The 121871-nt window shown below is 44.5% G+C and overlaps 9 protein-coding genes and 2 long non-coding RNA genes across 43 annotated transcripts; 5 read left to right on the top strand and 6 right to left on the bottom strand.

Moving 5' to 3' along the window:
• Positions 11696 to 13433, bottom strand: LOC8074443. Its single transcript, XM_002461159.2, has 4 exons — positions 13203 to 13433; positions 12489 to 12635; positions 12213 to 12395; positions 11696 to 12062 (listed from the first exon to the last, which is right to left on the bottom strand). Exons 1-4 carry the CDS (start codon positions 13287 to 13289, stop codon positions 11964 to 11966), a joined length of 516 nt encoding a protein of 171 aa, XP_002461204.2. The 5' UTR covers positions 13290 to 13433; the 3' UTR covers positions 11696 to 11963.
• On the top strand, positions 22206 to 22895 carry LOC8074442 (probable E3 ubiquitin-protein ligase ATL45). Its single transcript, XM_002463339.2, has one exon. The coding sequence runs from the start codon at positions 22206 to 22208 to the stop codon at positions 22893 to 22895; it is 690 nt and encodes a 229-aa protein (XP_002463384.2).
• On the bottom strand, positions 27539 to 37614 carry LOC110432569. 30 transcript variants are annotated; one of them, XR_002450014.1, is made up of 11 exons: positions 37097 to 37613; positions 36805 to 36994; positions 34520 to 36538; positions 31971 to 33965; positions 31411 to 31489; positions 31032 to 31105; positions 30173 to 30236; positions 29335 to 29618; positions 28406 to 28486; positions 28223 to 28300; positions 27539 to 27843 (listed from the first exon to the last, which is right to left on the bottom strand). It is a non-coding gene; the product is annotated as an uncharacterized LOC110432569 (long non-coding RNA). The 30 variants fall into 30 exon arrangements; XR_002450008.1 differs by lacking the exons at positions 29335 to 29618; positions 30173 to 30236 and having other exon boundaries at positions 34520 to 35341; positions 35656 to 35758; positions 35886 to 36538; positions 37097 to 37612; XR_002450004.1 differs by lacking the exons at positions 29335 to 29618; positions 30173 to 30236 and having other exon boundaries at positions 34520 to 35758; positions 35886 to 35956; positions 36080 to 36538; positions 37097 to 37612.
• LOC8074441 lies at positions 38510 to 39858 on the bottom strand. Its single transcript, XM_002461158.2, has one exon. It carries the CDS (start codon positions 39484 to 39486, stop codon positions 38704 to 38706), a length of 783 nt encoding a protein of 260 aa, XP_002461203.1. The 5' UTR covers positions 39487 to 39858; the 3' UTR covers positions 38510 to 38703.
• Positions 46243 to 53067, top strand: LOC8078547 (pectinesterase). Its single transcript, XM_002463337.2, has 2 exons — positions 46243 to 47753; positions 52265 to 53067. The coding sequence occupies exons 1-2, from the start codon at positions 46649 to 46651 to the stop codon at positions 52957 to 52959; spliced, it is 1800 nt and encodes a 599-aa protein (XP_002463382.1). The 5' UTR covers positions 46243 to 46648; the 3' UTR covers positions 52960 to 53067.
• Positions 53273 to 59477, bottom strand: LOC8074440 (probable acyl-CoA dehydrogenase IBR3). Its single transcript, XM_002461157.2, has 16 exons — positions 59031 to 59477; positions 58367 to 58507; positions 58030 to 58161; positions 57514 to 57702; positions 57339 to 57416; positions 56687 to 56806; positions 56497 to 56595; positions 56304 to 56421; positions 55922 to 56190; positions 55591 to 55785; positions 55092 to 55234; positions 54680 to 54764; positions 54384 to 54593; positions 54153 to 54305; positions 53911 to 54015; positions 53273 to 53830 (listed from the first exon to the last, which is right to left on the bottom strand). The coding sequence occupies exons 1-16, from the start codon at positions 59310 to 59312 to the stop codon at positions 53639 to 53641; spliced, it is 2511 nt and encodes an 836-aa protein (XP_002461202.1). The 5' UTR covers positions 59313 to 59477; the 3' UTR covers positions 53273 to 53638.
• Positions 67256 to 82125, top strand: LOC110433024. The gene is made up of 2 exons (XR_002450391.1): positions 67256 to 67346; positions 82016 to 82125. It is a non-coding gene; the product is annotated as an uncharacterized LOC110433024 (long non-coding RNA).
• On the top strand, positions 82232 to 98159 carry LOC8074439. The gene is made up of 5 exons (XM_021454585.1): positions 82232 to 82272; positions 82377 to 82985; positions 97310 to 97326; positions 97515 to 97709; positions 97807 to 98159. The coding sequence occupies exons 2-5, from the start codon at positions 82943 to 82945 to the stop codon at positions 97948 to 97950; spliced, it is 399 nt and encodes a 132-aa protein (XP_021310260.1). The 5' UTR covers positions 82232 to 82272; positions 82377 to 82942; the 3' UTR covers positions 97951 to 98159.
• On the top strand, positions 102847 to 104129 carry LOC8078546 (ethylene-responsive transcription factor RAP2-3). Of its 2 annotated transcripts, none has more exons than XM_021454307.1 (2): positions 102847 to 103159; positions 103270 to 104129. In XM_021454307.1, exons 1-2 carry the CDS (start codon positions 102988 to 102990, stop codon positions 103803 to 103805), a joined length of 708 nt encoding a protein of 235 aa, XP_021309982.1. In that variant the 5' UTR covers positions 102847 to 102987; the 3' UTR covers positions 103806 to 104129. The 2 variants fall into 2 exon arrangements, with proteins under 2 accessions (XP_021309982.1, XP_002463380.1); XM_002463335.2 differs by having other exon boundaries at positions 102857 to 103159; positions 103273 to 104129.
• On the bottom strand, positions 104488 to 108051 carry LOC8078545 (60S ribosomal protein L18-3). The gene is made up of 5 exons (XM_002461156.2): positions 107938 to 108051; positions 107771 to 107860; positions 107547 to 107675; positions 107256 to 107438; positions 104488 to 104898 (listed from the first exon to the last, which is right to left on the bottom strand). The coding sequence occupies exons 1-5, from the start codon at positions 107938 to 107940 to the stop codon at positions 104740 to 104742; spliced, it is 564 nt and encodes a 187-aa protein (XP_002461201.1). The 5' UTR covers positions 107941 to 108051; the 3' UTR covers positions 104488 to 104739.
• Positions 110278 to 115181, bottom strand: LOC110432438. 3 transcript variants are annotated; one of them, XM_021452856.1, is made up of 2 exons: positions 114975 to 115174; positions 110278 to 110961 (listed from the first exon to the last, which is right to left on the bottom strand). In XM_021452856.1, exons 1-2 carry the CDS (start codon positions 115126 to 115128, stop codon positions 110573 to 110575), a joined length of 543 nt encoding a protein of 180 aa, XP_021308531.1. In that variant the 5' UTR covers positions 115129 to 115174; the 3' UTR covers positions 110278 to 110572. The 3 variants fall into 3 exon arrangements, with proteins under 3 accessions (XP_021308531.1, XP_021308530.1, XP_021308532.1); XM_021452855.1 differs by lacking the exon at positions 114975 to 115174 and adding an exon at positions 111109 to 111315; XM_021452857.1 differs by lacking the exon at positions 110278 to 110961 and adding an exon at positions 114227 to 114808 and having other exon boundaries at positions 114975 to 115181.

Genomic DNA, 121871 nt, shown 5'->3' with positions numbered 1-121871 from the left:
TCCCTGGTGTGGTAGTGGCAGGTTACTATCTGTCAGTTACGTACGGACAGTCAAGACTGGTTGATACGGCGACGCGACATGCTGAATTTTGACAGAACCATCACTGCTAGCTAACTTAGGCCTTGTTTAGTTTCTTGCCGAAATTTTTTGGAACACTGTAGCACTTTTGTTTGTTTGTGGTAATTATTGTCTAATCATGGATTAACTAGGCTCAAAAGATTCGTCTCGTAAATTTCGACCAAACTGTGTAATTAGTTTTAAATTTTGTTTATAATTAATACTCCATGCATGTGTCTAAAGATTCGATGTGATGGGAAATCTTGAAAAGTTTTTGGATTTTGGGTGGAAGTAAACAAGGCCTTAGCACCAACCACCAATGCAAGTACTGTACTATACGTTCCAGAAAAATCAATATGTATATATATGTTATTCTCATGGAGACATTCCGAAAAAGATCACGTCGCTTTTATTTCTAGAAGTCTGAAATGCATGGCGACAAAGATGAAAACTTGCGGCTGTACTGGTTTTTTGTTACCACGCAGGAAATAGCGCAACATTCCGGCACAAAAACGACTGTAGAGTTGCAGCTGCGGCACGCAGCGCGCGCGTTTCGCTGTCACTTGTCAACGGGAGTCAGAAACAGTACAAGCATCTCAAGAAAAGTTGCACAAGATGCCAGATTGCCACATTATTATTCCTCTAATCGTGCATGCATGTCAGAGTGTAGCCTGACTATAATTTCGACAGGAATTCGATAGAGATGCCCTTTTTATTCCCATCAGAACAGCTGGCAGGCTGACATTTTCAATCGGGCCGTTTGCTGCAGTGCAAAGTGCAGACCGATGAATCCTTTCGAAACTTCAAAGGTGATGATGTCTATTTGGCACCAAACATGCAATGTCTACTAGCACGGCACACGTCGTTTTTGGTCCCCTTTTGCAGCAGGGGTGCAAGAACTTCTACGCGAGGAGACAACAAAGGCAAGACGTGTGTGACGCACAAGGTCAAAAACTGTCAAGGAAACGACGATCCCAATATACTCTGGATCGGCTTTGCAGCTGACTAAGTGCGCCGGCCGGTGACGACGTTGCGCGTAGGTACAAAAGAGTTCGGTCGTATGCTTGGCACAACCAGTGGATGCTGGCGTGCAACTTGCATTGATCGATTAGAGAGAGAGAAATAATTCAAGTCGGAATCTCCAGCATTGTTGATCCGGACAAACTGTCGATAATGAGGCATTAGCCGTGTTTTGTAAAATATATCCTTTCAAATCTACAACAAATTATTAAATTAAAGTAAGATATTCTTTCAAATCCACATCTAAATAACAAGCATGTGCTAATATGGAAAACGTTGACAAACATAACCATAAATTACTTCTACATATGTTTCCAAGTAATAATTACCCACCTCTAATACTATAGAAATATATTTTAAAAAATCCAACTTAAAATAGACACATATGCTACACGTGCGTGGCATTCCAACTGAAATAATATGAACTATCTAGATTGGCAGCATGATGTTAAGCACTACTACTACACTATACATATAATATTTTGGTAAGAAAATTCAAACTATTGAGCATTGGAAGACGTTTGTGTAGACAAGAGGTGACTATGACGTATTCCTCGTCTTTGAGATTTCTTTGGAGTAACAATTATTATTGAGTTAAATGCACCAGCAATCTTCAAAAAAGTGTGTTACTTAGGTTCACGAAGTTTAAAAAAATATTTCTAGATCACTAAGCCATATGTCCATTGTCAACCAGTCTTGCTGATGTGGCATATTAGCATGGCATATTTTTCTAATCCCTCTTCTCCTCTTCTCTCATAGCAATTACAGCCCATGGACAGCCATAGCATTAGACGGGCTGGGACCAACATGAGAGAAGAGGGGAAACAAGGAACCATTCGTGTGAGAAGAGGGAAGAGAAGGGTTAAATGAAAAAAGTATGTCATGTTGGCATTGCCACACCAACAAGAAATGTCCATATGGCTGGTATGCACTTGGGTCCTATTAATATATTTTTAAAGTTCATGGACCTAAGTGACACACCGCCCTTATAAATTTAAGGGCCGCTGATGCATTTAACCATTAATATTAGCCTCAAATATTAATATTATCTTGAGGTTAGCACCGTTGGGCCTCTCCTCCATCTTACTTCAAGTTTTGTTGTTAAACTTAAGCACCATGGTGCATGTTCAACAGATCATTTGTGTCATTGTAGTAAATAAGAATGCAGCGAAGAGTAAAAAAACATTTTCTTTTTAGTATAGAATATAAAATGCAAGTTCTAATTAAATAAATGGTGCAATAAGTATAAGAGTTCAACGTAATTTAAGGATAAGTAATATAAGCTAAAAAGTGAGATGAGTGCAAGTGCAAGTTCTATCTAGATTAATGTTATCAAAGGAAATAAGTGAGATACAATACAATATGAGCAACCATAAGTTAAGTTGAGGTTTCAACTAACTACATATTGAAGACACATAGAGATGACTTGTAGAGGGAGAGAAGTTATGGTTATGGATGAAAAAAAATGCGTATAGAGTACTTAAGTTTAGGAAGAAGTTCAAATTACTCCCTCCCCAAGTTTGGGCAATGTCTAGATAACCCCATAAACTAACATTTGGTTTGATTTACTTGCCTCAACTATTTCTCCATGTACAAGTTCAGTTTTGATAAAAAATCATGTGAATTTTCATCATTATGTTTTGTACATTTTTGTATTTATAGTGTTTATTTTTAACGTCAAAACATGTCAAAGCAATGAAAAATTTAAAATGTATTTTTCAATATAATGATGTCTACTATCACAAATCACTTGACAAGCTATGAAACTAAAACTTGACTTGTACGTGGAGAAAAAAAGGCAAATCTTGTTAAGGGGTAAACTAGACCAACTAAGATGGAGTAAAACGAACCAAAAACATTGGGTTTCGCAAATCTTATTTGGACATTTTCTAAATTGAAGAGTAATTTAAAATTTTTTTTCTTTTGTTTATCACCGTCAGATAGAGAATACATAGTATCTATGTGCTTATTCTGTTAGATAACAATTACATACGCTGCTTAATTTGCGGTCCCCATATGAGGTGTGCACACACGTGCACTTGGAATAATAGTAGTACTCTCTCCGTTTCCACGTAGGCGCTTTGACTTTTTAAAATATATTACTTTTACATATCCATATACTAGTGTGTATTTATTAGAAAAAATATATAATATTTTAAATTTGGAGCGAGTGGAAAAAATATCTAGATACTTTGTAGTTGATAACTTTTTAATTTAAATTTATTTAGAGTTTTAAACAATCAATTTAAACTCGGTTGAGGATAACTTGAGGTAAACCAAAACTGCAGGGACGAAGTCCCTCCTGTTTCTCTAAAAAAAAAAAAAGTGAGTGTGAGGTATAATGGTAGAGGAGGATGTTGCAACGTGTAAAGGTGGATGGCTGACCTATATGAGCCTCCAATGGATTAAAAAATTCCTCATTTTTATTTCTGCGAATTCCCATCCTTACATCGGATATTTGTAGCAATGATTTGGTAAGCCAAATCGTCCCTAGAAATGGTCGACCACTGCATAGCACTGGAATCCACATGTACAGTCCCCGTGCGTCCATATCGCGCGCGAGAGCTACAGCAACAGCCGCTCAGTTGGCGGTTTCAACGAAGCCCGGAAGGCGAACGGCCGGCGTCTCGTGATTTTTGTTTCACCTGGCCGCCGGCCGTCGCGGCGCTATATAGTACGGGTTGGGCACACGTCGGTTTCCTTCAGTTTCACCACTATAGTGACAGTGAGACGATCGGTCGGTTGGGTTGCTGCGCTCGCTCGCTAGCATGTCGGCGACCGGCGACACTTCTTTTCGGCCGGCGCACAGCTTTGTTTGAAGTTTCTGTGGAATATAGGGGTGTTTGGGACTGCTCTGCTCTACGTTTTTCAGCTTCGCTTCACGTTTTAGCTCTACGTACTCAGTTCGAGGAAAAAGGGTGGAGTTGTGAGAGCACCTAAAGAGGTACTCCACAAACTTCAGTTTTTTTGTGAAACTGCTCTATGGTGGAGTTTGTGACGCAGAGTTTGTGGAGCAGTCCCAAACACCCCATAATCGCTGCCAGACTTGCGGCTGTACGGCGAATGGCGCCAAATAAAAATACACTGTATATAATCACATCAGTTAGTTGCGCACACGTCAGTTTCCATCAGTTTGTCGTCTCTTTTTTTCCTACCTCCCATGATCTCTTTGTTAAGGAAACTTCTCATCCACACACAAAGTGTTATCTATACCCTAGATGTAGAGTACTATTATACACCAAACTATTATACTGAACATAATTCAGTATCTTTCAATATTCGCGTTTCAATATTGTTCAGTATTTCATGATCATGGGTATAGTATTGAATGATATTGAACGTTGTCCAGTACTACTTAGTATTTTTTCTACTCAGTTTTGACTTGTGCCCCTATACGCACTACGCTATTAGATTCGCATTGAGCTATGTTGTGTGGTTGAGTTAGTGAAGAAGCTATATGCTAGACAAGAGATCCTAGGTTTGAATCCCATGCACCACAAGAGAGTCCTAAGGTTCGTTTTAGTCCCAAGTTGCTTGATCCGAGGCTTAAGCCAGTTTCTCTGGTAGCGTAGGACCGCCCCTAAATTTTATACGAGGCAGCGGTAATATATCTATAACTCTTATAATCTTAAACCCCACTAAATATTTGTCTAAGCATGCAAGCTATCCACCTAAGCAATACAGTACCATATTCAATTAATATCCACTAAGTAAAACCTCAATAACTATTTATCACAATATGTAATAATGCACTACCACATATACAATTAAAATCAAATAGCACACATAGCAACTGTGATTGTCCACGTCAGCGAGACAAATAAGTATAGCTCATATTATCATACTACACAATCCACTAATTCACAATTCTCGCAGCAACGCGTGAGATATGCTCCTAGTTATCGCACATGTCTATAACGAGCTGGTGGCCCTCCAAAAATGTTTCTTTGGTATAGTGGTGGCCGAAGTCGAGCGCGTCGGCGTGGCTTTGCAGGCGGCCCATTGTTCTGGGCTTTTATTTTAGGTCCAATTCGAATTCCAATACATAAATGAAAGGAAAGCGACTCTGGTTTAAAAGCAGCCCATCTAGAAGAGCCTATAACACGTACAGTAGGAAACAAAAGCCTCTCCGAAAGAAGGCCCTCAAGTATGGCCCAGCGCGCGTTGTCCGCTGCCTCCTTCTCCCTGAACACGTACAATACCGGGGCGACATGCCATGCTAGTCCTCTTCGCACCTCATACGTCGTCGTCGACCGTCCGATCCAATGGCTGTCAGTGTCATATATAGTCTCATGCATGCACCTAGGACCGAGTAGGGGGAGTGCCGACCGGAGGGAGGAGTAGGCAAGGCAAGAGCACATGCACATGGCAGCGCATCGAGGATGGAATTGCTGTCTGCAGGCCAGGGCTTGTTCGTTCGTCGACTAGGATCTCATCTCCCTATATATCCGGCCATTAGAGCCGCATGCAAATGCAATGGAATGGAATCCAGCAGTACGTAGTGGCTGCTGCTAGCGCATGCATGCAGAGCAGAACTCCGTGGATGGACCAGCACCACGTACTACTGCTTGCTTGCTTCATGCATGCATACATGGGCAGCACGTACTATCAGGCTATATAGCTTACAACCAAAACCTGGACCTACTCGTCGATCTCAACTCGGCCAGATCGATCGATGGATCGCTTGTCCTTTCCTCTGTCTGATCGATGCATGCCGCTGCGGCGATCATCAGTACCTCTGCAGTCTGCACCGTACCAACAAGAGATCGTACTGCTACTGCTACGTACGACCTCTCCGTCCGTCCTCTCGTGATCTCAAGGATCGCGTGCATACATATACACACATGTCTATACATGCATGGCGCTAGGCTATAGGCTAGCTAGCTAGCTACATACAGAGCAGTGATGAGTGACCACTAGCAGATGAGCAGATGCAGCCAATACGTACAATATGGCAAGCAAAGGGATATGCATGATATAGCTCTATTAGCTGGCCCGTCCGCGCGCCATCCACATGGACATATTCCCTGCGGTCGGCCGGCCGCCGGCGTCCCTCTCCGGCAGGCTCTCGATCGGCTCCATCGATCCCTCGGGATACATACACCGCAGCTAGCGTTGTTTCATCTGCTGCACGATCCCCGCCAGCATGCCCTGCCCAGCTGCCTGTCTCATTCGCATCGCGCAGGCAGCAGGATCTGGCTGGCTGTGGCCTGGTCACGAGCGCATAGTAGCTAGCTAGCTAGCAGCGTCATGCCGTGCCGTGCCGTGCATGCATACCCGTCGTCGCCCCCTACTACTCTGCTCCCTGAAGAAACTACGCATGCGCGCGCGGCATACATACAGCAGCACAGTAGTGCGTGTGGCTCCATCGACGTCGACGTCGAGAGCAGTGCAGCAAGCAGGCTGGCATGGCATGGCATGGCATGGCATGGCATGGCATGGCAGAGGGGGGTGGCTTCGTTCTCGATCATCGTTGGCTCGATCGTTCCGTGCCAATAGATCCATATGCATGGCGCCAGAGGAACGTGAGTGAGCAGTTGTCCCGCCTTTTGGATCGCTTCCCTGTCATCTCATTGGCCGCATTCCCCGGATGTTGGAGCTATCCATCCTCCCAGGCCTTTCCAACTCCCAGCTCGCTAGCTTGTTGCCAACCAACTCTGATCGATCTCAGGCCGCCCGGCGTATTCCTCGCATTGGATTCCTGCCGACGACGTCTCGTCTCGTCCAGGGCTCCTGGCTCTGGCTCTCATCACAAGCGCGCGTACTGATACCTAGCTAAAGCGGCACCAGCAGGTTACTTACTTATCTGATGCACATACAGTATCGCGGTTACGACTTATATTACTGCCACTACAAGGAAAGCCGAGCTTTGCCGAGTGTTAAATGCTTTGCCGAGAGCCAAAAGTCGGACACTCGGCAAAGAGCTTCTTTGCCGAGTGCCGCACTCGGCAAAGAGCTTCTTTGCCGAGTGCCGCACTCGGCAAAGCACGGCTCTCGGCAAAGAGCTCGCTCTTTGCCGAGTGCCAAACACTCGGCACAGCACGGCACTCGGCACAGATGGTCTTTGCCGAGTGTCGGACTCTCGGCAAAGCATGACACTCGGTAAAGGCTGACGGTCGTGCACACCGTTAGCCTTTGCCGAGCGCCAGAAGTGGGACACTCGGCACAGATGGTCTTTGCCGAGTGCCAGGATTTTGGCACTCGGCAAAGATTTTTTTTTTTGGTTTTTTGTCTCCAAATTTTTTCTACTAACTTTACACTTTATTTTGAAGCCTAAGTTAAAATTTGGCACAATTCTCGATATATTTCATATATATATTTAATTTATTTCGCTTAAACGTATTTCTTCCGAAAATACAATATTGAACTACAGGTGCATCCAATCATAGAATTAGTTGGTTAGAAAAATGATATTCACAATACTTACTATAGTTTGAGACCATTTCCAAGAGCACACCCGGAATTTCGAACGTCTTATACACGAAATATGGCGACAAAGTTGCGGGAGAAATGCATTTTAATTTTGTAAATTGCAAATGAAGTCCAAAAATCTTAAAACTTGACGATATGTCTTTACATCACATGTAGATGCTATGATAAAAATTAGGGAACGTTTCACAAAAGTTATCACGTACGTTAGTTATAAACCCACACCTCTCACATGTGATCACATGTGAAATGAGATGAGAGACGTTGGTTTATAACTGTCGTACATGACAACTTCCGCGAAATGTTCTCAAATTTTTATCATAATGTCCTCATGTGATGTTAAGACGTGTCGCCAGGTTTTAAGATTTTCGGAGGTTATTTGTAATTTATATAATTAAAATCATTTCTCTCGCAACTTTATCGTCATATTTTATGTATAAGACGTTTGAAATTTTGGACGTGCTTTAAGAAATAGTCTCAAACTATAATAAGTATTGTGAATATCATTTTTACAATCATCGTATTCTATGATTGGATGCACCTGTAGTTTAATATTATATTTTTAGAAGAAATACATTTAATCGAGATAAATTAAATATATATATGAAATATATCGAGAATTGTGTCAAATTTTAACTTAGGCTTCAAAATATAGTGCAAAGTAAGTATAAAAAGTTTTAAGACAAAAAACAAAAAAAAACTCTTTGCCGAGTGCCAGAAGTTTGGCACTCGGCACAGATTAACTTTGTCAAGTGCTGTAGTTTCTGACGCTCGGCAAAGGATATTTTTTTTAAAAAAAAACAGAAAATACGAATTTTCCAAAAAAAAACAGAAAATAATTTTTTTTAAAACCTCTGCCGAGAGCCAGATCTGGCGGCCCTCGGCAAAGGGACAGTCAAATACGCCACTCAACAGCAAAAGGACGCAAATACATCCAACCCAGCCCCAACGCACCCGACGCCAGCCCCAAATGCGAGGAGGGATTTGAGGTTCGGGCGGAGGCAGTGCTTACCAAAGCATGCAAGAAGCTTGTTGTGGACATTCATTATGAGGCACGCGTCCAGGCCATCGTCACTTATCACAGGTCGAAACTTGGTGAGGATGTGAAGAAGCCACAAGCAAGAAGCATGACGTTGACCCGAGAGCAGTACATAGAGGTACATAAAGAACTTTTCAATTTGTTAGTATTAATTTGTTTCTCTCATATGTCAAATACTTGATGATCTGCAGATGTGTCCCTGGTGGTGCGCCGCATATCCCGAGTGTTGGGAGATGATGGTGGACAGGTGGTGCGGCCCTGAGTGGGCTGAAGCGCACAACGCTGCTCGGGAGCGGCGATTGCTTATGCCAGGAGTAACACACCATCAAGGCAGCCGCAGCCTCGCCGCATACGGACAAGCATGGGTACGCAAAATCATTTCTCTATTTTAACGCTCAATTTTTCTTGAATTCTACTAATTTGTTGATCCTTGCAGTCAGCGGCACATGCGGGCCAGGAGTGCACTACGTTCATGGCATATGCTATGGCTCACAAGGGCAAGGCGACGTCCGATGTCTCCTACAACCCGGACGACCCACCTGAGGCGTATACAAACCCGACCGCCTACGACCGCATCAGTGAGTACACATCAGCAGCAAGGTCTATCCATGGAAATGACTACAACCCGAGCTCCCAGGACTTAGATGCAGAGGTTGTCATGAGGATTGGAGGAGGAAAGAAGCATGGGCGGTACTATCTTGGCGATGGCGTCATCGATGCGACCTCTACTCCCTCTCTCTCCCAGCTCCGAGCACGGAGCACGGATACAAGCATTCCCATACGCCCACGGCCAGAGACTCCACAGCAGCGGATTCTTTCACTCCAGGTGATTTCTATTTTATTAGTTGTTTCTTGATATTTACATATCTTCGCTTCTCATTATTCAAATATTATGGTAATGTTGTAGGCCCAGGTCCAGGCTTTAGAGGCCCAGCGGGAGGCCGATCGACAGAGGATAGAGGCTATGGAGGTCCAGCGTGTGGAGGAGCAGCATCGACAACATCAGCAGATGGCGGAGATTCTACAGTACATGCAATCTCTTGGGCAACATACGGGTTTAGCTGCGCCACCTTCGCTATTCGCTGTTCCTCCACCTCCACCTCCACCTTCCGCACGCTGTACTCCTGTAAGTATGAGTATGAGTGTCTAAGTTTGTTGCTAATTGCTTAGGATTAAACCATAATATTATAGGTAGCCAAATGGATTTAGGATCGAACCATAATACTATATCTCTTTTGTGCAGCCTCCATCCGCCGGTTCGAATGTTCCAGGTCATGGTACACCACAGTCGCAGTGGGGACCTTGGGGAGCCGGGTAGTTCTCTTTGCATGTGTTTGTTCGGTTGGTACACCACAGTCGCAGTGTCATGGTACAACACAGTTGCAGTTCTCTTACGATGCACTTGTGTTACTTATTTGGACTTGTGATGGACTTATGGATTTATTTAGATGGACTTGTAATGAACTTGTGGATTTGTACTTATGGATTTGTTTAAATGTGACATTTATGTGATGTGCATGATATTTATGTGATGGATGTGAGATTTATGTGACAAATATGAGATATCTTTGAAGAATGTGAAATATATGTGATATATTTTGTTTATCACGATTAAATGTGAAAATTAAATAAATAGGTCGGTTCTGGTCACTTTGCCGAGTGCCGGGAAAATTACACTCGGCAAAGTGACCATTTGACCAAGTAGGATTCCCAGCTTTGCCGAGTGTCCCCCAGCAGAACACTCGGCAAAGAATTTTTTAAAAAAATCCCGAATTTCTTTGCCGAGTGCCTCCTGTCTGGGCACTCGGCAAAGAATTTTTAAAATAAAAAAAATAATTTCTTTGCCGAGTGTCCTGCCTGGAGACACTCGGCAAAGAATTTTTTAAAAAAATCCCGAATTTCTTTGCCGAGTGCCTCCTGTCTGGGCACTTGGCAAAGAATTTTTAAAATAAAAAAAATAATTTCTTTGCCGAGTGTCCTCCTGTCTGGGCACTCGGCAAAGATTTTTTTTAAATAAAAAAATTAATTTCTTTGCCGAGTGTCTCCTGTCTGGGCACTCGGCAAAGAAATCCGGGATTTTTTTAAAAAAATTCTTTGCCGAGTGCCTTCTTGGAGACACTCGGCAAAGCTACCGTTAGTTTATAACCCATCGTAACGGTAACTTTTCTTTGCCGAGTGCCTCCTGGAAGACACTCGGCAAAGCCTTTCCCGAGTGCCCGATAAAAGACACTCGGCAAAGAAACCTTTGCCGACCCAAAATTTGCCGAGGGGCTTTTGCCGAATGCGGCACTCGGCAAAGCCTTTGCCGAGAGCAATAGTGCCTTTGCCGAGTGCCGCAGGCACTCGGCAAAGCAGCTGTCTCCTGTAGTGTGCGTGCTGGGTTCTGGGATAAGCTACTGCTAGTACCAGATCTTGCATGGTCCTCAAACAATCAGGGAACACTACTCAATCATGCATGCACATCTCGATCATCAGGAGTTTGCCGTTAGCTTATTATTACCAGTCTGTTGGCAGGGATCTATCAGGGAACAGTACTACTAATAGCGTGTGTCTGCTTGTTGTGTGTGTGTGTCTATATATATAGAGAGAGAGAGAGAGACACTCGGCTTGGTAAGTTTACAGTACAGTGGTGTATATATAGAAAAGCAAGAGAATGTACATACGGATGCGCTCCCATGATTGCATGCACAGTGTTCTTTTCTATCTACACCTGTCACAATCGTCGTGTGAGTAGTTTAGTACTCTCCCATTTTAAATTGCAAGACATTTTAACTTTTCTAAATTGTTTTTATGGGAAACTATTTCCTCTCCTAGCGAGTTGTTACTTCCATGTGTATATCTCTATATTTAGAGTGTATAAGGCCCAACGAAGTGTATTTAGTCAGAGTATATGATTATACGAGACCATCTAGTGTAGTATGTATGTTAAATATGCAAGTATATATAGAGAGTATATGATTATACTTATTTTATATAATATTGTAATAGTACTATAATAATATATTAAAACATTAGGTTCATAGAAAAGTTTCATGTAGTAAGTTAGGATATTGTAAGATAAGTACATAAACATACCCAAATTGATAAATGTGTATGCACACATATGTATGATATGTGGTTTATTAAAGATGAGAGTAGCGGCTCCGGGAGTAGGAAAAAAATGCACCCTTGTTTTCATTATAAACATAGCATATAATCTAAGTGCATATCAAAAAGTTACGTATCTAGAAAACATCATACATCATGGCATGTTACCCTACACGGTACATGCAGTAGTGCATATAGTGCCAATTAATTAATAGTACATGGGAGATTAATTATACGCTACAGATTCTCTGAAGATTTGTTTCTTCAGATCATCATGGACAGAAGGTAACAGAACACCAAGAGAGATGTTGGCACACGCTAGCTAGTAGCGCTACTCTTGTTGTTGGCGACAGCCTTGTGATGAGCAGGTCCTCATGGCCTGGAGCACGGCTTGCTTCACGACATGCTCATCCACATTATCCACCTGGTTCTGCATAAGATCACATTATTACATATAGTTCAGTCGTATCAGTGGGTATATATACGCATCATCAAACTGAACATGCATGATGATCGTCGGAGCACCGGCAGGCATGCATGCATGATTGTGAGCCGTGGTGTGCTATTATTAATTAGTTACCTCTCCCCCAACAGCCTCGAGGCGGAATGTATCCGCACAAGACGCCGTGGCTTGGAGTACGCTGAGGCCCAGCTCATCAAACGCCTCCAGGATAGAAACAAGCAGCCCGGGGCAGCTCTTGTCAGACAACACGTTGATGAGGAACCCGTGCTTCCCTGCCCCTGCTAGGGTTTCCACAGTGACCTGATCGATGTACATACACTTGTGTTAGATTGGATCCATCGATAATTCGATATGATGCATCATCATCTGTCAAGTGTGTTATTATGACTATACCACCGGGGAGGGGGAGGAGCTGTGCTTGAGCAGAGCGCCTGCTGCTTCTGCTTCTTCGCACGCCATCTCCTGCTTGAGCCTGACGACCTTCTGCTTCAGCTCCTTGATGTACTCCGACGCGTCCATGATTATGGAGGCGTCGCTCAGCTGTGCAGCACACAGTGTGTGACCAGCAAAAACAATTTAATCCCAGGTTGTTTGCTGGTGCATGCAATGCAAGTGCAGGTCCACCAGTCACATCCTGCATGCCACCTGTTCAAGGGCCGGAGCTGAGCCTAAAGATTGTTTACTGCTTCGTTTTAGGACGACATCTAATCATGTACTTTACACCATCGTCTTACGTGTCGCCCTCTGCTTGCTCTTTCAGTTACTACAGTATGCTTGGGTACTGATCCTTGCTGTATGTACTCTATCTCTAGCAAACATTATTTGAGACCAAAGTAAGCTTCAAGCTGGCTGCTACATATATACTTCTAGCTCAAAGCCTCAAAGTCTCAAACATACTAGTACTAGTAACTAAAAGAACATATGGCCAGGGCACATGCAGCTAGATAGCTAGGAGTTTGTGTAGTACTGGACTACTACTAGCTGGTTCGATGCTCAATTGGATCGGATCGGAGCAAAATTTGCAGGAGAAACGAAGACACATGAAAAAGGGGAGCAGAATCAAACACTAGCTAGTACATGCATGGCTAGGTGTCTAGAGCTAATTACCGCGCGGGAGTGAGTGATGGAGCGCAGGATCTGCAGCTTCTCATGTAGAGCGGCCGCTGCCTTCTTGCGCTGCTCCCACGACATCATCCAATCCGGGAACCTCTCCGATCCTCTCAAGACGATCTCTCGCTCTGTCGCTTCAACACAGGGTATGTTGTATGTATCGGATCGGAGTCCAAGAGCTAGGGCTGTGTGGCCTGCGTCAAAGGAGGATATATATATAGGCTAACATGCCCTTTATAGTGGCCTGCCAAGGTTGCCACTCACGTGACCATATTGTTTTTTGTTTTTTTTTGAGGAAAATGGTATGGGAGGGCATGAGGGAGAGAGAGGGGTGTTATGAAACATGGAGCTATCACAAAACTATTATGCATATCTACACTGTTCGTATAGGTTGCAGCGCTCAGGATATTGATACCATGCTCCTATATAGGGGGCGGTGGACGAGGCGGCAATGACAATGGGATTTATTTGGGTTAGGGTTTCACATTAGGGGTAGGCTCCATGGTCAGTGTGCTTAGAAGGGAAGGGGCCCAGCCAGCGTTGGTGGCGAGATGAAGGGAGCACCACCGAGCAGGTGGTCAGGACAAGGAATCGCTAGAGATCGGTCGATTGGGATTAGGGAAGGAACGCAGGGGTGGGTGGTGAGGTCACCTTGGGCTAGCCTTGGTGGCAGGCAAGGTGCGGTGGGAGTAGGGCGGGTGAGGAGGAGATGTAGGTTTAAGATGAGCGCTCATATGCTTAATGACGCAAATAGGCTAAGAAATGATGCTCGATTGTGGGTTCAACTATGTATCCATGGGTGTGTATGCAGGTTTTCATTTGAAGCTAACAAGTAGAGGTTCATGGACCAATTCTAGGGTTTGCAAGGGATCACTACACTAGCGGCACGAAGAGGTAAAGACCAAGCTCATTGCCCCTTATATATCTACAAGGTCAAGGTCGCCGGACCTGCCTTAGGAGAGATGAAGACCAATCTCCGCTTCACGACATCGGAGTATAGAGGAGGTTGACACACCACGAGAGAGGGGCTCACAACATCAATGAACTGTTGGCCATGCTTCCCATGACACTTGAGTTGTCATGTCGCTCCCCAACACATGCATTGAGATGCCTAGACGTTGTCATCCTAATACGTGCCAAGCTGTGCATTCCTACTTTGACACCTGTGCCACCACCACACCCACACCAAGCCGCACTAGATCTACTTGCCGCAATGCCACTCTAGATCTGGTTAGTATGTTGGCATACCTAGCATAAGTGCACTATCTTTCTCATGGCGGATGATAGACTGAGTGCAAGTTTAGAATTTATCTTGCGATATAGGTTTGTATGGACTTGCTACACCTGGGTAATTTAATGTGGACATTACCATCTCCTATCCACCTACGAGTATGCCATCTCCTATTCACCTACGAGTAGGTGACTAGTGTATGACTCAAGTTTTTTTCTTTACATGAAGTGCAATTGGGTTCTTCTCCCAGATTCTCTCCATAAACTCTCAAAGGAAGGAGCGAACTAATCATAAATCACTTGTTTAGGTTCCTTGTGGTGTAATCTGTCCACCCGGATTTAAGTCCTCAACTTGGTACGAGTGCTCATTTTTTTTTCTAGATTTAGGATTTATCAGCATTGTGCTTTTAGTGGTAGACTGGTAGGTGACGTCCCCGTCGACAACGAGGCGCTAGTGGTGACTTTGTGGATCTCTAGATTTGTCGGCTTGGAGGTGTTCATAGGGGTAGGGTTTGCGTACGTATGTTCATAGGGTGAGTGCGCGTGCGTGTTGTGGGCATGTTGTACTGTGTAATTTTCAAAAAATAAAACTCTTACACTTTTATTAGCGAAGGACTGAAATCATAACTTTGGACCTACTTTTTTTCCTATTGAACATAAGACCAGCTGGTTGATACTAATTGAGAAAAAACTCAAATGGCCATTGCACTTCGCTCATGAAATTAATCGTGCCACCGTGGCAAGGGGAGAGGTGGCACAGCTGGAACGGAGGATTATTATTCATTATTTGCTAGAGGCCCCAAGAACAGCTTGGAATACATGTTGAGCTAGTAATTGTAAGCTTGCGCAGCCATTTTGCTGCAAGTGCATGCAGTGCCACAGCACACGGGTTCCTCAGCTCTTTCGTTCTCATCAAACCGGCGCACGGGCTGCATGTCTTGTTCTCACCACAAACACCTAGAGGTTTGTATGAGCCTACAACGACGTACAGCTAGCACAGAGGTAGCGAGCTTGATGAAATAGCCATAGCAGGGGCCTGGACAGGGGACCTGTACAAACATACGTACGTACAAAGATAGTGTGATGGCCCATTGTATTGTGTACCTGCGTGTATTGGAGCTACGCATGATCTTATCTTATCTTAGAGGTCCCGACGACGGACGGAGCCACCGCACGTTAATTCTCGTGAGAGGTTTTAAAAAAGTATAAATCCTATAAACTCTAACTAATAGCAGCCCTTGGAAGTTTTCTATTTTGTAAGTAATTACATACCTCTGCGATTATGAAAAATAGCATACTTCATATATATGCTAGTAAACATAATCTAATTTCTAACCTTAATTGTGCATCCAATCATGTACCTGCCGGCAACGTATCATATACAACCCAGCTTCGTGTGTAACCTATGCAACCATCAATTAAGGCCACAGGATCTAGATCTATCGTCTGAGGGTTTTTTCACTTATTAAACCCCTCCACCTATGGGTTTAAATCTAACCCGTGTGTATTCAGATGGGAGAGTTTAAGCGAAAAAAACCTCAGACGTTGGATCTAGATCATGTGGCCTTAATTGGTGGTTGCATAGGTTGCACACAAAGCTGGGTTGCACAGGATATGTTTCCGTACCTGCCATTATGATAGATAATCTATACAACCAAATCAATTTTCATCTAAAATACGAGGCATTATAATTTTTTTAAAAAAAGGTGATATCAAATCTATCTCTCTGTGTGTGTGTGTTTGTTTCTAGATTACTCATTGCTATTAATTTTGATATATTAAAAAATAAAAGTAAACATACATGTTGTGTCGTCACTTGCAAAACAAGTACACATGCATGCATGAACGGAAAGTATATATAGGTTATATTGGATAATGCAACCATCATGAAAAGAAAAATGTGCTCTTAGTGGAATATATACTAATTATACTAAAGAATTCTTGAAATTTGTATTTATATCATGACATATAATTTATACAAATTGTTACTTTAAATAAATGTATATTTTTTAATTGAAATGGTTGACATGTTTATATTGATAGTATAATTGTAAGAACACTATCTTTTAACAAATTAAAAAGCAATATTTCTACACACATAATTCTTGGATAAGTAAATCCAAGCATATTAAGAAATGCTAGATGTTATTTTTAATTGAACAATAAAAAAGCATGTAACTTAATATAAGTAAATTTTATTAGCTGTGATTGGTAAACATTATTAACATCTACTACTACTTAGAGTCAACTAGTCGGTGTGTGAGTACGGGTTGATATACTAGTTGAAGTTAATTACGAATATGTATATACGCGCAACGCGTGTGTATAGCTATATAGCGACGGGAAGAATCTCCTCGTGAAGTGGGGGGGCCGTGCTCGATCGTAGACATCGATCCAGTCTAAAGGACGGGTCTGTGCCTCTTTGGCGTATATACACACGCATATACTATACGTATATGTATAGAGGTGATCATGCATCGATCTAGCTGATCGAGGTGGTGACACCGGCGAGTTGCCATATAGCACGTCGTCCGATATGATCCGCGCATGCATATATATATATATGCATGTGGTCGCGGATTTCCATGCGTGTCTCCGGAAAGTATCGGCCGTGTATATATGAGTGATCTTGCGTGCGTCCTCTTGCTAGCTACTAGCAGTGCAAAGCTAGCTAGTTAGGGTCATTATCTGGTTATTATTACATATATATATATATATATTGTATATACACCGTACTATGTACTATGTACTATATATATCATCATGTGTCTGTATATTTCATTTGACATGAGAGGGACGTCTCGATTACTACATACGCAGCTAGGTTTTGTTAATATTCTCGACAACGAGATCGAATAATCATGCATCATGCATATGGACAGTAAATTAATAAATCCGAAGGGAACAAATTCAACAGCTAGCTACTGACGACTACGTGTATTCGCACTCACTCAACACGGCACGAATAATCCTCGTAATTTTTTTTTTTAAAAAGCACATGACACCTCCGATCATAGCCATGGACGATCGATCACGTGTCGTCCTTCGTCCTCTCACATTATTGTCACGCGACGCATGCATGCGGCCGGCGTGCGCATGCACCAGCTAGCCATACCGCGCCTGCCGCGTGGCCAAAACGCGTTCGATCGCGTCCTCCCGTGACCGCGGACGCGGAATCGCCAGCGCGCGATCGATCGAATCCATCTAGGCCTTGTTTAGAGCAACAGCTTGATTTTTTTTTTTTTTGTTGTGGTGGCTATTTTAAAATTTGTATAATAAAAGATAGACTCTAATAGATGTGTTAACTAGTTTTGTAAAATAGAAAGTTGGCTATTTCTTAATTTTCGCTGACCATATATAGCCAACTACTGACACTAAGCTATATGATTTTGTAAAATAGCAAGACTGTTGTGGATCTCTTCTTTTTTAAGAAGTTTTTCTATTTTACAAAATGGCTAAACAATAGAATTTGACTATTAATTTTAACCAGGCTCTTGGAGTTGCTCTTAGGCCTCGTTTAGTTTCCAAAAGATTTTAAGATTCTCCGTCACATCGAATCTCATAGAGCATTAAATATAGATAAAAATAAAAACTAGTTATATAGTTTTCCTGTAATTGCAAGATGAATTATTTAAGCTTAGTTAGTCCATGATTGAATAATATTTATCAAATAAAAACGAAAATGCTACAGTACCCAAGAACCTAAAATTTTGGGAACTGAACAAGGCCTTAGATCAAAAAAAATTATAAAATGGAAACTTGTAGCACTTTCGTTTGTATTTAATAAATATTATCCAATCATGATTTAAGGTTCAAAAGATCAGGCAAACTATACAATTGATTATTATTTTTATTTATATTTCATGCTCCATAGATGCGCCGTAAGATTAGATGTAACGGAAAAAAACTGTAAATTTTTTTTTTGGAAACTAAACAAGGCCTTGTTTAGATGCGAAACTTTTTTGAATTTTGCTACTGTAGCACTTTTATTTGTTTGTGTCAAATATTGTCCAATCATAGACTAATTAGGATCAAAAGATTCATCTCGCGATTTACAGACAAACTGCGTAATTAGTTTTTGTTTTCATCTATATTTAATGTTTCATGCATTTGCCGTAAGATTCGATGTGACGAGGAATTTTAAAAACTTTTTAGTTTTCAGAGTGAATTAAACAAGGCCCAAGTTCGGCAGGCAGCAACCTAGCTACAGTACAAAATACTAGCCCCTTCATTCTCCTTTCTCTCCTCCTATCGTAAAAATTGTCTCACCTATCGTAAAAAAAAATCACATACAATAGACGACATATATGTTGTTGCTGGGAGTTTCAGAAATTTTTTGAAATGATTCGCTATTTTTATATATATAGTTAAATGACTTTCTATGTGCCTATCGAAAGAAATTCTGAACATTAGTAGTAGTTAGATTAGATTTAAAGTATTTTTCCGGTTCTTCTGATGAAGCCATTATATACATGTCACAATATCTCCAACAATCGTCACCTAAAATACAAGACTTATTTGTTCTTTGGATAACGTTATAGGTAAAAGATTCTATATCTATTTTTAGTCTTCTCCAACAACAAGACTTAAAAGACAACAGTCTCTACAAATGAGTCTCGATAAGAGAGGATACTCAAATTTAGGTTATGTCTCCCCTGATATTTAAAATGGATCTTCTGTATCGATACTCTATTGGAGGCTATAGATATTGTGTTGGAGACCCATTTTGGCATTTTGGGTTTGAGTTCCCAAATGAATCTCCTATCAGAGACGGTCTCACCACGATAAATGGATATACTTATGCCTCCCGCCAAAACACAAGATCGGTTCAGCGTAAGTACATAGCGTAGAAAATCCCTAAGAAAGACCTTGTTTCAGGCCTTGTTTAGTTCCTAAAATTTTTTACATCACATTGAATCTTTAGATACATGTATGAAGTATTAAATATAGATAAAAAAAATAACTAATAATATAGTTTGGCTGTAATTTACGAGACAAATCCTTTGAGCCTAGTTGGTCTATAGTTGGATAATAATTACCAAATACAAACGAAAGCACTACACTAGCCAAAAACCAAAAAAACAATTGCGAACTAAACAAGGCCTGACCAAATTGAGTCCGCCAATTCACCAAGCCTCCCAAATTTCTCCACCACTACTTGATCACAAAGAATGTAGTCGCCATGGAATTGCCCTCGTCATTGCCAGAGTCGATGAGGATATCATGAAGCCCACTTCTCCTTTCACAATACTTGGCTTGATTAGTAGTCTTACAAAGTACAATTTAGTTAAAATACAACAAATGAAATAATACAATACCTTTTCTTGTATAGTGATTTTGCTAGATTCATTTGGAGAACTATACATGTTGGTTTTAGTTAACCTTAGACCCATATATATATATGCTTTGAGACGGACTCAATGCATGGTTTTTAAAAAAAAAAACTGTACGGGTAGGGAATGTGTGCGTGTGTTTATAGGGACGAGTGTGCGTCTGTATATATGAGTGTCTACGTATATAACTAGGTACTAATAAAAAAAAATCATCATATTCTTATTTGAGTTAGTGCAATGTGGCTAAAGGCGCACGCGAAGAGGTGTTTGATAAAGCTCAAGTTAAAACTCCCACGAAGCAGCAGGTTATTTTGAATTCTAGTCTTTGTTGCAAAAGGGTTGGGAGGTTTTTTTTTTGAAGTAAAACGGGGGGAGCTTCCCCACCATCTCAAATTAAAAGAACAAATGTTGCCCACCGGTTACCCGGCGGGGGTTACAGCATTCGAATTATACAGAGGATAATGAACGATCGCCAGCCTGCGGAAGGCGGCAATGGGTAGAGGTTTAATAATTAAAAAGATTTATGTTTGAAACTTTAGTCCTTTTTCTTATCGGTTTTAGAATACACAGATAAGCTATCACTGCGTGGTGGTGAGTGGCGTCGTCGATCAGAAACGAACTCATCATAAAACCAGTGATCAGAGGGGCCGGGGAGGAAGAAGGGGTGAGCGTACATGCATGCATGCAATGGGCCTGGAGTGACGACTAAGAATCGTACTGTGGCTACGTTCGCCTACCTGCATGGAGTTTTGTATCTCGTGACCTCGGACTGCTATAAGCTAGCATGTATGCTGGCTAGTATAATATGCGCCAACTGACAAATTAAGCAGGTGAGCAAGTGATGATCCCATTTGGCCTACATACATATATGTATAACAGACACTGTGTTTCGTCTTATTTCTTTGATATATGATTGAAACGTGTACACATATATATGTGATGACTGTGCATGTGAGATCTGATGAAGACAATAGACACATATATGCATCCGCGTCATCGCAATCGATCGCAACTAGTGTAGTCGAGTTGAGTATTGTTAGTAGTGTGGATCCATTATTAGCTCCAACTTGTGAGATATATATATAACTCTTTATGAAATTATAATCACTACGGGTGTGATCTGCGTGCATGTGAGATATACGTCCATGTCAATGCAATTAATTACCTTGATTCAAAATCAAAAAGCAATATATAAGTACGTACGTAACGCGCGCAATCTTCGCTCTCTGCAAAACCGTCATATATACACTACATATATAAGTAATTTCTGAATTAATATATGTTGTACATAATTTTGGTTGTATGTCTCATACGCAGGGTCAGGGGCCAGGGGGTCATAGGATTCTCGGTCGTCGGCCGGGAGTAGCTACGTACGCTACGGGTTGCCGGTCGATGTCACGCGATGGTAGCATGCAGCCGGTGCAGGGGGATTCAGGCTCCTTGTGTGTATATATATTCTCTGCAACGTCGTACATTCACATGCGATTGGGCGTTTGCAATACAGCAAATACGTACAACAAATATAACACGGGCCGGGGGATCGGAGCCAGCTTGCATTGCATTGGCGCGCCACACGAGGGAGGCACGGATCAGGATCATATATGTCGGACATACGTGCATGCCATGTACGTCAGTGACTGGTGTACATGTCATGTGTGGACGTGTATGTAATGTAACATAGATACCATACGTCCATACCATACATCAGTCCAGACCCTGCATGCAGGCTCTGCCGGTTTTTTTGTGTGACACAGACAGACTAAGTACGTACTGTGCTGTACATTCGAAAAGCCCAAATAGTAGAGAAGAAAAACTAGGTGGGCTTCTTTGACAGCCCAAGAAAGGTAACGCAGTCCAGATCTGGCCCAACAAAAGACAGCCAACTCATTACCCGGCGGGCGTCGTGACGGCCCATACATCTGTACCGGGTTGGGCGTCAGAGAGTGTGATGAAGCTCCACACGGGCTGATAATATTTTTCAGCTTCGCTTGTTTTTTTTTAAGCCACCCCTAGAAGAATTACAGAAATCCATGCATCCCTTTGCAGTCCTGACCACATCACACGGCTGCGGCTACGTCGTCCCGTCAAGGTCAAGCAGAGAGCAGGTGTCGCACTAACATGTTATCAATAACACATGTGTGACACCGCTGTATATATATTTTTTCCCCGGGATATATACATAAGAGGAGGTGTTTGCTGCAGCCATATATAGTTTGCTTACTACGAAAACGTTGTAGATTAAACTAATATTTAATGGCTACCAATATGAAGTACGTGTATTTAGGGAGATATATAGTAGTCAGATATATATAGATGGCTGAGATAGCCTTGTGCTTATTATACACGGACACATGGAGTCGCATTTCTGCACCGGCATCACAGTCGCAGCATCAGGCCGCATGTGTTCTCTCCAGACGTGCGAAAGCATCTCGCATGCATGTTAAAAGTCCTCTCTCTATCTGATTCTGATGATCTGTCCATCCACCGTCTCGTCTGCATGCAGGAGCAGGGACGACCTGGAGTCGTCTATATATCCATCTTCTCCCAACTCGAGCTATATGGATCGGAGGACGCACGACGGCACCGAATTGAAGAAGCTGCTGCATCCTGCTCCGGCCGCGTGAGCCCCGCCGACGACGACGTGCTGGACGCGTACACGCTCCTCAACGACATGGGCCTGCAGAGCCTCGCGGCCGCCGGACTCGTCCTGCTCCTGCTCTACCTCACCGGCCGCTTCCTCTGGCTCTACAATAAGGACGCCGCTCAGGCAGAGGCAGCAGCCGCATCAGCATCGTCCCCGTCCTCCCGGCGGCGGCGGCCGGCAACAGCGGCTGGTGCGTCGACGACGTCGCTGCCAGCAGCAGCCTCTCCTCCGCCCCGCCGCGCCATGCCGCTGTCGTCGTCGTCGTCTCTGCTCCCGGTGTTCTTCGTCCTGAACGTCGGCGTGCCCGCCGGGCCCGGCGCGGAGACTGCGGAGTGCGCGGTGTGTTTGACGGAGTTCGGGGAGCGGGAGGCCGGGCGGCTCCTGCCGGGGTGCGGCCACGCCTTCCACGAGCAGTGCATAGCGACGTGGCTCCGGGTCAGCACCACGTGTCCGCTCTGCCGCGCCCCCGTGGCTACCAAATAACCACACGCACATGCATGGCTCCGTGTTCAACCGTTTGTGTGTGTGAGTGTGACCTCTTCTGGATTTCTTACAATAAAAATTGTGTATTGTATATATATGTATATATATGCATCGGTGGTTATCTAATATTATTATATCATTGATTTGCATCTTTATTTTCCCTATAAACCAGATATTTGCATCTTTGATTTTTCTATATACCATCAACAACGGGACAAAGTATGTGGTGCATAGGTGGAAAACCAATTCAAAAAATGTATTTTGGTAGTTTAGAAAATTTTGAAATTTGGTATGTCTATAGTGCAGATAAATATGTATTCACATGCAAAAGATGAAAAACAAACTTAAACTAAAAAAGTTTATATAAAAATATTAAATTTCATATGCATGTCCATAGTACAAACAAATACAAATATGTAAGCCTGGGTATTCGGGTTACTTGATTTTTTCGGGTCGAGTAATTCGGGTAATGAAAATTGTTATCCGATATTAGTCCCGAAAAAATACTACCCGCAATTTAGGGTACCCGATAGTTCGCGTTCGGGTTCGGATATTCCCGATTTACCTAAATTTTCAAAAAACAACACACTATACAAAATTTCAATAGCAGTTTATATATAATTTCAGCAGCAATTTGCATAGAATTTCAAAAGCATTTTGTAGAAAATAATATATTACTATCACTTGTTTAAATAAAGAGAATTATGTTCTAATAAATTGATAAGTTCTAATATTTAACTAACAACACATGATAAATATAAAGATATAGACAAATATTTGGGTAATTCGGATAGTTCGGGTACCGGGGGATATTACCCGAATTACCCAACTAATTTCGAGTAATCAAAATCGCTATCCGAATTTAGGATCGGGTACCTCAGGTTCGGGTAATTCGAGTCTAGATCCAGATAATTCAGGTGCAGGTAATAGGTATCGGGTAATTTCCCCATACTTAATGTATGCACATGTGTGCAGAGACATGCCACGGCACCGGGTAAGCGCTAGCCAAAGAAGATGGTGAGTTACCTATCAAGTTCTATCCTTATGAGCATTTATAAAGGACTGTATCACCACAGATATTTCATTGTTGATGAGACATCACCTATCACTAAAAGCATAACATCGTTAAACCCAAAAATAAGATCTTGTTTAGATCCAAAAACTTTTTAGATTTTAATATTGTAGTACTTTCGTTTGTATTTAACAATTATTGTCTAACTATGAATTAACTAGGCTTAAAAGATTCGTCTCGTAAATTATAGATAAATTATGCAATTAGTTATTTACTAGCAAAAGTACCCGTGCGTTGCAACGGGTGAAAATGTATAGTGTTATCGGAAATTTTGACATCTATGTGTTGTTTTATCTTCAAAGCTATTGTTTTTATTGCACTCAATGCTATGATACAAGGTATATATAATTAATTTTGAAATCAATATAATTTCTTGTACTTAAGTAATCAATTGCATCTATGCTACTACATACCAGTGAATTTACATAGTGTATAAACACTTCATTGTGCAACTTTTTTGTTAAAGTCGAGACCAAAAGCACACAATTAATCAATGGAGAAACATAATATCCTCTTTTTTACTTTATTTTTTCTCTTCGTTCTTTTTGTCTTTGTTCTCATTCTTATCTGCTAGCTCAGATTTAGAGCCACGTGGCCTCATCCACTCGCACCCTAAGGCGAACATGGAGCCCTAACGGATTGATGGTGACAGCACCCTAGTGGCCACGGAGTCCTGGTGCGACAATGCCCTAGTACCTCCATGCGATGGCGTCCTGGTAGCCTGGTAAGTCCATGAGACGGAGCCCCGGTAGCCGCACGTGTCAACGACATCTTGGCAACCTCACTCGTGTCACTGTATCCTCTCTCCTCGATTTCACCCCACATCATCTCACATATTCTCGTCTCGGTCTCGCTCACATCGCCATCTTGTCAGGTTGCCCCTTCGTTGCCCGACCTCACCATGGTCTCGCGTGCTATGCCATCATCGTTCCGGCCACAACATCTTTTTGCTCCGCATTGCCTAAGATGATATGGTGCCGTGCTTATATAGTTTAATTGGTGTTCAAATTTAACCCAATTTGTATTCAGTTTATTTATTAAGATATAGATTAGATTAGTTGATAAAGTTTTTTTATTTTTATTTAGGAGAGAAAAAACTAAAAAAACCACGAAACCATATATAGGTATAGATAAGATTAGATAGAATGTAAATTATGTAAGATTTTACTCATCAATTACTGATATTAGATTAGAAAAGGATAAAAATTTTAAACACCCTTAGTATTCTATATGTTATTTATTATTTTATTTTAATATAAAATTAGGGAAAAAGAGAAACCAGAAAGGGGATCAGGATAATGTCTTTCACGGGAATTTAATCTCATAGACTTTTTTTTTTGCGGAAACCGTTCCCACGGAGAATTACGAACGCCAAATTATTTTTCCCGAGAGTCCATGCCAAAACCGAGCTACCCACAAAAAGGAGGAAATTTTGCTTTTGTCTGATAGAGTTTGATTTGGAGAAGTCTGATTTAAGAGAGAATTATTTTCTTTGTGTTTGTCTTGTGTCCGATCTCTTCATCCTTGTAAGTAGCTAGATCAAAAAAACTTCAGATCAAAAAAGCAGCAGAAATTTTGCCTCTTTATTATTAGGGATATAGAGGTATAGATATAGATATAGATTTAAATATAGATTCTTTCAATTTTCTATTTGTATAATTCTTTCAATTTCCTATAAAGTATTTGGTTTTTCTCTCTGCGTGGTTAAACGGATTAGTTTTGAAGAAAAAAAATCAGGTGATATTATTTTTAAAAATAATTTTAAATGAAAAAGGAATAAAAAATAAAAATAAAAAATGCCCCACAGAGCGGAGACACGCGTTGGGCGGACAAAAGCGGCGCCTTCCATATTCTTCTAGAGCCAGTGAGCCACCCAGTCCAGCGGCCAGTTCCTGCACACCGGATTGCTCCTAAGACAAGCCCAAATATGCGACCATAAGCAAACCGCACCCGAGCGGCCCGGCCCAAACCCGGATCAGACTCCAATTCCCCAATTCGATTCCAATCCCCAAACCACACCCGAACGACAACAGCGACAGCGGCCGGAGCTCGGCGGCGTCCCCGACCTCGCCGGTAGCGGGGGCGAGGGGGCGCAGTGCGCCACGCGACGGGTGGTGCAGTCCCGCTGCCACACGGAGGAAGTCGAGCTCGGCCGATTCGTCCGCAAGTGCGAGAAGACGGAGCACCTCCTTCGCGACTGCATTAACATCCAATTCGATTTCTTCCGGTCTTGCAGTCTACTGATCCACCTGATCCAATTGGCGTGGTGCAGACAGCCGGGATGGAGAAAGGAGCCTCGGAGGCGTCGCCCCTCTGCGCTCGCTGCGGCAAGCCCGCTCAACTTCAGTGTGTTTCTCTCTCCTCCTTGGAACATATCGCTCTGCCGGCGATCTGCTGTTGACTTTTTCCGGCCGCGCTTTGCTTGGCACATATCACTTCATGTCTCCACCAGTGATCTGCTGTCGAGTTTTACCCTCTGCGTTTTGCTTTGACGCCCTACACGAATTCGATTTTGGATTGGGATGGGATGGGAGAGGCGCCAGACGGAAGTTTAACCAGACGAAATTTGAGGCTGAAGGGCTGCATTTGATTTCGTGTCTGATTTGAAAGTGATTTCGTGTCTGATTTGGAAGAGGAGATTTCTTTCCGATGACTGGTGGCAGAAAAAAATCTATAGACAGACTGAAATTTTGACTCTTAGGTATAGATTTATTTATATTTAATACTCCATGCATGTGACAGAGAATCTTAAAAAGTTTTTGGATTTTGGGGTAAACTAATAAGATCTTTTTTAGAAAAATACGAGCGTCCATATCAAGTCGAGGACATAAACTCCGATACACAGGTTCCACCATATAAAAACCCAACTATTGTCTATAAACCATTTTTATTATTATATACTTTTATTCTATTTTTTATTCCTTCACACACCTTATTAGGACCCACTATTGTCCATATTTCCGTACCCAGCTTGTTGTTTGTACGAAAACTATTAGTATTTATTTGGTTGTAAGCTAATTATTGTACTTACTCTAAGGCCAGTCTTAGTGGAAAGTTTTATAATATTGTTTTCAAAATTGTGATATCATGTAAAATGCAATAAAAATTTAATAAAACATGTACTTTCAATAAAGAGTTTCATTCTATAGTTTCATAGTAAGTTAATTCTAAGACTCATAGAGAGTTTGTAATGGTGCAAAAGAATTTCATCTAGATGAAATCCATAAATATGCACTCTCAGTGGAGAGTTTAATTCTCTGGTTTCATGGTCATTTAATTCTAACTCACAGAGAGTTGGTAATGGTAATAAGAGAGTTTCATCTAGATAAAACTTATTTTTCTCTCTTTTCTTAAATATCCTGTTATGTCATCAAAAATGGTTATATAGCAATGTATTTAATGTGAATGAAACTTATATAAAACTCTTACTAAGACTGACCTCATAGTCTCGTGACAATTGTTTTTGGTACTGACAAAGTGCTTCCTGACAATTGTTTACTGATAGCAGTAGCATGTACCAAGTGCGAAAAGGGATGGCGCGCCGATTATTAACAAAGTAGATAAGTGGATAGAAGGTATTGGAAGTTGATAGATATATATAGAACAACAAAGTTTGCAACAAAGTTTTGATACACTATAAACAACGATAGGAGGTGCCACTGCATTAAGACGGGAGAGTTTAATAGGCAAAGAAAACATCGTCAAGTGTGTGATAAAGTTGTTATGCAAGTTTAGTATGAAGCGGGTTGATGGCTAATTCTATCAATTCTACTTGAGAAAATAACAGAGGCAATATTCTACAAACATTAGTTCATGAGTAGGTGCTGCTTGTCATTCTGTAAAGAAGATGACCCAAGTTTAAGATGGTGGTGCACCCTGCGATAGCAAAGAATAAAAAATTGTTCAAAGGATTTTATAACATATAAATCCACAGAAGATTTAGGAGTATTATTGACAAGACACATTTATGAGGTATTACAAAACAATATTATTAGGAGTTAAAAATATCTGAGGTTGTAAAAATAGCGTACACAAATTAGATTGAAAGTAACTACAATTACAGCTCACAAATAATATATGTATATGAAGTGGAGCACTAAAATGGTAAATTTGAGTGTTTGATATATTTCTACCCTAAAACTGCACATTTTATGTAAGTTCTGGCACATAATAATGTGTATGTATACATGTATCTTTTTGTTTATCTAGCAACGAAAAAGATTCCAGTAATATGGGTGTGAGCTATATTTTTTACCTATTTTGTTTTCTTTGTTGAAGTAGACGTCTGAGCTCTAGGTTTTGGCTGAAGACTGAATCCATGTGAGTCTTGTGCCTAGTCATTGTTTTTAATAAATCACGATAGGAGTAAGTCTATTTGGTTTTGATATGAGGGGAATTTGAAATGCAAAGTTTGGAGGAATGAAGCGACTTCGCTTACCTTTTAGCTTTCCGTTCGATAAAATAGTTGTTAAGCCAAATAATGCAAAAAATAGAAAGACGACCAGAATAAGATAGGCACCTGCTAAAAATAACACAATTCAGCAGGCTGAACACAAAGTACTCTAAAAGGAAAACATGGGGGCAATTTAGAGCTAATCAAATTATGGTAGACATGATGAGCTGCATTATGGGAAACCAGAATAAAATTTTGTAAACATTGCAACCCCTTCAAAAGGAACAATCCTCCAAATACAAACAGATGCAACTTCAGTTTCATGTATGAGAAGAGGACTCGCCAAGTAACTTAAATACAAACCGTGACGTAAATGGCACATAGTTCAAGCTTCACAAAAATACGAATAAAGCTACATGAACATGTACATGGAGCCTGTCTCTGGGTTTGCATATCAAGTCTTCTTTTGCAGAGGGAACATATAGGAAAACAAAACCTAAAAACAAACACAAAACAGGGAAACTATGGCCGGGTACGGCAACAATTTTTCCAAATACGGCAACAGTAAACTTAGGCATATTCAATTATGATATGAGGCAATCCGTATATTTTAATTGAACTACTTCTGATATGATCAGAACTGCAAAGGAAAAAACTTTTCGATGCATTCAGAAGAACTGCAGCCCCAGTCAGGTCCATGGGAGCATTTTCTTTCGAATTCTAATATGCCAGGGAATATACTGGAAAATTAATTTGATTAAGTATTGTAGGACCAAATAAATTAATCTACTCTGTCAGTAATGAAAATATTATTTTTGGTGCCAATAAGTTTTTCCTTTGGAATGTGATGCACATCTGTAGTGTGATTAAATTAGATATGTTATCCCAAGATGAATTAATGGACATACAATACAATTTCTAAAAAACGATTCACGCACCAAAAGAAGGCCGGCGAGCGTGGCCACGTCGCCTACCTTTCTCGGCCGTCGGATCGGGCTCATGAACGGGCGAGATCGTGCTCTCCTTGGTCGTTTTGCAAAAAAGCCCTCCAACTTTATACGAATCAACCCGCAGTCCACTTCCCTCTCTCATATATTTTTGCAAAAAAACCCTCCAATTCTTCAGAAATGAACCCACGGTCCAGCCGCTGCTCAGGCCACGTTATGGGCCTCTGCCCGCATCGCCGCTCGGCCTTGGGCCGAATTGGGCCCAATGGCCTTTTCCATTTTCCAGCGGATTTATTATTTATCTAAACCGGCTGAAATATTATAAAAAACATAACAAATCAAATAAAAATCAAAAAAATAGCACTACACTCTAAATACATAGTATCACATATTTTCATGGAATTTAATTTGTATAATCCGATATCCATATTACTATATCAAAATTACTTAAAAAATGCTTTTCTCTCTTAATAAAAAAAATGTAATAGTTCTCTTCCAACACTTAGGATAATATATTATATCCTCAAATTTCAAATAAAAAAAAACCAAAAAAAAATAAACGAAAAGAAAAGATAGTTAAAAATCACTGATAATAAACAAAAAGAGAAGATAATTAAAAATCACTGCATCTAAATATAGACTAGCAGGCTCACCGCGTGTTACACTAATGCTCCTCTCTCTTAGTAAAAAATATAATAGTTCTATTTGAACACCTAGGATAATATATTATATCCTTAAATTTCAAAGAAAAATAGGAAAACAAATAATAATATACAAAAAGAAAAAATAGTTAAAAATCACTACATCTAAATAGTATACAAACAAACTAAACACTACGAATAAGTAATATAGACTGGCACCTCACCACGTGTTATACTGTGGACTGAACAACTGGTTCACTCCACGAGGTCCATATAACTAATACTGCACTGTAAACACATAACATAACATGTTTTAGTGCAATTTTATTTCTATAAATGTGTATCTAGATTTCTCTAGAGTTTTATATAAATACTTAATAGTGTTACTGTCTTTATTAGAATTGTTATGAAATTTTTATGGTACCTTACCCATACCATGCATAATATAAAACGATTGAGTGATTTCACCAGCTTTATGATCCTAAAAAAATATGTATTCAACTACACATAATATTACCCCAAGTAACAATATAGTGCAAAAAAGACATAATTAATAAACGAAACCAGGTGCGCAAAGCTCAGTTTGTAAATTTAAATAATTGAACTAATACTTGCTCTGTTCAACCTTTGTTACATGCTCCTATTCAACAATAATTTGGTCATTCAGAGTTCAATACTATAAACTGTTGCATATGATATATAATTATTTGAAATCTATTGGAATGACCACTTCCCCTAACATGGGCCTCTTTGAGAAATACAGCATGCGAACCAATACTTATACCTAAATTGTATTCAAATAAATTATCAATCAATTAGTTAAACCTATTACACTAAACAGTCTCATACTGGCCTACGCGGCAACGCCGCGTCCCTTTTCTAGTGTGCACTATTCATGAACAGAACTGCAATAGGCATCCACAATTGCAAAAATGAAGTAAATAACTAATAAAGAAGATCATCTTGGTCCGTTAGCTAGCAGCGCTGAGCACAAGAATTAATTTATATTTCCAAGTCTTAGGTGGCTTAAAAAGGACACATGAATCAATATAGGAAACTAAAGCTTACCAGAGAGGGGGTTACCTGGTAGGGTAAGAAGCACTCCAATGCGGTTTAGATGGAGAAGTAATTACTTCTTTGTAAAGGGACTTAATTCACTACAGGGAAAACCGAAAACACGTGTAATAGCTCAGATGCATAAAAATCATATAAATTAGACAGAGAAGTGTTTTAGCTGCTACTCAATTTGTAGTAAGACTCATCAGATTTAGTGTTTGATTTGCACATGTATAATATGTTAAACTCAGAATTGCAAGGCAGAGCGTCGCTATGAACATCCGTTCATATGGATGTGTAGTCCATCAGGTAAGGAAACCAATGAAAAATAAAAGTCCTAATTTTGTGGGGGGCTCGAGGAGATCAAAGGCCAGAAACAAGGAAAGAAGATAACGAAAAAGCATACCACTTCGGTAGCAAGCATTGCACCAAGTTCTTCAGCCTTGTCTGCATACTCTTTCATTTTTGTGTCTGAAAATCTTAACCTACAGTAATTAACAAAGTAGTAAATGTTTAGATGGTGCCGCCATAAGTGAGGATCAAAATAACAGAAGTGAAAATCACTAATCTGGATTAACGAATCAGTATTATAATTTTTCTTAATAAAATCAAGGGCATGCTATTGCATGACATAAACCAAAAGATAGTTTTAGGGCCTGCAGAAACCTATTATGCTTGTAAAGTGTGGAAGTACATTAAGGTAAACTTAAGACACAAGGAAAGAACTATCTTATTTAGTACTTTAGCACTTTCTCTTTTATTATGACTTTTATAGACCCACGTTGTGCCTCCATTGGTCATGGTTGGCAAGCCAACTGCACGTAAGTGTTTCTGAAGACTAAATTGGGATGACAAATAATTAAGCCCACTGCATATACCATGATTAACAATGCAGGTCTATTTAGCATAGATTAATTGAGGAACAGGATTGACCAAAGAAAAAAAGAAAGGGGGGCATCACAATACATTACTGCAAGAAAACTGCTAGGCCATGCATTGTTTTGATAGATTATCCAGGCAGCTCCCTGTTGGTAGTCTTCGACAATAATGTACGAATCAGAGGTAAAATAGAGTAGACTTAAGGTATTCTGGCGGAAAAAATACAGAAACCATTAGTTAATTTCATATTAGTGACTCGTTAGTTAACCTAGATGAAAAAAAACTAAAGATAGTGAGTAAGCAAAAGCGTTCTCGCATAGCTTCAGGCCGAGCTTCTAGGTTTGCTACATGGTCAGCATGGGGGAGTTCATCATGTGTTTTTCCCTGAGCTGCTGATCCAGTTGGCCTTGCCAGCGTCGACGCCGTTGTTTGATTAGCATGAAACATTTAGAAAATAAGGCTCAAATTTATAGGGAAAAATAAACATGGCAATAATCTGTGGAGAAAAAAAGGGAATCATAATCACCAGGCAAATCTACCACAACTGCACACTTACCAGGTAACAAAGATTGTAGCCAGATCAGATTCTAATACGAATGGATTAAGCTAGGGTTTGAGTGCTGGGTGCTGCACAACAAGCAGGGAAGAGAAGGGATGTGCGTACCTGGTGGGTGCTCGCCGCCAGCGAAGGCCTGATGATGGCCGCCGCCAGAGCCAGAGGCCGAGCAGAGGCTGGCGTCACCGTTGACGAAGACGAAGAACCGGCGCCCAGCCGCCCCGAGCAGCACATACGACGAGGTCACGGGCGAGGACGTAGAGAGGCCGATACACCGGGACGCGAGTGGAGGAGAAGAACGAGGCGGCGGCCATGACTGGTGACGGCCACCGCCGAGGCCCACGTATGGCGCCGCGCCACAGCCAGGGGGTGCCGTCGCGCCCTGGCAGCGCCTCGGGCGGTGGGCCGGCGTGCTGGCCTGTCCAGCATGCTGCGATGCGAGGGGGGAGGAGGAAGAGGAGGAGGGCGGCCGCCGCCGTCGCTGTGCCCGCGTGGAGGGAGGAGGCGAGGGAGTGACGAGGAAAGAGGTAGGAGGGGAGAGGCCGGACTTTTTTTTTTAACGATGTGCTGGGTCGGGAGAAGGCGAGAAGGCTCTACACATCAGATCACTGGGAGTAAATATAGACCGTAAATACTGGATCCAAGGGTGGAAATTTTTTTTGCTATCGTGGCACGGCTGGCTGCACGCCGTCGTAAATACTGGATCCAAGGGTGGAAATTTTTTTTGCTATCGTGGCACGGCTGGCTGCACGCCGTCGTGTTCCAAATTGTATTGTGTATACTAGTGGCAAACGCGCGCCCCTGCGCGCGAGGATGTAAGTACTTGTTGAGATTCATTGAGTTAAGGTATATATATATATATATCATAGCCATAGTTATTCGCATGGGTAACATATGCTTTCATTGATATATATATTTACAATCTGGTTGAAACAGAGTCTGAGGCATACAACAGCGAATCAGCGATATTGGTGGCTTATGGTGTGCTAGAGTAGGACAATCAAAACCATTACATCATAGAACTTGGGCGCACGCACATCATGAGTAACCTTGCTAAGACACAACGTAATGGTGATTTGTTGCTGGGTGGCTAGCTGCCTCATATATGAAATTTGCTCACAATCACAGTGACTATCTCTGAACCAACAAAGCTACTTATCATTGATGGAAGTATGAAAACTGAGCTATTGTGGCATTTTAGATTTTATAATCAGGTTATGGCAATGAGGAAGGCTACTGTTGTATGAAACAAGATAATTAGTAATTGATTCAGGCTTCAAATTTATGCTACTTAGCAATAGAAATAGTTGCCAATCATGTTGGGTCACCTACACTGCTTTGTGTGTGTGTGTGTGTGTGTGTGTGTGTGTGTGTGTGTGTGTGTGTGTGGTGAAACAACATATAGAAGCTAATGCTTGTACTCACGTGGATATCCACCAAGTCTGCTTTGATGGTCTAGTTGACAAGGTCCTTATCAGTCAACAACACGACAGTTGTGCAAACCCAATTAGCGATTGACAGGAAGCCTGCAAGGAACAAAGGAACCAACCATAAGCCACTAATTGTTATACGCACATCATTCTGACCGGAAGAATTCTGCAGTGTGGAAAAGTGAGTTTGTACATGCACAAAGAATCATCATATTCAGACTTTAAATACTATAAAGCCTAGAAGAGACCCAAATTGAAGCATGTATCATCGTAGCTGGCAATGTAAGCCCCATTGCTAGTCTACTAAGTATGAAGTACTTCTTGTTGTAGACATTAATGAAAATAAACACTTCCAAAATTCATTTTGTCACTGCCTAGTTGCATGGAGGTGTGTATGTGTAGATAAGATTCATAATGCTTGTACCCAGTAATATATGAGGCTTATGTGTATAAGATGCAGTGTAACATTTACCATATGTATTTAGAAGTCCTATGTTGATTGAGCAAATAGCATTGGAGGTGAGGTCACACAATAAAGTCATGATGAATTTGGCAAAACACTAAAGTAATTGTTAATCTAGTTGAAGAGGAGAGATTGTCATCAAATAGTAGAGGAAGGTAGTGACAAAGAGGGAGGGAGGGGTTCTCACATCATCTGTTGCCTGAGAAGGACGACACTCTTGTGGCCGATGCCTCCATGAACTTCAGCAAGAGGTGTGCAACTATTTTCTTGATCTACTATGTATAGTAAATGTGACTGCCTTCTTCACCTTTTTCTTTGTTGTACATAGGAACAAAATGAGGAAATAACATCAACCAATGTAAGGTTGCATCTATGTAAACTATAGACATTCCATTTCAAAAGCAAATGAAAACTGAAATTGGAAGGGGATATAGAAGGCTTAAAAAGGTACATGACAAATGGAAGTAGAGAAACATTAAATGACCACAACCTGCAGGAGAACCTAAAAAAATCCTGACTCGAATGACCACATCATCGACAAAGAGCCAGAATTAGCACAAGCAAGCACAATTTAGTTGTTGGCGATGGGAGTTCAGGGCTGTTCGAACCGAGATGTGTATATTTTAGGGCTGAAAAATATAAGAAAATAATTGGAACATAAATTTAAAATTGAACCCATAGAAGATCAATGTTAGCTGAAATTCATGGAACGAATTGAGGAAATAACATCAACCAATGTGAAGTTGCATCTATGCAAACTATAGACATTCCATTTCAAAAGCAAATGAAAACTGAAACTGGAAGGGGATATATAAGGCTTAAAAAGGTACATGACAAATGGAAGTAGAGAGACATTAAATGACCACAACCTGCAGGAGAACCTAAAAAAAAACCCTGACTGGAATGACCACATCATCGACAAAGAGCCAGAATTAGCACAAGCAAGCACAGTTAGTTGTTGGCGATGGGAGTTCAGGGCTGTTCGAGCCAAGATGTGTATATTTTAGGGCTGAAAAATATAAGAAAATAATTGGAACACAAATTTAAAATTGAACCCATAGAAGATCAATGTTAACTGAAAATTCATAGCTTATAATAGTTGAAATCTAAACATAAGCTTTAGAAAATAAGGATAGATAGGTCAGAACCAAGATCATTGTTACACATATGATGCCTTATTGTCGAAGAACCAAGATCGTTGTTTCTAACGAAAACAGGGAGAACATGCTATGAACAGGATGCGTATAGGTTGAGTGGATTGATTTTTTTTGTGCAACAAAAAGCCTTCAAGGGATTCCATGTACATATATGATGCTTTGTCACCTCAACATATATGATGCTACTTTTTCCAAACCATTGTCAAGTGGGAGAGTAGATTCAAGATCTTGTATCCGTCTTTCTATCTGAGCTAGGCGTGGATACTCAACTGGAAAAAAATAATAACATTCTGATTAGGTTTAAGCATCATGAGGCTGAAATATCAAAAATTAGTATGTACACTTTGTGATGAAAGCAAACATTAGTACAAATAAGGCATGAAGGAAGCTGATAACCTGCAAAGTGTACATACTAATTTTTGTCCACTAACACTTTTTGGTTCCCACTATTTTCATTAGACGGCATACTGTAAAGGTCAGTGGGAGCAGTAAAAAAATAAGATTGGAAAGGGACTTCTGGAAAAGAAGGCTGGCATGTAGCAGATTGTATAGGCAGAAACAAAAAAAAAAGAAAAAGTTGAGAGCCAAACCTACAACAACCATCCCAAAATTTCATTAAACTAAACATGTGACCATTTTTGGCTGGGTGCGCAAATACAAATGAAGCCATCAATTTTTTGTGTATAAACCTGCAATCATTTTTATCTGAAAATAAACAAACACAAATTAACCCATCTAGACTTATAATACAGCAAAAGGCAGTTTATGGAGCAATGTATGACCACAAAAAATCATGTAAGCAACAACTGTGAAGCTGTTCTGGACTACATCCTACATGTCTTCCATGTCGATCGGTAAGAGAAAAGTTACATATGTTTACCTTGATCTCAGCTGGCTCAATTATGAGTATGCCATAAACATGTCATGAAAATACAACTGCAGCGCCTATATAATTCAGAGGAAATGGTGAGATAAATAACATTAATTCCCAGTGACATTTGTCTTTCCAAACCAACATGGTCTTTTAAAGGCCTGCAAAATTTCTGCTGCTGCAATAAAAAAGGCAAAAAAATTCAATGAAAACAAGATTTTTCGAGGCCTAAGAAAAAATTCAATCATCATTTAATTTGTTCGTCAACTTAGAGCTTCAAGGCATGCTGACAACTGAGTTACTCTCAGAAATTGCATAATATAAGTAACAGGTCATGCTTAGCACTTCACAAGCGAATGAATATTAGATCATATCCTTGAGTAATGGGTATGGAGTTTTTCATCACAAGCTTAAGAAGAAAAAAAGAAATGGCAGATGGCAAACCTCAGAGTAGTCTGCCTATCCAAAATGTTACTGGAGTTGAACATATGCAGAATGTTACTGGAGTTGAACATCGCTGCTCTACTGACAAGGGAAATATGTTACCACCACTTTGTGGTCAGATAAGTTGGCAAGCAGTAGTGATGGCGTGCCCTCTACTGCAAATCAATCAACATTCAAAATTGTAATGGACCTGCAGGCATTATAGGCCAAACAATAGAACACGATTCATAGAATAGTGAGAAATCATAGGGACAAAAGCAAAAGCACAAAATAAGAGAAAATACGGAATCACCTGAGGCTGCTCTATACCAAATGTGGCAGTATTGAGCCCTATGCACAACCATAGTGGGACAAAGGAAGAGGCATGAAGATGAGGACGAGCTGCTTTCCAGGCCATACTTCTGCCCTGCGCTGGCAACGGCATGGTCGAGACCCATCCGCATTGAGCCATATCGGGGGAGGAGGAGAGGGCTCGTGGCCGTGGCCACCGCCGGCTGTTGTACCACCATGTCGATAGAGCATAGGGACAGAGAGAGGGGGGGCGCCTCGCACAAAGGAGGGGATAGCTGCTGCCGCCCTGAGAGGGAGGTGCGCCTAGCACAGGGGAGGGCATAGCCGCCGCCGCCCTGGATCCGGCCATGGCCAAATTCCGGAGGCACTGGTGCGCCACCGCGTCGGAGAGCGGCCAGTGCAGGTGCCCACCTGGTGCACTGCCTCATGTGGAGAGAGAGAGAGACCGCGGCGGCGCGAGAAGGGCGGCACAAGCAGAGCCGGCGTGACTCGCGACATTTTTTTTCTTCCATGTTTTGTCTTCGGGAGAACTTAGGAAGACTCCAGAGCAAGGCTACCCAGAAGAAAACTGAGCCATCAAAACGAGATCAAACGGTGGAAATTTTTTTTGCTAACGTGGCCAGTCTGGTTGCTTAGCCCCGCGTTCCCAATTAAAGGGTTGAATATTGAATATGAATATGAATATGAATATGAATATGAATATATAGGTGAAAAATTGTATAGGTGAATTTCATTCTTCCGAGAAGTGAAAAATTTTAAGATTTAATTAAAATTATGAAAAATATATGAATATTTATGATATATAATAAGTACCATGAAGTATATTTTTATAATAAATTTATTTTTAACACAAAATATTGATACTAGTTTTAATATTTTTAGTTAAACAGAAAAAAATTGACTTGATAGGTAAAAATTAATTCCTCAAAAAATAAGGAGTCCATTCATTTGAGCTTATCTACTAAATAGCTTATCTACTAAATATGTTAGCCCTTCAGTATTAATCAAAAATAATATTTTTAATTATAGCATTTAGCGAATAGACGTATATTTATTTTGATACACGGATAGAGTGCAAAAAGAAGTTGATGGTCACCCTATACCACGTTTGTTTGCAAGATGTTCGTTAAGGCCTTGTTTCGTTTGTATATAATAAATATTATCTAATTATAGACGACTCAAAAAATTTGTCTAAACAAATTATAAATGAACTATCTATTTAATTTTTATTTTTATCTATATTTAACACTTTATGCATAGGTCTAAAGATTTAATGTAACAAAAAATTTAAAAAAATTTAGATTTTGATGAAGAACTAAATAAGGCCTAAACAAGTTATGAAGGGTAATTGACCGAACACTCATTCAAAGTTAGTTAAAGTTAAAACAAATTTATTATAATTAGAAAAGCGTTTGTAGTACTTTTAGTTGAAATGTAAACTTTTTTTTGTTATAGATGAAGGATGAAAACCCTACATATTGAGGGGGTAACTTTAGTAGTACTACTACCGGTCTACCGCTGCTCATATATATCAGAGCTCACCATCACAAACAACTGTACAAGTACAACGTGCTCGTCAAACACTGCTTCTGCGTGAGGCCTCCGCCCTCAGCTGCCCCAGCAGGGTTTGCCGCTCCCAGCAGCGTCCTTCCCAAGCTCGCGGCGCGCCAGCATGTCGGCGAGCGCGCGGGAGTGCGGCCACTCGGGGTTCCCGCGCGCCGCGGCCTCCCTGAACATGGCCTCGGCGCGCGCCAGCGAGTCGTCGACCGTGTCCTCCACCATCCTTCCCGGCACGTCCGCGTACCGGTCCGTGGCGCTGCCGTCGGTGGCGCGCGTGATGGGCTTCCTCGTGTCCGCGAACTCCACCTCCGCCAGCGGCGACGGCTTGTGCGTCCGGTAGTACTCCCTGTCCTCCTCCCTCACCTTGCGCGCCGCTGACTCGGACTCGCCGGGCGTCGCCGCCTCGCGCGGGTCCCGTTCCCGCGAGGAGGAGGACAGCCGCCGCTTCTGCGTGAACGACGCGCCTCCCGCCGGGTCCGCCAGCTCATGTTCGGACCCGGCCAGCGGCGGTTTCTTCCCCGAGGGCGCGAACGGCGGGACGCGCTGATCTGCTGCCGCCTCCGCGTGCCCCGGTGTCGCCCCCGCTTTTCCCACCGGGTGCTTGCCGCCGCGGCCCCCAGCGCCAGTGGCCTCCTCGGCGCCGGAGAACTTCGGCGGCCGGTCCATGTAATCGTCGCTCGGAGCGTCACCGGAGTGCACGGCCGTGTCGCCCGCGCCCGCGGCTTCGGTCGACACGGACAGGAGTCGGTGACGCACGTCGGCCAGGAGGCCGTCCCTGCTGGTAGCCGGCGGCCTCGTGACGACCAGGCGGAGTGCTCGTGCCGTTGCCATCGTAGTAGTATATAGTACCACTCGATGATATGATGGCGATGGATGTCTCGATCTAGTTGCTTTTGCTGTCTGCTTCTCCTTGGATGGATGAGCTCTCGGCGGCTACTGACTTATATATATGCAGTCTCATAGTCGGCGGCGAGAAGAGCGTGGAGAGATCTGCCGGCCGGAGCGGAAGAGTTGTGAACGCGTGGCGGGGTCGCGAATGAGGTGGAAGACACGAGTCTTCCGTGGAGACAGACGCGCCAGAACGTTCGAGGCGGTGGCTGGCGGCAAACAGGGCGATGTGGGCCGGCATGACTAGTAAAACTGGGCCTGTAAAGTGGTCTTGGGCATGCGTACTTAGTCTTGGGCTGGCTGTATATATCTGTACTACTATTTCGGACGGGCCTTGTTGTTGTAGGCCCTAGTTCCGAATTTTTTTTAGTTTTTAATATTATAGCATTTTTATTTTTATTTGATAATTATTGTCTAATCATAGATTAAGTTGGTTCAAAAGATTTATCTCATGATTTACAGACAATCCGTCCATATTTAATGCCCCATGCACGTGCTGCAAGATTCGATGTGAAGAAAAATCTTGAAAACTTTTTGGTTTTTGAGATGAACTAAACAAGTTCGTTTTTTCTCCCTCAACTCTAAAACCAGATAAACTATCTCCCTCAACCTTTTAAACCGTGCATTTTATCTCCCTGAAGCGATTTCAAAGGCGGTTTTGCTATAGTAAATAGTGATAGCGGTTTTGCCTTTTTCTTTTTTAATTATTTCGGTTGAATCTTTGAAAAATCATACTAAATCACAAAAAAAATCATAAAACGAAAACTTAATTTTTTCTGACTCTACACGAGCATATCTACATAGTAAATATATAATATGGTATGGTTTAGTATAATTTTTTTGTTTTATCTTTATATCTATGCTTCTCTGTAATTAATTGAAATAATTCATACTTGTAGCTTCTATAATTATTTTGTTGGACTAAAACATATATATATATATATATATTATATGTTCATTGTGTATATATACTCATGTGGAGTCTAAGAAAATTAGATTTTTCTATTTTATTATTTCTCTATGATTTACTATGATTTTTCAAAGATTTATCCAAATAAATAAATAAAAAGAAAATAACAAAACCTTTATAGCAAAAATTTTGTACTAAAGCATATCATAATATATGTTTACTATTTAGATCTACTTTTGTAGATTCTAAAAAATTAGATTTTTCATTTTATGATTTTTCTGTGATTTACTATGATTTTTCAAAGATTCATCCAAAATAATTTAAAAATAAAAAACAATACCACCATCAATTTAGTAAAAGCACTATTCACTATAGCAAAACCGCCTTTAAAACCGTTCCAGTAGGTAAAATGCACGGTTTGAAAAGTTCAGGAAAGTGGTTTGCCCGGTTTTGGAGTTAAGAGGGGAAAAGGAGACTTTCGTGAAAATTGGGGGAGGAAAAGTAGACTTTTTCTAAATGTCTATTGGACTATAGAGACTATAGCTTTGATCTAAACCTATAATAAAAACTTTGTACTATAACATACTATATTATATATTCATTGTGTAGATCTATTCTTGTAGAGTCTAGAAAAATTAGATTTTTTATGATTATTCTATGATTTATTATAATTTTTTTTAAAAAGTAAAAAAGGCAAAACCATCTTTGAAAAACCACCTATAAACGGATTAGGGAAGTAAAATAAATGGTTTTGAGGAATATGATTTTTCTGAGTTTGGAGGTTGGAGGAAAACTAGATTTTGATAATAGTTTAGAGAGATAAAATAGACCTTTTCTCTTTTGAGCTGTAATATGTATGAGTAATACAATTTTGGATTTTTCAAACGGGCCCTTGTTGTTGCAGGCTCAGAGCAAGGACGATGTCATCGAGCAACTTCAATGGTTTTGTATTTTTCGTTTGGCAAAATATAGAGTTTGCCAACTCATAATTAAAAATGGCAAAGCTAAAAAGAGTCTATCTTCAACTGTTTTCTATAACTTTTGCAAAAAATAGAATTATGGACCCATTTGTTGCCTGTGCTTTTTTCCTCGTGCGCCGCCGTTAGTTCGCGCGATTTTTATTTTCCTTTGTCAGTTCGCCTGGTCGTCAGTAATTGCATCCAGCCGGCTAGCAAGTCCTCCTAGGGAGGCACATCTAAGCTACCTAGCAGGCACAACACCGATGGACTCCATGTCGCTGGAGACTCTACCAAGCCGGCTACGTGAACTCCGATAGAAGATGGCGACACCATAGAGCAATGAAGACGGTGACACCATGGAGCAATCGTGCGGGAACTCCGACGACGGCGCACGGGAGAAGGAGTAGGCGTGCGGGAGAAGAATACGCATGTGGAAGGAGTCTCTCTGTCACGCAAAAACACTAATGCCAAGCCTCACAGACTTTGGCATATATGCACAGTTTGCTAAATTTATCAAAACCAATTGCTAAACTGTCAGAGAGTAATTTTTATTTTTTTTAAAAAATAAATTAAGAATACCAAACTCAATTGCAAAATCATTGAAGTTAGTGATGCCATGCAGGCTAAGGCCTTGTTTACTTCCCAGAAAATTTTGCAAAATTTTTCACATTCCCCGTCACATCGAATCTTTAGACGCATGCATGGAGTATTAAATATAGACGAAAATAAAAACTAATTGCACAGTTTGGTCGAAATTGACGAGACGAATCTTTTGAGTCTAGTTAGTTCATGATTGGACAATATTTGTCAAATACAAACGAAAGTGCTACAGTGTCCATTTCCCAAAATTTTTCGGAACTAAACAAGGCCTAAACGGCTGCCAAGGCCCACGGCCCACGGCAGCGTCCCGGAGACCAAGCTGCCGCCGCCGACGGCGGATGCTATGCTGCATGCCCACGTCAACACCACAAAAGCGCATGCCAGCCCCACCGCCGGCACACATGCACGCACGTTACGCATGGCCGTGTTGTCCTCTGTGCCGTTGCTGTTTCTTGTTTAGTTAGTGAAATTTTTTGATTTTAACTACTGGAGTATTTTTATTTATATTTAATAATTATTATCTAATTATAGATTAATTGAGTTTAAAAAATTTGTTTCATAAATTATAAACTAACTATGTAATTTGTTTTATTTTTATTTATATTTAATGTTTTATGTAATTCGACATGATAGATAATTTTAAAAAGTTTTTGGATTTTGGTAACGAGCTCCAGTGATGCCTCTTCCTTGAGCTTTTCTTGACTGCTGCGCCGTTGCGATTTGCGAGCTGCGCATCGACGCGATTGGCAAGGAGCTGCCTGGTAGAGGTTAACGGATCGGACGACGACAGCGCGTACAGCAGGGACTGCCCCGGCCGGTCCGATCGATGGAGCGGCTGTGCGTCGGTGCATGGGCCGCCGGTGGGCTCAGCCGCGTCGAGAAAAAGCTGCAAGTCTGTGTGGCTGGAGTGGGTCGACGGACACCTTGCAGTTGTGGTGCGAATACAGTGTGCAGCACTGTACAGTGCAATCGTGCAGAGACACCCACCCATCTGAAATTGTTCTGCATGTGAGCAGCTCGTCGCCCGTTTGCTATAAGCCAAAAAAAACAAAAAACTTTTTAAAATTCTTCGTTTCATTAAATCTCGAAGTACATGTATGGAACATTAAATATAATTAAAAACAAAAAAAAACTAATTACATAGTTTGTCTGTAATCGCGAGATGAATCTTTTTAGATAATATTTATCACAAACAAATAAAATGCTACAGTGATTAAAAACTTTTTGTTTCGGCGGCAACTGAACGAGCCGATGAGATGGGATCATGGCCTCATCATGGGAGGGCTATCCAGCCAGTCCAGGACGAAGGCCACTACTGTCCCTCGGCTGCGTCTTTGGTCTGGTCTGCATGCCATGATGTTTCAGGTTGCTGTTGTGGTGCATGCCTCTAAAAGCAACCAAAAAAAAATATGGTGTCTTTGTCCTGATGATGATATTATGGGAAGAAGAAGAAATGCAACGGTGGTTCCATGCATGAGTGATGAGTACTCACTCGATCAGCAAAGCGTACCATGTCTGCACTTACAAATACATACAGTCTGCTGGTGATCGATCGATCTTCTTACCTTTTGCTATATAAGCTCTCAACATATTTGCGCTGTTTTCAGAATTGGTTACATATCTCTACATATAATTGTAACATAATGGACTAGTACCTAATATGGTCTCGACAGGTAATTAAACATATATAAATTTGCAGCGGATTCACAATGCGGTGAATGTGACTGACACACGCACCTCCGCTCTGAACAATTATTCTGCTCCATCATCTCTCAATTACATACGACACGACATGGGACATGCCAGCCAAACAGAATTGACATTGGTGTATATACCCAACAAGTCAAAGACTCGGATACCAAAACAGAATTTTGTATATTACTATATTACTTAAATGGGTATCGCTAGCTCCACGTACGTACGCAGGCTCGTGACACACGGGTGGTCTGCCACGGCACGGCCGGGGTGTACGTGCTTGTGTTCATCCATCCGACGTCGTATAAAAGTGCGCTGTGCACGCACATGTATGTCAGTGTTCATGTCTCTATTTTATTTTAATAAAAAAGAGAGTGAAATACAGTTCGATCGACGCGTATTAGGATAATAAAATAATAATACTGAACATTGACTCTGCTCTTATCCCACGCAGACACGACCAAGAACATCCCCACAACAACATTACGCCACAGCAATAAAATACACACACTCCATGACCATGAGTCACAGGTCGGTGTAATCTTACCGAGCTCGCTAGCTACGACCGACAACATGCTAGTATGTACAGTAAGTATTACTGTAGTATCTAGCATGGCGGCCTGTAATAGAGCATGTACGATACAGATTTTTTTAAACTGTTACTGTACAGATGTTTAGTAGAGCCCTTTGGATGTTGGATTGGAACACAATAACTTTACCATCCCTATGGAAATTTTAGGCCTTGTTTAGATTGAGTTTGAAAATTTTTTGGCTGTCACATCGAATATGTCGGAAGGATGTCGGGAAAGGTTTTTAGAAAGTAATAAAAAAATAAATTACATAGCTCGTTAGGAAACTGCAAGACAAATCTATTAAGTATAATTAATTTATCATTAGCACATGTGGGTTACTGTAGCACTTAAGGCTAATCATGGAGTAACTAGGCTTAAAAAATTGTCTCGCGATTTTCAACCAAACTGTGTAATTAGTTTATTTTTTATTTATATTTAATGTTCCATGCATGTATCTAAAGATTCGATGGGATGGATGAAAAATTTTTGGGTGAGTACCTAAACAGGGCCTTACATGAATCAGCCCGACTTTTTTTAGAAAAAAAACAAGATTTTTTTAGAAAAAACCCCACAATCCAAAAAGAGTCTTTTAGAATAGATGCTTAGTGAAATATATGTTTTTGTGTCATAGTACTCCCTCTGTTCTAAAAACTTCAATTCTTAGAATCTGTGTCAGTCAATTTTTTTTAAGTTTGACCAACTTTATATAAAAGAGCATCAATATCTATGACATAAAATTAGTATTTTATAAAAATATATTCTATAATAAATCTAATAATACTAATTTGATACTATAAATCTTAGTCTTTTTTTAAAATTTGGTCAAAGTTTTAAAAGTTTGACTTAGTACATCTCTAGGAATCGAAGCTTTTGAGGATAGAGAAAGTATTAGCAACTGGTGCTTTGAAGGTAGGTAATATGTTTATGTTGGTATACTACTTAGTGTGTGTTGATAAGACAGTTGAAACATATTAAAAGGATTATAGGCGTTGCAACATTAATTTATAAAAAATATAATGCTTAAACTAAACTATCATATGGATCATTCTTTGTAACTGTTATTTTATACTATCTTTGATACTGCCAAGAGTGTAATTTAAGGTAAATTTTGATGGTACTTTATATTATATTTGATGTTACAACTTGTACATTTAGGGATTAGTTCTAATTAGTCTTTTGCAACTATTGTGTGGATGATGATCATGCATGATTAAAGGCCATCTTTTTATTGTTTATAAAAGTTTCTATACTTTTTTTTCTCATTGTGTTTCGTTAGGGTTAAAGTTGAGAGTCCCTAATATGATATGCTTTAATTTCACAGTGGTACAAAAAGTCTAACTTGATTCAAGCCAGAGATAACCAATGTATACATAGTGAAATATTAGTGTTAGATCTAATCATGGGCTATCCGACCCGCCAGTGTGTTGAGTCAGACTCAAATCATAATTTTGCAGCTATGACTCAATTCAACCCAGAAAAACCTAACCGACCTGACCTGATCCGCTAGTGTGTTGGATCAGACTCTAACAAAAAAAAAAAAATTGATGTAGGCTCGACCCAAACCTAGGTGACGGCTGACCTGACTCGACGTTTGATCGGATCTAATGCAGGTGTGGTGACAAGGGTAGGAATACCCATGATTTTGATATATAAAACCAGCAAATATATATTATGTGTTAGAAAGTATATTTGCCTTGTACTCCCTCCGTCTCAAATTATAAGTCATTTTAAGAATCTTGAAGAGTCAAAATTTTTCAAGTTTGACCAAATTTATATAGCAAAATAATAACAATTTTGGTACCAACCAAGTATCATTAGATTCTTTGTTAGTTATATTTTCATAGTGTATCTATTTTATAATATAAATATTTATATTTTTGGTCAAACTTGAAAATGTTTTGACTCTTCAAGATTCTTGGAATGACTTATAATTTGAAACGGAGGGAGTATTATAGAAGGAAGCTAGAAAGGCAAAGAAATTCCACATCCATACCAAATTCTCCTTTTTTTGCTGTGGACTTATGGTCCTTTGTATACATTATTGCATATTTGTTTTGCACAATTTTATTCATAATATCGAATACCCTGGTGCAATGTCCTGGCTCCGCCACGGCATGTATGCCAGCTGAGAGCTGACAGCTAGGGTCAATGTGTCGGAGACTACTTGCAAAAATAATCTAGATAATATAATGATTTTTCAATTAAATTCCATTTCTAATTTCTAATTAGGCGATTTTAGAGGAGGCAGCAGGCATGGATGAGCATATAAAAGCTGGGCTCCTCCAATCCGACGGTCCTCACTGTCCTTGTCACTCTCACCGGCTCACCGCACCGTGAGCCCACCACCGTCCACCGTACTGTACCACAAAATGCCGAGGCCACCCAAGCGAGCAGCGGCGGCGGCGGCCAAGCTCCCCCTCACGGCCACCTTCCTCTCCCTCTCCCTCTCCCTTCTCCTCCTGCCGCTCGGCTTCGTCGCCACCCACAGGGCATTCTCCGGTGGCGTCGCCGCCGCGTCCACGCCGACCGCGAAGCGTGTTCTTCTCGAGGACGACGGTCATGCCAATGCCGCCGCCGCCGAGCACGCGGCCGCCGTGGAGCGGCACTGCGCGGGGACGCTGCACCGCGACGTGTGCGCGTCGACGCTGTCCGCCATCCCGGACCTGGCGCAGAAGCCGGTGCGCGACGTGATCTCGGCGGTGGTGGCGCGCGCGGCGGCCGCGGTGCGCGCGTCGGCGTCCAACTGCTCGGCGTACCTCCGCCGGCCGGCGGGGGCGGGTGCGCTGCGGGTGCGCGACCGCCTGGCGCTGTCCGACTGCGTGGAGCTCCTGCAGCACACGCTGGCGCAGCTGGGCACGGCGGAGGCGGAGCTGTCGGCGGCGAACAGCAGCACCAGCACCAGCACCAGCACCGATGAGGAGTCCGTGGCCGGGGTGCAGACCGTGCTGTCGGCCGCCCTGACCAACCAGTACACCTGCCTGGACGGCTTCGCGGGGCCGTCGGCGTCGGAGGACGGCCGCGTCCGGCCCTACATCCAGGGCCGCATCTACCACGTGGCCCACCTTGTGTCCAACTCCCTCGCGATGCTGCGCCGCCTCCCGCAGCGCCGCCGGCGGCGGGGTAGAGAGGCGCTGGAGCTGGAAGGGTACGGGCGCGTGCGGCGCGGGTTCCCGTCGTGGGTGTCGGCGGCGGACCGGAGGCGGCTGCAGCAGCAGCAGGTGGTCCCGGACCTGGTGGTGGCCAAGGACGGGAGCGGCAACTTCACGACGGTAGGGGAGGCGGTGGCGGCGGCGCCCAACAACAGCGAGTCGCGGTTCGTGATCTACATCAAGGCGGGTGGGTACTTCGAGAACGTGGAGGTCGGGAGCGAGAAGACCAACCTGATGTTCGTCGGCGACGGCATGTGGAAGACGGTGATCAAGGCCAGCCGCAACGTCGTGGACAACTCCACCACATTCCGCTCCGCCACGCTAGGTCAGTAACTCCTCCTCCACCAGCCAACACAATGCAAGTACAGCATTTTACTCATCAGAATCAGATCACTTGCCGACAATGCAATGCAATGCAATGTTGGCAAGATGGCAAATAGATAGGAGTATGTATGTAGAAGATCATCCGTCTGTTGGGTTGGGTTGGGTCGGGACCGATCGCGCAATGCAGCGGTAGATGATCGTGATCCTTTTCTAGCTAGTGGACCACCGGCCCGGGCGGCGCTCGTGTCGGAGATGAAGACGAACGTAAGGTTAGAGTATAGTACTAGCTGTAAAGTGTGGAAGTGCTGCTGGTTGAGGCAGGCGACGACGACAGTTGAGGAGAGCACGAGCGAGCGAGGGAAGCGTGGCCACCGGTGAAAGAATGAAAGATCGATCCTGCAATAATTTGCCTTTGCTGGATCCTGCTTCTCCATTCCATTCCTGCAGTGGCTGGTAGCTGTTGCAAATTAAATCAGGTCAGGTTAAACACAAGCATCACAGTGCAACTTCGATGATTGCATCTCTAGTACGGTAGGAGTATTGCATGCGTAGCCGGCGCGTGGTGGTAGGTTGGTTGGCCGACAATTGCATATGCGTGCATGAGCCGGCTCGTGCCCGTACCCAAATCTACATGGATGAGTGTGTACATTTGATTCACGAGTGTCGTACATAGTAGTCGTCAAATTGGAGTAGTAAGGTGCAGAGCTTTGTTGCCTCTACTACGTACTCGCTCTGCTGCGACTGATTGGTCGGTTGCGGCTCGCCGATAAGAGCCTCTTTGGCAGGACTCTCGCTTCTTCTATCGTCCACTTTAGCATCACTGTTTGCCACTATAGTAAGGAGCCGTTTTGCTTTTTAAGGTGAAAAATCAACTAGAAAGAGGAGCGGGAGGAGCTACGATTTGGAGCTTCACCGGCTCCTTACTACAGTGTCACTATAGTGTTGTAAAGAGAAGGCGCCAGAGCTAGGCCTTGTTTAGATGCAAAAAAGTTTTGGGATTTTGACACTGTAGCATTTTCGTTTTTATTTGACAAACATTGTCTAGTTATGGATTAACTAGGCTTAAAAGATTCGTCTCGTGATTTACAGATAAACTGTGCAATTAGTTATTCTTTTTATCTATATTTAATACTTCATGCATGTGCCGCAAGATTCGATGTGACAGGGAATCTTGTAAAGTTTTGGATTTTTGAGTGTATCTAAACAAGGCCCTAGACAAGGAGCTGTGCCAAATAGTCCCTGTAGTAGCTTGTTAGGTTGGCGATAGCAAACTACGGCCCTGTTGGTCTGCCTCTGCGAACACAAGGTTGTTGGTCTGATGGATTTGGCTCCCATTCATTCATCCTTTTTCTAGTTGCCTTGCTCGATCCTTCAGCGTTCAAATTCAACTTTTTGGCTGGCATTTTCCTCCTTGCAGGAGCTGAGAGGAGCAATAATCATTTTTTACTAAAATATCGGAGCTCAAAAACGTGGGTTTTTCTAAAGTTCTTTCTCACAAACCTAACCATACAAAATTATTACAAAATTAGTACCAGAGCCGTATTTTGTCAAACTTTTTTTCAAAACGACTTCGGCTTTTGCCATAGAAGTTGCTCCGCGTGAAGAGTTAGTGCCGAAATCGTACAAAGGAGGACCTCCATGATATAAGCCAGCAGACACCATAAATAAACTTAATTTTTATGGTCATATTGTAACATGTCAAAACTAAAGGCCTGTTTAGATGCACCCAAAAACCAAAAATTTTATAATATTTCCCATCACATCGAATCTTGTAGCACATGCATGAAGCATTAAATATAGATAAAAAAGATAACTAATTGCACAGTTTACCTGTAAATTACGAGACGAATCTTTGAAGCCTAGTTACTCCATGATTGGACAATGTTTGTCAAATAAAAACGAAAGTGCTACAGTGTCAAAATCTAAAAAGGTTTTGTATCTAAAACAAGGCCTAAGTGTTAATTTGTGCATTTGGAGACAAATTTGACTACATACCTAGAGCCAAACTACCATGTCAGCAAATCGACGCGACGCCCATCTGATCCTAATCAACTCCCGACACCATTCCCCTTTCCACAAGCTAGAGCTAGAGACAAAAGGGGACTCATGCAGTCATGCCCATTTGGCGTGCCTTCAAACCTTGCTACAGTTCATGTAATCTATTTTGAGAGAAAAGATAAAAATAGCTTCTTGTTACAGTATACGAAGTAGTTAGAGCTAAAGCCCCTTGGAGCTCTCCACCAAGTGGGCCATGAGAGTTCTATTTGAAGCAGCATATATAGGATTTATTTGGAACTATTCTACAAGCTCCACCGTGAAGTAGCTTAAAAAAACTAAAATTTCTAGAGCATCCTCTTAGGTGTTCTCTAAACTCCAATATATTTGTTAGAGCAGAATTTTTAGAGCTATATCTGTTTAACTGAAAACACTTGGACCAAATAATTAATACTCCCTCCGTTCCAAATTATAAGTCATTCCAAGAATCTTGGAGAGTCAAAGTATTTTCAAGTTTGACCAAAAATATAAAGAGAAATATAAAGATTTATGTCATAAAATAGGTACACTATGAAAATATAACTAACAAAGAATCTAATGATACTTGGTTGGTACCAAAAATGTTATTATTTTGCTATATAAATTTGGTCAAACTTCAAAAACTTTGACTCTCCAAGATTCTTGGAATGACTTATAATTTGGGACGGAGGGAGTAGAAAGCAGTATCAACCAGGTCCACAGTCCCATACGTGTGTTTAACTGAAAAACATGGAGCGAGCGAATAATGGAACGAAGCGTGTCAACCAGGTCCATAGTCCAAGTGGGAAGAGCGCACGATGATTTATGAGGCATCACCTGATACCAAATTACCAACTCGCGAGTACGCTAGGCAGTTTAATAATGTGGCGAACGGACCGGAAGGGCTGATTGCCTGTAAAAAATATTCAGACAATGCAGCGCGGCTGCACACACACTGCACTTGAGAATTGATGAAGGAACACACTGCACTGGCGCAGGAGGGGAGGGACACGCTCTCCTTGCTTCATGGCGTTTGGAGTTATGCAGCACGGGAATGATTAGGTGAGGAGGCAAACGCCCAAATGCCCATGCATTAACGCGGCCGCGTGCGTGGGCCTGGCTCTAAGCTGCCGGCCAAAACGGAGATGGAAGCGCATGCAGTGCAAGTGATTTCCTTCTGCGATCGGGGTCTTCAAGCTCATCAACCACACCCTACAAGAGAGGAGGGCATGCATACAGGCAGCCACAACCACAAGGGTACCACACCATGGCCACCGGATCGCAGAGAGAGAGAGAGAGAGAGAGAGATGGAGACGATTTTGTGCTGCTGATATGCTGTGGTCTCCCTTCTTCTCGATCTCCCTCGTGCCTTCTCTGTGGGCCGGATTGGAGTAGGAGTACGTGGACAGGACGAGTGGTGTGTACTGGATGCCGGCCGATTGGTCGTCGTCGATCGGTCTGGTCCCTGCATGCAGCTGCATTCAGTGCCAGTGCGTGGGGTGGGGATCCATGCTAACCTCTACTCTAGTCTAGAACTGAAACACGCTTGAACAATGAACTCACAAACATGCATAGCATAGTAGTGTAGTAGGCACCGACAGTTGACAGAGTCACTCATCACTCTTGGCACTTTTTAATTGGCCGGCGAATGGAATTGCATTGATGAATCACGCTCCAAATTAAACACACAATGATCCTAAACCTGCAGCAGCTAGTTAGCGTCCAGGATCATTGCTCATTTCCTCTTGCTCATTTCTACTATGGGCGCTGCAAAGATGCCACCCGTAGCAAAAGAACAGCAGCAAGCCGACACTGCCCGCCCGCCCCATGCATGGGCCATGACCAACCGATCGACAGACCGGCCGGCCGGCCGGCGTGCCTCGTCTACCGCGCCGCGCGCCCCCGGCCGCGGCCGGTCTCCTCCTCGATCGGTCCGTGGCCTTGTCGCGGCCGCTGGACACAAGCGCCCGCTCCCTCGCTCTACTACTATAGAGCTGGTGATCGGTGTCGCCATTGCATGCCTGGCCGAGGACATCGATCCATCCATGGGTGGTGGCGACAGGGAATAGTGAAGCACCAAACGCTTGTTTTGGCCCGGCCAGCAGAGATCTCGAGGCATGAGCTAGCTAGTACCGCGGCAGACGACGATCGATATGAGAGCGAGAGGCACTACTGTCAAGCTCTGGTTGGTGGTTGGCACGCCACTTTCGCCTACTTGGTGCTGGTGCGTGTCGTGTCGGTGGAACGTAACGTACAGTACGCACGCAATGATGGTGCGCGCATCGCCAGTACTCACATGCCACTTGCATGTGGGCACTTTAATTTGCGATATAGTATATGCATGCCTACGCCCGTCGCCAGCTAGCCAGCGATACGTACGTGCTGTATGCTGTACCATACCAATACCACCGTACGTGTACAGTACGTGGTGCATGCAGGTTAAACATGCAGTCATGTCTGCTCTGACACAGATCCCCATTTGCTAATGCAAAACCGCAGCGGTGGTTGGCACGGGGTTCCTGGCGCGTGACCTGACGGTGGAGAACGCGGCGGGTCCAAGCAAGCACCAGGCCGTGGCGCTGCGCGTGAACGCCGACCTGGCCGCCTTCTACCGCTGCAGCTTCGCGGGTTACCAGGACACCCTCTACGCGCACTCCCTCCGCCAGTTCTACCGCGACTGCGACGTCTACGGCACCGTCGACTTCGTCTTCGGCGACGCCGCCGCCGTGCTGCAGGGCTGCAGCCTCTACGCGCGCCGCCCGGGCCCCGGGCAGAAGAACGTCGTCACGGCGCAGGGCCGGGAGGACCCCAACCAGAACACGGGCATCGTCGTGCAGGGCGGCAAGGTCGCCGCCGCCGCCGACCTCGTCCCCGTCCTCGGCAACGTCTCCTCCTACCTCGGCAGGCCGTGGAAGCTCTACTCGCGCACCGTGTTCGTGCAGACCAAGATGGAGGCGCTCGTCCACCCGCGAGGATGGCTCGAGTGGAACGGCACCTTCGCGCTCGACACGCTATACTACGCCGAGTACATGAACCGCGGGCCTGGAGCCGACACTTCCGCAAGGGTGGCGTGGTCGGGGTACCACGTGCTCACCAACGCCACCGACGCCGCCAACTTCACCGTGCTCGACTTCATCCAGGGAGACCTCTGGCTCAACTCCACATCCTTCCCCTACACATTGGGCTTCACCTAGCTATGTTTATACAGCGTAGCTAGCTAGTAGAATTTTTGGGTTCCTCTGGAATTAATACTGTAAAAACGGTTCAGCTAGCTCACTCAGGTTTGTTTTCATCAGTTCAAAGTTTATATCTATATATATATATATATATATATATATATATATATATATATATATATATATATATATCGAGCCTAGCTAGCAGTAATCCTGAAAGCTGGACCTGCAACCACTGCATGTGTTTCATCTCATGCCTACTACTGTACTACTGTATGATGATTCTTTGGTTAATAATCGACAACAGCCGAAGGCTAGTCATCTATGTATGGAAGTAAATGACATCTCACTGCTTGTTAAGCTCTGATTCTTTCTCTGATGTACAAGAAAAGCACATACATTCTTAACACTCATTACAGGTTTTACGGCCAGTTAATCACTGTACATCCATCATTCGGATCAAACATTGGAGTCTGATTTGGTTTTGTGGGCTCATAGTATCTAATGCCGGCCGTTGACATGGTTAAGTACCACAGAGAATACAAGTGTACAACATCGTACATTGATGAATATACAACGCCATTATTTACTCATTATCTATGTGCCAGCGATGTGCTCGTGCTGCCTGCCATCCCTTAACCTTGCAAACAGGTCCATGTCCATTTATTCTCCTAAACAACTGTACTTCCCCCTCAAGTTACAACCGAGCCCTCTGCAGCTCCAGCTTAGCGATTGTCCCGAGATGTACTTCGTCGGGACCGTCTGCGATCCGCAGTGTCCTAGCCGTTGCCCACAGGTGCGACAGGACCGTGTCCGATGAGACACCAGCTGCACCATGAACTTGCATCGCCATGTCAAGCACCTTCAGGGCCATATTTGGAGCTGCCACCTGCATGAAGGCAGACCCAGCTTCGTTGAATCGTTTTCCTAGAACGGTTAAAAAGAAGGTGATGACCAAGCTTGGTTTACCTTGGCCATCGCGAGGATACCACGAGCTTTCTTGTTCCCATGCCGATCGAGTTGATCGGCCGCTTCAAGAACTAAAAGCCTAGCCTGCTCCAATTCAATCCGACACTGCATTCCGCACCCATGCATGTCAGTGGAATGCAGCGAACAAAATCCCAGACAAAAAAAAACAAATGTTACAGGTTAAAACTGGAAAATTCTTGATTCATTTATCAGTTCACAACCATAGAAGCGAACCAGCATACCTTTGCAAGGTCTGATAAAAAGGAACCATGCTGTGCAATCCTCTTTCCAAATGCGGTCCTACTTAAGGCCCTCTCTACCATCAGATCCATGCCACGTTCTGCTGCCCCTACTAGCCTCATGCAATGATGTAACCTTCCAGGACCAAGTCTTCCCTGCAAAGCATCTATATATCACACACAAGGCACAAGTTACAGTAAAAGCATTGGTAATAACAGCAAGCAACTGCTTACTTGAGCAATCTCAAAACCCCGTCCTTCTCCCAGCAGGATATTTGTTACTGGAACACGCACATTTTCAAATGTAATCTCTGCGTGTCCATGAGGTGCATCATCAAAACCAAAGACTAGCAATGGTCTCTTTATCTGCACCCCAGGAGTGTTGATGTCCACTAAAATCATGGACTGTTGCTTATGCTTAGGTGCAGAAAAATCTGTCTTTCCCTGAATGAAAAAATAAATCAGCATTGGAACAGAATTAAGAAATACACCTTCGCAATATCACATAGCTAAAGATAGATGCAAGTTACCATTAATATCAGGATTTTGCACCTAGGATCCATGGCTCCACTGGTCCACCACTTCCTTCCATTTATCACATAAAAATCTCCTTGCCTGTTGAGAAGGGGGGGGGGGGGGGGGGGGGGGAATAATAAGAGCTTATAAGTACACTCGTAATGCACAAGTTCAAACAAAAAAAAAGACAATCTATCTATTTAAATTACAAGAGAACAGCATATCATGCAAATATATACTATATTTTGAGATTTCATTTCACTTTTTTCTGGATAAAAGTGGGAAAATAAAAGGTTAGTTGCAGTAGGATCAGAATGAGGCAAGCAAGAGAGAAGAGAACAGAGAAGAACCTACAGGCAATGAAATATTAACATCCAAATGGAGTACCATTGACAAGCCAGTAAAAAATTTGTCCCCTTTTATTACCTGGATATTGAGCATTCTATATTTGTCGCATCTGAAGATGCAACTTGTGGTTCTGTCATTGCAAATCCAGAACGAATTGTCCCTTCCAATAAAGGAACTAGCCATTGCTTCTGTTGCTCCTTAGTGCCATACCTCAATAGGACCTGATTGATATAAGTATTATGCATTGTCACATAACAAATTATTCATGCCGACTAGCAACTACAAAGAATTGCTGAAACTGAAAGATATGCTTCAAGATTCGTCTACTGATAAAATACTTTCTATTTGCACGGCTAGAAAACAGTGTCAGAGAGAATTGTTGCACTCTAAGATTTTCCACAATGTGACAAAAAAAGATAAAGAACTATATGCAGAGCAGAAATTAAGAAACATCTGTTTCTTCAAATATGCATCATTAATAAGGGTAGATCTAATGGCCTCCACTGTAAATTTTAAGCCAACTATAGCAACTTAAACCATTATTCTCCATAAGAGAATGAAGAGCATTTTCTCTTACCTCCATGTTACCTGTATCAGGAGCACCACAGTTAAATATTTGTGGAGCACAAACTGAACGTCCCATAATCTCACACAAATATCCATATTCAAGATTTGTAAGACCCGCGCCTAGCAAAATATCATTCGAACTCCCAAGGGAAATTTGAGAATGGTCTTCCAACAGTAGCTTTCTAGCTCTAGCTGCACTGTCTAGCTGCAGATCAACGATTTTAGTTAGCTTAGATGCAGCAACTACAAAACAGAACCCTCCATTGACAGAAGAAACATAATGTGGCGAATTTTCTGAATAATGTAAGCACGAAGGGTTTCAAAGGGCAAAAAAAACATACCGGAATAAACAAGTTCCATAGGCCCTCCTTCTTTGCCAATGCTTTAAGATTTTCTTCTTCTGGATGAATTGTCCATCTTGAGGTTGATTGTGCATGTTTGTAGAACTCACCCTCCATAGGGTATATGTGATCTTCGATAAATTTTATTAGTTTCTTTCGAAGCTGCATAACCTTTTCACTAGGAACAAATTTGCCTTGATTCTTTTCAGATGTTGAACTTTCTTCCTCTCTGTGAAATTCTTGCCACGGTGCTGGTGAGACTTGAAAACCTAATGTTGAATGAAAAGGATGGTCAAAACATAAATAGCCTACCCTGTATCCATAAACAAGACTCCGCTGCATGGCAGGCGGTTGTTGAGATGAAATTACTGAACATAATTACCCTTAGAAGGTGGTTCTTGCAGGACATTTACTCTATTTATGAAGTCCCAGGCGCAGTCAACCATAGCATTAGCAACCTTGCCAGCAAATTTAGCGCGCTCACCACCTGAAGCATTACCCTGTGTGCCAGCTCAAGTAAATGAGAATAAATAAGAAGTTTTGGCTTCCAGATTTCAGGAGATTAAGATACATACCATAGTCCATCTGTGATATACTCCTGCATAGATAGAGGCCCCACGAAACAAAGAAAAAGCAATGTAGAATTTCCAATTTGCAGCAGGCCAGGGTCTCGCCTGAGAAATATTTTAGAACAAGTCAGGGAAAATAGCTAATAGAATGTGGCTTACCCAATGCCAACCTGCAATATGTGTATTTGACACTTACAGAGAAAGAGCAGTATACGGAAAGGTACTCTTCCAGTTGAGGAATCCCATCTGGAATGCCATTATCTTGAAACCCTCCATAAGAAGTCCTTTCACTGATAGATGCATCAATAATATATGGCTGAAATGGAAAGTCATCAGAATCAACCAAAACAAGTAACCAACCATTATATTGAGACAAAAAGCAAGAAAAATACGACAAAAATGGATATCTATATATCGTTATTGGGCATGGGGTATGGTACAAATTCAGAGGCAGTGATAATAAGCCCATAAATATAAAATGAGACCAGTGAGATTAAGCAGCACAGTTTACTGCATTAGAGGGGCACTGCAATAGAAGAGAGGTCAGATCCACTCCATTTGGCCAGGCTTTAAAGGGTTACACAAAACATATTACATAACTCTTATCTCTAGCAACATTTTCTATTGACGGTCACTACTATGCAGTAAAAAGGAAAATATATCAAATATGTGTTCTTCTTTGAACGAAGTGAAAGCAAGTAAAATGTGTATTTAAATGAGTACACCAAACAGTATCACATTCAAATTTCAAAGAACAAAAAATGTCACAATATAGCAGGAAGAGATATGATGCACTAAATATAGGCAACTGATGCCTAACAATGTGAAAATAAGAAAGTACTTCATACCAAGCAGCTATAAGCAACATCACACATCTGATTTCCCAAAGTAGATAGTTCCCAGTCAATAACGCCAATTACTCGATCCTGTATACAAGCAATTATAATTGTCTTACATAACATGTAAAATTATATGCCTAACGGAGACGAATGCACAAACACTTGCAATGGCAGAAATGCAGACCTCTGTTGGATGAAAAACTAGATTATCAGGGCGGTAATCACCATGAACAAGACCTGTTCCCGATCCTGCTGAGGAATCTTCTTTTGGTACATGTTCTTTCAACCAACGAGCTAGATCAAGCATCCTCTGATAACGTGCAGGCTTCCCTTCACCAGTGGATGCAAGATATTGCCTCTCCCATCTTTGTACCTGAAACACGAAACAGGAATCGCTTCCTTAACCTGAGTGATCAAGCTACAGTTGTCAGGCAATATCCATTCATGCAGAAAAAGAATAACTGGAATAGATGCTTGTAGCGCTTATAGACTAACAAGTTAAGCACAAATAAATGATTGCCAATTAAGAGCACACAAATGAAGAGAGGGATATTTGTTTATACACTTGTTATTCAGTAAAGGTTACTAAACTGAGGGAGAGAGAAACGGAAGGAGGTATCAGAAGAGTGAATAAGTACTTTATTATAAAAAAGAAGAAGAGTGAATCAGCATGCCCGAAATACGAGTGATTAGAACCTACTTGTCTTTTGCAATAATTGTCTCTTCTCCCATACTTCTGCAATCCAATGGCATCAACATCAACTTTGTGTATAGCAGCCAAAGTTTTGGCAGTATAAAAATATATAGCTCGCCTTTTAGATGGAGTCACCCCCTGTAAAAAAGCAACAAAAATAACAAAATCAAAGTTAGCACAAATAAGCACATGATGTTTTGATAGTTTAAATTGCGTGAGATATATACTAAGCATCACCGAGGAAAAATTCTCCGAGACAGATTGAAGTTCTAGTCAGTAATTAAGTACATATAGCTAAATGTGAAAAATGAAAAGGACTAAAAATATAAAACAAACAGCATACCGGCAACGCGCTATCAGGATATATTATTCCTTCCAGATACTCCATTACATAGAAAGGAGTTCCAATTACACTTGCATCTGTGCATAGACAATAAACCTTCGGGACAGGAACATCTGTGTGATCACCCAGAGCTTTGAGAACCTGCTTCCCGATAAGAAATGAATCACTGAGTAAGCTCATATGCCTAATCAGAAGGAAGGCAAAATCTCGCTGCAGCCAGATAACTGAAAGTGATTTTCAATAAGCACAAAATAACAAACTATCTAGTATAAGCAGAAATCAAACGTTCCCAGATTAAATTTTCACCAGTCTACTTAAGTTTCCAGGGTTCGAGGGATGGCAGATGCTTCAGCAAGCCCAAAGGAGTACAATATGAAATGACGTTGCATTGTTAAACAATGAAATGCGATGGGCGGCCATGTAATATCGCTGTTAACAGAAGCTAATAGTAATATCGCTGTCTGTGAAAGGGGAACAGTAAGATTCACTGTTCCGATCCGAGCTTTCTACATCGGTGGGTGAATCGTGATCCTAACACAAGCTCGCATCCACTAGCACATCGGATTCGAGTCGTTTTTGATGCGCACGGCGTACGGAACCGAGACCAAGCCGCAGAGGAAGAGCGGAGCGGGGCGGAGGAGATGGGGATGAAACCGGAGCGGACCTGGTACTCGCGCTCGACGGCGTGCGCGGACTGGAGGATGGACCCGGGCGGCTTCTTCCTGAGCACGTAGCGCCTAGCCGGTCCCCCGCCGGGGGCGGAGGCGTAGGCGTGGATGCAGTAGGTGGGGTTGGACTGGCCGTGGCCGAACTGGGTCAGCGACAGCGCGGGCGCGGGGCCCGGGAAGCCCGGGACGTTGGCGGCCAGGTAGCGCAGCAGCGCCGCCTCGTCCAGCGCCGCCGCCGGGTCCACCGGCCGTAGCAGCTCCGATGTTAGCTTCGCCATCGCAGCAGCAGCAGCGGGTCGGTTGAGGAACCGAGGAGGAGACGGCGATACCGGGGGAGACGAGACAGCGTGGACGGATTTGGTGTTTGGGAGGGAGTCGAAAGTCGACGCGCCCACGCTTCCGGTGCCGCCGTGATGGAAATCGGATCGGGATCGGTTGCGTTGCGTCGTGTCATCTCTCTGATCCCGCTCCCGCGGAAGCCCAGTCCAGGCTCATCATCATACCGTAGTACTACGAGATTTCGCCGCTTGTTTAGGCCAAGATGCACTTAAAAAACCAAAACTTTACAAAATTCATCATCACATCGAATCTTGCGGCACATGTATGAAGTATTAAATATAGATAAAAATAAAAACTAATTACACAGTTTGTCTGTAAAGAGACGAATCTTTTAAGCCTAGTTACTCCATAATTGGATAATATTTGTCAAATAAAAACGAAAGTGCTACAGTGTTAAAATCTAAAAAGTTTTTCATCTAAACAAGCCCTTAGTTCGCAAAAATTTTCAAGATTTCTCGTCACATCGAACCTTTGGTCACATGCATGGAGCATTAAATATAGACGAAAATAAAAACTAATTACACAGTTTACCTGTAATTTATGAGATGAATCTTTTGAGCCTAGTTACTCTATAATTAGATAATATTTGTCAAATAAAAATGAAAGTGCTACAGTAGCCAAAACCCAACGTTTTTGCGAACTAAACAAGGCCTAAAAAGAAACTGTGAAAATTATGCTTAAACAAAAAAGATAAATAATATAGAAATGTAATGACATGTTTGGTTCACACCAATCGAGAGGAATCCGGAAGTAATCCGACAAGCATTTTTTAGAACTGACAAGTAATTAAAGAGGGGGTTTGGGACTGCTTCACAAACTCCACTATGGAGCAGCTCCATAAAAAACTGGAGTTTGTGGAGTATCTTTTTAGGTGCTCTCACAATTCTACCTTTTTTTCTCGAACTGAGTGCGTGGAGCTAAAACCGTTTAGCTAAAAAACGTGAAGCGAAGCTGAAAAAAGGTGAAGCAGACCAGTCCCACACACCCCTAAGATGCACTTTCTAAATACTACTGCATCATTCACATCCAGAGTCAACGGATAGGCCGGGCTTTTGGACGAGGGGTGGTGAGCCGCTGGACGAGATACGCTGGGCCGTTGGAAAAAGCCCATTCTACCTTCGTATTTCAAAACATGACATCATACACTAAACTCTAAAAATCGTTCAACTTGAGTGGTTTCAAAAACAGTTTTGGTTCTTTTTTTTAAAAAAATTGATAAATGCTGGATACATTTTTAAATAACATAAATATGTCTCTTTGATTTTAAAATTCCAAAAACAATTCTAGAGATAGATTGAGGTACAAAAAAATTCAAAGAAAATATTTAGAGCTCATGAAAATATCTTCAGAAACTCAAAAAATAGATTTAGCTCTAGGGAAAGGGAAAATATCTTGAAACATCTACAAAAATTCTAAAACATTCCAATTAGTGTATACAAATGTTTTGAAAACTTTGCACGTAAAAAATACAAGAAGCAACCATCATGAAAATAACATACATTAATGATGAATGTATTCAAGCTATGCACTTGTTCTGGTTGCATACTGTTTTTTTTGTTGTGAAAAGTTTTCAAAACACATCTACATATTATTAATTAGAATGTTTTGAGAATTTGCTAGATTTTTTTATACTTTTACATTTTTTAGAGGCCAATCATTTTATTGAAGCATCGTTTATATATACTTTCATGAGCTCTGGATGTTTTATTTGATTTTGTTACATTACAATCTATCTCTACAATTTATTTTTGGATTTTTAAAAAGCATAGAGACATTCTTTTTGCTGTTCGAAAAAACTTATCAAGTAGTATTTACTATTTTTCAAATAAAATACAAAATCGCCTCGAAAAGCACTCCAAACCACTAGCGGAGGCAAGGGGGTCACTAGCCCCCCCCCCCCACCCCTTCAATGGTTTGCTGCAAATAAAAAATACTCTTGTGCATATGGCCCAACACCCAAGCCCATATACATAGACTACAAACTAGACATAGCCGAACGGTGAAGTGTCGGTAGTCCGACCTTCCTAGGGCAAGCCACAAACACGATTCATGATCTTGTGTTCCTGCCGCCGGTGCCACCACACCTGCTCTGTCCTCCACACTTTCCATCCAGCGTCTAGGTCTAGCCTCTCCGATCGTCTGGAGGTCCTGTCTGCCAAGTGCATACTCCAGCTCGACATACTCCAGTCTTTCCTGTGTTCCTAACAATCATGTCCTCAGGGCTTCATATTAAGGTAATTCTATTTGAATTTTTTTTGTGTCCATCCGTTTAGAGCTAATGCCTAATTAGCTAATTAAACTACTGTTTTTAAAATTGAAGGATAATTCATCATCATGAAACCTAAATGGACGACAATTGACTATTTTTACAAGTGACACACTGGTTCATTCAGCTCATTGAAAATTGACGATGTGTGTACTCTAGCTTCAAAGTTCTACCCTCTAGATTTTTCAGTGCAAGAAAGAGTTATGTTAAATGAAACGTGTCGGTTCCTTTTCCCATTTAAGTATATGACTGAACTCTATATACATATATTATTGTATGTTTTTAATTTATAATAATATGTTATATATACTATATGTATTAGATTGTCCGGCCTATAAAATTCCTAGCTCCGCCACTGCTCCAAGCTATAGCAGGAGGTCATCCGAATGGTTTTAATTATTCATGGATTAAGATATCTTGTTGTATATATGCGAGAAGGAGAGTTAAACTGTAATCTCAAAAAAAAAAACTCCGGCAATAGTTTAGGGAGGTAAAATATACTTTTTCTTAATAAGTTTGGCCACACTAGCACTAGGTGAGCATGAGCAGCTTCCCCAAAGTACGTACAACCCGAGAAAGTGTTTGTTTTTTTTATTTATGAATTGTAGTAAAGACGTGAACACTCATACATGTATGCGTACGTGTACTATACTCTATGAATGTACATACATAAACTCTATTTCTATAAACACTTTTGAGTGACTAAGACCAACCTGACATATCTCAAGTTGACGAAGTAACTATAAATACCTCGTTGTCAATGGACATATTAACACGTTAAATCAAGAACTTAAAGTTTTGATAGACAATCCACAGCATATAATAAATTCAACTAGCTGAACTATGCTCACGTCACTCTAAAAGTACTTTCCTTGCATTATATGCACATTCTGAGAATTCAGACTTTGAGAGCATATATAGTCGCGCATAGGTTAGGAGTACAATTCAGTACCCCTATCTAGCTAGCTGACCTCTGAAGCGGCGAAGCGCACTAGTTGATTTTTGATTTTTTTTCTGTACGTTGATTGCGAAACGCCGTGCTAAAACTAGATCCGAGGAAATTGACCAGCCGATCGATCGATGAAGCTTTGTCATCCTTTCTTATTTGCTGCGTCGTCGTTAGTAGATAATTATAGATCAATTTACTATATATATACTACTCCTAGGAAAGACATCTCCTATAAGTTTGTGTGTGACGATGAAGTGGATATAGTCCACGTCTGACCCGCGTGCGTTTGTCACCGGTCACCGGTCACCGATCGACGCGTGCGTGGTCGTACAAGTGCCACCGTCGTAGGCTTGCAGCTGAGAAATATTATTCTTTGATTTATTATGACAGAAAAACATTGTTGATCGATTAATACAAAAGTACAACTTATAAAACAAACGAACAAGCTCGTACATACGTATAGTACTTTGAAATTAAAAGAAATCATCTCCATCAACTACCTCTATGTTCTTCACAAAATTTAACATCATGCCCTATTGCTGAACCAGTATGGCCCAGCTTAAACGTTGTTTAGTCCACGAAAAGAAAATTTTTAGGATACTATAGCACATTTGTGACTATAATAATTAGTGTCTAATCATAAACTAATTATGATTAGAAGATTCGTCGTCTCGCAAAATATATATAAACTGCATAGGCCTTGTTTAGTTCTGTTTTTTTTATTTTCGGTACTGTAGTACTTTCATTTTTATTTGATAAATATTGTCCAATCATGGACTAACTAGATTCAAAAGATTCATCTCGTAATTTACAGGTAAACTGTACAATTAGTTTTTATTTTCGTTTATATTTAGTGCTTCATGTATGTGCCACAAGATCCGATGTGACGAGAAATCTTGAAAAATTTTTAGTTTTTGGGGTTAACTAAACAAGACCTTAGTTATTTTTAATCTATATTTAATGCTCTCTATATGTGTTCGATGTGATAAAGTGAAAAGTTTTTGGACAGAACTAAACAAGGCCATATATTGCTTCAAGGGCATTAACTAGCATGTGCATATCTTACAAAATCCTTACTACTGTAGTATGTCGTCGTGTGACATCCATGATGATGATGATTGAAGTCAAAAAGACACGCGCGTCCACAAGATTACAGTTCCTCCGGACTGTGACAACCCAGAGGTAGTAACCATGCATTATTTCATTGTTCCTCACGTACCCATGCCCGATTCGCCGCATGCTGCATGCTGCACTCTAGTCAGCCTTTTCTGCCCTAGCACCGTCGCCGCCGCCGCAGCTCCCGTCGTCCACCGTCACTGGTTCCCCTCTCTTCCCCTCCGGTATCTCGCCGAAGGTTGAAAAGAGTGGGATCCATTGTTCCTAATAAATTTTTCTTTAGTAGATCGAGTCTATGGTTAGTGTCTCTCTATGCTAAATTTTTTGGTATTAGAGTTTTATCTTCTCCTTCTCGACGACGGTAAAGGAAAGAGGTGGAATCGGCTTCGGCTTCTCCATGGCGGCTTTGTTGAAGATAAAGACGACAACTTCGGTGTCAGCATCTTCATTGACATAACGACATGGAGACTTTGTTTCCGGACGGCGGCATCAAGGCGGAGATGATGTCGCCGCCATGGAATAATTTTCTCCAGTCTCTTCTCCATTTTATTGTGGTTAGATCTAGCCACAATGAAGGACTAGGGAGAATAATTTTCAGATTAGTCATCTTCACTCTTCGGTGGCAGAAAGAAGAAAAAGGACGACACCAGGAAGAAGAAGTTTCTCAATTTCGCCTACTGGAATGTTGGACGTCATTCGTTGGGTATTTGTTCTCAGGCCATTTGCCGAGTATTTGCCTATGCGGTTATCTATATACCGCAAAGCATCTAACATGTTAGATTTTTGAGTTGTGCTTTACTAACGTGTTTGATGTACTCAGCTATTATATAATATAATTCTTCTTTCGTCGCAAAAAAAACCATGCATTATTTCTAATTACTATATATTACAAAAGTGACTTATAGCGATAGTAGTACTATTAGTAGTAGCACGAATAATAATGCCGGCGTTAGCGTAATCATCATTATTTACGTACTCTTAGTACCAAATTTTTCTTTCGGCGGGCACGCATGCATGTGGACATGACGACGATGGAATTGCATGCTATTTGCTCCCACTCCAAGCAACGTCTCTCAAGCGCTAAATTGTGAAACTAGTTGCTTCAGCTATATATATCAAGTTATCAACGAGACGTACTATGTTTGTTGCAACTTGCAAGATGATCGACTTCGTTTAGTTTGTAGCCGTTCTAGTTGTACATTTGTTCTTGCATGCGACGGTTTATTTAATTTGCAGTGTGGCCCAGAGGAAAAAATAATACTAATGGAAAGTGAAACGATGGCAAATGAAAAAGGTTGCCAATTCCGACTTCCCAGCAACATCCAAATCGAAAGTATAATTCCAATTTGGAGTCCATTTTTATCAAAAAAATCAACTCAAAATAATATATACTCCAGATATTTTTTTTTTAAAAAAATGAAGGCTGTGTCAGTAGGCAGTAAACCACCTGATCAAGTGCATGCACACTCCTAGCTCCTAGCTTGTAAAGTTGCAAGTTGCATAAAACCGACGGCCAGGTGCCAAAGCAAACGAGTCAGATATATTGGCCAACAGATTGACGGCCGCAGCATCCGGTGGGCAAATCTCATGCATGAAGCATCATCCTTCGTTCATCGCTTTGTTTACTTCCACCCTAAAACCCAGAATTTTTTAAGATTCCATATAACATCGAATCTTTAGATGTATGCATGAAGTATTAAATTAGACGAAAATAAAAAATAATTGTACAGTTTGATCAAAATGTACGAGAAGAATCTTTTGAGCCTAGTTAATCTATAGTTGGACAATAATTATCACAAACAAACGAAAGTGTTACAGTGTCGCGAAATTTTTCTCTTCACCAACTAAACCGGACTAATCTTTTTCTTCCGTGAGCTGACCAGTTTGGTTAGGCGGCGGATTCCTTTTGATTCCTTTTTCCAATTTTATATAAAGTACCACAAGTACCTTCCATAGCTTTTACGGAGTATTGTTCGCAAAAAAAAAAAGCTTTTGCGGACTATTTCCTAGGATTATCACATTAATTTAAAACCTATAATTTTCTAGACATTGGATTGAAATACAATAGTCTAGAACTTCTTTTCGAAAGGGGTCTAGATTCATTTAATTTTCTATGGTAGAAGATGTGTATAAATATGCATAATCTCAGAACATTTTATTTTATATGGTCCATTCTTTTCTTAGGACGGAGCACTGTAAAAATTACAAAAACCACCTGACCCCGATTTTCTACAACATTTTATTTTTGCTAACTTTAGGAAGTAACTATTTGGATTAATTCTTTCCGGTCAAGATAAACCGATGAAACAAAGGGACCATAGTTCTAGGGACCTGGCGGCTCAGCCACAACACTGCTAGAGTTGTGGATCCAAAGCCGCACGGCGCCCCTCCAAATAGCCCCTTTTCTCCGTCTTTAGAAACATTTTTTTTCTTGCAGTAGAAACATTGCAAAGTTAAGCGGTGTTCATTTATTTGTGTATCTTTTTTCACTAGGTAATCTATTAGTCTTAGTATAATAAACTAAACTGCATTGGTAGCGGCCGCTATAGCAATGATAACCGGATAGACTGTTTTTTTTTTTGAAAAAAAAATCTTTATTTAGCTAGGACGAGGATTACGGTCATGCTTCAAGAGGTCAACGACGCACGCAGGCACTTGCCTCAACCATATCGCACTATGAATACTTCGTCTAGCTAAATGAGTAAGTCATGGGCAACACCACTACAATCCCTTTTGATCTTTTTAATCTTCCACTCGGCCGAGCAGCAGTTGCAGATATTCTTTGGCCTTAAAGATGGTCCGCTGGAGTTCCGGCAGACAACAGACTGTTAGCAATATTTATTCATATACGTCCTAAAATTTTTACTAATAACACCGTCGGAATATAACACCTACTTTCTAGAGTACAAACAAAGTTTAAATTTTTAATACCTTTATATCATTTGCTACATATTATTCTTGCATCCCATCGTTAAAATTGAATGCCGATATATATATGGGCCAACAGATTGAAGGCCTCAGCTTCGTGTGGGCAATGCATGCATATACTCAATTTATTTTAAATTATAAGACGTTTGACTTTTTTAATACTAAATTTGATCACTTATCTTATTTAAAAATTTATACAAAATAATATTAATTTTATCATAGCTTGGTTTATTAATAAAAATTCTCTAAAAATGACTTAAATTTAACTATATCTGTATAAACTTTTTAAATGAGATAAGTGATCAAACTTAGACTTAAAAAAAATATCAAATGTCTTATAATTTGGAATGGAGAAAGTATCAAACATCATCCTTTAATCTTTCCTTTCATGAGCTGAGCAGAGTTTATTAGGTAGCGGACTCCTTTCCCGATTCATGTTCCATTGTATACATAAAGTACCACAAGTACCTTTCCATAACTTCTACCTAGCTATTTCCCTCAGAAAAATAACTTCTACTTATTACTAGGACTATCACGTTATCCTTCAGATAAAACCTGTCATTTTCTAACCATTGGGCTGAAATCCCCAGCGACACCGCAGGCAGGCACGCGTGCGAGCGGCTCCAACTCCACACAATTTGGATGTCGAGCTCGATGGATCTTGTTACCCCTCCTCCTCCTCCTCCTCCCGAGGGACGTCGGCCGTCGGCATTGGTAAGCCAAATCACCCGCCTCTACTATCTCAATCTCACGACTCTCACCCATGCCGCTGGAGCACGTAGCTAGTCAGAAACGCCCTAGTCAGAAACTCGCCGATGATTCCCCATCGAGCATAGGGCCGGCCGGCCACCGGCCGCCGCACCGCAAGCCGCCGCGCGGAGCCACTCGTCACACGAGTCAGCAACCCTCGCCCGCCCGCCGAACATAGGCCTGAACTCCTCTAATCCTCAATCCCATATAGGCCTGAAAATCCTCACCCACATCCGCGAGTTAGGGTTAGGGTTCGGGATCAGTCTATGCTTAGAATTAAGCGAAGGCAAGTTTCGTTGAAGGCAGGACTGGCATATGAATGGCTGACACTGATATCTGAATAAGCTAGGGAGATTTTGTTGCAGTACATGTTGTGGCAGAACCTCCTAAGTGTTTGGGCCCACCGACACCTGCCATTGTCCTAAGGACCTCTGACGGAGATGCCGGGAGTCCTCCCACTTTAGAAGTCCGATGAGCATTGCTGGGCGCTCATTCCACTGCTACCTGTGGCGTACCAAGCTGGCTCGTCCTGACCACTGGTAATGGTCAAACAACGAGAACTGTTTCTTCTCGCCCTTACAGGATAGCAAGTGGCCACCTTAACACCAGGATCATTCGTTGCGAAGATAAAGCAGTAACTCAACAACACAGACCAAAATAATATTTCAGAGTGAAACAGCGGAAGTATTACATAACTTAATTTACAAAAGGAGTTCTTCCAAATAGTAGAGTGTTATTACAAGCCTGGTCCAGCGGAGCAACTGAAACTTTAATATAGACAGAATAAATTTACAGACCCTGCCCATGGGTCACGCTCACTCTTCTTCGTCGTCAACCTCGACGACGGTCACACAACAGGGTCCGAAACAAGTCGGCTCCTGTGCTTCACCTGCAACAGGGGTATTGAAACCCTGAGTACGGGAGTACTCAACAAGACTTATCCGCCGGGGAAAAGAGGAGAATTTGGGGATGCAGGCTTAGGGTAGACAAGGAGTGGCTGAGCAAGGAGCCAAAGTGTTTTGCGTAAAAGCTTACTAGTAGTGCATCCTTATTTTCAAGTTTTACCCTGAACTCCTCCCTCGCAGAGGCAGAGGAATTCGAGGATAGTCTAACTGGTTGTATCCCACAGACGAATCCGTGAGTTCCTAGTCCTATCATTAAGTATTATTTATTGATGGCCATAGCTTCATGTCGCTATGAGTCCGGGAATTGGGATCCGAACCTCATGAGACATTTTCCCCTTTCTCATTATATCACTTAGTTGCATATTTAGCTACGATGAGGGTCGAAGGAATTGAGTCTCCCAATCGGGGAGCAACGACGATTCGAATCGCTTAGCAATCCAGCTGGAGTTCCTAACCACCCGACATATGTAGAACTAAATCTTGCATATGTCAACCCAAATCAAGCTCTCCCCAAATCTGACCAGGTTCGCGGCACCCGAGAGCACAGTACTCCACCATCCTACAGCCGATCTAGATGTTTTCCGGTCATCTCAGATCCGTAAGGTGGGTACACACTACTCTCGCCATCTTTCCACTCCCAGTGCGCGAGTAGCTGTTCGCGTCGAGGGATCACAAGACTGGGCTTACCGTAGGTAAGTGGCTAGTACTATAAATTCTCAACCCAGCAGGCCATCAACGGAACGGTCCTTAATCAACACAGTCGGAGACACTACTTTAAGACTCCATTCTTAGAGCAAGTCCACCGACCGGTCTCAAATTGAAACATCATTGATCATAAGTGTATCCCACAACAACCCTTCAAACTTTCTTGTTTGAAAACCTGTCTAGTAGCAGGGCTAAGCATCGCTACGCAGTTTTAAAATAAAACAGGTGTCAAGGACAGGATAACAGATATCAAGGTAGTAAATGCAGCAAGTAGGTTAACCCAATTCTCAACTACCTAATGCAGCATTTTCAATTCATAAGTGATAAAAGATTTAAAACATCCAAGGAGGGTTAATGCATCCGGGGCTTGCCTTGGTTGCAGGGCAGAGAGGGACCCTCGGAGACTTCCCAAGTCTCGGATCCGACTTCCTCGAACGGAGCACCGACCTCGAGGTTCGGTTCAACGGGCGCTCCTTCGGTCACGGACGCTATACGCAAGATGATGAATGCTTATGATATGCGTATGGCAATTATGCAAGATGGACCGAATTAAGTACAATTTGTCCTCCCAATGCAGTGCAGAACAATTAATAAATAAAATTGTTTAATAACTTAATATTTTTACCCAAGAGGTTGCATCTGTAAACTAAGACTTTACTTAATTCATAATTATCTTAAATTAAGTAATTATTAAACCTATTTACCTTAATTAATTCTTAATTAATTACTAATGACAGCAATTAAGCATTAAGGCTAAACAATAATTAACTGCCAGAGGTCATTAGGGTTAATGACTTCAGGTCATCACACAATCCTAAAATCACTCAACCCTAATCATGAGAACTTGATTAATTATTGTTTAATGGTTTTGGAATTATTATTTAAGTATTAAATAAGGGTTTATTAGTATTCTAATCTAACAATACCCAAATGCCACCAAATTTTGTGTGGAGCCAGGGAATAATATTTAGAGGCTCCCCACAATTTTTGGTGATTTTTGGACATACAAATAAATTATTAAAATTCATACAAGTTTTATTTGCTAATTAAAAGGGCTAATTTTTGTATCCTTGCAAACTATTAGAAATCAGAACCTAGTATTTTTCTTGGATCCTACATATTTTAAAGAGTTTATACAAAAATTTTCATCATTTTTGGATTAATACAAAATTTATAACATAAATTCAAACATCAAGCAATTTTAATCAAAAAGGAAAAAGAAAAGAAAAAAAACACAGCGCAGCGGGCTGCCTGGAAACTGGGCCGCAGGCCGGCCCACACGCGCACGGCCCGCACCCGCGCTGTGCGCGTTCGCGCCCTCGCCTCCCCTCAGGACGTCGCTGACAGCGGGCCCTCGCTGTCAGCTCCGTCTTCCACCTCCGGCCGGCCGAATCAATGGCGCGGCCGAGCCATCCGTGCCTCCTCTGCTTCCCGTGACCTGCTGGTCGCGTTCTTCATTCCTAGGCGCACCTCTGGATACCCTTCTCACCCCCTTTCTTCTCCCCTAACCCCCGCGACCACGGACACGGCGGACGGCCGCCTCGGTCGGGCAAACACCGGCCACTACACTTGAGTAGAGCGCGAAGAGAGTAGCGCAAAAGCGGCAGAGGCTCACCACGACTTCAACCGAGCAACAAACAGCCGCGGAGAGGCTTTGAGCGATGCTGGCCACGGTGGGATGCTTGCGGCGGCGCTTTGGCCGGAGTTGGAGAAGAGCGGCTCGGGAAAGGGCTCTGGTGGGTTAGCGCTTGCGCTTGGGGGCGCAACCGGTGGCGGAGCTCAAGGCGGAGTCGCTGGGGTGCTCAAATCGCGTGGAAAGGCAACGAGGAGGACGAATTTTGGCGGCGGATGGTGGTGGTCGGCGGTGAGGTTCAAAGGAGGAAAAAGAAGCACTCCGGCCGTCCGAGGCTTTATCCAAGCGGCGGAACAGGGGATGTGGATGAGGCCGTCCGCGCGAAGCACAGCAGCAAGCAGCTGCGTGGCCAGCTGCGTGGCGTCGCGCGCGGAGGCGGCGCCTGCCCGCCCTGCAACCGGGGTGGACGAGCTCGTGATCCCCTGGATCACTGTAGCTCTCCCTTATCTCCTCTCTTTTGTCCCCTTGCGAAAATCAGTCAAAATTTGAACTAAAGTCCAAATTCCACCAAAACAAAAATTGTGCCAAATTTTATAAGCTACAAAACCTATTTAAGAGTCCAGAACTGATTTTGAGTGTAACAGGGTGAATTTGGCCAAACAGTTTGAAAATCAAACTCAAATCAAAGAAATTCCAAATTTTTGAATTGGGGCAAAACAGAATTTCCAAAATTACTTTTGATTTTGTATAACAACTTGAAAAACTCCCAACATGAAAGTTGCTCAACTTTTTGTGCTCTACAACTTTCATGTTGACCACTTTTCAAAATTCCAAATGGATTTTGAATTGGGGTTTTAAGTTGGAAAAGGGGACACTTTCTGGAAATCTGTATTTTCAAAATTACTTTAAATTTTGTATTGAAACTTCAAAAACTCAAAACACCAAAGTCGTACATCTTGCCAAGAGCTACAACTTTGCTTTTGAACTCAACCTCAAATTTTGCTTAGTTTTTAAATTATACAAAAAGGGGCAAATCTAGGATCCAGAAATCAGGGTTTTTTTTTCCCCCCTTTAGCCTATCGGAAAACTTCCACCCTAGGGTTTTAGCAACCACACAAGCAAAAGCACACTCTACTTCCCTAAGCTCAAGCAATCAAAGGAAACTTATTTTAAGTTGATGCATACTAATGTGCTTTAACAATTATGCTTTACAATGCTTATGATGACATGATCCGTTTTTAGTAACCGTAACATCAGGGATGTTACAGCCCTTCCCCCTTAAAGAAATCTCGTCCCCGAGATTTAAAACCTTAGGATAAGTAATGGAAAAGGAAATTTGTCAAAACTCTTTCATCTTCAACCTTTCCATAAGGCAAGGAGTTGGGGAAAATACTTCATTATATGCATATATGTACATTCAGTACATGGCTTTGGCGACTCTGTTTCTTTACTAGAGTACATCCTCTGGTTATCATATATTGTTCTGAAGAGAAGCATAGAATTCAGGAAAATTCTCTAGCAAGTAATCTTCAGATTCCCAGGTGGCTTCTTCTTCAGAGTGCTGGCTCCATTGTACTTTATACCATTTAGTGGTCGTCCTTCGAGTAACTCTAGCTTTTTGATCCAGTACTCGGATAGGATATTCCGAATAAGTTAGATCTGGTTCAAGCTTTACATCTTCAATATCTTGAACTCGATCTGGTACCCGAAGACACTTTTTCAGTTGAGACACATGGAACACATTATGTACCCCGGATAATCGTTCGGGCAGTTTAAGGCGGTAAGCGACTTGCCCACATCGGTCAATAATTGGAAATGGACCAATGTAACGAGGCGCTAACTTGCCTTTAACACCAAAACGACTTACTCCTTTCATTGGGGATACTTTCAAATACACATGATCACCTTTGGCGAACTTTAATGGTCGACGTCTTTTATCAGCGTAACTTTTCTGTCGGGACTGAGCAACTTTCAAGTTATTTTGGATTTGTTTCACTTTGTTCTCAGTCTCTTTCACTAAATCAACTCCGAAGAACCATCTTTCTCCAGGTTCTGACCAGTGTAACGGAGTTCGACATCGGCGACCATACAGTGCCTCAAAGGGAGCCATTTTGATACTCTCTTGATAGCTATTATTGTAGGAAAATTCTGCTAGAGGCAAGCAGTCATCCCACTTATCTGGAAAATTCAGGGCACAAGATCTTAATAGATCTTCTAGGGTTTGATTTACCCTTTCAGTTTGCCCACCGGTTTGAGGGTGGTAGGCTGTGCTGTGTAAAAGCTTAGTGCCCAAGGACTCATGTAAACATTTCCAGAATTGGGAGACAAATTGTGTGCCTCTATCTGACACTATTGTCTTTGGCACTCCATGCAGACTTAGGATACGGTCGAAATAAATCTTAGCATAGGTGGAGGCAGGATATAATAGCTTTACCGGCAGAAAATGTGCTGTTTTGGTGAGACGATCTACTATGACCCAAATGGAATCAAAGCCCTTGGCCGTTTTGGGCAATCCTACTATGAAATCCATACTTATGTCATCCCATTTCCATGCGGGGATAGGCAAAGGTTGCAACTCCCCAGCGGATTTGAGATGAATGGCTTTGACCTTTCGACAGGTGTCACATTGGGCCACATAGCGAGCTATTTCTATCTTCATTTTTGTCCACCAAAACCTTTGCTTCAGGTCCTGATACATCTTATTGCTTCCCGGATGAATAGAATACCTCGTGGTATGAGCTTCATCTAGGATTTGCTGACGTAGCTCAGGTACCTTTGGAACCACTAACCGGTTCTTGAACCAGATTACTCCCGCATCATCCACCTCAAAGTCTGTGAGTGCTCTATTAGAAATTTTCTCTTTAAGATGTCTCATGCCTTTGTTTTCTTTTTGTGCCTTTATGATTTGAGCCTTGAGATTGAAATCAATCTTTAAATTGGAAAGGCTTCCTTGGGAAATCATTTCTATTCCCAAGTTCTCTAGCTCTTGGCACAAAGTTATATCCCTAGGCTTCACTGTTAAGCAATTACAGTGAGCCTTACGACTGAGGGCATCCGCTACTACATTTGCCTTGCCAGGGTGATAATGCACCTCAAGGTCATAATCTTTAATCAGTTCTAGCCACCTTCGCTGGCGCATATTAAGCTCAGCTTGAGTAAAGATATACTTCAAGCTTTTGTGATCTGTATATAGATGACATGTGTTTCCCAACAAATAATGACGCCAGATCTTCAATGCATGTACCACGGCGGCTAGTTCGAGATCATGGGTCGGGTAATTCTCTTCATGAGGTTTGAGTTGCCTGGAAGCATATGCAATTACGCGACCCTCCTGCATCAGCACACAGCCTAACCCGATTCCTGATGCGTCACAATATACATCAAAGGGTTTTTCAATATCTGGCTGGGCTAAGACAGGTGCAGTTGTCAACAACCTTTTCAGAGTCTGAAAAGCTTGCTCACATTGGGGTGACCAAACAAATTTTGTTTGACTTTTGAGCAAGGTTGTGATTGGTTTGGCGACTCTGGAAAAGTCCGGGATAAAACGACGGTAATATCCCGCCATGCCCAGAAAACTACGGACCTCATGTACCGTAGTCGGGGGTTTCCAATTCAACACATCTTCTACCTTGCCTGGGTCTACAGCGACTCCTTCCGCTGATAATACATGACCCAGGAAATGAACTTTGTCCAGCCAGAACTCACATTTGCTGAACTTGGCATATAGCTGATGCTCCCTGAGACGGGTCAGCACGATTCTCAAGTGTTCAGCATGTTCCTTCTTAGTTTTGGAGTAAATCAAGATGTCATCGATGAAGACGACCACAAATTTGTCTAGTTCTGGCATGAAAACAGAGTTCATCAGGTACATAAAATGGGCCGGTGCGTTAGTCAACCCAAAAGACATCACCAAGTATTCATACAACCCGTAACGGGTTGTGAAAGCAGTCTTGGGTACATCTTCCGGCCTAATCTTAATTTGATGGTACCCTGATCTCAAATCAATTTTTGAGAACACTTTGGCCCCAGCTAGCTGGTCAAACAATAAGTCAATGCGGGGCAATGGGTACTTGTTTTTAATCGTTACCTCATTCAGAGGACGATAGTCAACACACAGCCTTAATGTCTGATCTTTTTTCTTCACAAACAAGGCTGGGCAACCCCATGGAGAAGAACTAGGCTGAATAAAACCCTTCTGCAACAACTCTTGTAATTGGGTTTTTAATTCGGCCAGCTCTTTCGGTGCCATTCTGTAGGCCCTTCGAGATATTGGGGCCGTTCCTGGTTTCAATTCTATACTGAATTGTACATCCCGGTCCGGAGGCAGACCTGGTAAGTCTTCAGGAAATACATCCGGGAAATCTCGAACTACCGGGATATCTTTAACTTCAGACACATTAGCGGCATGAACTTGCCCAGTTATCCGTTTGGGAGTAACTAATTGGATTAGCAAATAAGAACTCTCATTGGGCAATGGGATTTTAATGGTTCGGTGCAAAGTGTCTAGCACAACCCCTCGTTGCGCCATCCAGTTCATGCCTAAAATGACATCAATTTCTTGGTCCTTAAGAACAATCATACTAGTAGGAAAATTGTGCCCACCAAATTCGATGGGTACTTGGTGAACCATTTCTTTAGACATCAGCCGTCCTCCTGGCGACTGTATATAAAAATGATCTTGTGTTTCCCCAATGGGTATGCCATGCTTTAACACAAAGGTGCGATTGATAAATGTATGGGATGCACCAGAATCAAAGAGCATTAAAGCAGGATGCTTCGCAACAGGAAACGTACCCATCATCACTGGTTCACCCTCTGGAATTGTCTCCACTTCAGTATGGAAGACTTGCCCTGTCTTCTTTACCGGTCTACCCTTTTGTATCTGTTGCCCTTTTTGAACCCCAGTTCTGAACTGACCCGGCTGGGGTTGGCCCATAGGTGGCCTTGGAAAGGTAGGGTTGGTTTGACGGGGAAAAGGGCACTCTTTAGAGAAATGCCCAGGTTTACCACAATTGAAGCAAGGGTAATTGTGGCTGGGCGGAGCAGTAGGGCGAACACCCGGGGTGTTCGGCTGGCGTGGTGCAAAAGCGAGGGCAGTAGGTCGAGAATATACCTGCTGCCCGGGTCTGTACTGTGGAGGGGAGAAAGGACCACGATAATATGACGGCGCTTGGAAACGTCCGTGGCCCTGTGGATGATAAATGATCCTCTGGCGCTTTTGACCGCGACCAGAGAAAGAAGAGGAAGCAGCCTTCTTCTTAGCTTCCTTATGTTTCCTATTCTTTTCCTCTGAGGCGATAGCAATATTTACCGCCTCATAGAAAGTAGCATTTTGGCAAGTGGTCATCATGGTCTGAAGTTTAGTATTTAGACCACGCATGAAACAGGCTTTCCTCTTTCTGTCAGTGTTCACATGATCCGTGGCATATTGAGAGAGATGATTAAACCTTGCCACGTATTCCATAACACTTTTATCGCCTTGCTGCAAGGCGAGAAACTCTTCGGCCTTCATGGCCATGAGCCCTTCGGGGATGTAGTGGGCGCGAAACGCGTCCCTAAACTCGGTCCAGGTAACTTGGTGTCCGGGAGCTTGAATAGCTAAGAAGTTCTCCCACCAGGCACCTGCAGCTCCCCGAAGTTGCTGGGCTGCAAATAAGGGTTTCTGAGTTTCTGAACACTGAATTAAACTGAACTTATGCTCCATAGTTCGGAGCCAGTCATCCGCTTCTAAAGGCTCATCGGCCTTAGTGAACACCGGGGGCCTGGTCTCGGTAAAATCCACATACCGAGCCTCTCCATCCCCGTTACGCGGTGCTCTGATGTTTGGAGCAGAGTGTGTTTGACGCTGTGCTAGCTCGCGCAGCAAGCGAGCATTGTCAGTTGTGGCACTTAGCAAGACAGCAATGGTGTCAGCCAAAGAAGGTGGAGCAGGTGGAGGGTTGGGGATATCATCCCCTCCCTGGGATGTCCCAGCTCCATCGGATCCGCGAGTACGCATCGGCATCTGTTACAAGAATCGTAGATACCTGTTATCACGTAAAATTCATAACACAGAACATATCTTACATTCTTTCATTCACTTATTAAACATTAGTTCGACACACCAAGAGTAAACAGGTTCAACTTCTCAAACCAAAAGAAAACTTATATGACAAACCCGAACCCCACTACGGCAAGCTAAGACCCCTACAACGACGTTGCCCTCGGTTTCACCGAACTAATCGGTGTGGCCAGAACTGTAGCCCGGGTCGTCATTGCCATCATCTTGATTACCCCCTGGGTTGTGGTCATCGGGGTCGGACTCCTCTTCATCACTGAGGCCTGGGTCGGGTTCTCCATCATCTGCCAACTCGCCATCTGTATCCATTTCTCCTTCGCCGGGAGGTGGGTGGAGTTGATGATACAGATCAAATGCAATATCACGATACTGCATAGCCAAGTCATTGACTGTATCCAAGTGATGTGCCAGCTCCAGTTTCTCCAGCTGGAGCTGGTCCTCTCGTTGCCACGCGACATCCCGTTGTGCGGTGACCGTGGCCGCCATCTTCACATACAAATCCTTAAGATACTTTGCCTTGCCCAACTTTGCGTTCATCCTAGTTAGCTCATGCCTATGGGTGCTCCTAGCTTCTTCCTCTCGGGCAATGGCTGCATTCCGCTCCTCCACCATCCGGGACAACATAGCTTCACAGTTTTCCGTAGCTTGTTTTTCTTTGGCCAGTTGAGCTTTAAGTTTGCCAATCTCCATAACATTGTACATTCTCTCTCTCATCACCTCAGTCAACTCGGCGGACAACCTGTCCACCTCCTGCTGAGGCGGTGAACGGCTACTACTGGCTTGATCACTGCGTGGAGCTAGCTGATGTCGGGGAACTCCTTTTGGACCGGTCCGCTTACGCGGGGTCTGCTTCTGACGAGCCATCCTGTAGAGGGTAAGTTTAGATTAGTAAGAGAAACCTTAAAGGTTAGCAAGAATAGGATTGATTCTATTCACCCAACCCGACAAGGAGGAAGGAACTTAATCAGTTAATACATCATGATGCATGCACGAACTTACGATTCCTACTAACAATTCGTAACGTTATTACTTTAAACTTTTACAACATAGGGCAATACTTTATGTTGCTCCTCCATACCACTTCAAAAATTCTAAGAAAGCCTATAGACAGGGGTAGGTTAGGACTAAGCACTTGGACTCAAAATAGGCAGGTTCATAGTATTAGTTCCAAACGAATTTTTGAAGTTTTTCAAAAGGTTCAGCAGTCATCTTAGCAACAAATGCTCTGATACCAGCTGTGGCAGAACCTCCTAAGTGTTTGGGCCCACCGACACCTGCCATTGTCCTAAGGACCTCTGACGGAGATGCCGGGAGTCCTCCCACTTTAGAAGTCCGATGAGCATTGCTGGGCGCTCATTCCACTGCTACCTGTGGCGTACCAAGCTGGCTCGTCCTGACCACTGGTAATGGTCAAACAACGAGAACTGTTTCTTCTCGCCCTTACAGGATAGCAAGTGGCCACCTTAACACCAGGATCATTCGTTGTGAAGATAAAGCAGTAACTCAACAACACAGACCAAAATAATATTTCAGAGTGAAACAGCGGAAGTATTACATAACTTAATTTACAAAAGGAGTTCTTCCAAATAGTAGAGTGTTATTACAAGCCTGGTCCAGCGGAGCAACTGAAACTTTAATATAGACAGAATAAATTTACAGACCCTGCCCATGGGTCACGCTCACTCTTCTTCGTCGTCAACCTCGACGACGGTCACACAACAGGGTCCGAAACAAGTCGGCTCCTGTGCTTCACCTGCAACAGGGGTATTGAAACCCTGAGTACGGGAGTACTCAACAAGACTTATCCGCCGGGGAAAAGAGGAGAATTTGGGGATGCAGGCTTAGGGTAGACAAGGAGTGGCTGAGCAAGGAGCCAAAGTGTTTTGCGTAAAAGCTTACTAGTAGTGCATCCTTATTTTCAAGTTTTACCCTGAACTCCTCCCTCGCAGAGGCAGAGGAATTCGAGGATAGTCTAACTGGTTGTATCCCACAGACGAATCCGTGAGTTCCTAGTCCTATCATTAAGTATTATTTATTGATGGCCATAGCTTCATGTCGCTATGAGTCCGGGAATTGGGATCCGAACCTCATGAGACATTTTCCCCTTTCTCATTATATCACTTAGTTGCATATTTAGCTACGATGAGGGTCGAAGGAATTGAGTCTCCCAATCGGGGAGCAACGACGATTCGAATCGCTTAGCAATCCAGCTGGAGTTCCTAACCACCCGACATATGTAGAACTAAATCTTGCATATGTCAACCCAAATCAAGCTCTCCCCAAATCTGACCAGGTTCGCGGCACCCGAGAGCACAGTACTCCACCATCCTACAGCCGATCTAGATGTTTTCCGGTCATCTCAGATCCGTAAGGTGGGTACACACTACTCTCGCCATCTTTCCACTCCCAGTGCGCGAGTAGCTGTTCGCGTCGAGGGATCACAAGACTGGGCTTACCGTAGGTAAGTGGCTAGTACTATAAATTCTCAACCCAGCAGGCCATCAACGGAACGGTCCTTAATCAACACAGTCGGAGACACTACTTTAAGACTCCATTCTTAGAGCAAGTCCACCGACCGGTCTCAAATTGAAACATCATTGATCATAAGTGTATCCCACAACAACCCTTCAAACTTTCTTGTTTGAAAACCTGTCTAGTAGCAGGGCTAAGCATCGCTACGCAGTTTTAAAATAAAACAGGTGTCAAGGACAGGATAACAGATATCAAGGTAGTAAATGCAGCAAGTAGGTTAACCCAATTCTCAACTACCTAATGCAGCATTTTCAATTCATAAGTGATAAAAGATTTAAAACATCCAAGGAGGGTTAATGCATCCGGGGCTTGCCTTGGTTGCAGGGCAGAGAGGGACCCTCGGAGACTTCCCAAGTCTCGGATCCGACTTCCTCGAACGGAGCACCGACCTCGAGGTTCGGTTCAACGGGCGCTCCTTCGGTCACGGACGCTATACGCAAGATGATGAATGCTTATGATATGCGTATGGCAATTATGCAAGATGGACCGAATTAAGTACAATTTGTCCTCCCAATGCAGTGCAGAACAATTAATAAATAAAATTGTTTAATAACTTAATATTTTTACCCAAGAGGTTGCATCTGTAAACTAAGACTTTACTTAATTCATAATTATCTTAAATTAAGTAATTATTAAACCTATTTACCTTAATTAATTCTTAATTAATTACTAATGACAGCAATTAAGCATTAAGGCTAAACAATAATTAACTGCCAGAGGTCATTAGGGTTAATGACTTCAGGTCATCACACAATCCTAAAATCACTCAACCCTAATCATGAGAACTTGATTAATTATTGTTTAATGGTTTTGGAATTATTATTTAAGTATTAAATAAGGGTTTATTAGTATTCTAATCTAACAATACCCAAATGCCACCAAATTTTGTGTGGAGCCAGGGAATAATATTTAGAGGCTCCCCACAATTTTTGGTGATTTTTGGACATACAAATAAATTATTAAAATTCATACAAGTTTTATTTGCTAATTAAAAGGGCTAATTTTTGTATCCTTGCAAACTATTAGAAATCAGAACCTAGTATTTTTCTTGGATCCTACATATTTTAAAGAGTTTATACAAAAATTTTCATCATTTTTGGATTAATACAAAATTTATAACATAAATTCAAACATCAAGCAATTTTAATCAAAAAGGAAAAAGAAAAGAAAAAAAACACAGCGCAGCGGGCTGCCTGGAAACTGGGCCGCAGGCCGGCCCACACGCGCGCGGCCCGCACCCGCGCTGTGCGCGTTCGCGCCCTCGCCTCCCCTCAGGACGTCGCTGACAGCGGGCCCTCGCTGTCAGCTCCGTCTTCCACCTCCGGCCGGCCGAATCAATGGCGCGGCCGAGCCATCCGTGCCTCCTCTGCTTCCCGTGACCTGCTGGTCGCGTTCTTCATTCCTAGGCGCACCTCTGGATACCCTTCTCACCCCCTTTCTTCTCCCCTAACCCCCGCGACCACGGACACGGCGGACGGCCGCCTCGGCCGGGCAAACACCGGCCACTACACTTGAGTAGAGCGCGAAGAGAGTAGCGCAAAAGCGGCAGAGGCTCACCACGACTTCAACCGAGCAACAAACAGCCGCGGAGAGGCTTTGAGCGATGCTGGCCACGGTGGGATGCTTGCGGCGGCGCTTTGGCCGGAGCTGGAGAAGAGCGGCTCGGGAAAGGGCTCTGGTGGGTTAGCGCTTGCGCTTGGGGGCGCAACCGGTGGCGGAGCTCAAGGCGGAGTCGCTGGGGTGCTCAAATCGCGTGGAAAGGCAACGAGGAGGACGAATTTTGGCGGCGGATGGTGGTGGTCGGCGGTGAGGTTCAAAGGAGGAAAAAGAAGCACTCCGGCCGTCCGAGGCTTTATCCAAGCGGCGGAACAGGGGATGTGGATGAGGCCGTCCGCGCGAAGCACAGCAGCAAGCAGCTGCGTGGCCAGCTGCGTGGCGTCGCGCGCGGAGGCGGCGCCTGCCCGCCCTGCAACCGGGGTGGACGAGCTCGTGATCCCCTGGATCACTGTAGCTCTCCCTTATCTCCTCTCTTTTGTCCCCTTGCGAAAATCAGTCAAAATTTGAACTAAAGTCCAAATTCCACCAAAACAAAAATTGTGCCAAATTTTATAAGCTACAAAACCTATTTAAGAGTCCAGAACTGATTTTGAGTGTAACAGGGTGAATTTGGCCAAACAGTTTGAAAATCAAACTCAAATCAAAGAAATTCCAAATTTTTGAATTGGGGCAAAACAGAATTTCCAAAATTACTTTTGATTTTGTATAACAACTTGAAAAACTCCCAACATGAAAGTTGCTCAACTTTTTGTGCTCTACAACTTTCATGTTGACCACTTTTCAAAATTCCAAATGGATTTTGAATTGGGGTTTTAAGTTGGAAAAGGGGACACTTTCTGGAAATCTGTATTTTCAAAATTACTTTAAATTTTGTATTGAAACTTCAAAAACTCAAAACACCAAAGTCGTACATCTTGCCAAGAGCTACAACTTTGCTTTTGAACTCAACCTCAAATTTTGCTTAGTTTTTAAATTATACAAAAAGGGGCAAATCTAGGATCCAGAAATCAGGGTTTTTTTTTTCCCCCCTTTAGCCTATCGGAAAACTTCCACCCTAGGGTTTTAGCAACCACACAAGCAAAAGCACACTCTACTTCCCTAAGCTCAAGCAATCAAAGGAAACTTATTTTAAGTTGATGCATACTAATGTGCTTTAACAATTATGCTTTACAATGCTTATGATGACATGATCCGTTTTTAGTAACCGTAACATCAGGGATGTTACACATGTTCTTTTTTTATTATTATTACTATTATTGTAATCCTGCTTGCCTGAGGTTGTTTAACTTTAATGTGTTCCTAGGTAAATGGTTGGGGTATTCCGGGGAGATCTTGGTGTTGTTTGAGACGCCCTCTGGCTTTGCAATATTCTGTTACAATGGGGCCAAACTCTTCCTCCCAAATGCCATACAGGTATTTGCTTTGAATAATTGTTCCTCTGTTGTATTAATTTCCTTGCTTGCTTGCCCTTTTTTTTGTCTCTAGCTAACTTCTTTTTGAATCTCTCCATCTCCTTTAGAAATATGGGCTGACTTTGCCAAGGATTATATAGCAAAACGCGTGAGTTTCCCCTTTCTTAATTATTTGATATATATATGACTGATTATTTCTTCTTCCCTTACACCCTTTAATATTAATATAATATATGCTCTTTTCTCTATCAGGTTGTCATGTTGAGAGAGTTTCAAACTTTTGAGGACAAGGCCAACGCCATTAAACTTGATACTGGTGTTGATGATCGGCTTGCTAGGATGATCAAGAAGTGGCTTCTTTCCTAAGCAGAAGTTAGCCGTTGGAAAGCTTGAATATAAAACATGCATTGAAGCAAGCTTGGCTACTGTAACTTCTCTTTTTGTCTGCTTATTATGCGAATAATTTTAAGCATGATATGTTATGGATTTTTCCAGAGGATTCCATGCCTTTTTAATGATGCTGTGATGGAGTTGATGTGGGGACTCAAGAATCTTGGGAACAATTTAGAGGGTGTTTGAGACTGCTCCATAAACTCTGCTCCATAAACTCTATTTTGGAGCAGCTACACAAAAAACTGGAGTCTGTGGAGTACCTCTGCTCTTACAACTCCACCATTTTTCCTCGAACTGAGTGCGTGGAGCTGAAACCGTTTGGCTAAAACACATGGAGCGGAGCTGAAAATATAGAGCAGAGCAGTCCCAAACACCCCTTACTACCCGAAGAAAAGTTGGAGCTGACTAAAGAGGACCGTCTCCCGATGAGTAAAGAAATGATAATTTTTCTTGAACGTAATGGCTTTGCTGTTTGTCGAGGGTATCGGTAAGGGGTACCCTCAGCAATACGCATTATGAGATTGCCCGTATGAAGGTCGAAACCCTTAATTCGACGCTCTAGTCTTACGTATGCGCCGCCATCGACGGTCGCAGCCTCGAAGACGGAAATAGCCTCGAGCGAATCGGTTCAGGACTCGAGCGACGACTGCCGTCGATGACGGAAGCGGGCTCGAGCGAACCAAGAGGAGTCGGGCGCGAGGACACTGTCCGCCGCCTGACGCGCGCACGCGAGCCGGAGCATTAAATGCACCTGACGCTTCCCACCTAACACACAGGCCATGGGAGGCGTGATAGGGAGCAAGCTTCTGTCCCATCGTTCTTTTTGCAGCCTTCCCGCCGAACGACCCAGGGCGTGTCAGGACGCAAGAAACAAGGATGGAACGTCTAATCGGGACCCCCTCGAGATACCCAAGGTCAGCGCTCCAGATACCAGCGTATTACACGGCGTCCGACCCTCGACCAAACAGGGCCCCTACCCAGGAACAAGTTGGGCGTCGACTAACTTCATCACAGCTACGCCGTCGGGTCTGCCACCATACCGTACAAGCGTGCGACCTCAGGACCGGCACAAGGCGGCTGGCAGGGCAGAACACAGGAGCACGCGTAATCATCACCGAGCTATCAAGATGGGACGGCTCGAGGCCATGCCGTACGGAAGCCTCGAGTAGGTCGGCGCTCCATGCGGCTATCGATCCCTACTCTCACATCTATGCATGTACCCTGTGTCTCTCCTTGGAGCTATAAAAGGAGGGACTCAGGAATAGAAGGGAGACAGATCACAACACAAGAACACACACACTCGTACGCAGTAGAGCTGCGCACTTCATACCACGCTTGTATTCGCCCCTGTACAAGCACTTAGGTGCAAGATAATACAAACTCTCTCCCCCCCCCGCTGGACGTAGGGCCTTCTCTTGCCCGAACCAGGATAAATCTCAGTGTCTTCTTGCATCACCATCCGGAAAGGGGAGCACGCATACAAATTTACTCGTTGGTGTGACCCCCCGGGGGATAAAACACCGACAGTTGGCGCGCCAGGTAGGGCTCCTGCGTGTTTTTCACCGATTTCCCACCACTTTCCGGATGGCTACTCCTGCCTCGCCGCTTCCGCGCTCCACGGTGATTTGGTTTGGGAGTCTCGAGTTCATGTCTACGGGCTCCGGCTACGACATGATCTTGCTCTCAGTCAAAGGACCAGGAGGAGTCCGCGTTACGCCAGCACGGTTGAAGGCTCCAAGACGCCCTCACCACCACGCCTCCCCGCCTAAGAAGAGGCGCGGGCAGCACCACCGCGGCCCCTCTGCTTCAGCGCGACCAACAACTCGCGTAAGGCAGGATGTGGGCCACAAGGCAGCGACACCGTGTGACCAAGCAACCAGCACGACGATTCGGCATCACGCGACGACGGGGGAAGACGCGTCTCGCGCGCCCTCCCCCACCGCAGCTAGGCAACGTCCACACGGGTTGTTCTCCCCAAGGGCGGCACTGCCGTTCGGGTTGGATAACGCCGCGGCGTCTCTCGCCAAGACGATATGCCCAAACGCTCAGACGTACGTGGAAAGACCAATGGTCATCCCACGTAGCTCTGAAGCGCGGCGGCCGACGTCTGAACTGCCAGACCTTTCCCGAGTACGAGGCCTCCGCCGTCTAGGCCCCGGACGATACTTGATCACCTCCCTCAGGCAGCGATGGCTGGAGGAAGGACGTGGGTGTTTCCACGCTGCCGAACCGAACTCCGACTCCGAGACAAACAGCTATGACCCTACGAGGGAATGCTATCACCTCGACGGGGCGGCAGAAACCACCGACGAGACACGGGATGCTGCTGTGGGCGGTCGAGCCCCCGCGGCGCAAGAAGACCCCAGGACGCCTGGGAACAACGGACGGCTCGACCCTCTTCCTCATGAAGATAGAACTGCGCAGCTCGCACAGCTGCGGGAGCTCAAGATGAAGCTCGACGAAGATCGCGAGCGCCTCGTCCTACTCGAGCAAACCCTCGAACAAGACCTGCCCTACCCGCCGGGCGGAAGTGTCCGCAGACGCGCTCGAGAGGTACATCGACAGATCGTCGGCGACACAGAGGCGGAGCAACCTGTCAGCCGTTTCCCTCGAGCAGGCCAGAATGTAGTGGCAGCAACCATGCTGCTACGTAACATGCCAGAACCATCAAATTCCCAGGCCCGACGAATTCGAGATGAAGTTCAGACATTGCTCCGGGTGGCAGCAGTTCAACAAGCCGAAAGTTCGGCATCTAGACGACGAGGAGCTGCCACAGAGAAGCGCGACGAACAGCCTCTAATCGAAGAGGAGGTGTCTGTCCAGCAACAACCTCCCCCTCGAGGTAGAAAGACCGCTCTCATCCTCCCTGCCGACAATCAACGTCGACACGACGCGCGACACGACGTCAAAGAAAATAGACGCCGCCGGCACGGGGACGCGGAAGAACGTGGTTATAGCGCGCATCGCGGTGGGAGGTACGACAGCGACGAGGACCGGGTGGTCCCCGAGCCACCGGGCCCGCGGGTGTTCAGCAGGGCGATTCGCAGCACGCCCCTGCCTAGTCCATTCCGACCCCCAACCAGCATCGCGAAGTACAATGGAGAAACCAAGCCAGAGCTATGGTTGGCCGATTTCAGGCTGGCTTGTCAGCTAGGAGGCGCTCGGGGGGATGATCGAGCCATCATCAGACAGCTACCCCTTTTCCTCTCCGACACCGCCCGTCGATGGCTCGAGGAACTCCCGGCCAATCAGATTCACAACTGGGTCGACCTGGTCAGAGTCTTCGAGGGTAATTTCAAAGGGACCTATATACGGCCAGGGAACTCGTGGGACCTCAGCAAATGCAAACAGAAGTCAGGAGAGACTCTACGGGAGTACGCTCGACGCTTCTCGAAGCAGCGCACTGAGTTGCCACACATCCCCGACCACGACGTCATCTTGGCGTTTGTCTCGGGCACCACCAGTCGAGACTTGGTGCGGGAATTAGGCCGCAATCGACCTCAGACCGTCGACGAGCTGATGGACGTAGTAGCTAACTACGCGGCAGGGGAGGAGGCAGTCGGCGCCTTCTTCAGCTCAGAAGGAAGAAAAGGCAAGCAGCCCGTCGACGAAGATGGGACTTCCAGTCGAGGCCTCAAGAAAAATAAAAGGAAGCAGAAAGTACGGCAGTTCCACCAGGGAGATTCGGGCGACGACCTCGTCGCCACGATGGATCGAAAGAAGCCGCGAGGGATTCCGGAGGGAGGCATCTTCGATAAGATGTTGGAGGAGCCGTGCCCTTACCATAAGGGAGGCGCTAACCACAAACTCAAGGACTGTCGCATGCTGAGAAAGCATTTCGACGGTCAGGGGTTCAAAAAAGATACGCGCGAGGACTCCAAGAAGGAGAAGGCTGGCGGCAAGGAGGACAACAAAGATGACGACGGCTTCCCCGCCGTCCACGACTGCTACATGATCTATGGCGGGCCTTCGACTCAGTTGACCGCGAGGCAACGCAAAAGGGAGCGTCGCGAAGTCTTTGCAGCAAGAATGGCGGTGCCCCAATATCTTAGCTGGTCGAGCACTCCCATCACCTTCGACCGAGAAGATCACCCTGACAAGGTGGTCGCCCCAGGCGTCTACCCGCTCGTCGTCGACCCCATCATCATCAACACTCGACTCTCGAAAGTGCTGATGGATGGTGGCAGCAGCCTCAACATCATCTACCTCGAGACCCTCGACCTCCTCGGCATCGACAGAGGACGCCTCCAGCCAAGCGCCGGCGGTTTCCATGGCGTCGTACCAGGGAAAAAGGCACTGCCAGTAGGTCGAATCGACCTACCGGTCTGCTTCGGCACGGCGGCCAACTTCAGGAAAGAGACCCTCACCTTTGAGGTGGTCGGGTTCCGAGGCACGTACCACGCCATCATCGGGCGCCCGGGCTACGCCAAGTTCATGGCTATACCCAACTACACATACTTGAAGCTGAAGATGCCTGGTCCCAAAGGCGTCATCACCGTCAGTTCCTCCTTCGAGCACGCGTACGAGTGCGACGTCGAGTGCGTCGAGTACGGGGAGGCGGTCGAGAGCTCCACCGAGCTCGTTGCAAAGCTCGAAGCCATGGCCGCTGAGGCTCCAGAACCTAAACTTCATGCGGGCAGCTTCGAGGCGGCGGAAGGAACTAAGAAGATCCCGCTCGACCCCAAAAACTCCGACGGCAAGGTGCTGACGATCAGCACCGACCTCGACCCCAAATAGGAAGCCGTGCTCGTCGACTTTCTCCGTGCGAATGCTGATATGTTTGCATGGAGTCCCTCGGATATGCCGGGCATACCAAGGGAAGTCGCCGAGCACTCCTTGGAGATTCGAGCCGGTTCCAAGCCAGTGAAGCAGCGGTTGCGCCGATTCGACGAGGAAAAGCGCAAGATCATTGGCGAGGAAGTCCACAAGCTTTTGACGGCCGGATTCATCAAGGAGGTTCATCATCCTGACTGGTTAGCGAACCCTGTATTAGTTAAGAAAAAGAATGGAAAAATGAGGATGTGTGTCGATTATACTAGTTTGAATAAAGCATGTCCGAAAGTTCCTTTTCCATTACCACGCATTGATCAGATTGTCGATTCTACCGCGGGATGTGAAACCCTTTCTTTCCTTGATGCTTATTCCGGTTACCATCAAATAAAAATGAAGGAGTCCGACCAGCTCGCGACCTCTTTCATCACGCCTTTTGGGATGTATTGCTACGTGACCATGCCATTCGGGCTTCGAAACGCCGGAGCCACGTATCAACGTTGCATGCTCCACGTTTTCGGCAAACACATAGGCTCAACGGTCGAGGCTTACGTCGACGACATTGTCGTCAAGTCAAAGCAGCGAGGAGACCTGATCCAGGACCTCGAGGTTGCCTTCAGCTGCTTACGCACCAGCCGGATCAAGCTTAATCCCGAGAAGTGCGTTTTCGGCGTGCCTCGAGGCATGCTCTTAGGATACATTGTTTCACAGCGCGGTATCGAGGCCAACCCCGAGAAGGTCTCGGCCATCACGAAAATGGGGCCAATCCGAGACATCAAGGGTGTCCAGAGAGTCACGGGGTGCCTGGCGGCTCTGAGCCGTTTCATCTCGAGACTAGGAGAAAAGGCATTACCATTATATCGACTCCTGAAGAAGGTCGACCGCTTTTCTTGGACCCCCGAGGCCGAAGAAGCACTCGAAAAACTGAAGAAGACGCTGACCTCGGCACCAGTCCTGGTTCCACCTCAACCTGCGGAGCCTCTACTCCTCTACGTCGCGTCGACGGCCCAGGTCGTCAGCGCGGCGGTGGTGGTCGAAAGACAAGAAGAGGGTCACGCGCTGCCGGTCCAAAGGCCAGTCTATTTCGTCAGCGAGGTGCTCTCGGAGACCAAGGCGCGTTACCCCCAAATCCAGAAGCTGATCTACGCCGTAATCCTTGCCCGCCGCAAATTACAGCATTACTTCCTTGGTCACCCTATCACGGTGGTCTCTTCTTTCCCTTTGGGCGAGATAATCCAGAGCAAGGAGGCCACGGGAAGGATAGCAAAGTGGTCGGTCGAGCTCATGAACGAGACTCTCACTTACGCGCCTCGAAAGGCCATCAAATCGCAAGCCCTGGTAGACTTCGTCGCGGAATGGACGGACTCCCAGCTTCCCCCAACTCAGGTCCAGGCGGAGCTGTGGACAATGTATTTCGACGGGTCACTCATGAAAACTGGGGCAGGGGCCGGCCTACTATTCATCTCACCCTTGGGCGTCCACATGAGGTATATAATCAGGATTCACTTCGCCGCATCTAACAATGTCGCAGAGTATGAGGCCCTCGTCAACGGTCTCAAGATCGCTATCGAGTTAGGAGTCCGACGCCTCGACGTCCGAGGCGACTCCCAACTCGTCATCGACCAGGTAATGAAAGCCTCGAGTTGCCATGACCCAAAAATGGAGGCATACTGCAAGGAGGTGCGACGACTCGAAGACAAATTCCACGGCCTCGAACTTGTCCATGTCGCTCGACGCTACAACGAGGCAGCCGATGAACTCGCCAAGATTGCGTCTACCAGAGGCACAGTGCCGCCTGATGCGTTCTCAAAGGATCTACACGAGCCATCCGTCGACCTAGGCACGGGGGCTGGCGTCGACGCCACCATCGACCAACCAACCAATGCTGTCGATGCGCTCTTGTTGGAGGAAGAGGTGATAGAAATAGAACGACGACCGGGTCGACCATTCGATTGGCGCACACCGTTCCTCGACTGCCTTATCCGCGGTGAGTTGCCAGAAGACAGGACAGAAGCTCGTCGTATCGCTCGACGGGCCAAATCATATGCGATCTACGGTGAAGACAACGAGCTATATCGACGGAGCCCGACGGGGATCTTACAGCGCTGCATCACCATAGAGGAAGGCCGAAAACTCCTCGACGACCTACACTCGGGGGCTTGTGGCCACCACGCCGCCCCGCGGACCCTTGTAGGAAACGCTTTTCGGCAAGGTTTTTACTGGCCAACGGCCGTGGCGGATGCCATCGAGCTAGTACGCTCGTGTCATGGGTGCCAATTCTACGCCAAACAGACGCACCTGCCCGCCCACGCTCTTCAGATGATCCCCATCACCTGGCCGTTTGCGGTGTGGGGACTCGATTTAGTAGGACCTTTACAAAAGGCGAAAGGAGGGTATACCCATTTGCTGGTGGCTATCGACAAGTTCTCCAAATGGATCGAGGCTCGGCCCATCACCAACATCCGCTCCGAGCAGGCCGTCCTTTTCTTCTCCGACATCATCCATCGGTTTGGGATCCCCAATGTCATCATCACCGACAACGGCACCCAGTTCACTGGCAGAAAGTTCCTGGATTTCTGCGATCAGCATCACATCCGTGTGAACTGGTCCGCAGTAGCCCACCCCCGAACTAACGGCCAGGTTGAGCGTGCCAACGGCATGATTTTGCAAGGACTCAAGCCGAGGATCTACAATCGATTGAAGAAGTTCGGCAAGAGATGGGTCGAGGAGCTTTCCTCGGTCCTATGGAGCCTAAGGACAACGCCAAGCAGGGCCACCAAATACACCCCGTTCTTCATGGTCTACGGCTCTGAGGCTATCCTCCCCACAGACCTCGAGTATGGGTCACCTCGACTCAAGGCTTACAACGAGCAATCGAACAAAGAAGCTCAAGAAAACGCGGTCGACCAACTCGAGGAGGCTCGAGACATGGCCCTCCTCAACTCTGCTAGATATCAGCAGAGACTCCGACGTTACCACGACAAGCACGTGCGCAAGAGGGACCTCAACGTAGGCGACCTTGTCTTACGACGCCGGCAAAGCAACCAAGGACGCCACAAGCTGACCCCACCTTGGGAAGGCCCGTATGTGGTGGCCGAGGTCCTTAAGCCAGGAACGTACAAACTGGCGGACGAAAAGGGGGCAGTCTTCACCAACGCATGGAACATCGAACAGCTACGTCGATTCTACCCCTAGAAGTCCTAGAATTACGATCCTACTTTTTGTACGAAGACTTTGTAAATGAACGCATGAATAAATAAAGTCTTTCCCTCGATCGGCTTCTTTCTGTACCAAAAATAGTTACGAGTGATAGTCTCGACGTCAAAAGGGGATGCCGACCATGACCCATCATAGTCCGCACCCCCTCGGGGGCTACCAGAGGGACGACCCCTCCCCAAGCGTCGAAAAAGCCAAAAAGTTTCTCTCTTTCCTACTCAGTAAACCTTGAACGATCGAGTAGTCGAGGCGCCTCGAGCCCCTCGAGGTCCGAAGGATAGCGAGCCTGAGAACACCTACGCCCCCGGGCTATGGAAACTCTACTCACTCCCTCACCCTCGAGGCGATCGAAGCTGTCTTTTATTTACGAAAAATCGAACAAGGAACACGTGTGTAGGCGCAAAAAGAAATAAAAGAACCTCGAGTGGAAAGACAAACAAACATTTAAACAACCACAAAAATACTGTATCGCTTAAAAATAGGATTAACAGAGTTTTATACAAGGGGCCCCAGGCACCCCGAGCAGGCTCGCAGGCCTCAGTCCATGGTACGATCCTCGCCACCCTCACCTCCGCCCGAGCTAGCCTCAGGAGGGAGCACCTCAGGCTCAAAGAGCTTGGCCAACCTTTCTCCAGGAGCCTCCGCGTCGTCGATCAAGGCATGGAGCCTCTCCTCGTTCTCCGCGTCGGTCTTGGAGATGTCGGTGACGAAGCCATGGGATACCACCTCCATGTCGTAGGAGAAGCCCGAGCAGACAACCGCCATCGCCCGCTTCACCCCGATGTGGAGAGCATCCCGCACCCGATCTCGCAGCGTTGCGCCTATGTAGCACAACTGGTCGATCAGGGCGTCGCCTCGAGTGTCCTCCCTCGACTCATCCATAGGCTCGACCTCCCAAGAGGCCGAGAGATCGCTTATTGCCGTCCGCACTCGACGGTTCAGAGCAACCTCAGCCTCGAGCTGAGCCTTGGCGTTGCGAGCCTCGGCTTGGGCGGCCAGGAGTTCGTCCTTGAGCCCTACAAACGCCAATACAGAGAAGGTTTAGAAAAAACTCAAGCACACCTCGAAAAGGAAATTCGACAAAGGAAACATACCTTTGATGCTCTCCTCTAGAGCCGTGTTCTCGCCAACCAATCCGGTATTGGCACGCTCGATCTCTCTGTTGGAGCGTGCCAGCTCAGTATTTGCGACGCGGAGATCTTCGATCACCCTGCCAGCCTGGGCGACGGCTCCACTCTTCTCCAGCAGTTCTCCCTTCAGACGCTCGACGTCGTCGGAGAGACTGCGGGATCGAGCTCGCTCTATCTCGAGGTCTTCGAGGGCTTTCTTCTTCGCGTCCTCGGCGGCACCTCTGGCGACCTCATTGTCCACGTACGCCACCTTCATCTTCTGGAAGGTATCGCGGAGGGAGTCCAGGTCGGTTTGGAGAAGGCCCTTTTCCTTGTCCAGATCCGCGATGACGCTCTTGTGGGACAGGACTTCCTCCCGGGCTCTGGACGCGGCCTCCTCGACTGTAAGAGTCCGCTCTCGTAGCCGCACCGCCTCCTCCTCCGCCTTCTTCGAGACCTCTCGGGCCTCGGCCAAAGCAGCCTCCCTCACTTTCTTCTCCTCCTCGAGTGCTATAAGATCTTTGTAAGCTTTAAGCAGCTTTTCCTGCGACTCGAGGAGTTGGTCCTTGAGGAGGGAAAGCTGCTCCCATCCGCCCCTCGTGGCGTGAATGAAGCTAGATTTGATGCGAGAGGTCTCTTTCATATCCTGCGAATCAGGGGTCAGGGGGATTAGAACATAGAAACCCAAAAGCACCACCAAGATTGGAGCTCGAGAAACACTTACAAAATAAGCTGGGCCAAGCCCGTTGTTGATGACGTCCGATAGGAGCCCCACCACGTGTTTCATCCAAAGGCGGAGCTCCTCGACGTGCTCCCACTTCTCGACCTCCTTCTTGTCGTCGAGGAAGATATTGGGCTCGGACGGGTCGCTGGAAGCTCGGATACGAATCCGATCGGGACACCAGTTCTCCATCTCCCGATCGGCCCGCACCTTGACGCCGCGGAGAAAGTTCTCGACGGTCTCGAGGGAACCCCCGTGGCGCAAGAACAGGTCGGCGAGGCAAGGGAACCGCCCGTCGTCATCCACCGTCTTCCATGTACCGTCCTTGCTCCCAGACGACCCGATCTCGTCCTCCTCAGAGGGAAAGCGGTCCTCCCACGCTCGACGCTCCCGGAGGAACCCTGGGGCGATCCCGTCCATGCCGTAGAGTGTCCTCTTGATCTCGGACTCGGGGTCGGTGGGGGTGCGCATCATGCAGGCGAGCGCCACCACTCCGTCCGCTCGCCCCGACTCTGCCCGGATCGCGGCAGGCGCCCCCGGGAGAAGCCACGCTGGGGTGGGAGGCCCGTACACCGGCAAGTCTCCCTCTTGATCGCCGGGCTCTTGCGACGCCTGCGGCGCCGGTCCGGCCAAAATTTGAGGCGGGGGCTCGAGTGGCTCGTTCTCTTGGCCCCCCAGCTGCTGTTGCCGCCCCAGCTGCTGCCGCTGCTCGTCCTGCTGATGCTGCAGTTGCTCCTCCGGCTGGGGTTGCTGCTGCTGCTCCTCCAGTGACGGCTGCGCCGCCTCGCGCTCCAGCGCCTCCTCCTCCACCATCTTCCGTTGCGTCTCGAGGGCTCGAAGGCCTGCGGGCCAGGGAGTCCGTCCTGCGACGTTGGGAGTCGACGCCTCTTCCTCCATGGGTCGAACGCCCCCAGACGCTTCGTTACCATCAGACGTATCGCTGATGGTGATGGGTTCCCCCTCGACCCCCAATCGAGGGGGCTCGGGGGCTCCCTCTGACGCTCGCGTCTGGGGGGTCGCATCATGAGTCGGTGGCGGCGGAGTAGGCGCGGGACGAGGCGAAGCCATCTCGACGCCAGCTGAAGGTTGGGTGCTTGACGGGCCTGCAAAACAAAGGGTAAGGGTCAGACGTTATGATAACCGACGTAATAATATCGCGACACCCAGGAATTAACTACGAACCTGGTTCCGTGGAGGCGGCACCCGTTCTGAGCCTCTTGGCCATCGATGGTTGGGCCTGCTCGAGGGTCCGTTTCAGCCTGAGAAAAAGGCAGCATGTGAGGAAAGGTGAGAGAATGAGGGGACAAAGACCACAACAACAAAAGGGCTTACCCCACGGGCAGAACGGCTCGCCTTCCGCCACCCCGACCAGCGGGCCTCGGGCCACCCCGCGTCGGGGCGCTAGGCCCCTCGAGGGCAGAAACTGGCCTAGGTACGTCGGATCCCGCTTGGCGGGCGCCGGGACTCGCGCTCCTACGGCCGGCGTCTCCTTTCTCAGAGGCCGCAGCGCGACCGCGGGTCAGCGGCCCCGACGCCTGGGACCTAGCCGGACCGCTCTCCCTGGGCGCCAGGGGAGGGCGCGGTGCGTCCTGGCCCGCCTTGAGCGCGGAAGGAGCGTCGGGCCGGGGACGACGAGACCCGCTCGGACCCTCCTCCGGCGCCTCCGTCCGGGGGGCATCGACGTCATCTCGAGGAGGGCCCTCGAGGATCCGATCGAGACGCGACGCCATCCCCTCGGAGTCGTCGCTACTCTCGTCGTCGTCATCGTCATCGTTGGGGGATTCTTCCTCAGGCTCCCCCCTCTGCCTGGATTTGGCTCGACGCACCTCTAATGCTTGGCGGTCGAGATTCTTCTTTTTCTCCCCCTTTTTTGCGGAGTCCTTGGCAGACTTCAACTTCTCGGCGGATTGGCGTCGTTTGTCGCGATCGACCTCGTCCTCCTTTACTGGAGGCCTCGAGGACCGGACATCAATCCGACCCTGCCAAAACTAAGGTAGACTTAGAAAAAAAGAGAGGGGAGAGGGGAAACCTAGAATCGAGGATGCGCGCAAGAAGAAAGCGTACCAGATCGATCGAGCCTGCGTCGGGTCGCATAGGGAAGCCGTTGACGTGCTCCGGCTTAAAATCACCGGCAATTGCGGCCCTGACTCGGGCCGCGACTTCATCGTCCGTCGGAGGCTCGCTGGACATCCGACATGCCTCGAGGTCCCGAGACGAGACGCCAGGACCCATCTCGTCCATCCTCAGCGGTCGTGACATCAGAGGGAGAACTCTCCGATGATGGACGGCCGAGAGGATGAGGGCGGCGGTCAAACCTTCCTGGCGAAGCTTCTTCAGGGCGTCGAGGAGAGGGTCGAGCCGAGGCTGATGAGCTTGGACGATGCCGTACGTCCAGTCCGCTGGGCGCTCCAAGATCAGACGGCCCGAGTAGGGAGGTAGGAGGTTGTCGTCGTTCCGCAGGTAGAACCATTGAGAGTCCCAACCGGCATGGTTGGTCGACAACCCTACCGGGATGTACTCCCGCGGCCGGTCCGTCTTCCCCGTCTTCTGCACCAGATTGAGGCAACCCGCTCGCACGGGTTTCCTCACGCCCGTGGTTCCGGTGGAGGCGTGAAACAGCTCGCCCCTGTAGAGGTGGAGCCACAGCTCCCAGTGCGGCATCATCCCTAGGAAGCCCTCACACACGGCGGCGAAGACCGCCGCCACGGTGATGGCGTTCGGGGAGAAGTGCTGCAGCTCCACCCCATAATGGAAGCAGAGGGCCCGCATGAAGCGGCTTGGAGGCGCGCCCAGACCGTGGCGGTGGAACTTGGCGAACGACACCACGTAGCCCTCGGGTGGCTGAGGCGCCCTGTGGCTCGCTGGCGGCGCGATCCACTCTGGCGACGACAGCGAGGTGCGGCGGCGCAGCAGTCCCTCCTTCTCGAGCTCTAACAGCCGGCGCTCCGTCATCGACGACGGGCGCCAGTCATCGGCGGCGACGAGTCTTACAGGCATCTTGGCTAGCGGGACGGTGGGTTCGCTACGGCTCGAGGGGGCGTGTGCGCGTGAGATGACGAGAAAGCAAAGGCAGCAAAGGAACGAGAGCGAGAAGGCGGAAGGGAGAGGAACGGCGGTGACGCGACGACATATTTATAGGCAGCTGTCCGCCAACGGACAGATCCGAGAAGTAAGGTAACTCCCCCCATAAATGCGCCGCCTGACAGCTCTCTCCCTCTCTCCTCGCAGGCCGGACTCTCCGAATTCCTCGCCGATACGGTGTCGTAACGTCATCCGCCTAAAAAGATGCGCCCAACGGGCAGAAATGCGAACCGCCACGACTGTTTCCTTCTTTCGTAAGCCAAGGGACATAACCGCAAAAGTCTCGGGAGGTCGATGGCTGGCCCGCCGAAAGGGTTCGACAGCCGATCTCGAGCGCTAGAGTCAGGGATCCCCAGCGAGCGGTCGAAGATCGAGGCCCGCCTCGAGGACTCGCTGGTGATGTTCAAGGTAGGGTCGAGACAGTCGAGAGGAATCCCCCCGAAGGGAGGCATCGAGCCGCTGGACTCTATCGAATGAGACCAGTATCCCCGACCACGTCGACCCTGCTTTATGAGGACGCCTCCGGGCTACAGCTGACCCCCTCGAAAGGGGCACAGGTTCTCACTTGGACTACCCACTAGGAACTCAATTTGGGATGGAAGACGCTCGCTCTATCGAGAGTACGTCGAAACCCCCGGGCAAAAACGAGCCAGTCAGAACCTTCCACCACTGGTGTCGAAAGCGTTTCTGCGAATTAGAAACATAACCCTCGAAGGAGTCAAAAATTCCTCCGAGGGCTCGGGGGCTACCCCGCGGGGTCGCTCGCGCGCCCCCACGAAAATTCGACCGCAAATCAAAACCTCCATTCGAGCGCTAGCGCTCAAATGGAGGCTCGGGGGCTACTGTCGAGGGTATCGGTAAGGGGTACCCTCAGCAATACGCATTATGAGATTGCCCGTATGAAGGTCGAAACCCTTAATTCGACGCTCTAGTCTTACGTATGCGCCGCCATCGACGGTCGCAGCCTCGAAGACGGAAATAGCCTCGAGCGAATCGGTTCAGGACTCGAGCGACGACTGCCGTCGATGACGGAAGCGGGCTCGAGCGAACCAAGAGGAGTCGGGCGCGAGGACACTGTCCGCCGCCTGACGCGCGCACGCGAGCCGGAGCATTAAATGCACCTGACGCTTCCCACCTAACACACAGGCCATGGGAGGCGTGATAGGGAGCAAGCTTCTGTCCCATCGTTCTTTTTGCAGCCTTCCCGCCGAACGACCCAGGGCGTGTCAGGACGCAAGAAACAAGGATGGAACGTCTAATCGGGACCCCCTCGAGATACCCAAGGTCAGCGCTCCAGATACCAGCGTATTACACGGCGTCCGACCCTCGACCAAACAGGGCCCCTACCCAGGAACAAGTTGGGCGTCGACTAACTTCATCACAGCTACGCCGTCGGGTCTGCCACCATACCGTACAAGCGTGCGACCTCAGGACCGGCACAAGGCGGCTGGCAGGGCAGAACACAGGAGCACGCGTAATCATCACCGAGCTATCAAGATGGGACGGCTCGAGGCCATGCCGTACGGAAGCCTCGAGTAGGTCGGCGCTCCATGCGGCTATCGATCCCTACTCTCACATCTATGCATGTACCCTGTGTCTCTCCTTGGAGCTATAAAAGGAGGGACTCAGGAATAGAAGGGAGACAGATCACAACACAAGAACACACACACTCGTACGCAGTAGAGCTGCGCACTTCATACCACGCTTGTATTCGCCCCTGTACAAGCACTTAGGTGCAAGATAATACAAACTCTCTCCCCCCCCGCTGGACGTAGGGCCTTCTCTTGCCCGAACCAGGATAAATCTCAGTGTCTTCTTGCATCACCATCCGGAAAGGGGAGCACGCATACAAATTTACTCGTTGGTGTGACCCCCCGGGGGATAAAACACCGACACTGTTAAACCACAAATGGTGAGCACCCACCCCCATCCTTAATTTTCAAATGCTTATCTGCTTTATTGCTCCCTCTTATACCTACTATTAGCGTTTTAATAGTATGTGCCCTTTAAGCCTTTAATACTTCTGCTTACTAAAGTTTTTAATGTAATATTTTCTTTATGTTTTTCTATTAGTGCTGAAGCAATGTTCCTGGTATGCAGGTTAATGACCGAACTATTGAGATGGCTTACGCCCTATGTGAGAATAAACATGCTAAATCCTTGCAAGATATGGAAGATATTAGTGGCGTCATGAAGAAGGTATCAGGCATTAACTTTGATGACTGGGACTCTTTAAAACGTGTGTTTGTTGTCAAGATCATAATATGTTACCCTGAAGAAACAGAAAACTCTAAGGTAAATAAAAAAATGCGCTGCAAATATGCTCTTAATAGCTAATTGCCGATATGGAAACTTTATGCAGCTAATGACCCAAAATCGGTTCTTCTTTCAGATGTTTTCAGATAATGAGCTATCAAAATTGCTGTCTATAGCGCCTAGTCTGGAGGGTAAGCTCTTTATTAAGAATACTTGCATGGAAATCTACGAAGACATTGTATTCGCTCGTGCAGTTAGGGTAAAGAGTGTTGAAGACTGAAGTCCTTGGTCAAGCAAGGAAGTACAATTCAGTAGCTAGCTGACCTGACCTCTGAAGCGGCGAAGCGCACTAGGTGATTATTTGTGTACATTGATTACGAATCTCTGTGCTAAACGAGATCCGAGGAAATTGACTAGCCGATCCATCGATGAATTGAAGCTTTGTCATCCTTTCTTATTTTGCTGCGTCGTCGTTAGGAGTACTTAGATCAATTTAATATACATATATCTATATATCAACTCCTACGAAAGTCATCTCCTATATATAAGTTTGTGTGTGACGATGAAGTGGATATAGTCCACGTCTGACCCGCGTGCGTCGGTCGATTCCGTCGTCAAATTGTGTCTCCTCGCTCGTCGCGGTCGTACAACTGCCACCGTCGTAGGCTTACAGCTAGCTGTTACTCCTCTGTCAACCAGACTTTTCTTTACACGCGTACAATCGTACATAGTACTTTGAAAAGAAATCATCTCATGAAACCTCATGCTCTGTTCTTCACAATATTAAACATCATGGATGCCCTGTTGCTGAAACAGTATGTATGCGCGTGTGCTTAGATTGCTTCAAGGGCATTGACTAGCTAGCACGTGCATCTTACAAAATCCTTATTACTGTATATCATCGTGTGAAATCGATGATGATGATTGAAGTCAAAAGACACGTCCACAGGATATATTATTACACCGTCGTTCCTCCGGACTTGACAATGCAACTAACGTAACCCATATATATATATAGTAACCATGCATTAGTAGTAGCAGGAATAATAATGGCGGCGCGCTAGCGTACCATCATTTACGTACTCTTAGTACGTACTAAACTTTTGTTTCGATCGGCGGCCGGCACGCATGTGGACATGACGGAATTGCATGACATTTGCTCCCATTAATTGAAAGCAACGTCTCTCAGCGCTAAATTCTGAAACTAGTTGCATCAGCTATATATATCAACGAGACACACGTACGTTCGTTTGCAACTTGCAAGATGATCGATTTCGTTTAGTTTGTACCCGTTCTAGTTGTACACTAATTTGTTCATGCATGCGACGATTTATTTAATTTGCAGTGTGACCCAAGAGAAAAGAAAATAATGGAAAGTGAAACGGATGGCAAATGAAAAGGGGTTGCCAATTCCGACTTCCTAGCAACATCCAAATCCAAAGTATAATTCCAATCTGGAGTCCCTTTTTTATCCCCAAAACAACATCAACTGAAAATAATATAATATACTCCAAACACTTTTTTTTTTGAAAAAAAAATTAAAGGCTGGCAGTAGCCAGTAATTAAACCACGCCTGAGCCTGACCAAGTGCACGCACACTCCTCGCTTGCAAGTTGCATAAAACCGACGGCCAGGGGCCTAAGCAAACAAGTCTGATATATATGAGATGGCCAACAGATTGAAGGCCGCGGCATCCGGTGGGCAATGCATGCATGAATGAAGCATCCCTTAACTTCGTTCATCTTATAAATCTTTTCTTCCGTGAGCTGACCATTTTGGGTTCCTTTTTCCAATTTAATAAAAGTACCACAAGTACCTTCCATACCTTTTATTTACTACTAGGACGACTATCACCTTTAAATTAAGACAAATTTTACAATGGTTAGAAAAAAATATAAACCATTCATTGAACGAGATCGGAAGGTGTAAAAATAGGAGTTACTTATATGAAAGCACTCAGAAGTACTAAATTGGCGGAGACAATACTAAAAAATAGATGGGCCTAGTACCACAATAGGTGAACTATTACTGGACTTTTTCAATATTTAATTTTTCATCTAAGGTTAAATCGATAATTTTAGTTTCTTAATTGAAGGGCAAAACTAAGATTTTCTATACCACTCGGTCTCAATCTCTAAACCCGTCGTCACTCTATCTGAACCCATACTCATTCTCCTTTCTTCTTCCCATGGCTTGGAGGCTGGAGCACCCGGACCATCGCCACCACCGCTCCGCCGGCCGCCGGTTGCACCGCCACCACGGCGCATCTGTCCCTACTCCCAACACGTACAAGCACAGAGCAGCTAGCACCGCCTCTCACCCCGTCCCTCCATCCGTAGTTGTGGGAGAGCTCGGGATCGTGGATCAACCTTGGCGGCGGCGAGACCTTGGACAGGATCGGATCTGCAGTACCTGCGGCATGGTCTGACGCCCGGTCTCACGGGTTGGGCTGATGCATGGCTGGGTGAGGAGCTGCAGGCTGCCGGCCTCGTCGGGGTCGAGCTCCGCAGCGCGGAGGTTGGTTGGTCCGTGGCGAGGACGAGGAGTGCACCACGGGCTCGCGGCCATGGAAGTGGACATCACTGCAGTGCCGAGGTTGGTCTGTGGCGAGTTTGGGGGCGGTAGCGTTCAATAGCAGAGCAGGAGACGTAAGCGCAATTACCAATATACCCTATAAATAATCATCCTCAACTAATTGGTTAGGAAATAGAAAAAATGAAAGTACCTGGAGGTACTGATAGTATTTTCCCAATCATTGTAAAAGAGCTCTTAAATGAAACCTGTCATTTCTAACCATTGGACTGAAAATCCAATAGTCCACATTTCATTTGTGTTTGTTTGTTTCCGAGGTAGGAAAAGTGAAATAAAATTGCATAGTTTTATCGATTTTTTTCTCAGGGTTGAAAGTTTTTTCATAGATGAGCGGAACATTACAAATTACAGAAATCAACCGACCCTGATTGTCTACCACATTTTCTTTTGCTATATTTTTCTCAGAGCTTTATGGGTTAATTATTTCAGTACAGCAGACATTTAATATCTCTCTCTTTAGAAACATTTTTTCGCACAGTAGAAATATTACAAAGATAAATAGTGTTCATATGTGTGTATCCTTCGTCCTTTTTATTATGTAAGATTACCGAATTTATAGCGGACTCAAGATAATAACAAGTTAAAACTTATTAGCATCCAATATATATATATATACTAATTAGCGCTATATATATATATATATATATATATATATATATATATATATATATACTAATTAGCGCTTGCTATTGCTGTTGTGACCACTACTTGCTACTCGTGTGGTTCAAGCAAAGCAACAATGGGGATGGTTCAATTGCCACAAAAACGTTGAAGATGGTGATTTGAGCAGCGATGATCAATGATGGGATGGCAAATTAAAGAGTGTTCTAGTTCATTACACACATGAGAACTTGAAGTTAATTTGCGTCCATGCGTAATCTTTATATATATTTTTTTATTTAAGATTTTTATGAATCTTATACCGTGAAGTGTAATGCATAATCTTCCATTTTTTTTTTTTGAAGTGGACTCGGTGTGGCAGTAGTATTGATATCCGCTATTCAGACAATATGCTATTCTCTATTCACTTACAAATTGACCTTATAATAACATTCTAATATCTTTATTGCATTTTATCATTTCTCTTGTGGTTTGTTATCCTTAAAAGAAAATTCTGGACCGAATTTTATAAATAAAAAAGTAAATGAAAATTGTTCTTTAAAAAAACAAAATTGTGTTTAACATGCATGAGCATGGCAACGTCAGCCACGCCTTTTTTATTTGAGTGCGCATGGACCGGAGATATGGACTAAAAAAAATTTTTCCTCTCTCTCTGCGCTCAGAACAAACCCTACAGGGCTACTACAGGACCATGGTATTTGTTTGATTCTATACATAGCTCATCAGTTGTTGAACTCAACATTAATTAGCTGACCCGACCCCGATCAGCAGCTAAGTAAGAGGAGCACTCGTTTCGTCGCTGTTTCTTTCTCTCTTTGTTTCAGATTTCAGAGGCGTCCTCGTCGTCGTCTTCCGGCGGCCGACGACCAAGCAAGTAGTAGGCTATAGACTCGACTGCTCTACTCGATATAGATATCAAAAGCAAAAAAAAAAAAAAAGGACGACTCTGACCTCATTGTTATCTCTGCTATATTAGTTTCTAGTGCACGTCATTTTCACGTGAAAAAGTAACCTAGTATCTAGCAAAAAGTAGTTTCTCGGTCACGTGACATAAGTAGTAGGTACGTACTCCGTAGCCTCTTGGTTTGTCTTAAAAAAAATCATAGTTCACTGATTTGTTGGGAGAGAAAAATACTTGTCGATTGTCTAACTAAAAATAATGTTCACTGATTTATTATGAGAGAAATATATTGTTGGCTAGTAAAAAAAAAGTACGACTTATAAGATAAACGAACAAGCTTTGTTAAATAGCTAACAGATTCGACAAATATGCTCAAGTGAATAGGCTCAAAGTTAGCACCATCATTATCTTATCTATACGAGTCTAGTAGCACGTTATGCGTGATAGCAAAGCAAATGCCGTGGCCTTAAGCACGTGCCAGCCCGACAAGGAGCGGCCGCAAAGCTTACGATCGTGGTGGCGAACGCGCCGCCTTTACAGCGACGAGACGTACTCCAGCACGTTCGATGGATCGGAAACGAAAACAGAGGCCGCCGGATCCCAAACCGTGGTCCGCACATCGTCTAGCAGCAGCAACTTCCTTTCCCTTTCTTATAAGCAAGCTGCAAGCACTAGGAGAAGTTCTGTATATACGGAGAGAGATGATAATAAAGAAACAACAATTCGACGGCCACCTTTTCCCGATCCTCAGCCGTTGAAAAAACCGCCCATGCGTGCCTTTTCTGCTACATAACACTCTGCATATACACTGTACGCACGGAAACGAAACAAAACGAAAGCGACGGCTCCGGATTTGAGACGGGAGGAATCCACGGATTCTGGTCCGTCCGAGGAGAGGATGGAAGCTGCCGTTGCCGTTGCCGTTGCCGTTGCCTTTGCCGCGTCACCGCCCCCCCATTCCACTCCACTCCACCGCGGCGCACTCGACAGCCCAACAACACCACACCACCCGACCCGCGCCCAGCCGCACCTGGTACCTCTATATAAGCACACGGCTCCGTTCCTCCCCCACATCGAATCCACATCGAATCCAATCAAGCACCTTTGCCTCCTTCCTCGACCTCGACTTGCTCCTCCTCACCACCGCACCGCAGTTTGTAGACGCAGACGCAGCAGCAGGCTACCTACGCAAATCGGAACAACATGTGTGGCGGCGCCATCATCTCCGAGTTCATCCCGCAGCGCGACAGCGCCGCTGCCCGCGCCGGCCACGGCAAGCGCGGCCTCGTCTGCGCCGACGACTTCTGGCCGCCGCACGCCGCCGACTTCGACGACTTCGCCGCCGCCGCCGCCGCCTCCTTCCATCCCGACCAAGGTACTGTAATACTCATTGTTCATTTGCACGCTTGCTACCTGCAGTGACACGGCCAGCAGGCCGGACACACGCTCCACCGCCTGAACCTGACACCCGTAGCGTGCATGGTGCAGAGCCGCCGGCCAGGAAGCGGGAGCGCAAGACCATGTACCGCGGCATCCGGCGCCGGCCCTGGGGCAAGTGGGCGGCGGAGATCCGTGACCCCGCCAAGGGCGCCCGCGTCTGGCTCGGCACCTTCGCCACCGCCGAGGCCGCCGCGCGCGCCTACGACCGCGCCGCGCGGCGCATCCGCGGGGCCAAGGCCAAGGTCAACTTCCCCAACGAGGACCCGCCGCCCGACTACGACGACGACGACCACGCCGGCGCCGCGCAGGGGATGCTCGCCATGTCCTGCGCCGGCGGCGGCGGTGGCAGGGACCACCTCGTCGACTACGACGTCGACGTCATGGGCATGGGCATGGGGACGACGTTCTTCCAGCACCACCCGCAGCCGTCGTACGTGTCCGACGCCGTCACCGTGGCGCAGCAGGAGCAGGTGCCCACGGTCGCGTACGTGCACCACCACCAGCTGCCGCCGCCGCAGGACGACGCCGCGGGGATGGACATGTGGACGTTCGACGGCATCAACACAGCCGTGCCCATGTGATGCCATGTGATAGACCACGCATCTGCTTCCTTACCGTTACTGCTAGCTTATCAACATGTTGTTGCTGCTGCTTTTCAAATATTAGTAGTAGGTTTTTATACATACACTGTTAGGAGTAATTTATCTGCCCATGTAACTAGGGGTGGAACTCTAGCATCTCACAGTTGTTCCCCTTCTTCCCCTAGCAATTCTTGTGCAAAGATGAATTCTCCAAGAATAAATTGCCGTGGACATACTTTGTACTATAAAAGTATCGCTGATTTTGTAGGCACATACAGTACTATGGTCTTGTTCAGTTGGCAATATTTTTTTTGGAATTTTGAATACTGTATCATTTTCGTTTGTATTTAGTAATTATTATCTAATCATGGACTAACTAGGCTCAAAAGGTAAACTATTTAATACTCTATGCATGTGTCGAAGATTTGATGTGACGATAAATTTTGATTTTTTTTAACTAAACAATAACTAAACAAGACCTATATGTACAAATCCTCTTTTGCAGCTACCTATGCACAAACATGTCATCACTCGGTCCTCTTGTTTTACTGGACGTGTGGTATCTGTACTGCGCAACCAGAGTCGAATATAATATCAGTATACTTCGTTTCACGGTCACGGCGGTGTCACTGTTACATTGTGAAAGCGCTGAATTTAAATGAACAAATTCTGAGAATATAGATGAGCAATGCAAAAAGGCACCTAGACTTTCTCATACTGTTGGCACCAACAACAATGATATGAGAGTATCTTCATCACGGGCTGACAAACAAAAATCTCACGGCGCAAAAAATTAAGAGCAAAATTTGATTGGTCCAATATCTGGTAATAACTTGAGATTCTGACATGTAAAACATTGCAACTCTGATACCCCAAAACAGTAATGTATAGCTGATTAGAGCAAAATGACATGGATTTGCATGGCTGCGGCTCCTTAGACCTTGAAGCCCCTGCTGTTCCTCCTACCTCTTGCCTTCTCAAACTTCCTTCCCTTTGAGCGAACGTAAGGCTTGGTGTGGCTGTGTGGCACTCCTGGTGCAGGGCCGAAGTGCTTAACAGCTTCCCTAGCGTTCTTAGGACCCCTCAGGAGAACCTAAGAAATCATAGATTATGAGGACAGTTAGATAAGACTGGACTTTTTCTAAGTAAGATAAACAATTTCAGAGGTTGAAAGATCAACCAAAGCACAAATTCATAGCTAACGATGATATAATATAGAAAGGCACAGTGGGAGTTCCAAAACTTGGAATGAAATCAAGGGACCATATCTGTCATCTCAGAGGATACAATGGATGCCAGAACAATAGAAAATTCATCTTCATCTTTAGAATCATAAAAGATGGGAAATACTAATGATCATGCCCGTCATGGAGTCATAGCATTAGCTGGCACACCATGTGTTGAACATGCATTGCGTCAGTACACGGAATACTACCATTTCAATGTGAGAACGATGATATCTATGTTCAAAGGTGAAAGAACCTCTTCTGAAAACATAATGTAGTTGGTAGCCTACACTATAGTGATATAGTCATAACAAACATGATATGTGAAATGACCCATAACAGTTCGAATAATAAATTAGTACTTCTATTTGACTGCTACGATAAATGGATAATGCACAGCCATAAGAAAACACATTTTGGCAAAACATTTGAAAACAGGGCAACCTAGGATCGCATGTCAACCTTGACATTTGCAACTTAATAAGCGTGTCATGTGAAAATTTAGAAATATCTTCAGGAAAGAGAGGAATTTTCCTGCTCAGATTCCATTAAGCTTCAAAAGTCTAATATAGTGGGCACTGGGCAGCACTTTCAAAGCAACAACGAATGAGGCAGTAATATTTGAAATAAAAACTTCCTAATCAAACAAGCATGCATGCGTTCCTATTCAACCACTGGGACAATTTCAGTAAGCAAACTAATATTGGTTGGACCATTTGACACCAGGGCAACAATGAAAATGCAATGGGCTGGTAAGCCAACCATGTAGGTCTATGCACCAGTTTTATCTCCTTGGCTTGGAAAGAAGCCCAAAGAAGAGGGTAACAGATGCAATCTCTGGTCATAACATAACTATTTCCTAACCAAATGATGACAAGAACAAAGCCTTTCGCAACTAAATCAGAGCACAGAGCCAAAACCCATTGAGCAGCTTTAGTACGATCCACCTAGAGGCAAGGTTCAGCTAGGCGCTCTCTAGGCGATGACCCCTAGCCTAGCGCCTAGGCGGGATTAATCGCGCCTAGGCGCTTCTAGGCGTTTTATATATATATATATATATATACTGATAATACATATATTACCTTCTAAAGAGAAAAAAAACAGCTGAATAGTGAGTCCAAATAGATAGAAAGGCTAGCCTAAATAGGTAAAAAGGCCCAACAGGCAAGGGCCCAGCCCATCTTCCATAGACTACAAACCCTAAACCCTATCCCCCTCACCTCACGCGCCGCACCCGCTCCCTCACGCCGCACCCGACCCCCGCGCCTCCACCTGCATCAGCCGCCGCCTCTGTGCGCCCGCCGCTAGGCGCGCTCGCCCGCCTCTGTGCGCCGGCCGCCAGACTCTCCGGCATCTCCCCCTCCTCTGTGCGCCCGCCGCCAGCCGCGCTCGCCCGCGCTGGCCGCCGTCCGCCACCAGCATGCCAGCGCACGCTCCGCCAGACGCTGCGCCACCTCCACCGGCGCCGCCACGGAGCTGCCGCCGCCTTGGGGTCCGCCTACCCCCATAGGCGAGGCGAGCACCCTCCGACTACCGCCTAGTCGCGCTGAATCGCGCCTAGGCGAGTGCCTAGCGGAACTATGCCTAGAGGGGTCCTCAGCTTAACACAGTTACTACATTTCATCCACCTAGAGGGGTCCTGAGCTTAACACAGCTACTACAAAAAAAGGAGAGAAAGAAAAAAAGAAAGACCGAAAGAAGAAGAATTACAGGGAATTTGCTGCTGTCCATCAATGTTTTCAAGTCTTTTGATTAATCACGATTAATCGTCCTAGTCGGTCCCAGGTGACTGATCGGGGTACGGTCGAACTGTACAAGTCGTCCGATTAATCGCGATTAATCGTCCTGGTCGATCCCAGGTTGACTAGGTTCAACCAGTCGACCTGAAAACATTGCTGTCCATTGCATTGCACCAGGACAGAACATTTAGTGTCTACTGTCTACAACCCATTAATCGTCCTAGTCGGTCCCAGGTCAACCAGGTTCGACCAGTCGACCTGAAAACATTGCCGTACATTGCATTGCACCAGGACAGAACATTTAGTGTCTACAACCCATTAAACAGCATCTACAAGTTCATCATAATACTACAGACATATTGGAGTATAGCAAACACAACCAGACTAAATAGACTTATCTTCTGCTATCTACAAGTTTTCGATGTACTGTATCAAGCATCACCATCAGCAAGCAACAGGTGAATTTCCAACATAAATAGCCATACCGTGTTTTGCCCGAGCGGGGCACGGAGCGCAAGCTGGTCGAAGGTGAGGCACTCTCCACCGGCATTGATGATCCTGGCCCTAGCTGTCTCAGTGAACCTGAGCGCACACACCTTCATCGCCGGCACCTCGTTGATCCTCTTGTCGTCAGTCACGGTGCCCACAATAACGGCAATCTGATCACTCTGCAGCCCCACAAGGCACATGGATCAAAAATTAACCCCCACATTTAAACCTCACATCAAGGGTGTTGACAAAGACCAAAATGGCATCCCAATGTACTAGATATCTACCTTCCCCTCCATGAACTTAACGAGGCGGCGCATCGAGAGCGGCGGGCGGTTGGTCTTGCTCATGAACAGTCGCTTCAGGATCACGGCGTTGAAGTTGCTCTTTGTCCTACGGACAAGGAAGCGGTAGAGCTGCGTGCGAGGAGCGAATCGCTTCAAATCTGAACCCGCGAATACCAATTGAACGTCGAGAGCGTTAGAGAACTGGGTCGAGAGGGGGGGCTAACCTTGACAAGGAGCTTGAGATAGACATCGTCGGACTTGGGCGCCGTGCGCTTGGTCTTCTTGTTGCGGCCGCCGGCGACGAGGTCGATACCCTGCGGAGGAGGTTATCGTGTAAGCCAGTAGCGGGTTCTGAGGGCGATGAAGAGGAAGAGGAGAAAGACGAGATTACCATGGTTGTGAAACGGAGCGGTGGTGCTGCAGCGGCGGCTGCGGCGGCGGCGGGACGGGCGCTAGGGTTCTAGTGCGTGATGGGAGCGTAGAGAACTTAAATACGAGGCAATTAATGACGGGCAAGGTAGATGGGCTGGACCATTTTCTTGAGAAGAATGAGGCCCAAATTGCTATTAACTGGGCTGGGCCAAAACCAACATGAAATATTCGTTCGTTAAGGCCTGGACGTCAATGGTTGTGCGTGCGTCGATCTGCGGGTCTTCCATGACCAGGTCTAAACGCATTAGCTACCACAATGAACAAGGTAGAGGTCAAAAACTTTATACTAGCGTGAGGATAAAAGTGCTATATTCAACCAATTCATCAATAGCACACCACCATTATCTCTTTCATAGATATGTTTCAAAAAATAAATTCTCTCTTTCATAGATGACATGAGAGAATATATAGAAAAAAAATTCTTGCATGTGGGACATAAATGATGAGTGGCATGTAGGAGATAGTACTTAGCTCATTTTATTAAAAATACACTGAAAGCAACTCCACACGATTGAGAAAAACAAATCTCTTTTTTCTAAAAAAATATGATGAAAATAATATGCTCCAATATTTTTTTCTATTTTTTTCTAAAACCCTCAACATCTCTCCTATCTCCCTAAAGAAAGGGGAGACTGCTTCAATCTCCTTTCCTATGACAATTTTCTCATGCAATCCCTCTATCCACAGCATATTGGAGGAGCGCTATAGTCACTGTGTTTACCACCACACAAACGCTGTTGTTGATGGTGTGGGTTGAGACACTGCCTCCCTCTAAGCACTCGCCCGTGTGCTGCTACTCTCGGAGCCCCCAGACACTTGCGTGTAGTCATCACTGCCAGAGTTTGCCCACATTATGCTCTTTGACTCCAACAGAATTGGGACGTCGCGCTAGGTCACAACTCACAAGCAACATCATTGAGTCGCAACCCCACTCCTCCATACCGACCACAAGTATACATTGGTGTACCCGACTACAAGCACCATCGTCGCACTCCTCCGCCACCGCTAGGCCCCCATGATTAGACATGTTGGAGACGAGCAGCCCCACCAAGTTTGGGGCTTTGAGGAAATGCAAGAAAGAAAGATGAAATGGAAAGGAGAGGAGAGGGAGAGAAAAATTACCCGTGTCACCTACATGCTTATTATGGGAGTTCTTTGTTCCCCTTTCTATGTTTTGTGGTTGTCCTCCGCTCTATCTCGCGCATGTTGATGGTGGTGTTGTGTTTGTAAATGTGTGTATTCTGTTGTATCCTCTTTGAGTAGTAAACATCCTCTATCCCTTTTAATATTTTATCGGTCTCCTATATTGATATTTTAGAGAAAGGGGACATGTCGCTAAAAAATGCAACTATATCGGAGTGTCTTAGCAACTTGCTATTTTGAAAATATCCTTTTCTACAACTTCCTAGATTATAAAGCTACAAATTTATACGCACAACTTTTATTACAATGCTTATTACCATAAATTTTTAGCGTAGCTTTTTCAATGTAATTCTTTTACATAAATTTTTAACTTTTTTACCACCATCTGTTTCTAGCTTTTTTTTTACTGAAAGAGAGTATATATATGTATATATATATATATATATATATATATATATATATATATATATATATATATATATATATATATATATATATATATATATATTACTCTGTAGCTAGCTACAAAATAACTTATTTTGTAGTCACTTTGAGTTACGATAATTACTATATTAATTTACAAGATTACAGTAACTCCTTACTAAGTGGTTTACTATAACATTACGGTAAATATCCCCATGTGTTATAGTAACCCAACTATCGTAAATATGTATACATATTATCGTAAATTAGTATATAAAATTATCGTAAATGAAAGTGGCTATAGAATAACATATTTTGTAGCTAGCTATAGAGTGAGTATACTCTATAGCTAGCTTTAGGGTTTAGGGTTTAGGGTTTAGGGTTTAGAGTGAGTATACTAATTTACGATAATATGTATACATATTTACGATAGTTGGGTTACTATAACACATGGGGATATTTACCGTAATGTTATAGTATCTGAGTAGAAAAAATACTGAGCAGTACTGAAACGTGTTCAGTATCATCTGATACTACACTCAGGACCACGAAATACTGAACAATACTGAAACATGAATACTGAACGGTACTGAATTTTGCTCAGTATAAGAGTTCGGTGTAGAATAGTATTCTACACCTAGGGTGTACAATAGCACTTGTATATATATATATATATATATATATATATATATATATATATATATATATCACAAACTTACACTCCCAAGTCATATGATACAAAATTTTAAACACATTTTTTTAAATACTCCATATCCCCGATATTATCATATTGGGAGCATACATGTTCATACAGGCCATGCGCCCATGCGTAGGTAACAGATATATCTGATTTTATTATTACGATATAGTAGATAGTTTTCATCGGTACCATTATGTGACACCCAATTTTTATCATCTACGCCACCAAAGCTAGTCTGTATACGCTCAGGCCCAACAGTACGTGTCATGGAAAGAGGCTGATGGCGTATTATACATATATAAACGATCGAATTGCACATCAAATGGTTCTAACCGATGAGAGATCCGCCTAATAGCCCCCCAGTAATCGCCACGCAGGCGAATTCGTCGACTGCAGCTAAAAGGATGGACCCAGCCGTATGTATGGCGGCAATGGTCGGCCTCTGCACGCTGCCAGCGTCGTCATGGTCGCTGACAGTGATCGTAGCGATCGGCTTGACCTCCGCCGCTACCACCTTCCCGGCGGGGAGACTTGGCGCGCCGCAGGCGTGCGGAGGAGCGGTGACGTACGCCTTGCTGCTGCTGCTGCTGTTGCTCATCACGGCGGCCAGCTGCTCTGAGTTCAGTTTCACGGTGATGAGGATGTGGCCGTCGCTCGTCGTTTTGCCGGCGCCGCCGGAGACAGTGGTGTTGTTGATAACCAACTGCACGTGAGCGTCTGTGTGGGCAAAAATTGCAGAAATTAATATATGCGTGATGGATGCACGGTGACACAAGACGTACGGCAAGCAAAATATTTCATATGTGTAATTATATGTACTAAATAAAAAAATTTAGCTTCTTGAGCCATTATGCTTATGCTTACTGCTGATGATCCTGGAGGGGTTGCTCTTGCATAGCGCTTTGCCATGGATGAGGAGGAGGGTGGTGGTCGCCTTGCCCTGCTGCTCAACGGCTGCTGCCAGCACGAGGAGGAAGCAGAGAGTGACCGGGATCAGGAGAAATGACCTAGCGGTTGCCATTGTAGTGTTCACGTAGGTAGGAGAACAATATGTATATGGTGAGTGCTGATGGAGTTGGGATACATGGCTTGGTCACTATTTATATAGCCCTCATTGAGCAGACTGTACTACATGTAGGCCAAATATAGAAAGAATTTCATAACAAATGCGTACAATCTAATTTCATGAAGGCTCGGGTACAGTACGGTAACCAAGAGATAGTACCACTTTTTCACTACAAATGATGATCTTTCAACGTCTCTTGAAGGTACAATAACGGTATTTTCAAGATATAGGAGCCACAAAGTGCAGTACTTTCTTGGAAAAAGGAAAAATAAACTACCGAAAGAAAACGTGACGAAACTAGCCAGATACTCTCTCTGTATAGAATTTAGAAGTCATTTTGGATAAGATTTGAGTCAAACACTGGGAATATAAATCATCAATAACTTTTAAATTATTGAGTTTGTAAATATAAAAATTATATTAATAGATTCGTCTTGAAAAATACTTTCATAAAAATATACTTATATTATTTTTTTCTAAATATTTTTTATAAATATAAGAGGTCAAAGTTATGTTTTGGATTTTGGAGACTATGTTGCTGTCCTAAACGACTTTAAAATCCTATACGGAGGAAGTACACCAGTATACATGTTCAATAAATGTACGTGCACATGGTGATATGAAGGACTTGGACCTCTACGTGAAGATTCGGAATGGTACGCTTGGCCTTTTTTTAAGAAATTTGGAGGGGTTTGCACCCTACAGTAATTGATTAATTAAAGGATAAGCGGTATTTACAAGCAGGGTAATTTTTTTTCGAAACCGTGCGCTGCACGTACTTCATTAAGAGGATAAGAGTTTTGAAAGCAGTAAAACAAAGATCCTTGGCGAGGAGCCAAAGCAAAGCAGTAGCCGCCTGGCTACGTAAAAAGCTCACAGAAACAGAAGAGAAACATCATCCGAAGGCTCCATCTGGGGCGAAGACGTTTAAGCCGTTGAACCCAGCCGCCACGCATTCACGGATCTCGTCAAGGATGGCGCCGCAGACTTGGACTATCGTGCGGTCTCGGCCGTTGAACGTCCTGTCGTTGCGTTCCTTCCAGACGTTCCAGGAGACGATGATCACCATGGAGTCGAAGGCGCAACAGAAACTGTGCGGGATCTGCTGTCGCGAGCTGATCCACCAGTCCTGGAGCGCGGAGCCGTCCGTGGGTGTAAGGCGCAGGAGGCCAGCTCGCATGAGAAGGCGAGACCAGACATCCCGCGAGAAGACGCAGGCGATAAGAAGGTGATCAACGGTCTCGTCATGCTGGCTGCACAATGCACAGGCGGCCTCCGCCCGCAGCCCATGGCGTCGCCTACGCTCCGCAGTCCAAAGCCTCCCGTGGAGGGCGAGCCAAAAGAAGAATTTCATCTTCGATGGAACCATAGCTTTCCAGGCGAACATCACGCCCTCCATCCCCACTCGACCCAAGAAGAAGGCTCGGTAGGCCGAGGACGCTGAGTACGATCCGTCAGCCGTCCACTTCCAAACAAATCTGTCTGCGTCGTGTGGCGAGAGATGCTGGGCGTCCACCAAGTCCCATACTTGAAGGAACTCCAGCAGCACGGTCACGGTGAGTGCCCAGTGATGTCTCTTGCCCATTGCCTATCCGTGAGTGCGTCCCGCACGGAACGGCATCTGCGCCGCTGGCCAATTGCTTGGAACAGATTTGGGACGAAGTTACACAGAGGTCCAGTCTGCAGGAGTCAGTCACAAGCAGGGCAATCAAAAGAAAAAAAAGGTGCCAAAACAAGTGTTGCCCAAATTAAGAGACAAAAAAAAAAAGGAAACAAACCATTTTAGTTGCCGAACTTCTTATTCGTTCCATTTCTTCTTGTGTGCCTTATTATATTTCTTGTCTGATTTCTTGTCCCTGTAATTTATGGCAATATGACTCAGTTCACACCATAATCATATAGCACTTTCTTTCCACTACGCCGCAACACGAGATCACTCTAGAGTCACAACCCTCCATCACTCCTTGCTTCCGACCCAAAAAAATCATCAGTGACGGGGTGGCTATCACTGCCAGTTTGATGATCTGACAATGATAATACGCTAGCACTGCTAGGTCTAATCATCAGCTGACAGTGATATGATGAGTATCACTGCCATGTTGATGCATCACTCTACACAGATATCATGAGTGTCACTACCAGGTTGAAACATTAACCGACAGTGACATTCATGACACCATTGTTCAATGGGCAATTGATCTTGCTTTCAACCTTCACCAGGCTTGGCTACCTCAAACGCCGCCTATGCAATTGGAAGCAGCATCGAGATGGGAAAAGCCAACTGACGGATGGTTCAAGTGTAACACTCAAGCGTTCTATGATCAGCAATGGAAAGGCACTACAGGCGCGGTGCTCCATGTCAAGATTTGACGTTGTTTGAAAATTATAAATTTAATTTTAAAATTGAGATCTTAAAACAAATTTGTAGGACTCCAAACTGTTTCAAAAATAAAATTGTAATGTACAAAATTGAATACTGCGTTAAGCTCTATAATTTTGGTATAAATTTGGTTTTCTTATGGTTTCATATGAAAAGACAAACTTCTATAAATACTTTTGAGACAACTTATAAAGACAAACTTTTAGAATGTCTGTTACTGTTAGTGATTTCTATAAGCTTAGAATGTTCGTCTAATAGTCATTTTTAGAGGTGGATATCTTAATATCGGATTTTGTTAATCAATTAATAAAAAGTATGACCACTTCTGTAAGTAGTCCATCAGCAGAGACGAAGACGGGTACCTTAGAATACCCCGAGACCCACCTCACTATTTACAGAGATAGCCTCTAAAAGTGCTTACATCCATTATTCAATCAGGAGCATTTTTTCTATTCTTTTTTTCATAGTGTGAGGAGGTTAGGAAAATTAACAAATTGTATCCATTCTCAACATAAAAAGCGAGGCTTAGAGGAACATAATGAAAAAACTCCGTATCTCCGATATTATCATATTAGGAGCAACATGTTCATGCAGGCCATGCGTAGTCGCATGTGGTAATATATGTGCATGACCCTTGACTGCATATTTTATTATTACAGTATAGTAAATAGCTTTCATCGGTACCAATACTTGAGACGATGGGGTATACATATAAATGATCGAATTGCAGATCAAATGGTGCTAAACGATGCGTCCTATTATCCTCCCAATCACCGCGCAGGCGAATTTGTCGACTGCAGCGATAACGACGTCGAGTGGCGTATGTGCGGCGGCGATGGTTGGCCTCTGCACGCTTCTAGCGTCGTCGTGGTCGCTGACAGTCATCATAGTGATCGGTTGCACCTCCGCCGCTACCACCTTCCCGGCGGGGAGTCTCGGCGCGCCGCAGGCGTGCGGAGGAGCGGTGACGTACGCCTTGCTGCTGCTGCTGTTGCTCATCAGGGCGGCCTTCTGCTCAGAGTTCAGTTTCACGGTGATGAGGATGTTGCCGTCGCTCGTCGTTGTGCCGGTGCCGCCGGGGACAGTGGCGTTGTTGATAACCAGCTGCAAGTGAGCGTCTGCGTGGGCAAATATTGCAGAAATATATGTGTGATCGATGCATGGTGACATAAAGATGGCATGCAAAATATTTCATATGTGTAATTATATGTACTAAATAAAAAAAAATTAGCTTCTTGAGCCAACATATATGATATATATTGTTTCATTATGCTTAGTGCTTACTGCTGATGATCCTGGAGGGGTTGCTCTTGCATAGCGCTTTGCCATGGATGAGGAGGAGGGTGGTGGTCGCCTTGCCCTGCTGCTCTGCGGCTGCTGCCAGCACGAGGAGGCAGAGAGTGACCGGGACCAGCAGAAATGACCTAGCGGTTGCCATTGCAGTGTTCACGCAAGTAGGAGAACAATAATATGTAGTATATGGTGAATGCTGATGGAGTTCGGATACATGGCTTGGTCACTATTTATAGCCTCATTGAGCAGACTGTACTACATGTAAGCCTAATATAGAAAGAATTTCATGACAAAACGTACGTCCGAGCTAATTTCATCAAGGCTAGGGTACAGTACGGTAATATAACGAAGAGATAGTACAACTTTTTCACTACAAATGATGACCTTTCAACGTCTCTTGAAGGTACTGTAACGGTATTTTCAAGATATAGGAGCCACAAACTCCGGAAACAACACGTGACAAAACTAGCTAGGTACACCCGCTTCAATAGATCACGTACGTGCACATGATGATATGGATGACTTGGGCATCTACGTGACGCTTGGGCCATTTTTCTTCTTGTTGTTGCCGAACTTCTTATTCGTTCTATCTTTTTTTTCTTCTTCTGTGCCTTATTAATTTTCTTGTCCTTATAATTTATGGCAATAAAACTCAGTTCACACCATAATTATATAACACTTTCTTTCCACTACACCATAATTAAACTTATCTCTATAGCTCTCTCTCTTTCTTTAAATTTGACGTACGTGTCAATCACACCACACTTTTTTTGTTTTCCTACCGGCTTCTTCCATCGCTATGCCATCTTCTTGGCAATTCTTGTAGTTGTTGCTACTCATCTGGCTCCAACCTAACTGAGTCTGGTTGCGCTCTGCCAAGACATCAGAAAGTACACAATATGGCTGGGGCTATGACCATGGGACATTCAAGGACTCAGGGTTTAGTTGCACGGTCCGTACCTCGAGCGCTAGTGGCAAAGACATGCACAGGCCTAGGAGTTCAACCATTTAGACCATATGGCCCTAGCATCGCCATGTCTATGCCCGATGGCACCTTAAACTCTCGATGCATGTGTCTGGCATGCGGATTGTTCCGGCACCTTGGACAACAAGCAGTCCATGCTAAGGAGTTTAATCGGTTTCTGGCTTGAAATCTGTAGCAACTACGATGTGGTGCTATGACAGAGAACACCGCTCATCCTGGTGAAGAAAGGTGATGGCCGACATACACCGATGAACATGGGTTTCGGCACGGTAGGCGCTCCTCCTCATATCCCAACCATCTGAGTAATGTGCGGTAGTAGTGGTGCGAACAACGGAGGTGGAGCCTAAGATCACACGTGTCGACGAAGTTGCTATACGGTATCTGTGGACTCCGCACTCGTGTCAACAAAGCGAGCTTCGTGGAGCTTCTCAATCGGTGAGACCTGACGGTGACGAGATCCTCTTCCTCCGATTGAACAAAACAGTTGTGTGTGCTCGGCAATGCGGCAACGACTACTATGGCAAATAAATCTATGGGGTTGTAAGCATACATGGGATTAATTCTAAAAACATAAGACAATTCGGATGAAGAACAAGTGGGGCTGGTACGACATAGGTGCCCCCTTGTGGTTTTAATTTGGAGTTTATTTTTTATTCTGTTACTAATTTGACTATTTTATGTCTTCTTATTTTAGTTAATTTCTAACTTCCATATCTGCAGCACGCATACGGAGTTCAGCCGTCCCAAAGGACACCGAGGTATTTTGTAATAAAAAATAGATTCAAAGAAAATATGAATTATGTCTTAATTTTTTATATTATATATCTTATCATAGAGAGCTTTTTATTTTTTTTTGTTCCTTTTATATTTTCCCGTGCTTTTTTTTACTTTCGGACCTGTCACCCGTTTCCTTTTTTGTTTCGTTTTTCCTCTTGAGTGCTCGTCTGTTTTCTTTTTTCTTTTTGCCGTTGTTTCTGAGTCAAAAAAGAAAAACAATGGTGCAGCTCAATAGAGGTCGTACTTGACTCATGTTCCTAAAATAGACGTCTTTGATATTGAATCTTGATTTAGGAGGAGTATCATATCTTAATATAATCTTGGTTTAGATGGAGTCTTACATCTTACATGTTGGTGTAAGAAAATTACTAGAAATTTTGTCTCTTTATTATTAGGTATATAAGATATATAGATGAAGAGATAATTTCCATATATCGATTAGTACCAGGCCCAATTTTTATCACACCACCAAGCTGCTAGTCAATGACATATATAAGCTTAGATCCAATATGTCACTGAAACAGGATGATGCCATAGATGATGAAATTGTACGTCAAGGGGTGTTTACCAATGCAATGAAATAGTGTTCATTCGAGTTCGGATCATATGGATGATCCAATATGCCACCCCCACCAGCTAAGAGCGTGCACACTAATAAACATTCGAATTCAGCAACAACGATTTGAACCAGTCCGCTGAGACGGCCGGGGAGGGATCGCCCTTGTGTAGCTGTGCGTTGAGGTGGACGGCGGTGTCGCCATTGTTCGTTGCATGCATGGAGGCTGCCGTTCACGACGGCCGGCCTCTGCACGCTGTTGCCAGCGTCATTGTTGTCGTCGTCGCTGATAGTCACCATAGCGATCGGATGCACCGCCGCCGCCACCTGCATCCCGGGGGGAACACTAGCTTGGCGCGCCGCAGGCGTGCGAAGGAGTGACGACGAACGTCTTTGCTGCTGCCGTTGCTCATCAGGGCGGCCAGCTGCTGCTCTGTCGAGTTCAGGTTCACGGTCATGAGGAGATGGCCGGTGCCACCGGGGACAGTGGCGTTGTTGATAACCAGCTGGTGCATGCATGGGAACGTCTGGATGATGGGCATGCAAATAATTAATAATAGTGTAGAAATATATACATGAACGATGCATGGTGAGACGACAGCATGCATGCAAAACAGTGGCGAAGCCTGGGGCTGGAAGATCAACGGAGTCTTGGCTGAAGCAAACAATCATGTACAGTGATTTTCTCTTTGTTTTTCAAAATCCGTCGAGGTCAGCGGACCCAATGGCAAGCCTTAGCTTCACCTCTGATGCAAAATATAGTACATGCATGCTTTGCATGTTTTGCCGCTTCTGTTTATGATCCTGGACAAGTCGCTCTTTCATCGCACTTTGTCATTTATGACGAGGATCGCCCTGATGCCCTGCTCTGCGGCTGCCAGCACGAGGACGAAAAGCTGCAGAGAGTGACCGGGATCAGGAGAAATAACCTAGTGGTTGCCATTGTTATTTGTTGGTAGGTAAAGTGTTCACGTAGAAGAACAATGGTCAGTGCTGATGGAGTCCGGAGACAAGTTACAAGGCTTGGTCACTATTCATAGCTAGCCTAATTGAGCAGACTGTGAGAGACGAGTGTACTACATGTAGCCATTATATAGAAAGAATTTTATGACAAATACGTCCGAGCTAATTTCATGATGGCTAGGGTATAGTACGATAACGAAGAGATAGTGTAACTTTTCACTACAAATGATGATCTTTCAACGTCTCTTGGAGGTACTACGGTATTTCAAGCTATAGGGAGCCACAGTGCGCGGTACGTTCGTTCATGGAAAAAGGATAAACCAACTACGGAAAAAGACGTCACAAAACAACGTACACCAGCATGCATGGTCAATAGACGTGCACATGGAGGACTTGGGCCTCTACGTGAAGATTCGGAATATATAGATGTCTATATGAGAACTGCTCCGGTACTCCTCATAAAAAAAAGACACGAATGTCAAAGCACTATTTAAAGAAATTAATTATTTTCTACGTACTTGATTTGTTACCTGGGCTACGCTTGGATCCGGCCCGGCCCGTTCAAGTCCAACCTAGCCCTGAGTCCTTTCCGTATCATACGTGCCCATCCCGGCCTCGCTCTCCCGTGTGGCTATATATGGCGCGCCGAGAACATCGTCTTGCTGAGCCGCGACTACGTCAACCAGCGCTCTGCTTTCTCGTCCTACAAGCATTAAGGGGGCACACCGTGGTTGGCTGGTGTCAACCGGAGTTGTTGCAGGGGCCACGGCCAGCATGGCGGATGCGGCGGTGCGAGAGCTGGAGGCGGAGGCCTCAAAAGGGACATTGATCGACAAGCTACAGGGCTGGTGGTGGCTGCTATACAGCGACGCGTTCTCGTCTCGGAAGCTTGGCCATGGCCTGCCCACTGGCCATAGGTCAATGCGACACAGTAGTTAGGGGACGAACTCCAAGCCATCTATTAGCACTTCTTCATCTAGAAGGTGACTGTCACCATCGAGTTACGGCGCCTGCCGGTTGCCACTTGGTCACTGCTCAGAAATGTTCGTGGCGGCGGCGACTTCACGGTCTCCGTCGTCAATCACTAAACACGAAGGGCAGAAATAAATAGCAAACGGTGACTTAATTTACTTTAGGGTCAGGGCTGGATTGGACGGGCTGGGTCCATTCGTGGCCCAAACAGAAAATAATTAAGAAATAAATCAATGACTTTAATTTGTTGCTTTTATATATATATATATATATATATATATATATATATATATATATATATATATATATATATATATATATACTAGGTAAATGTCCGTGTGTTGCAACGGGACATATAATATTAATCATAATAAGTTTATGTTTTACAATACATATTTTACAATATATTGTATAATTAAGAATCTAATCTCTCGATAGTTTGACCAAGAGAATGTGCTTTACAGGACAACAAGCTGTAGTCAGTCGCCAGAAGATCTTCAACTCCAAAATGCTGCATCTGACTTCTTGTAGCAGAAACATACAGATGGCTTAAGTTGTAGCTTGAAGTATCCAACATATAAATTGTTTGTTAATTTTTAAGTTAAAGTACTATTGATATCTAAAAAAATATATTTAACATGTGATGCATGACCTTTTTCACGAGAGTTAGAACCTCTTTATATTTGATATTCTTCGTGAATATATTCTTCGTCGGTTTTTTCTTCCTTTTCCCTTTCCTCTTATTGATGTGATGTCGTTCTCAGCAGACGGCACTGCTACGAACCTAATATTTGAACTTGCTATAGCTTTTGATAGTGCCACATGCAATTTAACGAACAAAAATAGTCAGCTGGTTACATAGCACACGCCTTGGCGTTGACCTAAATATCAGTGATGTGATCCTAGCCCGGCAGGAGATGGAGGAATCTCCTATAAGCAATGTCAATTTTTTAGTTATCAGATGCTGCTCAGTTTAGAATGGAATACAAATGTATAATATTGTGCAGGGTAAGAATCATAAACCATGATAGTCCATTAAAACTTAGTGTCAAATGCACCTTATCACTATTAAAATTGGTGCCTGTTAGTTTGTTACAGAGGTACGAGGCAATAGAGAAAAAAGAAACATCTACCAGAAGGAGGATTTAGTACTTATTAGCAATTTGTAGAACCACTGTTGAAACACAAATTGATAAAAAAATGCCATAAGCTAGCTACATCCCCAGACTTCTAACACTACCATAGTAATTCATCATTCTGAGGACACATCAGTGCCTTCCCCTGGATGAGGTTCTTGAACAGACTCTCGGCAGTAATCTGATAAAAACACAAAAGTACAAAATAAAGTCAATAATATTTAATTTAGTTAGTGGCTGAGCAACAAGCCGAGCATCAACAAAGAACTGAGAGGGGAATAAGTAACAGTACATCCCTTGTATCTTATAATCAAAAGGAACATGGGGCATCTATAAAGAGATTGTATTGATGCAAGCCAAATAATCAGCCTTGGAAGTAGACCAGAAAGTAGCAGTTCTGACCAGGGCCAATACTTTACCTTAAAACCATAAGAGAACAGACTTGGAAGTAGCAATTCCCGATCAGGATCAAATTATTCTACCTTGGAACCATAAGAAAACACACAAAGCTAACATGGCTTTTCTGAAAATGACATGCATTGGTAAGAAAACACATGAAGAGAAAAAATGTCTCATGAAAGCATACTCAAAAGAATCTACTCACCAATGACCACATGAACTTTTTCTCAAAAAAACTGACCACATGAACTGGAATCTCTAACCAAGCAGGTAAGCTACTTTACCACAGATTCTAGAAAGTCAGAAGCATGATAACTTTTGATACTGGATGGATGTGGTCTAGTGCCGATTTCCACAAGTTCACAAGAGCAAAAAAAGAAAAAAAAGAAACGTGCATTGCCAAGTAACTGACATGATTAGCTTGGACAATTTCTAAAACTTCCTTCCATCACCAATCAGAACCAAATCAAAACCTTTCTTCAGATATTTAAACACCAACTAATATTGTGAAACATGTACCACTACCACCCAAACATTTGGGTCCAATAAACTAAAAGAGCTAGCACAAAAAGGGAAAGGAAAACTAAGTAGTGACCTTGCCAGTTTTCCCCTATCAAAATCAGAGGGTTCAAACCGTTTGGGCCTGAAGAAATGAATCCATCCTTAGACCAGACTAAATTGTTTCATCTTGCAATTCAAACCATACCAGTCCATCAATAAGTGCAGTCACAAATAACTCTTTTCAAAACTCAATGCAAAATTGTCAAAAGGCCAGCTAACATATCATTTTTCTTATAAAAGTTCAATCTAGCAGAAGAGAAACTTCTCACTTTGCTACCAGGAACAGTGTCCTGTTCCAGATAGAAAGATGCCAAAAAAAGTACTTATTATCGATTGGATGCCATTAGCTAACGGCCATGCTTGTGCAATTCACAAACAATTTGCAGCTCTATGTGGCCACAAATATTCAACTGGAGTAAACATTTAATTAGATCATGTTGCTCAACCATGGGCTAATAAAGCAGGTCAACCATCCAGTAAAAGCTAGTCTTGTCAAATTCTAGAATATTATGATATTATACACTTTTCAATATTATACA

This window comes from Sorghum bicolor, chromosome 2 (genome assembly GCF_000003195.3).
Source record: "Sorghum bicolor cultivar BTx623 chromosome 2, Sorghum_bicolor_NCBIv3, whole genome shotgun sequence".
Taxonomy (NCBI): domain Eukaryota; kingdom Viridiplantae; phylum Streptophyta; class Magnoliopsida; order Poales; family Poaceae; genus Sorghum; species Sorghum bicolor.
This window is presented reverse-complemented; position numbering and strand designations above follow the sequence as displayed.

Coding starts and splice junctions, on each gene's coding strand:
- LOC8074443 (XM_002461159.2), bottom strand. CDS start 13,289: ATGATGTCGTGGGAGCAGCGCAAGAAGGCAGCGGCCGCTCTACATGAG. Junction 12,636..13,202: donor CCATCACTCACTCCCGCGCG/GTAATTAGCTCT, acceptor TGTGCTGCACAG/CTGAGCGACGCCTCCATAAT. Junction 12,396..12,488: donor GCTCCTCCCCCTCCCCGGTG/GTATAGTCATAA, acceptor TACATCGATCAG/GTCACTGTGGAAACCCTAGC.
- LOC8074442 (XM_002463339.2), top strand. CDS start 22,206: ATGTTAAAAGTCCTCTCTCTATCTGATTCTGATGATCTGTCCATCCAC.
- LOC8074441 (XM_002461158.2), bottom strand. CDS start 39,486: ATGGCAACGGCACGAGCACTCCGCCTGGTCGTCACGAGGCCGCCGGCT.
- LOC8078547 (XM_002463337.2), top strand. CDS start 46,649: ATGCCGAGGCCACCCAAGCGAGCAGCGGCGGCGGCGGCCAAGCTCCCC. Junction 47,754..52,264: donor ATTCCGCTCCGCCACGCTAG/GTCAGTAACTCC, acceptor GCAAAACCGCAG/CGGTGGTTGGCACGGGGTTC.
- LOC8074440 (XM_002461157.2), bottom strand. CDS start 59,312: ATGGCGAAGCTAACATCGGAGCTGCTACGGCCGGTGGACCCGGCGGCG. Junction 58,508..59,030: donor CCGTCGAGCGCGAGTACCAG/GTCCGCTCCGGT, acceptor ATCGGGAAGCAG/GTTCTCAAAGCTCTGGGTGA. Junction 54,016..54,152: donor TTTTATCAGACCTTGCAAAG/GTATGCTGGTTC, acceptor TGCGGAATGCAG/TGTCGGATTGAATTGGAGCA.
- LOC8074439 (XM_021454585.1), top strand. CDS start 82,943: ATGAGTAAAGAAATGATAATTTTTCTTGAACGTAATGGCTTTG. Junction 97,710..97,806: donor AAGAAACAGAAAACTCTAAG/GTAAATAAAAAA, acceptor TTCTTCTTTCAG/ATGTTTTCAGATAATGAGCT.
- LOC8078546 (XM_021454307.1), top strand. CDS start 102,988: ATGTGTGGCGGCGCCATCATCTCCGAGTTCATCCCGCAGCGCGACAGC. Junction 103,160..103,269: donor CTCCTTCCATCCCGACCAAG/GTACTGTAATAC, acceptor GCGTGCATGGTG/CAGAGCCGCCGGCCAGGAAG.
- LOC8078545 (XM_002461156.2), bottom strand. Junction 107,439..107,546: donor TTAAGTTCATGGAGGGGAAG/GTAGATATCTAG, acceptor GTGGGGCTGCAG/AGTGATCAGATTGCCGTTAT. Junction 104,899..107,255: donor CCCCGCTCGGGCAAAACACG/GTATGGCTATTT, acceptor ATGATTTCTTAG/GTTCTCCTGAGGGGTCCTAA.
- LOC110432438 (XM_021452855.1), bottom strand. CDS start 111,265: ATGGCAACCGCTAGGTCATTTCTCCTGATCCCGGTCACTCTCTGCTTC. Junction 110,962..111,108: donor CCCCTCCAGGATCATCAGCA/GTAAGCATAAGC, acceptor TTGCCCACACAG/ACGCTCACGTGCAGTTGGTT.